This window comes from Canis lupus, chromosome 24 (genome assembly GCF_048164855.1).
Source record: "Canis lupus baileyi chromosome 24, mCanLup2.hap1, whole genome shotgun sequence".
Lineage (NCBI taxonomy): Eukaryota > Metazoa > Chordata > Mammalia > Carnivora > Canidae > Canis > Canis lupus.
In genome coordinates this window covers 16,039,918-16,184,096 of record NC_132861.1, presented here as the reverse complement: position 1 = coordinate 16,184,096, position 144,179 = coordinate 16,039,918, and the positions used below count along the sequence as shown (strand labels likewise).

General features: G+C 42.1%; 1 protein-coding gene and 2 long non-coding RNA genes across 3 annotated transcripts; 2 read left to right on the top strand and 1 right to left on the bottom strand.

The window, feature by feature from the left end:
* Positions 1–9,912: 9,912 nt before the first annotated feature.
* LOC140616432 (large ribosomal subunit protein eL31-like) lies at positions 9,913–10,311 on the top strand. The gene has a single exon (XM_072797123.1). It carries the CDS (start codon positions 9,913–9,915, stop codon positions 10,261–10,263), a length of 351 nt encoding a protein of 116 aa, XP_072653224.1. The 3' UTR covers positions 10,264–10,311.
* An 8,194-nt stretch (positions 10,312–18,505) lies between these two features.
* LOC140616431 (uncharacterized) lies at positions 18,506–25,435 on the top strand. The gene is made up of 3 exons (XR_012016921.1): positions 18,506–18,596; positions 22,918–23,231; positions 23,352–25,435. It is a non-coding gene; the product is annotated as an uncharacterized lncRNA (long non-coding RNA).
* A 40,514-nt stretch (positions 25,436–65,949) lies between these two features.
* On the bottom strand, positions 65,950–132,909 carry LOC140615813 (uncharacterized). The gene is made up of 4 exons (XR_012016293.1): positions 132,643–132,909; positions 85,441–85,476; positions 67,027–67,253; positions 65,950–66,409 (listed from the first exon to the last, which is right to left on the bottom strand). It is a non-coding gene; the product is annotated as an uncharacterized lncRNA (long non-coding RNA).
* Between the last annotated feature and the right edge of the window lie 11,270 nt (positions 132,910–144,179).

Here is a 144,179-nt window from a genome sequence, read left to right as displayed (position 1 = left end):
TGACCTGGACTGAGGGCAGATGCTTAACCGACTGAGCCACTCAGGTGCCCGAAGGGAATGTTTGTATCTGTACTGTCCACTGTGGAAGGTGCTAGCACATGTGGCTATTGAACACTTTAAATGGGGCCAATGTGATTGAGGAACTAAAATTTTAAGTTTATTTAATCTTACTTAATTAGAATCTAGATTTAAACAGCCACAGCCATCTGTGGTTAGTGACTACCCCATTGAGCAGCACAGGATACTTACATTTCACTGGCATTTGTAAAATGGTTCACTTATCTACATTTATTGTACCAAGTCGCACAGTGTGTAGGCATTAAAGCACAATAAATGCTTGCTTTTCTCCACTCTTCACAGATTCTCAAGATAATGAATTAGATCCCCATTATCCTTTGTAGGTGACTTAGTTTTTTAAGATATTATTATGAACTCATGGATTTAAATATGAGTTTCAATCAATTGCAATTAGCATTCATCATAAAATTCAAGTGTCCCATCTTCATTCAGTGGGAACCTCCTTAAGCTGGCTCCTGAATCCTTTTGACATTACCCTGCTAATCTGTGATAGCTTTGGGTCCACCTGAAATGACAAGTTGTTCCAGGCTGATCTTTTTTACATTTTTTAACTCACAGCTGGAACAACCATTTTTCATGAGTTCCAATTTGTCTAAGAGGGAAAATATCCTTCTAGACCTCAATGTGGATCCTAAAGATACTCACTGCTATGAGGTTAGTCATTATTTCTAGGCCACATCAGTGAACAGAATTAAGAAATGTTTTATCTTTAAAACATTATGAAGCATCTGATGAGTTTATACTAATATACTAATATTTCCAATTCAAATTTAGGAGTATATGGTTTTTGTTTTGTTTTTCAAATACTAGTAGTCCTATAGATTTATGGCCAATTAAATTTCAACAACAATGACAGGTCAAATGAATCAGGAAAAAATAGTCTCTTCAATAAATGGTGCTGGGAAAACTGGATAACCACATGCACAGGAATGAAATTGGATAGCTTTTTCACAACATCTACAAAAATTACCTCAAAATAAATCATAGACCTAAACATACAAGCTAAAACTAAAAAACTCCTAAAGGAAAACATAGTAACCTTATATTAATTAGGCCATGGTTTCTTAGATATGATACCCAAATAAGACAAAAATAAACTGGACTTTATCAAAATTAAAAACTTTTGTACTTCAGATGACACATCAAGAAAGTAAAAGACAACCCATAGAATGGGAGAAGATACTTGCAAATTATATGTCTGTTAAGAGACTAGTAACCCAAATACATAAAACTTATGACTCAATGATAAAAAGACAACCCAGTTAAAAAATAGGCAATGTTTTTGAATAGATATTTCTCCAAAGAAGATATACAAATGGCCAATAAGCACATGAAAAGATTCCCAATGGCATTACTCATTAGGGAATCGTAAATCAAGACCAGTGCTAGATACCACTTCACATCTGCTAGGATGACCATAATCAAAACGATGAATAATAACAAGTGTCTATAAGGATTGCAGGAAATTGGAATCCTCACACATTGCTGGTAGGGATGGAAAAATGTACAACTGCTTTGGAAAACATTAGACAGTTCCTCAAAAAGTTATGCAGAAAGTTAACCTATCACCTGTTAATTCCACTCCTAGATACATACCCAATAAGACTGAAAATATATGCCTACCAAAAACTTGTAAACAATGTTTATAGCAGCATTACTAATAATTGCCCCAAGGTAAAAACAACTCAAATACCCATTAACAGATGCACAGATAAACAATAAGTGATATATCCATACAATAGTATTATTTGGCCATAAAAAGGAATGAAGTGCTGATACATGCTATAATATGGATGAACCTTGAAAATATGACAAAAGGACACATGTTGTATAAGCCCATGTATATAAAATGTCCAGAATAGGCAAATCCATAGAGATAGAATATATATTGTGATTGCCACAGCGTGGGGTGAGAAGGGAGTGACGAGTGATTGATAATAGGTTTCGGTTTCCACTGGGGTTGATGAAAATGTTGCGTAGTCAGACTGTAGTGATAGTTGTACAGCCTTGGAAATACATTAAAACCACTGAATTGTATACTTATTTTTGAAAATATTTTTTAAATTTATTCATGAGAGACACAGAGAGAGAGAGGCAGAGACATAGGCAGAGGGAGGAGCAGCAGGTTCCATGCAGGGAGCCTGATATGGGGCTCGATCCTGGGACTCCGAGATCATGCCCTGAGTTGGCACATGCTCAACCACTGAGCCACCCATGCGTCCCTGAATTGTATACTTAAAAAAGACTAGGATGGGAAGTAAAGTAACCCAGGCAGCTTCTCAGAGGCAAGCATAGTTATCAAGGTATATTTCTTCTAAAATAAAGAGCTCTGGATTGAGTCCTGACGTCTAGGTTCTTGTCCCAAGACCACGGTTGACAAAGAGGGTCTGAGAGATGTAGTGCTGTGGGTCTGGTACCCTCAGACAAGACCCATTTCAAAGACAGGAATGAGAATGCCTACAACTGAATTGATCAAAAGCACTTCTCTAGGAAGAGAAGACTCATTTGAGAAAGTATAGCTGGGAAAGTTAACTTTGGGAGTCAAATTTTATGCAGGGAAAAGGGGGTGTTTCAAGTCCATTGTTCTGAGCTCTGTATCCCCAGACGAGAAGAGTTTGTGGATTCATCCAATAGCCAGTATAACTTTTTTGATTATCTAAGGTGGGTTTAAATTTTATTGTAATTAATAATTGTGATGAAATACACATAAAATTTACCATCTTACCCATTTTTAAGCATACAGTTCTCAGCAGTGTTACATACATTCATATTGTTGTGCAAGCAAGCTCCAGAACTTTTTTCATCTTGAGAAAAATGAAACTCTGCTCATTATACAATATTCCCCATCCCCCCTCACCCAGCCCTTGGCAACCACCATTCCACCTTCTGTCTCTATGAGTCTGGCTACTGTAGGTACTTCAAATAAGTGGAATTGTGCAGTATTTGTCCGTTTTTGACTGGCTTATTTCTCTTATTTCACCATCTTATAGCATGGACAGGATTTCTTTCTTTTTTAGGTCTAAAGACTATTCCACTATAGGCATAGACTACATTTTGTTTTGTCCATTCATCCTCTGACAGACACTCAGCTTGCTTCCACCTTTTAGCTATTGCAAATAATGCCACTGTGAACATGAGTGTATAGATATTTCTTCAAGATCCTGCTTTCCAATTATTTTGGGTAAATATCCAAAAGGAGAATTGCTGGATCAAATGGTATTTGTTTATAGTTTTTTGAGAAACTGCTCTACTGTTTTCCATAGCAACTGCACCATTTCACTTTCCCACCACAGTGCACTAGGGTTCCAATTTCTCTGCATCTTTATCAACACTTGTTATTTTCTTTCTTTCTTTTTTTTTTTTTTAATAATCCTAACGTATATAGGACAGTAAGGGGGCTCTACATAATGAGTTTGAAAAAGCTTTCACAAATGTGAGTTTTATTTATTTGTTCTGGATATTTTAAGTCTACTGAAAGAGTAGGGACTATAGCAACAAACACCTGTGCAGCATCTCTTAACTTTGTCAGATCACATTACTTCGCTGTATCCTACTCTGTCCTTCCTACCATTTTAAGATAACTTATACTGAGAGAGTTTTCAAATTATCTAGTTCTCTCCAAAAAACATTTTCCCAACTATTTGAGCAAACAGAACTACTTATGCAGAATCATTAAATGTACCAAAACCTAGATTTTCTTTTTTTTTTTTTTAATAATATTTTTTTTTTTTTTTTTTATGACAGTCACACAGAGAGAGAGAGAGAGAGGCAGAGACACAGGCAGAGGGAGAAGCAGGCTCCATGCACCGGGAGCCTGACGTGGGATTCGATCCCGGGTCTCCAGGATCGCGCCCTGGGCCAAAGGCAGGCGCCAAACCTCTGCGCCACCCAGGGATCCCCAAAACCTAGATTTTCTATGCTAACTTCAAGTTCCCACTACTAGATGCCATGCACTTCCAAAGTCCTCATGATCATGCTCCCTAGAGACACACAAACATTTCTGTGATTGAAAAACTGCAACACAATAATACTGGTTTGATAGCCAAAAGGTATAAACCTGTTTGTGTTTTTCTCCAAAAGTTTACATCCTAGGTCTGTTCCAGAATTTTCCTGGAGCCAGAGAGTCTGGCCTATGCTGTCACCTGCTATTTGCATCTGCACCCCAAAAAGTGGACCTCTTTGGACCTGCACCACTGTGGCAGCATCTGGGATGGGGAGATGCCATCTGAGTGCAGCTGGGGCCACATCCCCTCTTACCCCCCAGACCTCATCAAGAGCTAGACTCCCAAACACTGCGGGCCCCAGACAGATACACACAAGACAGGGTACAGCATCCCTGGGCCTAGGAGAGTATGGTGTGGCAATGGCTCAACATCTCCAGAGGATGTCAGACTCTCTTGAGGGCCCTAGGTGTATGGGTACTGAGGGATTGGCTAAGATAAGAAAATAACACAGCTTTTCTTCTTACATCTCTCAAGAAAATAGCCATAACTACTTATTTTGTACATTTCTATTAAAATCTCAATGCAGACAAAAAACTTTCTAGTTTTTTTGATGTGATTTCACTTAAGAGCCAATTCTTCTGGGCACCTGGGTGGCTCAGTGGTTGAGCGTCTATCTTTGGCTCAGGTCATGATCTCGGGGTCCTGGGATTGGGCTCCCTACAGGGAGCCTGCTTCTGTCTCTGCCTGTGTCTCTGCCTGTCTGTCTCTCATGAATAGATAGAATCTTAAAAAAAAAAAAAAAAAGCCAATGCTTCTTTAACCTTCACTGAATGCCAAAATACGCTTTTGCAATATAAGTGATTACATGTTCTGGTCTGTTTCTTACAAGCATTTGAAACATTTGCTGAAGAGCCATCTCCATGTGCTTAAATTCAGAGTTCTTAACAATATCTTTTGTTTTAGAACTACCAAACACCAAAGTGCTCATGTGGGTATCATGGACGTGAGTGTGTCTGGGAATGGGGAGTGGAAGGTTGTGAGGGGCAAAGGTGAGGAGCAGAACTCCTTGTGTCAAGATTTAAAAAAAATTTAGGCACAAATTGTCAAGTACATCTTTCTTCATCACATATATAAATCACCAATGAGATTCCAGCTTCACTAATTCCCACTCAAACCCACTCGAATTGTGATTCTCAAGTCATGTTTGTCCTGAGAGTTTCATGTGTTGTGATTCTCAAGGGGCCTGAGTTCTCCTCATAGACCTATTCTCTGATGGCTCAGATTCTCTTTACTCTACTTCAATCTTCCAATGCTGAATTTGCTAAGAGCGGCAAAGCTACCCTTGAATAGGGGAGTTAAACTCCTCTATGAAAGTTTGCCCAAAGGTTGGGTCCAGATTCTAGAATAGCCTGGGGTGGGAGATGTGCTTGATAAAGACAGATTCCTGGCATCTGCTCCATATTCACTGATCAGAAGCTGGGTGGTTGGAGCCCAGGAATGTCTATTTTGAATGAATCCCTAGGTGATTATTATGCCTATAGATATGTAAGATCCAGTGATCCATACCTTAGCTCTACACTGAAGGGGCTGCCATGAGGTGAAAGGTGACAGGGGTGATGATGAGCTGGTTTAGATGCAGTGATTCAGCTTAGTTCATATGTAGATAATTTAAAGATCCAGGGACCCGTACTTAATATATTAGCATAGCGAGAAATGTTCCTGGTTCTAGTTGTAGGTGACTCTAGAACTGCCCTTATCTTTTATCCTGCAGCAAGTGCAGCAAGAAATGAAGTTTGTTTTTTCTTTTAGTCTGAGAAGACAAATCAACAACAACAAAAATACTAAAAAAAATCACAAAGAAATGAACCCCCCCCCTTTTAAAAAATATTTATTTATTTGGTGGGGGACACAGGGAGAGGTGGAGAGAGTCCCAAGCAGACTCCCTGCTGAGCACAGAGCTCAGGCAGGGCTCTATCCCACAACTCTGAGATCATGATTTGAGCTAAAACTAAGAGTTTCAACCAACTGAATCACCCAGCTGTCCCAAGAAATGAAGATTTTTATAGAGAAGACCAGCCAACAGTTAGGAATACAGTATAAGGAAGCCCAAATAAGAGCTGCATAAAGAAAAAAATCTTGGCAAGTAGAGGATACAATAGTTAAGAAAGGAGAGTATTTAGTTTGTGCTAGAAGCTAGTTTTTATTTTTAACTCTTGTGATAACTGGGATATTAAGTTGCTTATATGTGGAAAACAGGAGTTCTTGGTGGTTCTCAAACTTTACAGTGTACAAAATTCTGACTTAAAATTCAAATCCCATGTCCTAAATTTCAATTTATTAGGGCAGGGAAAGACCCTAGGCAGCTGTGTTTTCACAAGCATCCTGACTGAGATTCATAGGTTCCGTTACCCATGCACCTTGAATAACAGTGTTCAAAGTATTATTAGCACAGTCTGGCTCTTTCCTTATATATTTGCCCTTTATTCTAATGTTAGAATCTTGACTCTTAGTTCTTAAAGCAGCCAGGTTTTTCTTAAAATTGTAACATTACAAAAAATTCAAAATATTTAAAACCAATCTATTCAGCAGTTTTCTCATAACCACCAAGCTAAAGCTTCTACTTCTATGTGAGACTGCCTTTTCCTACAATTGCTCCATTTAGCAGAAAAGAGACAAGTCAATCAGATTTCAAGGGAGCATATGGGCCAGACCTTCTGGCTGTTTTTTGTAATATATCTGAAATGTGCCTCAAATTTGCATTTTTGTTGGAGCCACTGTTTCTTCCTAAGGTCCATCTCAAATTTCAGGTAAATATCTTAAGAAAATCTGGCTCACTAACTATAAGGTCTCTTCTAGAACTGGCAAATCACTGTAGAGTATTTGCATTCCTAAAGACAAGGAACAGTGAGGCACTGGTGAATGGAAAGTGAATTTCAGCATTTCCTGACTTTTATTCAATTCAGAAGAATGACCAGCTTGAGTGAATCCATAGACAATTATTTTCACCCTTTATATATTTGAAACCAGGCTCAGCCACAAAGGAAAACACAGATTCCATTGATGTTTCTCAGTGAGGTTGACCTTTTAACCCTATGAAATATAGGTTTTTTGGTTTTTGGTTTTTGGTTTTTATTAGGTTCTGGTGGGAAGATGGATGGATTGTTTATTGCTTTGGAAAATAATGCAAGTAAAATGTGACCTTGCTAAAAAATGTGAACTCTCTTACTGTTTTACCAGGATGTTCTAGAAAAATAAGATTAATTATCCCAGTCTGCTATTGTGCTCTCAGACTCTATTTGAAAGGAAATGGTCATCTTTACTGATAATGAGCAGATACCAAACATTTAAAAATTCAACTTAATGTTACTGCTTCAAGCTTACTCAAGAAACCTTTTCATTCTTACTAGCTTTTTCAGTAACTCCACATAATAGAGCATAAAAATGCCACATAAAAATATCCCAATATAATTACTAAAAATGGCTGTCTTCTTTATAAACTACAACTTAAATCACGTAGAGATGTCAGGGTGCCAAACATGGGGTAGTTTGAAGGGGAATAACTAGTATATCAATAGAACAATATGTTTTCAAGAGCCAGAGATCAACAGAGAATATTGCCTGGTATAGTTTTTCTATAGTGCTCTATTAGCCCATTTCTAACATACCCTAAGGTTGGGCTCCCTAATTAATTTCCTTTGAATAATCTTATATTTAAATTCTCTCCCTCATAAACTCTCAGTCTTAATCGCTTCCCATTGTACTTCATTGTCACCACTGTTTTTAAAACTCTGACTCTTATTGACTCATCTATGTTGGATATGTAAACCATTATCTTTTCTTATTATTCAAGTAATATCAATTGTAATCATTCAGTGACTATATGCAGCAGCAAGTTAGTAATAAAAGCCTACTGGGGTGTGAAAAATAAATGCAATAAATATCTAATGCTTTTTAAAATGCAAGTTTATTTTCTATTTTTTTATTTTATTTTTTTTGCAAGTTTATTTTTTAAATGCTATTGTTCATTTATTTATTTACTTATTCATTTAACTAAGCTCAACATGGGGCTTGGTTCATGATCCTCAGGTCAAGAGTCTCATGCTTTACTGGCTGAGCCAGCCAGGCACCCCAAGTATCTAACACTTTTAACTGACCCCAGAGGCACTAAGCATCCCCTTCCTAAAGCTGCTGCCCTCAAAGGACTGTCAGGACCTCTTTAAAGAGGTCAGCATTGGAGAAGCACCTCCAGATTAGTGGTGTAAGGACTTCCAAAAACCTCCATATAGACAATGAGAAACTGGCAAAATCTGTCAAATGCAACTTTTTCAGAGCTCTATAAGCTAATCAAGGGTTTGCAACAACTCATAGAGTATTTATTCAAAGAATATGACTTAATCTCAGTAAGAACAGCAAACTTTGTGGCATTTCAATTTGCACTGTTCCTATTCACTGCTCTCCCTCGCTCCACAGTAGCCTTGGAAAATGACAGGTTTATACCTTGGTAAGTGTGAAAACCAGCAACCTAGCAGCCACAGGAGGGGACAGAATGAGTTTGGAACTCCTACAACCACACCATGAGAAAATTGTTATTTTTAAGCCTCTCTGCAAAGCTCCATTCTCAGGATTTGTCTTTATTCAACCTTATTCAGAGCAAGTTCTGTGCAAAGAGCTGTATCCCTAGGGCATTTGTAAACACAGTCAGTGGCAATTGTTTGACAATGCAGCTGCTTGTGGTAGTGATACCAGTTAAGACTAACAAGAGGCTGAACAAAAAACTTAAAAGGAAATGATGGGGAATGAGATGTCTTCAGGGGGCTTTGTAAAGCTGTAACATATTACTGAGAATCTAGAAGGCCACAAGCATGTGCAGGGCTGCGGATATGCCCAGGCAAGAGTTTAGAAGGCTTAATATCTCACCTCTCGCTGACATTGAGACTTTGTACAAGCAGAGAGTGAAAGCTAAGGCAGAGATGTAAACGATCTACTAGAATATGGAAGGCATACCTCAACACACACACAGAAGTCCTTATAAAAGCCTGGAAACTTATTATTTCAGTGCATTTGAGGAAATATCTCTCTAATTATTAGGCAACCACTAGCTAACTGAGCAGATATTAGTAGCTGCAAATGACAAAGAATGCATAGTTTGTAAACAGTTAATGCAAGAAAGTCACTAGACAAGCAAATGGCAATAACAATAACAAAAAAATCTCAGGGAGAAAGAAATCTGGATACTTAATATTTAAAACCTAGTTTCCATAAAAAAATTGTGACAAATGCAAAAAAAGAGTATAGTCCATGCCTAGGAAAAGAAGTGTTTAATGCAAGCTATGCTGAAGGAAGCCCAGATGTTGGATTTGCTAGGCAAAGACTTTAAGTCATCTGTTATAAATATGTTCAAATCACTAAAGGAAATCATGTCTAAAGAATTAAAAGTAAGAAAATGACATCTCACCAAATAGAGAATATCAATAATGTGAAAGAAATTATTGAAAAGAACCAAATAGAAATTCTGGGTTGAAAAGTATATACTGAAGTGGAAAACACAAGAGAGGCTCAATAGCATATCTGAACTGGCAGAAGAAAGAGAGAATTTGTCCAACAACCAATCGAGATGATCCAGTCTGACGAACAGAAAGAGAAAAGTGTGCAGAGAAATAAACAAAGCCTCAGAAACCTGTGTGACACACAGGTGTAGCAACATACACATCACAGTAGTCCCAGAGGGAGGGCAGAGTGCGAGAAAGAGGCAGAAAGAATATGTGAAGAAATAATGACTAAAAACTTTCCAAACTTTTAAAAACATATTTTACATATACATGCTCAATGAATTCCCAGGAGGATAAACTCAAAGATGTCTACATCGCCTTTCTAGCTAGGGCCCGTCAGAATGGCTCCCGAAAAGAAGGGTGGCGAGAAGAAGGGCCGTTCTGCCATCAACGAGGTAGTGACCAGAGAATACACCATCAACATTCACAAACGTATCCATGGAGTGGGTTTCAAGAAGCCTGCCCCTCGGGCACTCAAAGAGATCTGGAAATTTGCCATGAAGGAGATGGGAACTCCAGATGTGTGCACTGACACCAGGCTCAACAAAGCTGTCTGGGCCAAAGGAATAAGGAATGTTCCATACCGTATCAGTGTGCGGTTGTCCAGAAAACGTAACGAGGATGAAGATTCACCAAACAAGCTCTACATGCTGGTTACCTACGTACCTGTCACCACTTTCAAAAATCTATAGACTGTTAATGTGGATGAGAACTAATTGCTGATTGTCAAATAAAGGTATAAAACTGAAAAAAAAGATGTCTACATCTAGACACATCATAGTAAAATTGGTGAAAGACAAAAACAGGAAGAACTTTGAAAGCATCAAGAGAAAAGCAACTCATTACACATGATGGATACAAAATAAGAACAACAACTGACCTCTCATCAGACATCTGGAAGCCAGAAATCAATGGTAGACACATTCCAACTGCTGAAAGAAAAAGACTGCCAATCAAGAATTTGATAGCCACTGATACTATCCTTAAAAAAAGAGAAAAAAGAAAAACTTAATCACAAATAAACAAAAAATGAGAGAACTCAACACTAGCAGACCTGCCCTACCAGAAAAACTAAAAGGAGTCATTCAGACTAAAATAAGAGGACATTAGACTGGGTTCCACTCAGAGAAATAAAGAGCTCTGGAAAGATAAGTATACAGGTAAGTATGAAAGATAGTACAGATATACTTCTGCTTTTAATTATTTTATTTTGCTATCTGATTTAAAAGATAGGTCATGATCTTGGGGTCATCCAATAGAGTCCCACATCAGGCTCCATGCTCAGTGCAGAGTCTGCCTCTCTCTATTCTTCTGCTCTTCCCCCCTCCCATTTGCTCTATCTCTTTCTAATAAATAAGTAAAATCTAAAAAAAAAACAGTAGAGTAAAACAAATGGGGAATTAAAATGGTATTAGAGAATGGTACTAGAGAATATCTAACCCAAAAAAGGTAGTAATGGAGAAACAAAAAAACAAATAAGACATGAGACACATAGAAATAGCAAAATGGCAGTTGTAAATTCTACCTAGTTGGTGATTACATTGACTGCAAATGTGTTTCAATCAAAAGACAAAGACTGGCAGTATGGATTTAATAAAAAGAAAAGAAAAAAGAAAAGAAAAGAAAAGAAAAGAAAAGAAAAGAAAAGAAAAGAAAAGAAAAGAAAAGAAAAGAAAAGAAAAGAAAAGAAAAGAAAAGAAACCCATGATCTATAAGAGACACATTTCAGAGTCAAAGATATAAATAAATTGAAAACTGAAGGATGGAAAGAGATATCCTGTGCAAAGGATACCCAAAAGAGAGCTGGAGGAGATATAGCAATATTAGAGAAAATAATCTTGAAGACAAAAAATTGTTACTAGAGATTTAAAAAGAGCATTTAACATTTCTTAAAGGGTTGGGACTCCTGAGTGGCTCAGTCAGTTAGGTGTCTACCATTGGCTCAAGTCATGATCTCAGGGTCATGGGATCTTGCTCCTGACCAGGGAGCTTGTTCCTCCCTCTCCATTTGCCCCTACCCCCCAACTCATGCTCAATTTCACTCTCTCTCTCTCAAATAAATAAGATATTTAAAAAATTTAAAAAATTTAAAAAGGGACTCCTGGGTGGCTCCGCAGTTGAGTGTGTCTGCCTTTGGCTTAGGATGTGATCCCAGGGCCGTGGGATCGAGTCCCGCATCAGGCTTCCTACACGGATCCTGCTTCTCTTTCTGCCTATGTCTCTGCCTCTCTCTCTCTCTCTGTGTGTCTCTCATGAATAAATTTAAAAACTAAAATTGTTAAAAAATTAAAATTAAAATTAAAAAATTAAAAACTAAAATTGTTTAAAAAAATAAAAAATAAAAATTTTTAAGGTCAAACCATCAGAGGACATAATAACTACAAACATATGCACCTAATAACAAATACCAAAAATACAAGAAGGGAAAACTCAGAGAAGCAAAGGGAGAACTAGACAATGAAATTGTAACATCTTCAATATCTTGCCATCAATAATGGATAGAATAACTGGGTAGAAGATCAACAAGGAATGAACAATTTAAATAACATTAGAAACCAGTTGGACCTAACAGTCATCCATAGAACACTCAACAAGAGCAGAATATATACATTTTTCTTTGTGTCCATGAAATATTCTTCAAGATAGACCATGTGCCAGGCCACAGACCAAACTTTTTAACAAAGTTAAAAAGGAATAAAATCATACAAAATGATTGACTACAATGAAATGAAATTAGGAATCAGTAACAGAAAAAAAAATTGGAGAAATTCACAACTACATGGAAATTTTAAGAACACATTCCTGAATAACAAATGGTCAAAGAAGAAATCACAAGATAAATTAGAAAGCATTTTGAGATAAAAATGAAGCCAAAAGATGCTAGAACTTATGGGATGCAGATAAGAAAGAAATTTACTGTAATTTCCGGCTTAAAAATGAAAGATCTCGGGATCCCTGGGTGGCGCAGCAGTTTGGCGCCTGCCTTTGGCCCAGGGCGCGATCCTGGAGACCCGGAATCGAATCCCACGTCGGGCTCCCGGTGCATGGAGCCTGCTTCTCCCTCTGCCTGTGTCTGCCTCTCTCTCTCTCTCTCTCTCTGTGACTATCATAAATAAATAAATAAATAAATAAATAAATAAATAAATAAATAAATAAAAAATAAAATGAAAGATCTCAAATCAATAACATAACTTTCCACTTTAAGAAAATAGAAAAAGAAGAGCAAACTAAACCCTAAATAAGAAGAATGAAAACAATGATAAAGATTAGAATGTAAATACTGAAATATAGAACTTTTAAAAAATTGAAAAAAATCAACAAATTCTAGTTAGTTCTTTGAAAGACCAACCAAATTGATAAATTTAGCTAGACTGGCCAAGAAAAAATTAGAAGAGACTTAAATTATTATTATAATTATTTTAAAGATTTTATTTATTTATTCATGAGAGACACAGAGAGAAAGAGGCAGAGACACAGACAGAGGGAGAAGCAGGCTCCATGCAGGGAGCCCGACGTGGGATCGATCCTGGGTTTCCAGGATCACGCCCTGGGCTGAAGGCGCGCTAAACCGCTGAGCCATCTGGGCTGCCCGAGACTTAAATTATTAAGTTGAGGTAGGAAAGAGGAGACATCCTTACCAACCTTACAGAAGTAAAAAAGATCATAAGGGGCTACCGTGAACAATTTTATGCCAACAATTTAGGTAACCTAAACAAATTCCTAGAAAGGCATGAACTACTAAAATTGACTAAAGAATAAATTTAAAATCTTGTTAGACATATAACAAATAATAAAATTGAGTTAGTAACCAAAAACTTCCCACAAAGAAAAGCCCAGACCGAGATGGCTTCACTGGTGAATCCTATCAGAAATTGGTTAAAGAATTAACACCAATCCATCATAAACTTTTCCAAAAAGCAGAAAAGAATATTTTCTAGCTCATTTTATATGGATAAAGACATTACAAGAATGAAAAACTATAGATCAATATCTCTCAGTAATAAAAATGCAGAAATATAAATAAAAGACTAGCAAACCAATCCAGCAACATATAAAAAGGATTACAAAAAATAAAAAATAAAAAATAAAAAGAATTACACATCACAACCAGGTGGGATTTATCCTGGGAATGCAAGGTTATTTTAGTATGCCAAAATCAATTGATATAATATTTAAATTATTATTTAATTTAATTATTAGTATTTAAATTATTATTATTTAATAATTTTTAAAAAAATATTTCTGTTTTGCTTTGGTTTGGTTTGGTTTTGTTTTTAACACACTGGCTCCACTCTGGATGTGGAGCCCAATGCAGGGCTAAAACTCACAACCTTGAGATCAAGACTTGAGTCAGACACTCAACTGACTAAGCCACCCAGGTGGCGCAATTGATATAATATATTTTTAAAATATTTTATTTATTTATTCATGAGAGGCACACAGAGAAAGAGAGTGAGAGAGAGGGCAAGACACAGGCAGAGGGAGAAGCAGGCTCTCCACAAGGGGCCCGATGTGGGACCTGATCCCAGATTCCAGGATCAGGACCTGAGCCAAAGGCAGATGCTCAGCTGCTAGGCCATCCCTGTAATATTTTTTAAAAACAATATAAACTACAGCACAGAAACTATATAGTCATCTTAATAGACCAAAAAAAAAAAAAAAAAAGAATGACATGGTCCTGTTCATAGCCTGATGGGAGAGCTAGAGAGCATCATCTCTGAGAACAGGGACCACTATGCACACAGCCTCTCTAAATGCTAGAGACCTACCCTCCAGTATCCAGCCATAAACCAACCACACATGAACAACAACAAAGACTCCTTCAAGAGCCTGTGGCCTCTTACTAGGAGTGAAATAGGCAAACTCATGTGCAGGTTTTCTGTCTTTCTTTTTTTGACATTTAAAAAATATTTTATTTATTTATTTGAGGGAAAGAGAGAGCACAAGAGTTGCATGAGCAGGAGGAGCTGCAGAGGGGGAGAGAAGTAGACTCCCCACTGAGCAGAGAGCCCAACGCAGGGCCCGATCCCAGGACCCTGGGATTATGACCTGAGCCAAAGTCAGACACTTAACCAACTGAGCTACCAGGGTGCCGCAACGTGCAGGTTTTGATCACTCCTAACAGCTATTGCTGTCAAAGCAAGTAAAACTTCAGGACTCTTAAAATCTCCAACTTGACTTAACTATTGGTCAAACAAACTGAAGAACCAACCTGAGAGTCTGGAGACCAAGGTTTCCTCCAACTCTGTGCAGGTCACTTCACTGCTCCAATGCACCTGCTCCCTCCATCTCCACTGCCATGTCTGTGTCAGTGATGAGATCTCTGCTGGAATACCGCGGATTCCCCAGAGGGCTCTCCATGAACCCAGCCTCTGACAAGTCCCCTCACTGTATTCAGCACTCTTCTACATTACACGTTACCAGGATGAAACCCAGCATGCTCCCCACAACTCTGCCTACTCTTCCCAGCTCATCTTGCACCACCTTCCCCTTGCTTTCTCTGTTCCAGCAACACTGACTTTTCTGTTCCTGAAACTCCAACCTGGCTTTCACACATGCTCTTCCCTCTGTATAGAACTAGTTCTCATGGCGTACGATAGGTCCTGGAGCATATCTGTGGCCTCCTCAAAGAGACCTCCCTTCACCATGCTATCTAGAGTAACAACTCCTGCCCTTCCCAATTGAGACACCTCATCCATTCCTTCATAACACAAATCACCATCCACTTATTCATATTTTTTTTACTGTTTATTTTCTGTTCCTATCTCTAGGTTGGAAGGAGCATGAGGAGGACAGGGCTCTTGTGATTGGCTCCTATTGCATCTGGAAAGACTAGCACAGAGTCATATTATTCAGGCCCCACAGAGCATGCTAAGGATTTTGGACTTTGTCCTGAGGAAGTGAAATTCATGGTCTGGCAGTGACATATATAGGCAAACTTGTACTTTGAAATGGTCTCCCCACTTGACTATGGGGAGAGTGAGTTAGAGAGGGAAAGGTGAGGAGATAGGGTCATCCGTGGGGAGGTTGTTGGGGTGGTCCAAGCAAGAGGTGATGGTGACTAAGTATGATAGCAATGGTGAGAATGGGGAAAAGTGGAATGGACGAGAACTATGTTCACTGGATAGTCAGCACGACTTGGTGGTGGCATGGAGGGCAGGTGAGCAAGAAGGAGATGTCAAGGTTGAGGCTTAGATGGTGATACCATTCAGTGAGAGTGGAGACAGCAGGAGCTTGTGTTTGTGGGGGAAGATAAGCTTCTGCTAGATGGTTGAGTTTGAGGTATTCATGGGACATCCAAGTGGAGATGTCAATAAGCAGTTAGATATAAAGATCTGATGGTTGGGACAGAGCTATAAAAGTAGAAGTTCCATCTGCATCCAATAATGTTCACAAATGTCATGTATACATTCAACTCCAGCAAGAGTAGAGCAAGATAGCCCCCCATATATGAATTTTAATGGGGAAAAAAACGGATACAAGTCCATACAGGATGTAGAAATACAGAGAACTGGGTGGGTGACAAATAAGCATATGAAAAGATGCTCAACATCATACACCATTAAGGAAATCCAAAATAAAATAACAAGATATCACTATACACCTATTAGAATGGTCAAAATCCAAAACATTGACAACACTAAATGCTATCAAGGATGAGGAACACTAGAAACTCTCACTCATTGCTGTTGGGAATGAAAAATGGTACAGCCACTTTGGAAGACAGTTTGGCAGTTTCTCACAAAGCTCTTCTGTGCAATTCAGCAGTCACAATCCTCAGTATTTACCCAAAGGAGTCGAAAATATTTTCATGCAAAAACCTGCACACGGATGTTTATAGCAGCTGTATTCATAATTGCCATAACATGGAAGCAATCCAGGTGTCCAACAATAGATGAATGAATAAACTGTGGTACATCTAGACAATGGAATATTATTCAGCGCCAAAAAGAAATGAGCTATCAGGCTATGAAAAGACATGAAAGAACCTTAAATGCATATTATTAAGTGAAAGAAGCCAATCTGAAAAGGCCACACACTGTATGATTCTAACTATACGATAGTCCGGAAAAGGCAAAACTATGGAGATGGTAAAATGATCAGGGGTAGAGGGAGAGAGGGATGAATAGGCAGGTCACAGAGTAATTTTAGGGTAATGAAACTTCAGACAACCCCTGAGCAACAGGAGTTTCAACTGCAGGGGGTCCATTTTTTTATATGTGGATTTCTTTCTGATAAATACAGTACAATATGGTAAATGCACTTCCTCTTACTTATGATTTTCTTAATAGCATTTTCTTTTCTCTAGTTCACTTTATTGTAAAAATGAAGTATATAGTATAGAAAACGTGTTAATTGTGTTACTGGTGACATTTCTAGTCAATAGTAAACTATTAATAGTTAAGTTTTGGGGGGGTTTGTTTGTTTTTTCTTTTTAATTTTAAATTAGTTACGTTTTTGTAAAGTCAAAAGTTATATGCTGATTTTCAACCCCACAGTGAGGTTGGTAACTCTAACATCCACGTTGTTCAAGTATCAATTGTACTCTTATGACACTATAATGATGGATACCTGTCATACATTTTCTCAAACCCATTGAATATACAATACTAAGAGCAAGCCCTAATGTAAACCATGGACTTGGATGATTGGTACACCAGTGTGCCAATCTGATGGGGGATGTTGATATGCAGGAAGCTATGCATGTGTGGGAGCAGGGAGAATGTGGGAAATCTCTTTACTTTTCAGTCAATTTTTCTGTGGACCAAGAAGTGCTCTAAAAATTAAGGTCTATTAAAAAATATAAGGAAGGAGCACCTATGTGTCTCAGTAGGTTGAGTATCTGACTCTTGATTTCACTCAGGTCATAATCTCTCGGGGTCGTGGGATCAAGACCTATGTCAGTCTCCATGCTTAGCAGAGAGTCTGCTTAAGATTCTGTCTCCCTCTCCCTCTGCCCCTCCTGCCACTCTTGCACTCTCTCTCTCAAATAAATAAATCTTAAAAAAAAAAAAGTAAATGTAGTTGCTACTTGCTAGGACAACACCAAAATTTTGTCTTCCAGTCGTTGATCCATCAATCAATATTTGTTAACAAATGTATCAGTTAGAAGATAAAACAGTAAACATCCAGAGCTACACACTAAGTTCCATATATATTTTTATCTCCAGGGGAAGAAAACCAAAACTGAAGCTCCACACTCGAGCATAGAGTCTAAACAGAGTTCAGAATCTGAAGTCAGTTGAGTTTTTTTTTTTTAAGATTTTATTTATGTATTTCATGCACAGCAAAAGAGAGGCAGAGACATAGGCAGAGAAAGAAGCAGGCTCCATGCAGGAAGCCCGAAGTGGGACTCGATCCTGGAACTCCAGGATCACACCCTGGGCCGAAGGCAGACACTCAGCTGGTGAGCCACCCAGGCGTCCCATCAGTTGAGTTTAAATTCTCATCCAATTTAGACACTTGGTAGTTATGTGGCTTTGGGTACATTCTGGAAGCTCTGAACCTCAGGTCTGTAAGATGAAAACAAGACCTACCCCAAAAATTGTTTGGGGATCCAGTGCCGCAGAGCAGAATTTAGCTAGCACACGTTAATTCCCAGTCTCCTGGAACCCTGTCTCAGCAGCACACAACTTCCTGTGACAATTTGTCTTCACTTAGAGAATTAAGATCACAAGAACAGAAATGTGTGATCTCAGGTTGCTTAATCCTACTTAGACAGTTGACAAATTCACAAATTAGAGGGTCAGACACAGCTCTGGAGATATTAGAAAGTTATTATTAAATACAGTTGGAAAAAGGAGGCCAGGGGAGAAGCTGAAGGAAGGCCTGAGCCTTGGAAGGCTGGTTCTGGGTGAGCGGCTCATCAGAGTGGCTACAAACCAGCCAGCAACTTGCATCACAAAGGCCCTAGCAGGTCCTTATCTGTCGGCTCCCACAGCAGCTGCATCACCAGCAGTGCCTCCAGGCAGAGAGGCAGGGGCCCCCCTGTGGCCTCCCAGAGAGCCAGGCTCCATAAGATCCAGTGAGTGGGAGATCAAAGCACTTCCCAGGGTGACCCAGGGGAGTGTCTGGGTGGGAAGGAAAGAAGAAGGGCCAGGGTACTTCAGCCAGTTCTCACCTCACTTGAGAATGCCTCATTGCATCCTGCCATTCTCTGACTTTGCAACTGAGTCTTTCACTTAAAAATCTTTAACGTTGCAGTCAGAATGTCTAAAACCCAAAGATTTTCACCTGAACAGGAGCCAGAAATCCTTAGAATCTCATTAAGATTCCAATAAATTACACTACTTGCAGTCCCTGGATGCTGTCCATAGCTAAGGGTCAAGATTGCTTTTTTCCCTGTGTCCCTGACTCAGAGAAAACCAGCATGTGTGATTGGTCAAGTATGTGTCCAAATACTGTCCCTTGGGGTGGGGGTGGGGGCACAATGGGCTGATCAGCAGTTGGCTGTGACTGAGCCACTTTGCAGAAGTGCAGAGGCAAGGAGCCGGCCACTGAGTGAGCCACCTAGCACGGCTCTGGTGCAGGATTAGTGCCAGGACTGGGAGGACCCCAGACCCTTAGTGTCAGGCCTCCTAAACTCCCCTCAACTCCTTCGCTCTAGATTTGGGCTGACAAGCATGGGAGCCAACAGCATCATCAGGTTTTACTTGTGATCCCTGAAGCATCTGGGTGATGCTCAGAGGGCCAGTCTTTCTGGGCATTCAGAGATTTAAGACTACATCCCCCAACTATGTTCATAGAAGGAAGCCTGTTATGGCAACTACACTATTTCTCCATATCTGCTTTCCACCTTTATTGAAATGAGAAGAAAAGGTTGAAGCCACTAGTAATTAATTGAGACTCACTTGTTAGTCCAGAGTAGAGACCGGAATCTATTAAATATGCAATGAATTTAAGCTTTCTTCCCTCCGTGAGCCACCTTTATATTGAACCTCACTTTTCCTCCTCCCTTGGAGGGCTCATCCACTCTTCAACCTACTTCAGCTGCCGCCACTATCCAGGGGCTACCAAGCCGACAGTTCCTACCCACTCTCTCTTCTGGAATTTAGTACTGCCTCTCTCCTGCTTGCGGAAACTCCCATTTGGTATCTACCATGAGAAGGTCTTCCAGAGAACTCAAAATTCCACCTTCTTTCCTCTATGTCATTCTTCCCCTGAACTATTTCCTCCAGGATTCATCCCAGCCGCTGAGACTAAACCTTGAACTCATCCTCGCTACCGCCACACTCCTCTGCCTTCTCCCCCGAACTACTTCTGGCCAGTCACCACAGCCTGTTGACTGAGCCATTGAGCTCATCTCCTGAATCCATCCCTTTGTTCATATTTTTACTATAACGCAGACCAAGGCTCTTTTATAGAGTCAAGTTGGGACAATTTCAATCATTTTCCAATTTATTGCCTGTGGTACTGTGATTTATAGTAATACATAATATTGTATATATTTTAGTCTTCACCCATGGCCGTAGTTCTACAGGGACACATGGGGCACATAGCTCCTAAAACTTTGTAATCTCCTAAGTGATAAGAAAAATAGGAGCATCCTTTGTTACAACATTCGGTCTTTTGTCCACGGCTCCTGAGACAAGTCTTGAATAGAAAAGGGGAAAAAAGTGTCTTATTATTCGTAACAAGCCCTTTCAATCTGAAGTCCAAGTTAAGGAAGGTGGTTTTTGGAAAGCCTCTAGATAACCACAATGGGATCTGGTTGCCAGGGAAACAACCAAGAGATTAGAGAGCTGGAACTTTCAGCCCCACCTCCTTTTTTTTTTCTTTTTTTAAGATTTATTTATTTATTCATGAGAGGCACAATAGAGAGAGAGGCAGAGACACAAGCAGAGGGAGAAGCAGGCTTCCCGTGGGGAGCCCGATATGGGACTTGATCTGGGATCCTGTGAGTCAAAGGCCGAAGCTCAACCGCTGACCCACGTGGGTATCCCCAGTCCCACCTCCTGACCTCTGAGAAGAGGAGCTGGGCTGGAGGTTGAGTTAATCACCAATGGCCAAGGCTTCAGTCAATCATGCCTACATTACAAAGCTTCCATAAAAAAAACCCAACTGAAGGGTTGGTATACAGGTAGAGGTAGTGGGAGGCTGGAATGTCCAGAGAGGACATGGAAGCTCTGTGCCCTTTCCCCCATACCTTGCCCTGTGTGTCTCTTCCATCTGGCTGTTGTTGAGCTGTATCCTTTTATCATAAACTGTTACTCCTGTAAGTAAACTGTTTTCCTGAGTTCTTTTTTTTTTTTTCCTGAGTTCTAGAAGCTGTTTTAGCAAATTATTGAACGGAGGAAGGGCTTGTGGGAACCTCTGATTTGTAGCTGGTGTGATAACCTGGCCTGGAGAGTGACATCTAGGGGGAGGGGCAGTCTTGTGGGATCTGAGCTCTCAACCTGTGAGATCTGACATTGTCCAGGTAGATAATGCCAGAACTGAGCTGAATCGTAGGACACCCATCTGGTCGGAAACTGCCCCCAACATCTGGTAGCAGAGGTGAAGTATTGGGTGTACAGGACGAATAGAGTTTTTTCCTTCTCTAGCCCTGACTCTGTGTCTTCCTCCTCAAATTCATTGGCCACACAGCAGCCAGATGACTCTTTCCAAACTTGACACAGAGGACTCCCTTGTTATAAAACTTCAGTGAATTCCCCTTGCATGAGTTACGAAAGTACAAAATGCCCAGTTAAGTCAGAGTTCCAAATAAACCACAAACACATTTTTTTTTTTTTCAGCAAGACTAGGTCCCATGCAATTTTTAGGACATCATTATACTAAAAGTTATTTGTTATTGATCTGAAATCCAGATTTTACTGGGCACAGTATTTCATTTGCCAAATCTGACAAATCTACCCCTTGCCTCCCTAACAGAAGTCAAACCCTTATGTGGCATTTAAGGCTCCCCATCATTTGACCTTTCCCCACAGCCTTGTCCCACTGTCCTTACAGTCAGGCTTGTCTACTCCCTACCTTGGCAATAATATTCCTCCAGCCCAGGGTCTCCCCTCCCTCTCCTTGCTTGTTTAAATCCAAGCATCTCTGAAACTCCCTTTCTTCCCTGAATCCTTCCCTGGGCTCTCTGAGAGCTAGCACCTTGAGCCTATAGAGTTTATTTACTCCATGGCTCTGATCTGGTTAAGACGCTTTGGAATATTAAGAGCACCCTAGGACTCAGTAACCCCAAGAGCTAGGGGATGCATTGGCCATAAATGGCACTCTGCTCCTCACCTGGGCAGGAGCAGGAAGGCTTGAGTCCCACAGAAAGGCCAGCTGCAGCAGTGCTCACACCGAGTAAGCAGCTCACTGCAAACTGCCTGGAACAATCCTGCGCAGCATGGGAGGAAAGCCCTGCCTGCAAAGGGAGATGGTTCACACGGAAGTGAAGGAAAAATCAGGTAGGGGCGAATTCAACATCTATACAAGGTACATTACTGCAGGTGAGGGAGCCTCCCTCTTGGACTAGGGTCCCTTGGGCTCCCCGCTTTGGTCCAAAAACTCCCAATTTCTGCAGCTGTCCCCACCTAACAAAGCTTCCAGATTCATTACTCTTACCTTGGACATTCTCAAGTCAATCAATGCTGCTTTTTGAAAAGCAGAGCCAGAGCCAAATCACACACTCTGCATTAGGGTCTCCAGGATTAAAGCTAAAAACAAAACAATGGTCTCCCCTTGACCGGAATCCCATGCTTCTAATGGGACACATGAGATTCAGTTAGGTATTCATCACCCCTGTCATTCTCAAGTTTGTTGTTGTTTTTTTTTTAAGATTTTATTTATTTGGGCAGCCTGGGTGGCGCAGTGGTTTAGCACCTGCCTTCTGCCCAGGGCGTGATCCTGGAAACCCGGGATCGAGTCCCACATCGGGCTCCCTGCATGGAGCCTGCTTCTCCCTCTGCCTATGTCTCTGCCGCCCTCTCTCTCTCTCTTTCTCTCTCTCTCTGTTTCTCATGAATAAATAAATAAAATCTGTTTTTTTAAAGATCCCTGAGCTACCCAGGGATCCCCTCAAGTTTTATATTTAGTTCATGATTCAGCAAAATACCCAATGCTTTTCTCATAAATTGTTATCAAGCGAGGCTTCCTCTGACCTATACTTGAATTTTCCAATGGAAATAAGTGGCTGGGGACACCTGGGTGGCCCTGTGGTTTGGCACCTGCCTTCGGCCCAGGGTGTGATCCTGGAGACCCAGGATCAAGTCCCGTATTGGACTCCCTGCATGGAGCCTGCTTCTCCCTTGGCCTATGTCTCTGCCTTTCTCTCTGTGTCTCTCATGAATGAATAAATAAAATCTTTAAAAAAAAAAAAAAAAGGAAATAAGTGCCTTTACATGTCTCCTTGATTTCAGGTCTGTATTCAAAACCTGGTTCTGGCAACTCTTCCACTGGCGATCATTCCCAACCTGTGCTTTCTGATGAGCACGCTCTGGAGCCTCACGTGACCACTGGCAGTCCCACCGATGGGTACTGCGTAGTCACCTGAAATTCATCTGCAGCTCAAGAAATGTACAGCATATCTCTTTCCATGCAAGACACAAGATAGCAAAGATACCCTGACATTTTGAAAAGGAGAGCTCAGAGGGCTGGGGGGAGGCTGCAGAAATTGCTTGGTTCTCTGGAATCAATTGTTGGCCAGCCCACGACTGCACATGGTTATTAGAAGGTAAGAGTGAGGGCCCCAGATTCCCTTCCCTGGGCAATCTAGGAATCTTACAGTAGCAATTCAAGCGACTTCTCCACCCCCGTGGGCTCAGCTCCTCCTCCCTCCCTTGTTCCTCTACAGAAGCTGAACTGGGGGCACATACCCTTTCCCCACCTCGCAGATGCCGCCTCACATTGTACCCGGAGCACCGCCAGGGTGCCCGATTCCCCGACTTCCACCCACATCTCAGCAACGAATTTAAATCGTTCTGCTCCTTTCTCATCCAGTACGTTGCTAAGTTACGGAAGATAATTAGGAACAGGTTTGGGAGCTCATTACAATTCCAGTCACGGTGCTCTCTCTCTGCCCCCCTCTTTTTCTGAGGAGCAGGAGGAAAATACTCACTGAGCCCAGCCTTGGCTCGTAGAGCAGGTAACGCAGGTGCTGGGCAGGGTGCAGCGGGCTCTTGCAAGCTGCACCGATGAATACGGGATGCGGAAATCCAGAAACATGTCATTGGACACCCCCCCCCCAACACCTGCTTTGAGGAAAATGTCAGAAAAGCACCTGGCCTCTAGATGGGGATTGCTGGCGCCCAGGGACAAGGGATGGAGCAGCCCGGAAATGAGCAGTTAAAACTTTAGAATTGGAAAGTAGCAGGCGGAATCCGTCTAATCACCGTTTGGCTGAACGTGGTACTTCAAACCGGTGAGCGCAGCCTTTGTGTCCGAAGACGGACTCCCCCCCCGGACTCCCCAGCAACCCTTGCAGGACAGATCGGAAGAAAGCATAGTTTTAATCCTCCCTGATTAATGTTACAAAATGAGCTCCCCTGACACCTGAAACATCATTCTCTGCACAGATGGTGAAGGAGGACAGGTCGGAAACTGAGGGAAATCTAACGAAACTCCAACCACCCGCAAGCGGAGAGAAGGCACCATATGCTCTCTTGAGGTCGGGGTCCCGGTTACTCCCTGAATGACCCGGTACCCGCTGGCCCAAGCCAGACCCATCCTCCTTTGACCCCACCGGCTTGTTTATGATCTGCGGGTCCGGTCCCCGTTTTCTCATAGTGCCCGAAGAGGCAGGGCCGAGGCTGACTCGGGCGCAAGGCACCCTTTGTTAGATGCCAGGAGCTGATGCTCCCTGCATTTGCCTTTGGGCATCTGCCTCTATTCTGTTTCCCTGGGAGCTCTCCATTTGCTGGTGCGGGATCTAGTCGGTCCCCAAATTATTTACTTACATATTTTTAACATTTTATTTATTTATAAATATATTTCTGTATAAATTCATTTATTTATAACAAATAAATGAATATATGGGAGACACAGAGAGAGAGGCAGAAACACAGGCAGAGGGAGAAGCAGGCTCCCCATGGGGAATCTGATGCAGGACTCGATCCCAGCACCTCAGGATGGTGACCTGAACCAAAGGCAGAGCCTCAGCCACTGAGCCACCCAGCCACCCTCCAAATTATTTATTGATGCCTTTCTCTCCCGGAGGTTGTAAGCCCCTCAGGGCTGGAGAATGCCTTGTTACTCTTTGCATCCATAAAGGTTTTTTATTAAACAAATAAGTTTTCACCCTCAAATGGAAGCTATAATTTCTAGTCTGCCTTAGAAAGCTTAGACTTTTCCAACCATTAACCATTTAGATTTATACTCTAAAATACTGAGAAAAAATTCTACAAAACTACTATTCTAATATATCAAAGAGGTCTCTAGTAAAGACTGCCCTTCATACTGAGACTATTTAGGAATCTTGGGGTACTGTTGTCAGTGTATTTATGTGGAAATGACGTGAAGATCTCACTTTTAGTTCAGTTCTAGTTGCAAAGAAGAATTTCTGTGGCTCTCTGAGCACCCCACTGTGATGGGCAAAATTCTGCAGAGGGGTACCCCCTCATCTAAAGGGGAGTGCTTGACCAGTGTCACCTTCCTCCATCACAGCTAGTTATGTGATTTTAATAAAACTAACCTAGTACATTCGGTAGTACATATTTTTCAAGTCACATGGAGCTCAGCACCAGGGACTGAGCCTGCCTCGGTCACAGGAGAGCTGCTTGCCCCTTGATGAGGAACTTACCCTGGCTGAACCTTGCTATCCTCACCTGCCAACAAGATGTTGATAAACGCCTTGCAAAGATGTAAGTATTCTGGATTCTGCACAAGAAGCAACTAGCATACAGCTTGGCAGGTAGCAGATGTTCAACAAGTGGCAGTGGCAGTGGGCATTATTATTATGATGATGATTTGAGGTACCAAGCTGACTATATGGAGAGAGTGAAGGGGTGCTGTGGGTGTAAATGGTGCAGCCATCTGAGGGCAATGTGGCAGCAGAACTCAGTGAAATTAGGTGAGTATCCGACCTATGACCCATAAGTCCCACTTTTAGAAGGAGACTCCCAGTGAGCACAGCACAAGAGACAAGGCTCAGGTGACTGATCATAGCATTCTCTGTGGGTGGGGAAAGTGGGAGGCACTTTAAATGGGGCTTAACCTGGGGGAATGGTTGGGAGAAACAGTGGCTGCCCCTGATCGAAGACTGAAGCAGACACAGGAATAAGCCAGAGGTACCATCAGAAACATGCACTGGTCTTTATTTATTTATTAAAGATTTTACTTTTTAAAAAAGATTTTATTTATCTATGAGACACACAGAGGGAGAGAGAGAGAGAGAGAGAGGCAGAGACAGAGGCAGAGACAGAGGTAGAGGGAGAAGCAGGCTCCATGCAGGGAGCCCGATGTGGGACTCGATCCTGGGTCTCCAGGATCACACCCTGGGCTGAAGGTGGTGCTAAACCACTGAGCCACCCACGCTGCCCAGATTTCTACTTTTTAAAAGTAATCTCTACACCCAGTATGGGACTCGAACTCACAACCCTGAGATCAAGAGTTGCATGCTCTACCAACTGGGGCAGCCAGGCACCCCCATCCACTGGTCTTCAAAACACAGTCTGCCATTTGTTTAAAATTAAGAAATAGGATGACTCTCACGGCACACTATTACTATTACTGTTGTTGTAAATTTAAAATGCTTACATTCAGGCAACCATGCTCAGTACTCTTCGAAGATCTGTACAGACCCAAGGATGTGTGCCAAACGTAACAGGGCAGGTGCTTAAGGGTCGGAGGAGAGAAGGGCTAATGAGAGTGGGGAGTGAGGAAGAAGTGGGGAAAAAGGAGTGAAATAAAACAAGAGAAGGCTCTTCCAGACTATTGGCGAACTGAAGTGATGAACGCATCCCTTCACTTTATGTTAGAAAAAAAGTGTGTTGGTTTCTGCTGTGTGGCTTGGATAGATTTCCTTGAAAGGAAATGCAAGGACCCAGTGGAGTTCTTGGAGACTCCTTTTTATACCCACAGCACCTAGAATGTGACAAGCAGAAAACCCATGCTTGAGTGAATGTCTGAAACCAAACACACTTATGCTCACATAGAGCGTTTATGTCCTGGAGGCTGACCGAAACCTTGGAACGAGAGAAGGCATTTTTGCGAAGTTACTAGGAGGCACAGATGCCTCTTGGAGATGAGGAGGAAGGAAGAGAGTCATCTGGAGCTGGTTTCCCAAACCTCAAGGAGGTTGGTATCATCTCTGGAGGGACGTAAGCCTTAAGCAGAGGAAACAATAGGAAGCACCCACGAGACATGAGAAAGCACAAAACTGGCCAGTGCGTTGGACTCTGAACTTTATAGAACCCGGCAGAAGAAGACTCTGCTTGTTACGGGGTAAGGCACACGGTACACCAAGCAGGGTAATTGATGCTCTGTGACATCAGGGTCGAGGGCCAAATCCCAGGCCTAATTGCAAATTTAAGGGGAAATTACCTCTGCGATGATATATGGCATGTCAAGGCTAATGGATTCCAGGGTCTGCCTGGGCTCAAATTCCCAACTGCACATCCCAACTGCAAATGTGCACAATGACTCCGATTTTCCCTTACTACCCCATTCTGTATTTATTGGGTGAGAATGTGCCTTTTGAGCATTTTATTCATTTTGAAGCAATGAGGCATGTGATGGTGGCAAGTGATCGAGATCAAGCAGCGTGTCCAATTCTTTGTTTTAATTTCTGATACATCCTTGCTACCTAATTAATCTCTTCACAGGCCATTCATTCCATAGCAGGAGACTTTCCCATTTGCTGTGTTGTCCCTAGTTGTCTTTATAGCAGTAAAACTTTTGGAGTCTGTTTTAAGAACCTTTTTCTAGATATTTCTATTCTGACAGACAGAGCTACAGGGGACAGACTGTCATGAAGCAAAGATGAACTTTGGGGTTATAAGGGTTTGGGATTTGGATTGGCCTGTTGTAGGTAAGGACCCTAAGAAACAAGACCATTCAGAATTCTCAATGTTCTCCTTCAGTTTGGTGTTATTGCATATTTTAATATGGAATTACTTCTTGTTTCTGGTGTCATTTCCTTTCTGAGACATTGGTGTTTACAAATCAATGTAAACCACTGGTGGCTCAATGGTTGAGCATCTGCCTTCGGCTCAGGGTGTCATCCCAGGGTCTGTCGAGTCCCACGTCAGGCTCCCTGCATGGAGCCTGCTTCTCCCTCTGCCTGTGTCTCTGTGCCTCTCTCTCTGTGTCTTTCATGAATAAATAAATAAAATATTTAAAAAGAAATGCTGTCAGATCTTACTCTGAAAGTCATAGCATCTTTAGAGAGATGCTGGCTGGGGATACAGCCTAACTTTGTGACTTAGTGTAAAAGGCATGTGGCTACACACAAGAATCACCATCGTCAGCTGAGGGACAGAAGCAGGAGCCAGGAAAGTACTGGAGATCATACCTGGTAGGAATAGCTTCTCCCCCAAATCCTCAAGACTCTCCCCAAATCAGAATCATTAGACATCTGTACATTTTAAGTCTTAAGTCAGGATTCTTAGCTAAACCTTCTAGAAAGACTCCCTGAGAGCAATGAGCTACCAGGTCAGCAAAGAAAGTTCAACCAGAGTCTTTCATGTGGAAAAGTCCAGACCAGAACCCTCTTCTCTCCTTCTCTGACTTCTCTCTAATTCACCCTGCATCAGTGATCTTTTTCAAAAGTGTCCTGGATCATGTCATCCCCTCTCCAACCTGAACTCTGCTTAAAAACCTTTAACAGGGGATCCCTGGGTGGCTCAGCGGTTGAGCGTCTGCCTTTGACTCAGGGCATGATCCTGGAGTTCTGGGATCGATTCCTGCATCAGGTTCCCTGCATGGAGCCTGCTTCTCCCTCTGCCTGCGTCTCTGCCTCTTCTCTGTGTTTCTCATGAATAAATGAATCAAATCTTTTAAAAACAAAAAACAAACAAACAAAAAACCTTTAACAGTTTCCTAGTGTGCTGGGTATAGAGATAAAACCCCACTGTGGCTTCCAAGGCCTTGGATGGTCTAGCCCCTATTTATCTCCAGACTCATTTCATGCCACACAATTTCTGCTGTAGCCACACTGGCCTATAGCCACACTGGCCTTCTACACATCCTGCTCCCTTACACCAAAGGGCCTTTGCACATGTTGTTCTCACTGACGGGGATGTTTTCTCTCTCATCGTCTACTGCTTCCTACTCACTCTTCAGTTCTCAAGTAAATATCACTTCCTCCAAGAACCCCTCCCTGATTCTCTGGTTAGATCAGATGCCATGATAGGCTTATAGCACTCTACACCCGCCTCAGAGCACTTGCCAACTGTAATTTTACATTCACTGGCTGATGTTTTGATGGGGTTTCCCACTGAATCATAAACACTGAGAAGAAAGAGGCTGTGTCCATCTTGCAAATTGTGCTCACCTTCTCCAGAATAGCGATTTCTTTCTTTTTCTTTTTTTAGACAGATCTTTCCACTTTCTCTTTCTTTTTTCCTTAAGATTTTATTTATTTATTCATGAGAGACACACACAGAGAGAGAAAGAGAGAGAGGCAGAGACATAGGCAGAGGGAGAGAAGCAGGCTCCATGCAGGGAACCTGACGTGGGACTTGATCCCGGGACCCCAGGACCAGGCCCTGGGCTGAAGGCGTCAGTAAACCGCTGAGCCAACCGGGCTGCCCAGAACAGCAATTTCATTAATAATTGCCTAAATGGGTAAAGGAAGGGACGAACAAACCAGGGCCAAAATCCGCTCATACGATTGGGATGGCAGACGTAGGGCAGAGGTGGATAGGCTGATAGATTTAGTAACACGACCTTCGATTAGGTCAACAACTATTTCCCAAGCACATCCACAGGGAAATGGAGACACAGACGGGCAGAAACAGCACGTAGCAACGACTGGTTGCTGAGGCCCCCGCGTGCTGGGCACTGTGCTGGGCCTCACGTGATGTCTCTGGAGGCTGACAGTTTGAGTCTGAGATGGAGCTCTGCATCGGGCTCCCCGCAGGGAGCCTGCTTCTCCCTCTGCCTATGTCTCTGCCCCTCTGTGTGTCTCTCATGAATAAGTAAAATCTCCCAAAAAAAATTAAAAAAAAATTTTTTTTAAGTATTCAAGTGCTGGAGGCTCCTGCTTTCTCATTTGTAAAATGGGAAAATGATGGCATTTATTTTAGACCGTTATTGTGAGGTTTCAATGAACTAACACACACAAAGTAGTACACAAGGGTAGTTGGCCCATGGTAAACACTACGGGTATCATAGCTATTATTATCATCCTCGTTCTAACCGTAAGGAAAGTGGGGTTCAGAGAGATTCGAGTACTTTGTTTAAAGCCTCAGAGTGAGCAAATGGCTAAGTTAGAACTCAACCGGGGTGAATCTGTCTCCAAAGTCTTTCCTCTCTTGACGCTGTTGCGTTTAGGGGCTGGGAGCACTGAGCCTCTAGGCTGACAGTCTTCAGTGTCTGCAAATTAGCTAGACTGGGTCAGCTGTGGGGTGAGAGCGAGCATGAGCAGAGGTACAGGTGGGCAGGCAGCCAGGTACACAGAGTTCTGGCCACAGGTACCTAGACAAAGTCTAAGTTTACAGGACAGAAGTAAAGCAGGGACCAAGTGATGGGACCAGGAAGCTCCATCAAAATTCACAGTGGTGGGATACCTGGGTGGCTCAGCAGTTGACCATCTGCCTTCAGCTCAGGTCATGATCCCAGAGTCCTGGGATCGAGTCTCTTCAGAGAGCCTGCTTCTCCCTCTGCCTGTGTTTCTGTCTATTTTTGTATTTCTCATGAATAAATAAATAAAATCTTTAAAAAAAGTTTGACAGTGGCTGGTACCAGTTTGAAAAGTTAGTATGGGGTGAACAAGATGGTTGGTGATATTAGACCAGGCTTCAGAGGTCTGTAGCTTGAGACTGGGATTAATCTAGAAGCTTGGGATGGCACTAGGTTGCAGGAGGGAGGAATGAAGGCGTGGCCATGGGAACAGAGTTGTGGGGTGAAGCAGGTATCACAACAGTGGTAAAGCCCCCTCCTGAGGCTTGAAGCCAGGGGTGGGGAGCATGGGGGGCAGGTAGCAGCAGGAGGAGTGTGACCCTGATGCGCCACATTGGAGCTGGATGTGCATTTTCCTGTGGACGCATAGTCATACATGGTGTTGAGGTCTACAGTGGAGCATCGAAGTCCTACAATATGACTTCCTGGATCTCCCAGTACAAATCCCATTTCAGTATTCCCATTCTGTTCTTTTATTGTGGTCAGAACATATGTACTTGCCAAATCATGGATCTCAATTTGGGGTTCAGAAAATATGACCCCTATAACTATAGTTCAGCTGTACTGTGAATTAAACCAGCTCTTGTGGACTGGAACTGGGAGTCTAATTCCTATTTCTATTTCCTGTGGGAAAATTCATTCCAAATCCCAGAGAACTTCTTGGAACAGAATCACTCATAGGTTGCCTCCCCAGTGGAAAAACCCATTTGCTGATGATTAAGCTCAACGATAATGATATCATGCTCCTCCTCAACTTTAGTCCTCATTCTCTTTATCCACAAGAGATGGTATTTTAACAAAAACCAGAAATACCGAAAACTGTGGCTTGACAAAGGAACCCAGGGTCCCTTCAACAACATATAAATTAAAGGGAGACAGCTTGGCATTTTCTGATTGAAAGCTAGTTGTTCTTGAGAACATAGCAAGGTTAATGGGGTCATCCTGCTGTAAGGATGTGCCAGCCCACCAGGCCGCCTAATGCACGAGGATTAGAGGAGGAGTCTCGCCTGCACTTCGGGAGGACCTCACTTGAACTCTGCTTTCTCAGCTGCCTTCTGCTTGGCTTCTGCCTTCCTTTCTTGGGGGGGGGGGGGGGAAGCAATTGCCTTTTTTTTTTTTTTTAATTTTATTTATTTTTTTATTTATTTATGACAGTCACACAGAGAGAGAGAGGCAGAGACACAGGCAGAGGGAGAAGCAGGCTCCATGCACCGGGAGCCCGACGTGGGATTCGATCCAGGGTCTCCAGGATCGCGACCCGGGCCAAAGGCAGGCGCCAAACCACTGCGCCACCCAGGGATCCCAGCAATTGTCTTTTGATTAAGCAGAACATTCTAGATTTTTTGTTTCCTGTAAAACAAAATCTCTCTCTCTCTCTCTCTCCTTTCTTCCTTCCTTCTCACTGCCTTAGTTCTAGCACTCTACACCTACTTCAGCACCCCATGGTGCCCTATGGGTAACCAGAGCCACAACAACTATATGGCCTTGAGTTTTAATGTCTCAGATTCTGCTAGTTTGTTTATAGTAATTTTTTCCTCTATTAACAAAGAGCTCTTTTCTTCCTTCCTTCCTTCCTTCCTTCCTTCCTTCCTTCCTTCCTTTTTCTTCCTTCCTTCTTTCCTTCCTTCCTTCCTTCCTTTTCCTTCCTTCCTTCCTTCCTTCCTTCCTTCCTTCTCCTTCCTTCCTTCTCCTTCCTTTCTTCCTTCCTTCCTTCCTTCCTTCCTTCCTTCCTTCCTTCCTTCCTTCCTTTCTTTCTTTCTTTCTTTCTTTCTTTCTTTCTTTCTTTCTTCTTTTCTTTCTTTCTTTCACAAATGATATCCAATAAGAATAAAGAAACAAGGGACCCCTGTGTGGCTCAGCAGTTAAGCATCTGCCTTTGGCTCAGGTTGTGATCCTGGAGTCCCAGGATCAAGTCCCATATCAGGTTCCCTGCATAGAGCCTGCTTCTCTCTCTGCCTGTGTCTCTGCCTCTCTCTCTGTGTCTCTGATGAATAAATAAATAAAATCTTAAAAAAAAGAATAAAGAAACAAAACAACAACAAAAATCTGTAAATGTTACTCTCCCTTGGAACATCTACTTTCCTCAGTCCTTGACAATGCTTTACCACTGATCTGTTTAGTTTTTCACCCATCACTCAGTGATGGAGCACTTGCCAGACGAGGCTGTAACCTGGCACACGAAGATGAATCACTCTTACCCCATAAGGAATTCAATCTGCAAAGTTTATAATCAGTATGGACACTGTATTTCATTCAACTTTAATGAGGAAAATTGAATAGATTATTTCCCAGTGGAACGTACTCCCTGTCCATGAAGTAAGCAAGTGGATAGCAGCTGTGTTCTTTGCTAGTTCCTTAAGGACACTGAGTAGAGTATTTCAATTCTAGAAGTGATATAAAACAGATTTCAGCTGACTATCTCCATACTGGATTCCTGGCCCTGAGTTACAAAAGTAAAATCCTAATTCCTAATATACTGGGATCCTAACTTTCAACCTTCCTGCATTAGCTGACGTGCCACAGTTTAGTTACATTCTCAATTTATAGCTGTTCTTAAATTGCTAAAACACATAAAATGCTATGTTTCTGTTTTTATATAAAGATCTCTGAGAACCTCCCAGTCAACAATGTACATTAATGATGCTTATTATCTTAATGAAATCCAAAGTAAACACTTTCTTTATTTTACAGATGGAAAAACATGTTTATATGAGAGGGAAAAAGAAAATGGTCAGCTTGGTTTAGACAGCACATTCTAAAGATACTGATAGGAACAGAAGACCTTACAGAAAATCAAGTTTTCTGCCACACGATTTCCTTATTTTAGGTACTTTTTTTTTTCTATTCTAGACCATTTTTATTCCTAAGCTGCTACAGAATTTTTTCTTTCTTTTTTTAAGATTTATTTATTTGAGAAAGAGAGAGAGCACAAGACGGGGGAGGAGCAGAAGGAGAGAGTCTTCAAGCAGACTCCAACATGAGTGCAGAGCCCCCCCGACGGGGCTCGATCCCACAACCCATATAAGATCATGACCTGAGCCGAAACCAAGAGTCCGCCACTTAACCAACTGAGCCACTCAGGTGCCCCAGAAATTTTTTCTTCTATAAGGATTTCTCTTCCACAGGAATTTCTCAATAAAGAGAGAAAGAAAAGAGGCAGATGCTTCTGAGGATTTGGCTTTCCCTTCAGTTCAGGAGTGTCTCTGAGACACAGGTGACCCGGTGACTAGGAGCAGAGTGAGCAGAGCTTCCTGTCTAGTATCTCTTGCACTCCTGATTTGAAGGGTAAGATGAAAAACTTTCACTCATTTTAACTTCAGCTGAAATTACAGACAATCTTCAGGTTTCTTGGAACTAAATACTTAACTTTCATGAAGCTGGATAAGCAACTTTGTCATAACCTTTCCAATTGCATAAAATAGAAACAATGCCAGCATTAAGGTGAATCTAATCAGCAGATGCAGCTAGAAGGTATCAGAATAGTGCGTGGTCATTAGCAATGAGAGAATATTTTAGCCATTCTGCTTTGCTCTTGGGTTTATTTAAACCCTTGGCTCAATGGAGAGAATTTCCTATATTAACATCTGCTCTATTTTTAATTTTTTTCATGTGAAATTCTACAAGGGCCAAGCTTATTCCTTTACGCATTCATTCACTGTTATGGCTAACAACTCTTCACCGAGTACCTATGATCTGCTAACTGGAGTTCTAGGTGATGGAGATATAACCTTATAAGGTCAGCACAGGCCTCTGCTTTCATGGAGCTTATGTGGTAGTGGGTGACCGGTGGTGGGCAAAAAAAAGTAAATGAATACTAAGATGTTGGAGAGGAAGTGGGGCTTTGTATGGATTTGAAGCAAGGTACTGTGATAAATACAAACTAAAGTGAGGAGTCATGAAAGGTCTTTCTGAGGAAAGACATTTAAATTGGAATGTAAGTGGCAAGAAGGAACCAGCCATCAGAGGTCAGGACACCATTCCTGGCAGCCAGAAGGGCACACTTCCTCCCAGGAAGTGACTGAGGTCCAAAGGCAGTGTATTCAGAGGCAGCACAGATGAGCATCTCCACACAAGAGCCACACTGGGGCATCTGAATCCTAGTTCTACCACCAGAATTCAAGTACCAGGAATATGCCCCCTAACTCCTCTGAGGGTGTTGTAACTCTCTGTTTCCTTGTTGGTAAAATATGGATAATTGTAGTTTCCCACTCACAGAATTGTTGCAAGCTTCAAAGCGATTCATGTATGTTAGAATAATGCCCAATACATGCTAAGTGTGATACGAGGGACGATCACTACTATTAACATCAAAAGTGCTAAGTAGGGACATCTGGGTGGCTCAACAGTTGACCATCTGCCTTCGGCTCAGGGCTGGGATTGAGTCCCGCATTGGGCTCCCTGTGGGGAGCCTGCTTCTCCCTCTGCCTGTGTCTCTGCCTCTCTCATGAATAAATAAATAAAATCTTTTATAAAAAGTGCTAAGTATATACACTCATGTTCATATCAGCATTATTCACAATTGCTTAAATTAAAGCAACCCAGATGTTTACTGATGGGTAAATGGATAGACAAAATGTGGCCTTTCCATACAATGGGATGTTACTCAGCCTTAAAAAGGAAGGACATCCTGACACACACCACATGGATAAACCATGAAGACATCATGCTATACAAAACAATCTAGTCATAAGAAGACAAATATTGTACAATTTCACCCAATATGGGGTGTCTAGGGTAGGCAAATTCTCAGAGAGTAGAATGGTGGTTGCCAGGGGTGGGGGAGGGGGAACAAGGACTTAGTGTTTATTGGGGGCAGAGTTTCAGTTTGGAAAGATGAAAAAGTTCTGGTGACGATGGTCATACAATGATGTGGACATACCTAACATTATTGGACTAGACACTTAAAAATGGCTAAGATAGTAAATTTGTTATGTGTATTTCACCAAAATTTTTTTTTAAAGTGCTGAATATAAAGTACAATGTAAGAATCAAATCAAGGTAGAGACAGAGTAGCAGCTACACAGTAGCAAAAGTTACTGGGACATGAGAAGTTGTACATCTCCAAGAGTTTCGATTTATCACTTTAGTCTACATGGTTGCCAGCCCAGATCTGTTCAGCTCACAGACTACCTGGTATTCATGGTGACTACGGATGGAATTTTCACTTAAGACTATTTCCCTTCCCCAGACACCTGGGTGGCTCAGCGGTTGAGCATCTGTCTTTGGCTCAGGGCATGATCCTGGAGACCCGGTATCGAGTCCCACGTCGGGCTCCCTGCATGCAGCCTGTTTCTCCCACTGCCTATGTCTCTGCCTCTCTCTCTCTCTCTGTGTCTCTCATGAATAAATAAATAAAGTCTTTAAAAAAAATACTATTTCCCTTCTCACACTTCCCTGATGTGTTAGTCAAGGTTCTTGTTGCAAGCAACAGAAATTGGAAGGAGATGAGTTTATTTAAAGGATATTACATGGGTTTGAGAAGTAGGCTTAAAGCCAAACTTCCAGGAAGAGAGCTCAAAGCATGCTGCTGTCTGGAGCTGGCTGGAAAACTGTACCACTGATGTCACTCAATCCTAAATGCTATCATTTACACAGCTGTAGCTGTAACTACTGCTGCTGTCAGCAACCAATGTCACTTGTAGGTGGGATAGACTCTACCCCCCACCCCCCCAAAAAAAATACATGCCTCAGCTGTCATTCACCAGCACGGATAAATTCTATGTAGAACTTCCTGTTCCAAATTTCTCACTTGTATATGGACTAGGACTGACGGGTGAAAGTCACCTGCCTGTGCCCTACGTGATATGGCAAAGTGAGTTCTTGGGTTTCTCTTGGGATCATGGGATTCATAAATCTGGAAATTTTACAAAATAGTGTCAGTGAAAAGTACAGGGCCACCAGAATCTTAACAAATGTGTCTGTACAGTTGACTCAGACTTGTAGCATCAACATATGCTCTTCCTTACACTGAAACTCATAACCACACATGATCTGGAAAAATGACCAAAAAGTTGCCATCATTGTCTTGGGTGGAAAAACTTGGTGACATCAAAATATCAATGATCCTTAAATCAACCTCTAAGCTTAAGGAGACAAGAACCAGTGGGGTCAATGTTGGAATGGTTTAGTTTGAAACACTAAAGGGAAAGTCAAATCTGGAATCGAGGAGATGGTCTGGTTTGGACATATGAATGGAGGAGTCATTTGTGCATTAGGCTTGCTGTTGGGCATGATTGCCAAGGATAAAATCTTGGGCAACAGTTCATGAGGATGTAAAAGAAAAGCAGCCAAGACAGGATGCTGAGGATTAGGGGAAAAACCGGGAGTGAAGTGAGGCCAGTGGAGTGGCCAAGAGCATCACAAGCACAGAAGGGTGCAGAGACTGGGAAAGAGAAGAGTCTCTAGTCTCGGTGACACTCCAGAACATAGCTTCAACCAAACTGTGAGTGCAAGCTAGAACTCAGGGGACTAGGTGGTGCATGAGTAGGAGGCCCAGAGGGGAGGCAGCCAAGTCTACGCCAACCAACCCTATTATGAAGTTTGTCTCTAAAAGGAAGGGGTGGGGGAATGTGGTAGAAACCCTTACATAACAGAGTGGCTGGTATTCAGCTCCCACATGAGCACACACTGTGGAGATCAACCCGTCTACGGGTCAACGTGAACATTGATCATCTGTGTGCCCAGTTCATAAATATGCTTGGTCTCTCATTTATATTTCTGCAAAGATTCCATTGAGTTTATTCAGGCACAAAGATTCTAGAGACTGTTTCAATTTAGAATAGTTCTGCAAATAGGTACTTAAATAGAGATGCTGGTTTTGGCAGCAATTCGGGGGCTTTAAGAAACAAGTTTGTACCAGTAACTCTAGATATTTCTGTTTTGTGTTTCTAGGGTGAGTTACAAATCATTTCTAAGAAAACATTTACCCTGTGACAGAGAATAACTTACATACTTGTGTGTTCAATTTTGTAGTGTGTCCAGTTCATTCTTACTTAATATCCTTGATTGGATTTGTGCACTTTTTAAGTTTTCTATAAAAATTGGGAAAAGAGGGATGCCTGGGTGGCTCAACAGTTGAGCATTTGCCTGCCGCTCAGGGTGTGATCCCAGGATCCGGGATCGAGTCCCACATCGGGCTTCTTGAGGGGAGCCTGCTTCTCCCTCTGCTTGTGTCTCTGCCATTCTCTCTCTCTCTCTCTCTCTCTCTCTCTCTCTGTCCCTCTGTTTCTCATGAATAAATAAATAAAATATAAAAAATGGGTAAAGGGCATATGAGTTGAATGATTAATATAGCAGCACATGCTACATATTTATGCCAGCAAAACCAGCAACAGCATGCTGTCAACTAGCTGCAGAGCCTGATTTCTTTACATCCTCTGGCTACTGGAGCACCCAGGGACAGCTGTCATCAAGTGCACAAGGAGAGAATTCCCTTACTCAAGAACTCTCTAAATTCCTGCAATGTTTAAACTTTTGCCAATGCAAAAACAGAGCTCATGGGCTTCCAGAAAGATAGCAAAGTGGGTGACAATGCCAAGAGCCTCCTCCTTCTCACAAAATGCTATGACGTATGGAACAACAAAAAGTTTTAGCAGCCAAAATGCCAGCGATGAATATTAAATCTGACCTGACCCATGGCAAGAAGTCTGTTTAAATGTTTAAATTCACAGTGCAGAGATGACAAGAACAAACTCTAGATGACAGAGGCCTGAATCAGACCAAGGTTCACATCTGGGAGGGCCTGTTCCCCACTGCTCACCCCCCGCCCACCATTCCACCTCAGTGAAGTAAGGGCCTAAGCCTTTGCTCCCCATCTATAAATTATGGATAATCAGACCTGTATCACAGGTTTCTTATGAGGACTGAACATATTGATGCAGACGGAGTCTCACTCCCATGCCTTACACCAATAACAGTGGTGGCATCATTATTACTCCACTTTGGTCACAGCCTCTGAAGCTCATCATAGCAGGCTGAGCTCCAACTAGCTTTTGTGCCAGTTCCAACAATGTCTAGCTTCCTTGCCATTTGGCCTTGCTTTCTATTCCAATGTGTTTAGAATGAATTCTAGGCTCCTCTGAGTCTCCTGGGATATAGACTTCCCTTCTCTAAAGGAATGACACTGCCATGTTCAATCAGTTTATGACTGAGTGAAGGCATTAGTTTTCTGAGCACCTCTAGTTCCCCTGATTATAGGAAAGCCCTTCCCTGCACCATAAGTGTATTGGTCAGGGTTCTCAGAGAAACAGAACCAATAGGATGTATATTAGAGATATAAATATAAAGAAAATATGTAAAGGAATGGGCTCATGTGACTGCAGAATGTGGCAAGTCCCAAGATCTCCAGGATGAGCTGGCAAGCTGGAGACCCAGGAGAGCTAACGGGTTAGTTCCAGTCTGAGTCCAAAGGTCTGAGAACCAGGAGAGACAAGGATATAGTTCAAGTTTGAGACCTAGGAAGAGCCAATGTTTTAGTTTGAGTTCAAAGACAGAAAAGAAGCTGGTGTCCCAATTCAAAGGTTGTTTAGGCAGGAGGAATTCTCTCTTACTCTGGGGAAGGTCTGGCTTTTTTTTGTTGTTGTTGTTCTGCTTATGACTTCAACTGATTGGTTGAGGCCCGCCCACCTTAGAAAGGACAATCCGCTTTCTTCTGTCAACTGAAATATTAATCTCATTTAAAAGAACTCTAAAAAAAAATAAAAATAAAAAAAAAAATAAAAGAACTCTCACAGACACACCCAGAATAACGTTTGAACAAATATCAGAGTACCCTGGGGCCCTGTCAAATTGACATATAAAATTTACCATTACAATAAGCATATAGTCCCAAGGTTCAGGTCTCAGCTAATCAGTAAGATTCCACTGGTTAAAGCTGGACACATGACAAACCATTAATGAAACAGATCAGGTAAGTCATATACTGTGGATTTCTGGGAAAGGACATCCTCTCCTCTTTTCCTTTCAATGGGATTCCTAGAGTTGCTATAGTTGTTCACCATCCTGAGGAAATTTAGTGTAAGGAGCACAGAGCAGGCCAGGAAAGTCCCAGAGGAATGCTGTGGCCCTGATCAAGCTATATGTAAAGTCTGATTACCTCAGGACATTTGTATTGCCTGAGCAGATCCATCCTCTACTGTGCAACCCAAAATGGTTGAGTTTTCTGGAACTTGCAGCATAAAGTCTAACTGGCCTATTCACTCCAACTCTAGGACCATTCTTGTCAGCAATCTGGGCTCTGCTCCTGAGCTCTGTCTCTGTAAAAGCAGTCAGTATCTGGGACTCTGTCTGAGCTAAATTATGTACAGAAGCTGGAAAGTCTCCCTCAAACATCACCTCTGCCTAGTTTTACCAGAATGACCTCTCTACCCTGCCCCACCAAACCACCAAATCTCAAGCAGACAGGAATGCTGTCCCAGAGTGAACCCCCATTTGGAACATTCCCTTGGCCCTGAGATTTGAGCTGCGGGTCACCTTTGGGGGACAGCATTCTCCTTTTCTCAGTAGCCAGTGCCATCTGGTCGTGGGTTATGACTAAATGATAGGAAGAATTATTGCATTGGTAATATGACAGGAAAAACAAAATAAATGATCAAAGAGAGAACAGTTGTTACTGGCAAGTATAATTGTGGAAGCAAAAACTGTATTCCATCAAATCAGCAGCTTTTTATTATCCCCAAATTCTTTCCCTGAGAAAAGAAATAGGAGGTAGTTGGTAAGAGAAGAGGTTCCTTTCCATGCTGCCAATTTCAAAAGAAATATTAGCCTAAACTTCCCATCTAATGACTTTTTGATTTCATATTTATTATAGATATGTCATCTGTGAATTTACTTATGTAACCCTCCTCAATCTACTCATGTTTTTGACCTACACAAAGATTTAGGCTTTATCGGGTAGGTATTTCTTCACAATTTGCTTTTTATTAAACCACGTAGTTTTGATGCTCTGAAGTTAATGAATAAATGCTTATTCAACCTAATCATAATCCTGCTCAATTTATAACCAAAAAAAATAAGTAAATAAAACATGAAGCAAGAATCAGAAATCTAGGATCGGTGGGATTTCCACTGCTGCCTGGATTCTGGTATTTATTCATGAAAGTCATAACAGAGTTAACTTCTGACCAGGGATGAGAAAAGTACAGGACTTAGAGGTTTGGTATTGGAAGGGCAGCAGAGCCTGGATTGGGGAGTCTGTATGACAGATTGGGAGAGGGCTGAAGGAAGTACAACCAAGTCATCTGCTTCCAATGGAGCCTTGAATTCTTATCTTCAGAATAGCATGGGAGAAATCAACTGAGCACTAGGTTTATAAGATTCATGGAGGCTGCTGTAGCTAGAATAGTGCAAATGGCAACCCCAGGCCTCTTCTTGGTTTGGTCTGTCCCTTCCCAGGCTGAAGTTCCATGACTGCTGGTTGGGTCTAGCCTGAGTTTCTGAATCTGGCTGCTGTAGAGACAGGGTACAACCCTTCTTCCTGACCCTAAGGTACAGAGGATATGGGAGAAGAAGCCGCCCTTACTTGAGTGGGCTTCAGGGCAGCTGTGTTCTTGAGCGACAGCCGGGGTCAGTTCAGGCAACGAGGTGGAGGAAGATTTAGTGATGATGTAGGGGAGTGTGTTTTCCTGCAATGAGAGCTCCAGAGGGTAGGGCAGAAATGTTTGAGTGATAGTCAGCAGAGGCCTTGGGTCAGGGGAGAGGAAGCCCAGATCAGTTTGGGGTCAAGAGAAGTGGATGGTGGTTGGCCAGAGGGCCTTATAACTTGGGTGTGGATCAAGAATTACAATAATTCACTCATCCATCCTATGAATATGTATTGAGTGCGCTCTCCATGCCAGATGGTGGTTTGGCAAGGAGAATACAGACGTGAATAACACAAAGTCCCCGCCACGTGCAGAGCATCTTCTAGTGGGGCAGACTTCGGGCTTTGGGGAGGTGCTGTGAGGAAGAATCAAGCAGGTAAGGGAGTTGAGAGGGACAGGGGTGTTTTCTTAGGTAAGGTGGTCAGAAGAGGCCTATCTGAGGGATGACACTGAGCAGAGAGCTGAAGGGAGCTGGGAGAGCGGGAGGAGGAGTCTTCCCGCAGAGGCCATGGCAGCCATCTGGTGTGTGGAGGAAGGCTTCCAGAACAGAGGGGCCAAAACGCAGCGGCAGGGGAGGGAAAGGAGAAGTGGGACGGAAGGCCTGGAGCAGGTAGGCTCTGGTCTTTGAACTTTATTCCAAATCAACGCCAGGCTAGTGGCACATTGAGTGCGGAAGTGTCACGATCTGATGTCACCCCACAGACCTGCGGCGTCAGGCTATCTGTAGCATCACTTCCATCAGCATCCACGAAGACAAGTGTGGCCTGGGCCTCTCAGGAACAGCCGAATGCAGGAGTAGGGTTTCTTTTCTGCCCTAGAAGTGAGTTGGGAAAAGCCAAAGTTGGTCTTTGGCTCCCAAGACTTACAAGATACTGGAAACAGGGGGGCTTGGGTGGCTCAGGGGGTTAAGCATCTGCCTTTGGTTCAGATTATGATCCCAGGGTCTTGGGATCGAGCCCTAGGTCAGGCGCCCTGCTCAGTGGGGAGTCTGCTTCTCCCTCTCACTCTGCCTCCCTAATGTGCATGTGCTCTCTCTCAAATACATAAATAAAATCTTAAAAACAAAACAAACAAAATATGGGAAACAGAAATAACTTCTGGTGAGGGGCTGTGGTCTCTAAAAACAGTCAGCATCCACCTAGACGGATCTGGCCCCTCCGGAGGAGGCACACATAGTCTACTGAGCCTGGGCTCTTCGTGGCTCACATGGGTTCCAGAGAAAGGCCTATTAGTTCCAGGCTGGCAGGAAGCTCTAGGCAGAGGTGGGAAGTGTGTCCTTGCCGCCTGCGGGCTCTGAGCTCCCCACCCGAGGGACACCCAGCCTGAAGGGTGCTGGAGCTAACCGAGGCCAGGCCGTGTCACAGGCAGGACCCTAACTGTAGCCAGAACAGCACCAACAACTAAAGCACCGTCTGCAGCAGCCCCAGAGTACAATCGATCTGAAATCAAAGTGTAGCAATTCTGATTCTTCCTTTACTTAATCCTACGATGGGACTCTGAGACGAACAGCAGGACAGCAATGACACATGCAAACAGGTGCACATGCAAATGTGAGCACGCACGCCCTCCTGCCCCATACAGGTACCGCACTGCTTCTGCCCTGGGTCCCCTTACTGCGCTCCACCCACACTCAAGCCTCGGATTTGTAAAGACCTGGAAACTTAGAGCTGGATAGAAGCTCTTCAGTTACCTGAACTGATGTCCTCTGTTTTGCAAATAAGAAAGGAAAGTTCCAGAGGGTGAGGTGGTCTGACCAGGAATGCGAGCCTCTGGGAAGTTGGAGCTAAGGGGAAGGCAGGACCCCTCCCTGTTGCTGCAGACCAGCCTCTACCCTCACTGTCCGGGTGAAGGCCATCAGAGTGAGAATCCCGTCAAGACCACCTGCCCTAAGTTGTCCCGGATGGTCCTGTTCAACCGCTCCCCTGCCTTCTCTCAAATGATGCAACCTCACCCAGACCCACAACCATCTGGGTGGTGCTCAGTAAACAGAACTCTGAGACCACAAGAACTGGGCATGGGGCTAGAAGTTCTGACAGCTCCTCCTAGAAAAGCATCAGCATTAAGCAATAACTTGGGAACAGTCACTGTTGGTAAAACAGTCTGAGATGCCACCAAACCTGTTAGCAAGTACACATGGAAATGAGCGTGCTCTCCTTCGCAGTTCTCCCATTGGTGGATTATGTCTCTCTCCAGTGAGGTCTCTATTGCTCACCAAATCCCTGGACCTCCTCTTCAAGATAGCAATAGCACTGCAAAGTAGGCTTTTGAGGCAAAAAGTTGGGATCCCTGGGGGTGGCGCAGCGGTTTGGCGCCTGCCTTTGGCCCAGGGCGCGTTCCTGGAGACCAGGGATCGAGTCCCACGTCGGGCTCCCGGTGCATGGAGCCTGCTTCTCCCTCTGCCTGTGTCTCTACCTCTGTGTGTGTGTGTGTGTGTGTGTGTGTGTGTGTGTGTGTGTGACTATCATCAATAAATAAAAATTTTAAAAAAAAAGTACCCAAAGTAAATCTTAGTTCTAAAACATACTAGCCAGCTGTGTGACTTTGGGTGAGTTACTTAACCTTTCTGAATTGTACCTTCTCCAATTAAAAAAGAGCCGTAATTATGCTTAGTTTACAAAATTGATGAGATTAAATAAGATGACGGAAATGAAAATACCTGTGCTCAGTACATAATAGATTCTCAGAAATAATGTTCTTTCTTTCTCCTTTGGGAATTCTCCTCAAAAAGTGAAGCATTCATTTAAGTAACTGAGTGGTGCCAAATCGTTCCATTCTGAGGGCGAATTATACCTTTGAACATGGACCAAAGCTATTAGGATTCAAGTGTGATAAAGGACAGCGATCAAACGGACAATGCAAGATGCAGCTGCTGTGTTCGCAAGAATTATTTTCTGCAATGAGAAAGTTTCTGCAAATGAAAAACTTTTCTAGACGTTCACCATGTCCCAAGCACTGGACTGGGTGGTGTGGCTACAACAGTAAACAGACGATAGGCCTTGTCCTGAGAGGCTCACGGGTCTATATGAGCTACTGTGGCATTGCTAGTGGAGTTTTTAAAAATAATGTATATAGGGTTAAAGATATTCTAGAAACTTTGTTTAAAAATAAATTTTAAAAAATAAATAAATAAAAATAAAAATAAATTTTGCTGCCTCATATCTTAACCAATAAACCTATAAAGACTGTACATAAATCATTAGAAAAATCAAGTAGATAATTCCCCAAATAATTAGTTATTCTTTACTAATCTGGCATGGTTTTACCATATAAAAATAAGCAACTAATAAATTACTTGAATTTCATAATTATGTAGGCATTTTCCAAACCTGGGGTTGCAAACCAAGAAAGTTACTAATAATTTTCTTTGTTAGAATCTCTATCAGGGGGCGCCTAGGTGTCTGAGTGAGTTAAGCGTCTGCCTTCAGCTCAGGTCATGATCCTGGGGTCCTGGGATCGAGTCCTGGTCAGGCTTTCTGATCAGCGGGGAATCTACTTCTTCTTCCCCCTCTCCCCTTGTTGCTTGCGCATTCTCTCTCTCTCACTTCCTCTCTCTCAAGTAAAGAAATAAAAAAATTTTTAAAAAGAATCTCTAATCGGGTTATTAATTATTACTTTAAATAACAAATGGCCTTTATAAACACAAAGACAAAGCTTCCACTTGTGAGCTGTTTTTTTATCCTGTATACAACAAAAGCCACCCTAGGTAGGAGGTTTAACGCTCTTCTATTTTGCCTTGATTTCCTTAATTGTGAAATGGAGATATTAGAATTACCTACTCAAAATACTGTGGTGAGGATTAAATGAGCCCATAGGATTTAAACGGTTTAAATAGGGCTAGGAGCACAGTGCATTGCTATGACCATTGTTATTCTAATCCGATACCCAAACAATAATACCAGGTAGTGGGTTATTGGCAGCTTTCTGTATTGGAATCCTGCATTCCCCTTATAATTAAAAGATGTCATCCAAAGTAAGCTTTCTGGGTTTTGTTTCATGGTCAGAAAAAACTGAATTTATGTGGCATAATGAGTATGCAAAGAGAAACAAAAATAAAGATACATCCTCTGATGTGGCATGAGGCATGGAGGCCATGAGTGTGGTGCAATGGGAGTTCATCCAGGATGGAGCCTACGAGATGCTCATGTTGCTATGCTGGCAGCAGATTGCCAAGTTTGAATCTGACCCTGAACATTCCTTTCTGCATTCTACAGCCCCTTGCCACAGCATCCACAGAATGAAGATACAGCAGCGTGGGGTTTGGCAAGTCACATCAGCCGCTGAGATCACAGGAAAACAAAGGAAGGGGATCTGGTGTAATGAACCTCAGTCTGATTTCCTCTGAGTCCTCCTGGACCCCTGAGGTTGGGGAATAGGGGATGGGCTGTGAACCTTCTCACCCACCCCAATTACAGCCTTAGTTTAGAGTCATTGCATGCAGAAAAGAGAAAAGAAAGCAGTGACATGTGTGGCGTGGAGAATCCAAAAGACAAATACCGTCCACCTCTGAGACTCTACATCTCTAGTGCCATGATGGTTGAAGGTTGGGGAGAAGGTGGTAGGGATGGGGTAGACCAGGAGAACAAAGAAACAGAGTTTATATCACACTGAACCAGACCTTTCAGTGCCTTCAACATTTAGACATTCATGCAGAACGTCCCACAGCAACCTGGTCTGACATGGATGCTATCCTAGGACTCAGGGAACACTGGCTTGGTTGAGGGCCTCTCCACTGGAGAATGTCAGAAAACTGCTCACCAGAAGTGAAGTGAAGACACCCCTTTGCAGACTGAGAGGGGAAGTTGAGGATATTCTCAAGAAGATCAGCAGCTGCAGGGGGATGGCGGGTATCAAAGGCTGAAGAGGGGGTGAGTCTAAGAAGTTCCATTTCTCCTTTCCCCCAGAAGCCTGGCAGGTAAGGAAGCCCGCCCCCTTTATCTCGGGACAATTTGAGGAGCACAGTGGGACCTGTGGTTTGCACAGTTTGGATATCTTGTCAGAAACACAGGGCAACTTGCTTATTCTTGTCCTCAGTCCTCTCTCCCAAAAAAAGCCACCAGAGCACATGGAAATGGACAAGTCTTTCTTTCTTTTTTAAAAAATTTTTATTTATTTATTCATGAGAGACAGACAGAGGCAGAGACATAGGCAGAGGGAGAAGCAGACTCCTGGTGGGGAGCCAGATGCAGGACTTGATCCCAGGACTCTAGGATCATGACCCTGAGCCAAAGGCAGATACTCAATGCTGAGCCACCCAGGTGCCCCAGCAAGGTCTTTCAAGTACTGGGAATGCACAGTTCAGAAGACAAGTCCACTAAAACAAACTAATCTTTTCATTCACTCAAGATACAAACATGTCTGCATATTCTCCTCCTACGTGCTGGACATTGTGCTAGGCCCTTAGGGCATAACAACAAACCATCAGATAACATCTCCACAGCCACAGAGCAGAAATTCTGGAGGGGGAAACACAGCACAAAGCAAGAAAGTAAGAGTGTCATCTCAGCTGAAGAGTGGAGTGCTCTGGGAATGTGTAGGAGGAGGACTTAATTGGACATACCTCTTATATGGAGAAAGAATAACAGATCTAAGGTTAGGTTTATTCTGTTACTACTTTAAAAGTCCAAACACCAATCTCCTGGGTTAATCGGATGCTTAAGCCTTGCCTACCTGCCCCTTTCTGGAACTCCCAAAGCATCTCTAACTGGATCCTAAATACTTTCAGCTGGGTATACCACAGACACTGCTGTTCAGACCCTTCTTCTAGTCTCTCATCTCATCTAGGGGTAACTTGCTCTATTTACTCATTTGGTAAAAAGTGACGAATTTCCTCTATTTGACTGTTTTTGCATCCATGAAATGATAAAGAGCTCCCTCTATCCCATCTTCCGCCTGCAAAAGACAAGCTACAGTGTCCAAGAGGGCTTTCATTGAGAGCATTGCTGGCTCCTCACATCATGAAAAACTGTTGTTAATATGCTCCCTAAATTGTTCAAACCACTAACATTAATATGTGATATCTTTATATCCCCTTTCATCCCAACCATCCAGAAACTGCTTTCCATAATAAGATATGACATTGCCAAGGTCATTCATCTAAGACATCACAATCACTTTTTTCTAGGTCTGTGGGAATTAATAACCTCCTTAGTTCACTGAGATGAATTTTCACCAAGCCTATTTGACTTCATGTTAGAACATCCAAGAATATGTAGAGTTGGAAAGTACTTTTTGAGATTATTGACACCATCTTTATTATTTGGCAAAAGGGAAAAACTAAAGCCCCAGAGCTACCTGGCTGGTAAGATTTAGTAGCCCCTAAGGACTGGTGGGGGGGGCCTTGGTCTCTGGTGCTCTTCCTACCATCACCACTGGCTCCCTATGGCTTAGTATAGTGCCTGGTATGTGGTGCCATGAAATATCATGCAATACATACATTTTAAATGGATGAATGGTTAATCCTGAAGGTGTGATTAAGACCTTTGTATGTGTTAACTCATTTATTCTTTACAACAACCCAGTGAGGTAGGTACTGTTAATCCCCTTAATATACCAAGGTGTGCAGAAGTTAAGAAGTTTGGGGGCACCTGGGTGGCTCAGTGATTGAGTGGCTTCCTTTGGCTCAGGTAGTGATCCCAGGGTCCTGGGACTGAGTCCTGCATCAGCCTTCCCCGAGGGCTTCTCCCTCTGCCTATGTCTCTGACTCTCTGTGTCTCTCATGAAAAAATAAATAAAATCTTTTTTAAAAAAAAGTTTGCCTAAGAGAACACAAATAGAAAAGGTCAGAGCCAGGATTTTCCAGGGCCCCTGGCTGAGTCTGTGATCTTGAAGACTATGCGGTACCAACAATGAAGGGATGGACACATCATAACAGATTATATAACCCTGAGGAAGAGAAGAGGGCTGGGGGAAGAATTTAAGAACCACAAAACCAAAATTGAGTGTCATACAAATGTGTAAAATTATCAGAAATATATGCGTTTTATACTGTATACACATTAACCACAGTCTGATACCTTTACAGACTGCTAGACACTGTAGGGTTGCTGATCCGGACCTCAAAGGCTACGTAAAGTAAGGTAGAGCACAACATTTGCTTTCTTGCTTTATAAATTTTGAACTATAGCAATTGATACTAGGTTGCTCATAAAAATTTGATTTATAAATGTAAAATGGCAAAAAAATAAAAAAAATAAATGTAAAATGGTAGTCATAATAACCACCTTCTGAAAGATACCTAGGTAAATCTAGTGCCAGAGAACATATAAAGATAAAAGAAGTTAACATCATTATTGCACCATTTATCAGTAAGAACTATGATTCTCGCACTATCATACAATTTCCCCCAACACTAAATTGGAACGTTACGTCTGGATGTGCTGATATTCCTAATGCCCTACCATGTACACTTCCTCTTGGCGGTTATTTTCTAGAAGTCCCTCCTCCTCAAAAACTTAAAAAACTTGAATGGAGCTAATTTTGCCAAACTTGACATTTACCTATCCAGGACTATTGCAAATGGATTTGAAGTTCTCTTTAAACTCCCCTGAATGATTTTCTTCCTTTCCTGGCTAAATGAACCAGTGGTCTACCACACTGGCTGCCAGGACAGGGTGTGATGGGAACCATGGACTTTCCCACGATGGTAGTAGCGTAGGAGGGATCTGTCATGTTGCCCTTGAAGTGACTACTCTTTGTGGGCTTCTTCACATCCTCCTCCACATCTCCCCTCTTCCTCTCCCCTTTGCAGAGCTGACCCTGAGCACAGGGCACCCATTATTCAGAGTGACCCAGCACAGGCAAAGCTATGCAGGAGCCTCAGGCAGATGCTGAACACAGAGGGGATGCCTGTGATGGCTATTTCATTTTTCAAGATGTCTACACCTTAAGCTTATAAATAATCCATAATAACTCTTCCTCTGTTGATTCATATATGTTGGGAAAATCCTTGTAAATTCCTATTCCATGGCACACACAATAATCCATTCCTGGAAGTGTGATGGTTCCCAGTCAGGTTTCAAAGAGACATCAGGAGAATGAAGGGATTGTTTTGGTGTCTCTTAAAATTCTTGTCTGAGTGTCAATGGCTGAGTCACCAGCCCCCAAATATTACAAACATGAAACCAACACATCACAGTCCTCACATCTGCAGGATTCAGGAGCTCTCAGAGAGGACAAAGCCAGCAGAAGCAGCATCAACAGGAAGTAGCCCCAGGGTCTCCCAGAAACATCGGTATCGAGTGGCCTATTGGCCTAGTGGCCTAGCTCGCCACCTCCACTCTCAAGAAAGGTCTAGAATGGTGCTTACGCAGCAAGCTAGTTTACACTCCTCATTTCCAGGTAAGAAAGTTGAAGCCTGGGGTTAGAACAGCTCACCCAATTTCACACCTGTAATGGGTGGTGTTAGTACTTATGTCCCCAGGTCACCGCTACCTGAATATTAATATGCAGGAACTCGGTGCAAATCACCCATGCAACAATGGTTAGTGGGTGAGGGAGTTCAGTGGTTTTATGGTTCACTAGGTATTTGCATCTAAATGCAATGATTTTCCAAATTCTATCATCCATTTTTTTTTTTTTCTATCATCCATCCTTTATTGATCAGGGCACTCACTGCTTTATGAAAAAAAAAAAAAGTCAAAGTTCACATCCCAGTCTAAATGAGGAACAGGTCAAACAAGCTTAGAGGAGGCACATGAGGCAGTGCTCTCTCTAGCTCCGAAATTCTGCAAACTTAACTCATACAAGACCTTTTCTGCATTTCATGATAGTAAAATGCAAGCAAACCAAATACACTTGCTCCCCAAACGCTGGATGTTTTGTATCTAAAATAAAAGTTTGTAATAAGTCTAAAATAAAAGAAGTCACAGAGGTAAATAACTTTATGCTGTAGATACAGGGTGGTCCCATAAACTTAAAACAGGATGCTAAATGAGACTTGCTATTTTACAGATTAATGAACAGCAGGGGAGAGAGAAAATTCAAAAGAGTTGGGAATCAGAGCTGTTACACAAGGTAGAGGGGGGGAAAGAAGAAGCCAAGGTTCTTAGTCCCAAAATATCCCTACAGGAAGCTCAGTGGAACAATTTTCCATGGCAAGCAGGAGACATGTCTCATAAATAACAAGCCGGGCAGGGCTGTGAGCAACACAAGTCATCTGTGGAGGAAGGAGGGCAAAGCTGACCAAGCAGGCGCTCCGGTGTCAGCCTGCCCTCCCCAAAGGAAAGCTGTGAGTTCCAAAGCCAAGACTCTGAATATTTATATTCTTCTTGGAAAATGTGTCTTATTTTATAAAGAAATTTCATCACATTCTACTGTGTCCAAAGAGTTCCTTAAAGCAAGATCCATTTATAATTCCCATCTCCCCTTGAAATCAGGCCAGCAGATGTGGAAACTGGCCTTCATTTGGAAATGGGGGGGAGTCAGGCAGAGATGCTCTGGCGGAGGTTCCTAGCCATCTGCCTGGAACATTTATTTCTCCTATAGTAGATTAAAAAGTGAAAACAAAACCCAGGTAACAACTATATATATTATATATTATGTATCAGACCTGTATGCCTGAACGTAAACATACCTGAACGAACCTGGTCTGCTCTGAATTTAAATCTAAGATCAAAAAATAAAATAAAATAAAATAAAAATAAATCTAAGATCAGTTCTTAATGGTGATCAAGAAACAAACACTTCATGACCAAACTACACCACTGAGGCCCCAAGATCCTTTCGAGCCATGCTTGTCCTCCATTCTTCCATCTGGAACTGCATTCAGAACAGAGGCCTGAGGAGCCCTGGAGGCCAGGTATGAGTGAGTCACGTGAAAAAGCCAAGCCTCACCTACAGCCATACTCACTCCCAGCAAGTAGCAAGGTTTCAGCTCCTCCACGAGAAAGGAGACAACTGATGACGAGCACAGATGTCATGGAAAAGCTGGAGACAGGAGATCTGAACACGGCAGGAGAGCCAGGCAGGTGACTGCTGCTGCAGGGAGGGGCAGGGAGGGGACCCAGGCAGGAGTGGACTGGGAGATAAGGCGACAAGGGGGCTGTGCACAGAAGGTCATGGGAACTCGTGGGGCCCCAAGCCTCCACCGCCTCGTCCGTCCACCACAGCACCCCTCCCTGTCCCCTGCCTTCCTCCTTGTTCTCGCAGACTCAACTAACAGCATGCTTTTCCCCCTAGGATGTTCATAGCTCTGCTACCTCTGCCCCCATCCCCGGACCCTGCCTGCCCACTTCTCTTAGGATTCATCTCAGATGTTTCCTCTGTGGAATCTCTTCCTAGCCTCCCTTATCCCTCAAGAACCCCTGAAAGGGGTCATTCTCTCCCTTGGGCTCTGCTGTACTCAACTACGGACACACAGCATTTATTCATCCACTTCCTTCTACTGACCCCCTGGGTTTAACCTCCCCTTACCTTCCAGGTTGCACATGTGTGTGCCCCAAATGCCTCCCCCCAGAATCCCATGCCTGGCATCCTCGAAGAACCCCCAAGCAGGAGGCGAAGGGCATGCAGGCATGAGACGGAACCCTGTGAGTTGCACCTGTTGCAGCTGGACAGAACCTGCAGAGGTAAGCGGCCAGGGTGCGGCCAGAACGTGACAGGCCAGCAAGCCCTGAGGGAGTCCATAAGGGCTGTCTGATGTGGCAGGACAGGCTGCAAACTGGAGTTTGTAGGGTGGGGGCGAGGGTGGTGACAGGTGTCAGTGGGGCCACTGGACAGACTAGGGCGGGGTGGGGGTGCCAAGCAGGAACACCAAGGACAGGAAAGATCTGGCTTCTGAGGAAGCTTTACCTCCAGCCCCAAGCAGAATGTCATTCGCTTAAAATGTCAGGACAAAGACAGGCAACTCAGACCTCTGCAGGCACAACCTGTCCACCAACGTTGGAAACCACCCTCTGCTGCTCACATCCTCGTGGCCGATCACAAGGCCCCTGCAACAAGGTATGTGCTGTGTGGACAAACAGGACAGGGAGCTAACAGCTCGGAGAATCTAAGGAGGTTAGCACCAGAAGCGTTCCCGTAGAGGTCACACACTCTATGCTTCTCTTGTATGTTCAGGAAATCCAGAGAGGAGAAGACGCTTCTCACAGCTTCCCACCTAATCGATGGCAGATCTGGTCTAGAACACCGCTTAACTCCTAGGACATGCCTCTCTACGAACATGATGGGGGGCAAAAACCCCCAAGTAGCACAACTTAGATGTTTTACTACAAAAGTACAAATGGGGGGGGGGGTAGCTGGGAGGCTCAGTTAGTTAAGCGTCTGCCTTTGGCTGAGGTCGTGATCCCGGGGTCCTGGGATCGGGTCCCCCCCTCACAGTGGGATCCCTGCTCAACGGGGAGTCTGCTTCTCCCTCTCCCTCTGCCTCCCCTCTCCCTGCTTGTGTACTCACACACGTGCACTCTCATTCTGTGTCAAATAAATAAATAAAATCTTTATTTTTTTTAAGATTTTATTTATTTATTCATGAGAGACACAGACAGAGAGTCAGAGACACAGGCAGAGGGAGAAGCAGGCTCCATTCAGGGAGCCTGATGCAGGACTCAATCCCAGGACCCTGGGATCATGACCTGGGCCAGAGGCAGATGCCCAGGAGACCCAATAAATAAAATCTTAAAAAAAAAAAAAGGTACAAATGGCAGGTTTCTGAGAAGTGGGTAGACCTCGCAGGACATTATGGGAGCATCTATTCAGGCTTCCCCCTCGATTTTGTTTCTGAGTGTTGTGCAAATCAACACAGTCCTCGGCTGTGGGCCATACACGGCTCCTTGCGCACAGAGGTCCTGCCTGCACCGCCCAGGACCTTAGAGACAGTGGTCGTCCACAGCACGCCCTGTCCCGGTTTTGGAGGTAGACCAAGGCAAGCTTTACATAACATTAGGACAGTGCATTAGCATCCAGGCATTTTAACTTCCTCTTGTGGACTGTTGCCCTCTGTGGCCGGAGCTGCTCTGGCTGGCCACCACCCCGGTCTCCCCTTCCTCTTTTGTTGGCTGTTGCCAGACTCAGGAAAGTGGGCCCTGAGGTCTGGTAGAGGGGCTGAGCCAGCCTCGGATCCTGCAGACTGTAGAACGTAAGGCACCTCAACTACTCTGAGTGTGTGGTGTTGTGTGTGTGTGTATTGTTTGTTTGTTTGCTTCAACATTCTCTTCTTATAACAAGGATGTTTGGCTTCTTGGGAGGACCAGTTGAGCAGGTTAATCTGGCTCTGGGAAAGTGACCAGTCGGGGTTATCAGATTTCACGGAGCTGGAAGCGCAAGGAAGGTTTTAGTCTTCTGTTAGCTAAAATCAACTTTCTACCTGTTTTCTAATATCTTCTATATACAAGTAACATTACAACAATTTCCCACAAATTCTTGGTTAGTATCAATCTCTGACGTACACAGATGGTTCAGAAAGAGTCTGAAAGCATCCACAGATGTAAATAATCAGACTTAATGTCCTCTTGGCTTGCGGATGACTATGGTGGCCTCACTGTAAAGGTACTTCAGGTCCTTTCTTCAGAGTATTTACACACCTGGCACAAAACCCTCCTCTATAAATAGCACCTCTGCTCTCCCTTTAACATCAATTTTGAGTCTTTAGTATATAGAAGCGAGATAGCCGATATATGGAGGAAATCTCTACCCTGAGTTGCACTACAACAATATTACATTTTTTTCCTCTAAGATTTTATTTACTCATGAGAGACAGAAAGAGAGAGAGAGAGAGAGAGAGAGAGAGAGAGAGAAGCAGGCATCATGCAGGGGGCCTGATGTGGGACTCGATCCCAGGACTCCAGGATCACACCCTGGGTGGAAGGCAGGGACTAAACCACTGAGCCACCTAGAGATCCCCCAATATTACATTTTTAAAACCTATTATGACCATTTACACTGTCTTAGGTATTATTATTATTACTGGTACTGCAACTCAGAGTACTGCTATTATTAATTTTACAATGAAGGAAACTAACTGGAGAAATGATATGTTTGTTTTTAGCCTCTCATCTGATTTCAGTTAGAATTCAGACATTTCTGAACCCTAATACAGAAATCAAGGAGCCAAAGATTTAATAGTCCTCCTGTCTACTTCATTAGCGTCAACTTATTATTATCTTAGTTAATTTCCTTTCGTAAGTCTTTTGGGGGTTTTTGGTTTCCTTCATTTCTTAAAATGAATTCTAACCTTTTTAAAATTCCTTCTCTAGTGAAGAGGTATTAAAGGCTATTTCCTCTAAATACAACTTTTCCTGGAGTCCATAGGCTTGGTATAAGGTCTCCTAGCTTTTTTTTTTTTTTTTAAGTGTATTTAAGTAATCCCTATACCCAACATGGGGCTAGAACTCACAACTCCCAGATCAGGAGCTACACACGCTTCCATGCTTCCTACTGAGCCAGCTAGGCACTCCTAAGGTCTCCTAGTTTTTTTTTTTTTTAAGTTTTTTTTTTTTTATTTATTTATGATAGTCACAGAGAGAGAGAGAGAGAGAGAGAGAGAGACATAGGCAGAGGGAGAAGCAGGCTCCATGCACCGGGAGCCTGATGTGGGATTCGATCCTGAGTCTCCAGGATCGCGCCCTGGGCCAAAGGCAGGCACCAAACCGCTGCGCCACCCAGGGATCCCCAGGTCTCCTAGTTTTAAAGCTTTGCTAGATACCTTGAAACTTCACCCTCAACCTCCTCTTTGCTCTGTGCATACCCAATGAGAGTGTTCACTAATTTCTAAGTATTTTAGACTGGGTCTTTATGTAATTTATCTAATTTGATTGGATTTTGAGGCAGATGGTGCTAACTAAAATCTCTACTTTCGGGATGCCTGTGTGGCTCAGTGGTTAAGTGTCTGCCTTCGACTCAGGTGGTGATCCTGGAGTCCAGGGATCAGGCTCCCTGCATGGAGCCTGTTTCTCCCTCTGCCTATGTCTCTGCCTCTCTCTCTCTTTCTCTGTGTCTCTCATGAATAAATAAATAAAATCTTTAAATAAATAAATAAATAATAAAATCTCTACTTTCTTGAGCCCTCGAAATGTCTCTCATTATCAAGTAGCAAACTGAATTTTATAAATGTTAAAGAAAAAAAAAGGAAAAATTGTATATTCTCCACTTATAGAATACAAATTTCATTATGTATTATTACAGGAAATTATGAATGTGTGAAGATCCTATTTTTCCTGGATAATTTAAAGTATACCAGATCTGCTGAATCATGAAATAAAAATATTTAAAACATTCATTATATTTGTGCTTATCAAGTTCTGTTTATAGTTCTAATAGCTTTTGCTTTATGTTTAGATCCACGTTGTTTTTTACGTCAGTATCTAACTTTATCCCAACACACAAGGTAATGTTAACAATGCAACAGAAGCATTAGTCACCCAGGAAATACGAATGAAGAGCATAATGAAATCTCGCTCTGCCGCCAGATAGTGGGAACACCAAAATGAAAAAGACAGACAAGGCCAAGTGTTGAGGAGGATCAAGAGAGCTCCCACCCTGTATTGGGGGTATAAATTGGCACAAACACTTTGGAAAACTGATGGGATTTTTTGAAGCTGGTCAATATGCACAGCCTCACATCACGAGCTACATTCTCAGGGATCTAATAGAAATGTACGCACACACTGACTGTGAGACACGTACAAGAATGCTCATAGCGGCTCTCACGCTGGAAGCCCCAGTTTCCGTCAATAGTAAATTTAATAAATAAATTTTGGTATTGTATAATGGACTTCTATACTGCCACAAAAATAAACAAACTATAGCTTTATACACATTGCGGAGGGATCTTGCCAATATTATGTTGAATGAAAGAAGCCAGACACAAAGAGTACACACTAGAGAATTCCATTTATATAAAATTCTGAAATAGGCAACACAAGTCTCTGGCGTCAGAAATCTAGATAGTGGATCGACACTCTCTTAGGGAAGAGTTGTGGCAACAGGGATGGGATGAGGGCACCCGCGGGCTGTTTCTCAATTTCAATGCTAGTCCATGAGTGTGGTCGCTTTGGGAAGATCCCAGCAACTGCCTGTGTACGTAAGACTTCAGGCACTTTTCTGTGTGTGTGATATACTCCAGCAAACATTTTTGGTAAAAATCTAATACAGGCTCTCCACAGGATTTATCATGAAACAGAAAATGTCACACTTTACCTCTCTCTTTTTTTTTTACACTTTACCTCTTTTACGAGGTTGAAATTCAAACTTCAAGGAAAAGTGTGCCAGGCACCATCCGAATGTCTTCTCATAAGTCATTTTGTAAAATCGTCAGCACCGCCCAATGAAGTGGGTTTTATGATCCCATTTTGCAGATTAGCAAAGGGAGGCTCTGAGTAGAATCAGTTTGTTCAAGACCACACATCTGCTAAGTGGCTGATCCCTCCCCCTTGGAGGCTGCTGGATCCAGTTGGCAGCCTGCTGAAGCTGCAAGCCTGGAGCAAGTACAAGTCACCGCAACCCTGGGTGCAGTGGGTGTTTTCCCTTCCTTCATGGTATTTCATATGATTGCTTAGAGATAATTCAAACTGAAATTAAACTTTAGTGTTCCTCCATCGAACTTCTCAGCTTCCCTTGCACATTGGTTTTCTTTTAGCACCCTTTCTCATAAAGCCTGATGGTGTTTATAGTGTTATTTTAAGACTTTATTTATTTATTATTATGTTTTTAAAGATTTTATTTATTTATTCATGAGAGATACACAGAGAGAGGCAGAGACACAGGCAGAAGGAGAAGCAGGCTCCATGCAGGGAGCCTGACAGGGGACTCGATTCCAGGTCTCCAGGATCAGGCCCTGGGCTAAAGGCGGCGCTAAACCACTGAGCCACCTGGGCTGCCCGATTTTATTTATTTATTCATGAGAGACACACAGTGGGGGGGGGGGGGCGGTGGTCAGAGACACAGGCAGAGGGAGAAGCAGGCTCCATGCAGGGAGCCTGACATGGGACTCGATTCCGAGTCTCCAGGATCATGTCCTGGGCTGAAGGCAGCGCTGAACCGCTGAGCCACCCGGGCTGTCCCTATAGTGTTTTATACACTAGATTTCTTCTGCTACAAGATCTGTCCTTATAGTATTTGCAATGATAAAAAACAACAACAACAACAACAACATGTATTATGTGATCCACCCAATTCCACTTAATAATATTGCAGCTTTATTTGGGGCATTTGATGTTTTTATTTCATAGCAAGTTAAATTCAGATCAAAAAGTGTTTATTCAAAATGTATACACACATCCTGCCTATTTCCAAGCAGTTTTGGCACATAATAAAAGGTGCATATAAAATAAAGCTGAGGGCAGCCCCGGTGGCTCAGGGGTTTAGCACTGCCTTCAGCCCAGGGGGTGATCCTGGAGACCCAGGATCGAGTCCCACATCGGGCTCCCTGCATGGAGCCTGCTTCTCCCTCTGCCTGTGTCTCTGCCTTTCTCTCTCTGTGTGTGTCTCTAATAAATAAATAAAATCTTTAAAAAAATAAAATAAAATAAAGCTGAAATACACAATTTAAAAACCTCACGAAAGGGAAAGAAACTAATTTAGGATAATACAAAAGCCATCACTGAACATTGAAATCAAATCACTGAACTCTAACCTTTCTGGAAAACAAGTACATAAATCTCCTAATCTGACAGAAAGAAATCAGTTATACAAAGAAGATAATTTTCCAGATATAAATTTCCAAGAGGCATGCCAAAGAAACTTATACAAAAGGTTTGATAATGAATGATACAAATCATATGTAGATATAAAGCGACAGAAGTGTCATTGCAGGGGCGCCCGGCTGGCTCAGTAGGTGGAGCTCTTGATCTTGGGGTTGTGAGTTTGAGCCCCGCATTAGGTACAGATCATTTAAAAATAAAATCTTTTTTTAAAATGTCATTTTAGGAGGACATGTTCCAAATGATATATCCCTGGATTTTATTTTTCAAGAATAAGTTCCAAGGAAAAAAAAAAATAAAGAAAGAAAGAAAGAAAGAAAGAAAGAAAGAAAGAAAGAAAGAAAGAAAGAAAGAAAAAAGAAAGAAAGAAAGAAAGAAAAAGAAAGAAAGAAAGAAAGAAAGAAAGAAAGAAAGAAAGAAAGAAAGAAGAAAAGAGAAGAAAAGAAAAGAAAAGAAAAGAAAGGAAAGAAAGAAAAGAAAGAAAGAAAGAAAGAAAGAAAGAAAGAAAGAAAGAAAGAAAGAAAGAAAGAAAGAAAGGAGAAGAGAAGCAAAGAGAGGTTCTGGTTTCTTTTTTTTTTTAATGATTTATTTATTTATGATAGACATAGAGAGAGAGAGAGGCATAGACACAGGAGGAGGGAGAAGCAGGCTCCATGCTGGGAGCCTGACATGGGATTCGATCCCGGGACTCCAGGATCGCGCCCTGGGCCAAAGGCAGGCGCCAAACCACTGAGCCACCCAGGGATCCCCAAGGTTCTGGTTTCTAAAAGGCAGCGGACACCCACTGGGCTGGCCAGGCGGTTGTGGTGCCTCTGTCAGCTCTGGGAGGCCAGGAGGCCAGGTTTGCCCTTCACCTTCATTCAAGGCCTTTATGTTTTCCTGCCAAGCAAAACACAGAAATAGCAATCCTCACCCTGCCTGCTGCACATTACAGCATTCTGTGCAAGGCAACATGCTCTACCAGGATAAACCTACCTTCTCATCTCTAGCAGGGCTGTCAAAATAGGGGAAAAAACCAACCATGTTTTCAAGGTTGAGAAATCTGTCATTCTCATAACCTATGTCTTGAGGGTGATTTCATTTGTTCCGCCTTAGTGTCCTTTCCATTTTTGTCAGGAAGGGCATTTATTAGAAGATCTCAATGTGTGATGAATCAGCACAGAATTACAAAAATGTGACCTTTCACTATGAGTTGTTGTTGCCCAGTGTTCTGTTCTTCCCCTCTGGCATGAGTCTACAAATACAAAAATTCCCCCACTTAAAGTTATGAGAGGCAACTCACTGAGGACTTTATCCTCCAGAGACGCATGCTCGTTTTCTCTGAGCTGACAACCATGCATTCCAATCTGGAAATTACCAGGGAACCCCACACTCGGTGTGTGTATGTGCATATGTGTGATGTGTGTACATAAACATATGTTCATGTACATATGTGTGTTTTTGTAACTATCGCACAATGAAGGCCCAGAATCTGGCAGATGGAACCTCCTCTCTTCCCTGAGTAGAAAAGTGATTGCTACAAATCTCTCAAGTTGCAAGAGCCACCACCCTTGAGATGGGAGAAGTTGGCACAGTGTTCGATTTTTTTAAAAAGACATTATTTGACAGCTGCTAAGATAGTAGGTCTTAAAAGTTCTCATCATAAGAAAAAATTGTAATTAGATGTTAACAATAAGTTCACTAATTATTTCTTAAGTTAACAAGTCTTTATACTCTGCACCTTAAAAACACACATGATGTTGTACATCGATTATATCTCAGTAAAACCAGAAGGAGAAAAAAGCATAACATATGTCACGTAAGCATCCTATCCTCTTGTGCCTCACAAGTGTCATTGCCAAAGCAAATATCCATGGTAAGGCAGCTAAGGCCAAGCAGAGAAGGAACATGCCATTGAGCAAAAGAAAGGGAAAATGGAGACTGTTCCAGTACCCAGTACGCTGTTCGCATCTCTCTATGAATGTAAAGCCGAAGAAGAGAAAGGACCTTGCCAACACCAAAAATAAGTACCTGAGATTTAATGCGTTTGTATGATCCATTCAACTGAGCCATGATTGGCATTTTTAACCAGGCCACACAATGCCAAAGTCTTCATTATCAACTCAGACAAGATGAAGTTATATTTGTGTATCTTTTCATACCACGTTTGCATCACCCTATCACCTGCCAAACTGTTGTTAATGCTTTGAAAGTGTGAGCTAAACAAACAGTAGATTGGGTGCCTGGCTGGCTCAGTCGGAAGAGCACGTGACTCTTGATCTTGGGGTAATGAGTTCGAGCCCACGTTGGGTGTAGAGACTACTTAAATAAAAGGTTTTGGGCAGCCCAGGTGGCTCAGCGGTTTAGCGCTGCCTTCAGCCCAGGGCCTGATCCTGGAGTCCTGGGATCGAGTCCCACGTCGGGCTCCCTGCATGGAGCCTGCTTCTCCCTCTGCCTGTGTCTCTGCCTCTCTCTCTCTCTCTCTGTCTCTCATGAATAAATAAATAAAATCTTTAATAAATAAATAAATTTTTCTAAAAATTAAAACACAATAAACAGTAGACCTCTGAAGAACCAATTTCTCTACTGTACATTCCCAGCGGTACTTCTCCAAGTGGGGTTCTCAGAGAACGTGTGAGAATGGAGAGGGCTTGATCAAATGCAGATTACCAGGCTCCAGCACTGGCCAAATAGGGCAGCCCTTCTTGGGGTTGATGATGGGGAATTCCTCTTTTGGTCAACTGCTCAGATTAGATCTATGTACAATACATCTCGAGAAGGTCCATCCTAGAGTTAATTCAGGAAGGCCGACCTGATGGTCAGCACACAAATGACTACTTGGGAGCCAGTTTTGTGAAATGATGAGCTAGAGCAGGTGTGTTGATGCACCCTGTGCCTCACACCTACGTGACTTGTGCGGAGGGTGGTCAATGGTTTCGTCTGGCAACCTCGTGTGCTTTGAAAGCTCCAGTATTCTAAATATGTAGCATTTAAGAACACGGCCCAGCACCTCATCACTGCCTCCCCATCCCATTTGTGCTTTTTAGTTTTGTGTTACTTTTCCCTCCTTCTTCCATTCAGTTAGAATTTAAAATTTCCGCTGAGACCAATGTTACTCCTCCATGAGCCTTCAGAGCAAGTACTGAGTCCCTAAAACTATCTTCTGACCCCTGCCTTCTCTCTCACCATCTACATAAACTGCCTGCAGCCTCGGCTCTGGTAGTCAATGTACTCGAGGGAAGACTTATCGGGTTGCCAACGTTGGTCCGCACACAGCCTTCACTGTGTCCCACACACAACCCCAGAGCAAGGAATTCCCACTGCATTTTCTAATAAGATGATGAAAAGGAGAAGGCTGTGTGTTAAAGCATAAATATTGACCTTGATGACTCACTCTGATTCCAGCTGGCCTTTGCAGTTCTGCAGTGGGTTGCCAAGTCCCCTCTGTCCTGTTCTCAGGTGACAGGAACCTCCCTTTATTTACCTATCTTGCCCCTTGCCTCCTTCCTTGTAGGTATAGTGTGCTTGTGACCATCTTCTTGAGTGAATGAGACTAAGCCAACAGCCCTGATCCACCATCTATGCTAATGCTTGCTTTTCCCCATGCCCAGCCCATACCTCCTATATTTCTACTCTCTGATTGGTATGTCCCCTCCAAGTTTGGAGGCATGAAAATATGAGCTGGGTGGTAGGGTGGTGCAAAAAAACTAAAATGAAAGCATTTTCTTAATACCACCATGATTCCCTAACCCAACTCCAGGCTTGTCTGTGTTTCTATTATCTTTAAAACTTTGATCTACGAATTATTTGACAAAACCGATACGGACTTTTTTGTTTGGTTTTATATAACATATAACAACATCTTTTATACCAGGGCTATTTACATGTGAGATTCTAACTCTGAGGCATTTAACTTTGACATTAGCATCAGACTATACTAATTTGAACCTGGCCAGAAATTTTCAATTAGGAAAATGAGCTTTAAAAGGATATTTTTGGGGTACCTGGGTGGCTAGTGGTTGAGCATCTGCCTTTGGCTCAGGTTGTGATGCCGGCATCCTGGGACAGGGTGCAACATCAAGTTCTTCAGAGGGAGCCTGCTTCTCCCTCTGCCTGTGTCTCTGCCTCTCTCTGTGTGTCTCTCATGAATAAATAGATAAAATCTTTTAAAAATATAAATAAATAAATAAATAAATAAATAAATAAATAAATAATAAATAAATAAATAGATAAATAGATATTTTTATCAGAAAGAAAGAGAGGGGAAGAGCAAGAGCAAGTGAGAGAGAAAAAAAGAATCAAAAAACAAAACAAAAAAATCTTTATATCCAAAATCCAGGTTGAGAACCCATCCTTTTGAAAATCCAAGTCATCTATATAACATTGAAACTGCCAGGGGATTCTACAAAGAGAACATGTCGTTTTTATTACAAGAAAAAGCTTTCCAAAATTTCCGGTGCTTTTTGAGCATACTGTGGGTTGAGTTGAGCTAAGTGTGCAAACTTGAACTATTTCAGCTCCATCCTATCCCCACCCTACAGTGTTCCCATAGATAAGACCACAGGTTGGTATTTATATATTGTTCTGTTTGTTGTTTCAAAATAAAACTGTTTTCGCTGCACATGTCTGGATGTGGCTTTAACTGACGTACTAGCACCTACCCCAAGCTTCCTTCTCTCTGCTTGCTCCCACCACAAGGCTGGGGTCTCCTGGCGGACCATGACCACAGTATTTTAGTTCACATTGTGATCTGATCTCAGCCAAAATTTCTTGTATTGGCCAGCCACAGTCCCTGATCTCAAAAAACAAGGAAGAGCTTTATAAAAGGTATGATAATAACTAATTAGCAAGAGCCAGAGGAAGCAGATTTAGAATATTAATTAATAATTGATATTAATAAAAATATTTAAATTGAAGCGCCTCGAAGACCCTTCCAGTTGGAAAAATTTGTATCCATAACAGAGATATCCCACTTGGATCTTCTTCAAGGAATTTCTCCTCATTAAAACTGGGCTTCACAAAACTGGGCTTCACAAAATTGGTCTTGCTGGTTTTGTGTTTTGCCTTCTCGATGGCTACAATGCCAGGGTGAATGGCTTTGTCTCTCTCTCCAACACATGGCCTTGTCTCTCTCCCCAACCTATTTTAACTTAGAACACAAAAGTGGAGATCTGCCAGTTTCTCTTCACAGTATTATCAGTTTCTGCCCCATACTCTAATTACTATTTGGTAAAAAAAAACAAAAACAAAACAAGACAAAAAAAATCAATTTGTTTAAAAGACTATGAACAGACAGCCTCAGACAGACTTTGTTTCAAATCCTGGCTCCATCACTTACCACCTATAAAGCCTTGGAACTTCACTGCTCAAAGGTTTAAATAAGACATGTGGAGCTTTAAATAAGACATGTGCCTTGCCTGAGCTTGAAACAGGGTAAGCATTCAGTAAAAAGATTAGTTCCTTTCTCTTTGCTCCCTCTCTAGGACCAGAGTCCCAGCTCACACTGTCTATCCAGTTTAGCTAGAGTAGTGGGACCCTTGCTATTTGGTTTGGCCATCCAGCACCTCGACCCTGTCTGTATTTTGGGAATGTCTGTTGATTGGGTTTTAGTGGCAATTCAGGGGAATTGCTACTGAGGGTGCTAATCTAATGACAAGTTGCTTGTGATTGGCCAAACATAGTCTGGTCTTCAGTCTCCCTTGTTTCTAGGGCAGTGGCATGCAGTCTGTGACACGCAGTGGCACTCAGCACAGTCAGAAAAACCTCACCAGGGACGCCTGGGTGGCTCATCAGTTGAGCATCTGCCTTTGGCTTGGGTCTTGATCCTGGGGTCCTGGGATCGAGTCCTGCATCGGGTTCCCCACAGGGAGCCTGCTTGTGTCTCTGCCTCTCTCTCTCTGTGTCTCTCATGAATAAATAAATAAAATCTTTAAAAAAGAAAGAAAGATAAAAAAAATAAAAAAAGATAAAAAATAAAAAAATAAAATAAAATAGAAAGAAAGAAAAGAAGAAAAGAAAAAGAAGAGAAGAAGAAGAAAGAAAGAAGAAAGAAAGAAAGAAAGAAAGAAAGAAAGAAAGAAAGAAAGAAAGAAAGAAAGAAAGAAAGAAAGAAAGAAAGAAAGAAAGAAAGAAAGAAAGAGAAAGAAAAAGACCTCACCATACTTTGACAGAGAATAGCAACCCTAGAGAGACAGGCCAGGGGTCAGTCTCTCCTGAGTGAGGACAGCACCAGAGGTCACTGGAAGGGTGCTTTTTTGGGGCAAACGCGGCATCACCAATGACAGCATTAATAGTTGCCAGAAAACCAAGTTCTGGTAGAGAAGACACAGGACCAGAGCCAGCTACAGAATTCTCTCCACTTCCAATCACACACATGACTGGGAGAACACATGGCAACTTACTAAAGACAAAAAAATAAATGTATATAACTCATCAATCCCTCTAGTTGATAGAGCAGCAAAAGACAAGAAAGGACCAAAGTCAAAGGATTCCTCTTGAGATCCAAGGCTTCCTTTTATAAAACTTGATAACAAAAAGAAATCTAAAGAAGTCTAAGCATTTGCCGTGTTTTAAAATTCTGATTTGCAAGTTGAACTGCTTAAACCTCTGTTTCCAGATCATTAAACTTGTAAAATAAATTGTGAATCAACTTCCACTATTTGCGCTCTCTTAGCCATGACACTATCAAGTTTCAACCTATGATTCCTGCTCCCCCCCAGGCTTTCCTCCTGCCAGGCAAATCAGTGGCGGGGAAGCTGACAAAGCCAGTTTGGTAAATGAGTAGTAGCTGGTAGAGAAACGACTAGCAGCTGCAGCCACAGCCGGGTGCAAATGTAGAATTTAACGTGGAACAATCAAGAGATTGTTTTTAGAACTCTGGTGACATCATACACCGTGAGCCTTTTATTCATCATCTGCACAGAACAGAGAAAGAAAGGGTGACTAATTACAGAGAGGCTGATCAGGGAGCAATCTGGATTTTATAGCAGGAGCCTGCCCTCTCCTTGTCGGTGGTGGTGTCAACAATAACCTTTTTTTATTGTCTCTGATAAAGGGTGCGTGAGAACTGGAAGAGTGACAACAAAATCACCCCTATTTCCTTGCCTATGTCACTGGGCTGCCAGTCTGAGCCATTACCTGGGATGAGCTGGTTCCTTTGGATTCACATGCTCATTTTTCGGCCAAGATTAGAATTACATGCTATTGGTGAAATGCAGAGTTTTCAAAGGCATGCCTAATTAGTCAGTGTTGTGCCTTTTGGTTATAACTGGGATTTCCTAGGTCCCAGTGAGCCATGAATTAGATCAGAGGTTGGCAAACTCTGGCCCACGGGCCAAATGTAGCCCCTGCCTGACGGTGTAAATAGAGTTGTACTTGGACACAACAACACTTATTGTTTGCCTATGGCTATCTTCATGCAACGATAGTAGAATGAGAAGTTGCAACAGGCCATCCAACCGGCAAAGGCTGAAATATTTACTATTTGCCCTTTACTAAAAAAGTTTGTTGAGTCCTGAGTTCAATGCTTGTCTTGCTTCTTAGCACTACAGAGGCACAGTGATAAATATTGTAGTCATCTGGCCTATTTTCCGAGGACTAACCTCATATTTGCATGGGACAAGACAGAGGGGGCAAACCAAGAGTTCTCTTCCAAACACAGACCCCCTTGTCAACACACAACAGAGAGAAATAAAAGCCCACTGGCACAGTTCAAGAAGGATTTGCATTTATAGTTGAGGGTCTAAAGGATGAGATGGTCTGTGAGAACTTTCCTGACCATGTTATAATAGATCTTGGGTTTAAAATCCCCTAAAAACTACGGTGCCTGGCCGGCTCAGTAGGTAGAGCATGAGACTCTTGATCTCAGAGTCGTGAGTTTGAGGCCCACATTGAGGGTAGAGTTTACTTAAAAATAAATAAATAAATAAAATCCCCAAAGAACCAATCAGAGTATATCTGTTGAGAATCTAGCTTGGTTGTTATTAACCCTTTTGGGGAGAAATGGTTACTACTTCTGCAAAATGACATATACGTAGGCATCCACAATTTCATTTATAATTTCCAGAGGTTCTTCAACTCCAAAAAACCAGATTAAGAAACTGATGTTTTTTTTTTGCTAGTTGTGGGAAAATAAATTTTATTTATTATTATTAAAGATTTTATTTATTCATGAGAGAGAGAGGCAGAAACACAGGCAGAGAGAGAAGCAGGCTCCCCGTAGGGAGCCCAATGTGGGACCCAACTGGATACTGGGTCTCCAGGACCACGTCCCGGGCCAAAGGCGGCGCTAAACCGCTGAGCCACCCAGGCTGCCCGGAAAATAAATTTTAAAAAGTACTAGGCAAAGAACCTGTTTTCAATTAACTTTATTAACAATTAACAAGTACATACTTGGCAACTAACTTTATTGAAATTGAGGGAAAAAGAGATTATTGTTGCTCAGTAGGGTGAGAGAAGCCTTCACAGAAGAAATGTGAATCACCTAAGCTCTGAAAGAATAGCTAAGTGTTAGAAGTGCAGAAAGAAGCAGGGACGGATGGTTCACAAATGTTTTCCAGGCTCAGACAGTTCTTAGGTTTAGTTCCAGTCTTAGGTTTCTTTCCAACAGGCTCCAGGCAGAGGAGCATCCAAAACATCCCTAAAAGAGTCACCTTACACATCTCCAGTTTCTAAGGCCTCAGAAGAAATCTCTGTACCTTGTTTATTGGTATTCTTGTGATTTGCATTCAGGACAACAGTGGATCTCAGCCAGAGTGGGCTTCATGCATGCTCAGCCTAATGCTCTCCTGTTGCCTTCTTGAAATCTGTCATAATTTTTTAAACAAAAAGACAGCATTTTCATTTTGAACTGGGCCCTGCAAATTTTGTAGCCAGTGTTGATCCTGGGGGAAGAATGGATCCAATAGTAATATGATCAAACATGGATAAGAAGACAAGAAAATGAACCACTGCCCCCATCCCCAAGCGGGGACACTAGTCTCAAGGGTGAGAGAGCCCCAATTCTTATATGCCATACTAAGGACTTGTCACCTGGTCTTATGAATAAATTTAAACTCCTTTGAATGATTAATATGAAGCAAATTATAATCTTCTAACTTCTCTCATAGCAATGGCTGTCTAATCTTTCACTTGTGTGATTAAAATTTGCTTTCCTAGGGATCCCTGGGTGGCGCAGCGGTTTGGTGCCTGCCTTTGGCCCAGGGCGTGATCCTGGAGACCCGGGATCAAATCCCACGTCGGGCTCCCGGTGCATGGAGCCTGCTTCTCCCTCTGCCTATGTCTCTGCCTCTCTCTCTCTCTCTCTCTCTGTATGACTATCATAAATAAAAAATTTAAAAAAAAAAATTTTTTTTTTAAATTTGCTTTCCTAAATTTTAGGATTTCCATCACATTTTTTAAAAAGAAAACCAATCCATAAATGCTATAACTAAATGAGGGGAGAAAGATTTTAATATTTATTTTTAATTTCACTATTTATGCCTTTTATTTTAAAGCTTACTCTGTATTTTTATTCCCGCAAGTTGCTGTAACAATTCGGGTTGGTCCCTTTTACCCATCCAGAGTCTTTGGTTCAAGAGGCTCCAATCCATTGACCTGCATGAAGGACCAGCCTTTTCTTCCTTTATAAGGCTCATGATCTGTTCATTGCACAGTTAATTCAAAGCAATTTCCTTCAGGACTTCGTTGCTATTGGAGATTTTGCTTTTCTTCTGAGAATGAAGAACTCTAAGTTTGAATAGAGTGAAAAAAAAAAGGTGGAATTGTCAAGGTTCGAACTTGGTTTAGAGAACTCAGTATAGGGGTGCCTGGCTGGCTCAATGGGTAGAGTGTGTGACTCTTGATCTTGGGGTCTTGAGATCAAGCCCCAAGTTGGATGTAGAGTTTACTTAAAAAAAAAAAAAAAAAAAAAAAGGATGGGTGCCTGAGTTGAGTGCCTGACTCATGATTTTGGCTCAAGCCATGATCTCCAGGTCATGAGATCCAGCCCCATGGCAATCTCTGCACTGAATAGGAGGCTTACTTGGGATTCTCTCTCCTTCTCCCTCTGCCTCTCTCAGCTCAGGGACTCTCTCTCTAAATAAATAAATAAAATCTTAAAAAAAAAAAGAAGATGTAGAGAAAGAACCTAGTATTTATCCAACAGACCACCACAATGATTCTGTTACTAAGAGAATGAATTTGAACTCTTCCTCAGGGCATAAATACAAAATGTAAAATAAATGAGCAGAAGGAAAGTGTTAATGGACCACATGCTTTCATGATACTTCATTTAGGGGAGCCAACCATTTTCTATAAAAAGTATAATATTTGAATCTGACAATTAAAAAACTAGAGCTTGGCTAAGCTAAATATGGGCAGGAAGCTCTAGAGTCAAATTCAGCTTGCTTTGATGGGAATGGCCAGCCATGTAATTTAAGTCTTTTGTAACTAGACAAAAATGGAGACGTTTGTATGGTTCTAAAAGATCCAGATGCCTTAAGTCAGTGGTATTCTAGTGGGGTCTCTATAGGACCCAAGGGTTCCAAGACCCTTTTGAGGAGCCCTAGAGATCAAAATTATTTCTGTAATAAAATATGAAGATGTCATTTGATTCTAACTATATTGATGCTTGTACCAAGGCTGCTAAAGCAATGGTGGGTAAAGCTACAGGGTCTTTGGCCTGAGTCATGGCCCCCAACTGTACTAGGAGTCCCAGTAAGTTTGTCACTACCCTGTACTTGTAGTTACAAAAAAACAAAACGAAAACCAAACAGTTTCACTTAAGAATGTCCATGATGGGGCAACCTGGGTGGCTCAGCAGTTTAGCGCCGCCTTCAGGCCCAGGGTGTGATCCTGGGGACCCAGGATCGAGTCTCACATAAGGCTCCCTGCATGGAGCCTGCTTCTCCCCCTCCACCTGTGTCTCTGCCTCTCTCTCTCTCTGTTTCTCATGAATGAATAAATAAAATCTTAAAAAAAAAACAAAAAATGTCCATGATGATGTAGTAAAACTTTAAATTTCAACCTTTTTAATATTCTGTGTAACAAAATGAAAGAACTCATAAAGCACTCCTGTTGTACCCCAGAAGTACAATAATTGCAGAAGAATCCTTGTGCAATAGCTTGAGTTGCAAAAGCATTTGGTTACCATGGTGCACTATTTTTACTTGAAAGAATGACTGACAGACAGACTCTGGTTACTCACACTTGGGTTTGTTAGATATTTTCTGAAAAATCCAGGCACTGAAAGGAAAACAACAGGAGGTATTTGTTGCCAATAGTAAAATTCAAGTTTCAAGCAAAAATGAGGTTACTGAAAACCTGTCCATCACCATTAGGTTGACAGCTTTCCAATATCTCAAGACTTTTCTGATAAGATTGGTGTTGATATTAACAGATGTGCTTTCTTGATATGTATGTCAACATTTGGAAGATCTGTATAATTCAGTGAACCAATATTTTTCAAGTGATCAATGCATGATATTATCAAATCATGCATGAGTAAAGCAGCCATTGAGAGTGCAAAATAGAACAACAGATTTTAACATAACAGAATGAATCTGAAACTGATAGGACTTTCGATTCTACACTGTGATTCACTTTTAAGAAACTACGCTTGTCTAGAAACTCAAACCCACCATCATTTGAAAGGGTTGTTTACTTCTTTTTTCCAGTTATATATCGTGTGAGGCCAGATTTCCTCATACACTTCAACCAAGACAACATATTGCAACAGATTCAAATTAAATGCAAAAGCAGAGATGAAATTCCTATCTTCTATTAAGCCAGACATTAAAGAAATTTGCAAAACTCCCAAACAGTGCCACTTCAAAAAAAAAAAAAAGATTTTACATAAATAAATAAATAAATAAATAATAAATAAATAAATTTTTAAAATAAAGATTTTACTTATTTATTTGAGAGAGAGCGAGTATAAGAAGTGGGAACAGCAGAGGGAGAGGTAGAAGCAGGCTCCGCACTGCTCAGGGAGCTAAACTTGGTGCTCGATCCCAGGATTCCGAGATCATGATCTGAGCTGAATTTTTTTTTTAAGACTTTGTTATTATTATTTGAGAGAGGCAGCATGGGGGTGGGGGGAGAACAGAAGGAGAGGAAGAAGCAGGTTCCCTGCTGAGCAGGCAGCCTGATCTGGAGCTTGTTCCCAGGACCTTGGGATCATGACTTGAGCCAAAGGCACATGCTTAAAGGACTGAGCCACCTAGGTGCCCCAAAAATGCCATTCTTCTTACTCAATATTTTTTTGGAAAATATACTTATTTTCAAAAAATATGTCATTTATGTAATAGGGTTATTACTGTGCTTTTAAAATAAATCAGTATTTTTTAAATTTCTCAATTTTATTTAATATAGTAAATATTAGTAATTTAGCCCATTGTAAACAAAAGCTCTTGAGGCTTTTCAATTTTTTTTAACTAGGCTCCCAATATTGGGCTTGAACTCATGACCCTGAGATCAAGAGTCACATGCTCAACCACTGAGCCAGCCAGGCACCCCCAGCCTCTTCAATTTTTAAGAGCACAAAGGGGTCCTAGACCAACAAGTTTGAGAACCACTGCCTTATATGAACTAAATACAACTTGACATGCAATCAATTAGTCTTACTTCTCTGGCATGTTTTTCCTCATGTCTGCTTCTTATTTCTTCTAAGTTAAGCTATGTGTCCAGGAACCCCTGGGTTTTAAGGTTTCTACCACTCTGTTCAATGTCTCCATGGCCAAAGCTAAACCAGGTGGCTTAAAAATGTCATTTAGGGAGAGAGTACCTGAATTGATGGTGCAGTGGACCAACATTACAAGTCACCTCATCTACTGAGACCTGAGAGGGTTTATTGGACAATGAACCAACAATGAGTGCTACAGACTCTAAAGTAAGCATTCATCATGAAATGATTAAATCCAGCCAATTTCATGGAGAATTTGGTCTCTTGCGTTGTATTTGATCCAGAGCAGAAAGGATATTAACCTTTTTTTTTCCATTAAATTCTGCCACTTGGCAGTAACTATATTAAGAGGAGCAGATTAGTAGGTTATGTAAGGAAGGTTCCCCTGGTTTTGATTTAGGTGGTTATACTACTTGATTTTCCCACTCTTGAGTGCCCTTTTTGCCCAAGACTGTAAATCCAAGAATTTCCCAGCATCATTCCAGGGAGTCTAAACAGTCTTTTAAACAGCTGCAGAATGTTGATGGTTTCATGATTCCTTAAAGGAATTTCTCTGTGGGTGGGGGAAGCCACCGCCTCTGACTCTTGATTAAATGTTTGAAAGCTCACCCACAACAATGAAAGGAACAGTGTGGGATCCTCAGAATCTCAACATAAACTGTCCCCTCTTCCATAAATAAGGACTTGCTATAGAAAACTCCCTATTGCCTTCTTCCTTTCTATTTACTGAAAAGACTATTTTTTGATAAACGGGTAGCTTCCATAACTGCATTCACTTTAACACATTTCTCCTGGCACTGACTACCTAAAGCAGTCACATGGTTGAACTGTAAGACTCACCTGCCATGGAATGGACGGAAAGGCAGCCAGGGCAAAGGTGATTTTCTCCTATGACACACTAAGCAATATCCTAAACAAAGCTTTGCCTCATTTGGGATAAGACCAGAGGGTACACAGAGCACCCACAGCTCCTCCAGCATCGTGCTGGGTCCCACTGCAGGCTAGGACAGGGACCAGGGCCTTAATGAGCCCTACAAAACTGAGACTGGAAACAGCTGATTTGTGGCCAGTTTCTCCTTAGTTCTCTCTTCCATGTCAGAGTTAATTACAATAGTCAATTTTACCATTCTGGGTTGAAACCAGTAAGTTAGCAGAATACTTTGGGTCAGGGAAGATGCCACACAGATCATATTAGCATACTTATTAGTGGAAATGAGTCTATCTCTGATACTGTGAGGATTTGGCTATGGATAATGTAGAGAAATCCCATGGACCCTTCCAAACACAAAGCTGCTTTTTACATGCCTCTCAACTTGGCTGTTTTTGGCTTTCATTTTTATTAGATTTTTGAAGTTCTATTTTCTCAGCAGTTTTATAAAATTTGGGGACTTCACACATCCTATGATGTTAGGTGAGTGATCTTGCTCCTCAATGGTACAGTCAACCCTACAGGTCCAGGGTACTTTCATCAGCTACCTAACACCAGAGGACTTGCTACAAGCCCCTAACAGTTAAATATCTTTAAAAAGCTAAACTAATATCTTATTTATCTAGATAAAATGTGAATTTCTTCTTTCTCCTCATCAAGAGGATTGTATTAAGCTAACTTTTCCAATCTACTCCAAATTGAATCAAACAAATAAATGAGTCAACCACTCCCCAGCCAAGACTATATCAAATGCCCCAGTATTTCCAGTTTTTAGTGACTCAGAAAACAAAGATTAAGTCTCAGACCTACTGACTCAACTAAACTGAATTATAAGGATGAAAACCAGACCCTGACCTATGGCAACCGTCTAGGGAAGGCCACCCTGATGTAGTGAGGGGATTTAGGTTTACTCTCATTTAAAAGTTTGGTTACATTTTGGAGCAAACTTAACTCTCAAATGTAAAATTAATTTGAAGTTATTCTGGTCAGGAACTAGGTTTTCCTGTGTTCCCAAATCTGTAATGTCTTATTTGCAACCCAAAGCTTCCATACTCTCCATTACTACAGAAAAGAAATAAGTAAGCAGACTTTCCACACAACCACCCCTGTGAACAAATACAAAAGGAAACTCAAGATACTTATAATCACTCCTTGTGAAATTTCTGGCAGATGCATAGGTGGATTCATTCCAAAAGCATTCACTTCTTGCTACTGCCATATGAGTAATTGCTAAGAAACAACAGTGCCCCCAAGTACTCAGCACCCAGAGGACAACTGTGGGTGAAGAATTATCTAAAAATGGAGAAGAGTGACCCAAAGAAGCAACTTGCCCAAAGAGATAGCTTGTAAATCTGGTACTGAGAACATCTTGGGGGCCCAGAAGTCTAATTGGGTATCTGAAGTCCATGTCCTTAAGTCTGGATTTAACTAAAGAACGTTGCATATAGATATAAAAGAGAGAATTTTCAACTTTGGTTGAGTATTGTTTAAGGGAGTGAGAACATATGAGATCATAAACTCATCAGGGACAGGTCACTGTTTTATTGATCTTTGCATCTACAGTGTGTGGCATGGTGACCAAAATGAAATAAATGCTCAGTACGTGTTCATAATTGATCTATTTTATGGTAGAAATCTTGGTTATTAGAAACATTAATTTTATCAGATATCCCTACTGGGCCTGGAGGCCATTTAATTTTCTTAGTTAATTTTCCTTTTCCTAATTCAAACTTTGCCAAGCATACCAGTCACCACAGGTATGTTTCACCCACTGTCTTGATATCTAGAAAGACCCTGGAGAGTGGGTACAAATAGTCTAGTCACTGAAAAGGACTGTCTCCCACTATAAATTTTATATTGGAATTCTGGCTCATGATTTGTTAGCATGAGTCAGTATACTAGAGTCTGATTAGCTCCAGGTAAACTGATAATAATCAAGTCTCCAAATCAGTAAAGCTCAGGAAAAGACCTTAGTCTTGCCAAACCCTCAAGAGATGGCAGTCGAAGGGAGGTCCTACCTATGCTGCAGGTCAGTCCTGATACCAGCATCAGTGCCACCCATTACCAGTCCTAATGGTGACATAAATAGAAAAGACAAAACTATATAAATGAATATTTTTTTTTTTTTTTTTGCTGCTTTGAATGGTAAAAGGTATCAAGAAATGGAAGAGAATATAGCAAACTAGATGAAAATATAGGTTTTAGAGGTTAGAAAAACTAGGGTTGCATTTGGTGGTTACTTTGTGAATTTAAGCAAATTATTTAACCTTTCTAAACCTCAATTTTCTCTGTGAAATTGAGATAATAATAATATCAATTTCATTAGGCAATGAGGATTGAAAGAGAGAATCTATGTAAAGATATAAAATTTTCCATTGCTGGCAATATAGTGAACTACAGATTGTAAAAATCTTCCTACTACAGAATACTTAAGAATGCTAAGTTCAGTATTTTTATTTTTTTTAATCTTTAAAAATGTATGGACTAGGTCACAAGAGAGTAAAACATTCCTCTGTAACCAGGAATGAAGCTGTAGGATAAATCCAAGGAAATGAGAAGTTCTTGGCCATTCAGCTAGCCTGGAGGCATGTTCCAGTCCCAGATGGTGCAAGCTTTCATCTTAAAGGAAACATGGGTGGGCAAGGGATTTGGTGGGAGGAGAACCAGAGACCACTACAGAAAGACAAGGCTCTTAAAAGGCTATGCCCTCAGAGAAATGTTAAATAAAGGGAAAACATAAACACCCTACCCAAGCAGTAGACGAGGAAAGTTACCTGCCTTGGTCTTGACTTTTAGTGTAAGAAGAAAAAGTATCCCATGAGTCAGGTTGTCATATTTAGAAATAAAAATACAGAGTGCCATGGATTTCTAGGGTAGTGAAACTATTCTCTGATACTATAATGGTAGATACATGTCATTATACATTCATCAAAATCAATAGAATGTACAACAACAATGAACCCTAATGTAGACTACGGACTTTGGTGATAATAATGTGTCAATGCCAGTTCATTGATTGTAATAAATATACCATTCTAGGAAGAAGATGTTGTTGGGAGAGAGACTGTGCGAGTATGCGGAGGAGGGGTATGTGAAAACCCTATGGTTGATGCTCAATTTTGCTATAAACCCAAAGTTACTCTAAAGACTAAAGTCTATTTATTTTATATAAATAATATATACTACTAATATATTTATTATTTATTGAAATTCAAATTTAACAAGTCATCCTGTATGTTTTATGACAACACTACCCTTGAGACTCCGTGGCTATTTGCCAGACCTAATATGGATTTGGGTCCTAAATTCACATTATCTGTCTAAAAACTGTAAGTTAAAATACTTATATTAAATAGATAAATTCTGTGGTATCCCTAGGTGGCTGGTAAAAGCAAACAAAAAGTCTCTTCCTGTAAAAACGTATTTTTACTTCTATAAAAATGTATCTTTACCTCAGGCCTTAAAACATTCTCACGATAGATTTTCTTTAAAGATTTTATTTATTTATTCATGAGACACACAGAGAGAAGCAGAGACACAGGCAGAGGGAGAAGCTGACACCCCACAGAGCAGGGAGCCCAATGTGGGACTTGATCTCAGGACTAAAGGCAGACACGCTCAACCACTGAACCACCCAGGTGTGCTACAAATAGATTTCAAACAAATATAAGATTACAATAAAAAAAAAATATATATATATATAAGGAAACAAAGAACCACAGGAAAAAAAAATAATGGAATAGATTCACCAGGACTTTAGATATAGGAATGATCAGATATAGAAAATAAATTGTTTACAGAAATAAAAGAGGAATTGAAACCATGAGCAAGAAGAATTTTAAAACCAGAAATATAAAAATAAACCTCTAAAGTAAATATAATTATTGAAACAAAAACCTCAAAGATTAGACATAATTGAATAAAGAATCAATGATTTAGCATCCGGATCCAACACAGAGAAAAAGAAAGAAAAATATGATGGGTAAGTAAAGAATACCAAAACTTGAGTAAGAAGAACCAACATTCAGTTAAAATTCCAAAAGGAGAGGAGATCAAATTTTCCAAAACTGATAGTAGTTTTGAGGATTGATAAATCCTCAGAATTGAGAATTATAAAGAATACCAAGCAAGATCACTTTAAAACAAAAACAAACATTACTAAAAAAAACAAAGAACACCAAAGCCACGCACACACACAAAAAAAGAATCAAAAGCAGCCAATGAAAAAGATACTACCTTATATCTAATTAGACAGTCAATTGACATCACAGTTGCATCCACGGAACTCTGAAGAATATCATTTATAAGGTACTAGGAGAAATACAACTATCAATCTAGAATTATACATCCAGCAAAACTATCTTTCAAGAACTATGACAAAATAGAAACATTTTCAGATAAACAGATACATTCTGATAAATTGGGAACTGTATACCAACAAGAGACTGTCCCTAAAGACTTTTAGAAGAATTTACCACAGGAGGAAGAAAATAAGCCCAGATACAAAAAGAAATGATGAGTGAAGAAAGGGGTAACTATGTAAGTAAATCTAAACAATGATCAATAGTATAAGATAGTATTAATAGTCTAACCTGTGGGAATAAAAACAAAGCAAAACAAAAAAATAGTTATAAAAACACATTAGACCACAAATCAGGTCTTGCAAATTCTGAAAAGTTGTTGTCAAATAGACCATGTTTTCTGATCACACTATACTTACATGATAAATCAATTTTTAAAATGCTAAAAAAAAATCCTCTCATATATTCAGAAATTATAAAATATAAATAATTCATGTATCAAAGAAACAGTATAATGGAAAGTAGAAACAACTAAAATTGAATTATAACAAAAATATTTTTTATCAGAGTTTTTGATGTTTGATAGCTATGTGAAGTTTAAGAAAAGGAAGAGAAAGAAGAAGATGGGAGTCACGGGGAGCACTTGTCTACTTTTGACCAAGTGTTATTCTAAAGATAAGAGCTGAAGTTCAGGGCAGCCTGGGTGGCTCAGCGGTTTAGTGCTGCCTTCAGCCCAGGGTGTGATCCTGGAGACCTGGGATCAAGTCCCATGTCAGGCTCCCTGCATGCAGCCTGCTTCTCCCTCTGTCTGTGTCTCTGCCTCTCTCTCTCTCTCTCTCTCTGTGTGTGTGCGTGTATGATGAATAAATAACTAAAATCTTTAAAAAATAATAAATAAAAAATAAAACCTTCCTATAAAAAGAACAGTAGTTTTGTAACCAATTTCTACACACACTATTATAAACAATTTTACTAAACAGTAAAGGATCAAATAATTCTATCTCACCCAAACTCAAACAGAACAGAAAAAGAGTAAATAATATTGAAACAGATCTGTGAGATAGGAGAGGAGCTCTGCTTCACCTCATACTTCCTTCCCCTACACCCATGAATAATAATTCATGGCACCCTTAATATTAAAGACATAAAACTTCAAACTTTAAAAGGGTATTTGGAGGAGACTATATGATTTTGGGATAGGAAAGAACTTCTTAACTCACAAAAAGCATTAATCATAAAAGGAAAAAAGAATGAATCCATTAAAAACTTCTGTTCTGGGCAGCCCGGGTGGCTCAGAGGTTTAGCGCCGCTTTCAGCCCAGGGTGTGATCCTGGAGACCCAGAATCGAGTCCCATGACGGGCTCCCTGCATGGAGCCTGCTTCTCTCTCTGCCTGTGTCTCTGCCTCTCTCTCTCTCTATGAATAAATAAAATCTTAAAAAAAAAAAAAAGAACTTCTGTTCTGAAACTTCTGTTTCGCCATAAAAATAGATGAAATAATAAGTCACGCATTAGGGAGAAGATGTTTGGAACCTATATAACTAACAATGAATTAGTACCCAAAATATATAAAATAAGCCAATTTTTTTTAAAAAAAGGACAAAATATATGATCAGATATTTTATTGGAAAGAAATGTAAATGGCTAATAATTATGAGAAGATGCTTGGGCACCTGGCTGGCTCAGTCAGTGGAGTGTGCAACTCTTGATCCCGGGTAGTGAGTTTGAGTCTCACAAAGGGTGGTTGAGATTACATAAAAACAAAATCGAAAGAAAGAAAGAAAGAAAGAAAGAAAGAAGAAAGAAAGAAAGAAAGAAAGAAAGAAAGAAAGAAAGAAAGAAAGAAGAAAGAAAGAAAGAAAGAAAGAAAGAAAGAAAGAAAGAAAGAAAGAAAGAAAGAAAGAAAATCAACTTTATTAGAATTCACAAAAAGGAAAATTCAAATCATAGTGTGATATAATTTTGTATCCCACTCAATTACAGAAATTTGAAAACTGAAAATATTGACTTTAATAAGGATTTAGAGCAAAAAGAAATTGCACCAACCACTGGTTTTATGTATAAATTTGTACAACTACTTTGGGAAAGAATTTAGGATTCTTTTTAAAAGTTGAATATAGGGGGATGGCTGGTGGCTCAGTGGTTGAGCATCTCTTGCTTTCGGCTCAGGCCGTGATTCCAGGTCTGGGGATCGAGTCCCACATCTTCTCCCTCTGCCTGTGTTTCTGCCTCTGTGTGTGTGTGTGTGTGTGTGTGTGTGTGTGTCTCATGAATAAATATATAAAATATTTAGAAGTTGAACATATAGGGATGCCTGGGTGACTCAGCAGTTGAGCATCTGCCTTTTGCTCAGGGTGTGATTCCAGGGTCTAGGATAGAGTCTCACAACTGGCTACCTGAGAGGAGCTTACTCCTCCCTCTGCCTATGTCTCTGCCTCTCTCTCTGTGTCTCTCATGAATAAGTAAATAAAATCTTAAAAAAAAAAATTTGAACATATAGCTCCACTATGATCCAACAACTTCTAAATGTATGTCCTAAAGAAATTTATATATGGATTCTGGGAGACCTGTACAGAATATTCATAGAAGCGTGTCTGCAACGGTTAAGACAAATGTTTATTCATAAGATAATATGGATACATACACATACACTTTGTGATATAAGTACAGTGAAATACTTTAGAGTAGAGAAAATGCATACATTATTACCTCAAGAATCAGTATGATGAATGAAAAAGCAATGAGAAGGAGAAGGCATACACTATGATACCATTTTAATAAAATTTTTAAAAATAAGCAACAATTGAGGAGCCTGGGTAGCTCAGTTGGTTAAACAACCAACTCTTGATTTCAGCTCAGGTCATGATCTCAGGGTCATGAGATTGAACCCTGCATCAGGCTCTGCACTGGGCACGGAGGCTGCTTAAGACTCTCCCTCTCACTCTGCAAACCATCCCCCAACTTATGTGCACGTTCTCAATCTCTCTCTCTCTCTCCCTTAGGGGCATATGTATTTATGGTAAAACAACAAAGAGAAGAGAATTGAAAACAATATTCAGAAATGGGAGAAGATATTTGCAAATGATCTATCCAATAAGGAGTTAGTATCCAAAATATATAAAGAACTTATTCAACTCAACACCAAAAAAACAAATAATCCAACTAAAAACGGACAGAAGGCATTTCTCCAAAGATATACAGATGGCCAACAGACACCTGAAAAGATACTCAGCATCACTCACCATCAAGGAAATGCACATCAAAACCACAATGAGATATCACTTCACACCTGTGAGAATGGCTAAAATCGAAAACATAAAAAACAAGTGTTGGAGAACATGTGGAGAAAAAGGAACCTTCCTCCACTGTTGGTGGGAGTGCAAACTGGTGCAGCTGCTGTGGAAAACAATATGGAGGTTCCTCAAAAAATTAAAAATAGAATTACCCTATGATCCAAGAATTCCACTACAAGGTATCTACCCAAAGAATACAAAAACACTAATTTGAAAAGATACATCCACTCCTGTGTTTGTAGTCGTATTATTCACAATAGCCAAATAATGGAAGCAACCTGAGTGTCCATCAATAGATGAATGGATAAAGAAGATTTGGTTATATATAAACAATGGACTATTAGTCATAAAAAATAAAAATCTTGCCATTTGCAACAACATGGATAGATCTAAGTGAAATAGAGAAAGACAAATACCATATGAATTCACTCATATGTAGAATTTAAGAAACAAAACAAACACAGAAAGAGACAAACATAAAATAGACTCTTAACTATGGAGAACAGGCTGGTGGTCACCAGAGGGGAGGTGGGTGGGACAATGGGCAAAATAGGTGATGGGGTAAGATGCACTTATCTTGATAAGAACAGAATAATATACAGAATTGTTGAATTACTATATTGTACATTTGAAACTTAAATAACACTGTACACTATACTAAAATTTAAAAAAATAAAAATAAAAAAATTTTAAAAACCAATTTTTGGAATACTATCTTTTGAGAGAAGACAGGGTACATAATCAAGGACTAACACACAGGGAACTCTATTGTATTATATCATTTTATATACTATATATTATTATAGAACATTATAAACATAATGTTCTATCTCTTAATATATATGCAGTGGTCCAGATGTTCAGTCTATTATTATGCATTATAACACACACAAGTATTCTTTTGCATTACCAAATATTTATAAAAACATGAAAAATGTTGAAAAAGAACTTACTGTATAGCACATAGTCAGCATTCAATACTTAATGATAACACAGTAGCTACTGCGTCTGCTGTTCTGTAGGAATGGTGTTGTGCAGCCACCAGATCTCCAGTGGCAGAGGACTCAGGGGCACCAGGTCACTAACTTTCCAGATAGGACTCCCTATTCATGTATGTGGCTGGTCTTATCGACCCAACCACAACCCAGGAGAATAAAGTAGTGTTTCTTCTTTAGCCAACAGCCTGGTTTGTCTTTACCTGTTCATCCTCCTCGTCCAGCCATTCATCCAACCATCCATCCATCCATCCATCCATCCATCCATTCAATAAATATTTAAGCACCTTCCAAGGTCTGAAAATCTCCAGACTTCAGCTTTCCAACTTCCATGAGTTGAAGAATCTTAGGGAGATGATTGGCAAACGATTTGGCAAATTATAGATACATGGATGAAGTCTAGTCTAAGGTACATCTGATCACTCTCTCTTGGCCACCTCTCCTGCTAATGTGTCATGACATGGATTATTCAGATTTATAAACCTGCATAGCATATGATTCATAAATCTTTCCCACATGTTGGCCATTTTCATCCCCTCAATCCTAGTAACTGAAGCTCACAGCTCACATGTACTAACATGAGATATCTACATGACAGGTAATCAGGGGATTTTTATTATGAACTGACTGTGATATTAGAGAGGGTCTATATATATTAGTTCCTATTGCTGCTGTAATAAATTATCACAAACTTGGTAGCTTGAACACAGATTTGTCACCTACAGCCCTGTAGGTTAAAAGCCCAACAGAGCTAAAATTAACATGTCAGCAGGGCTGCATTCTTTACTGGAGGCTCTAGGGAAGAATCTATATTCTTGCCTTTTCCAGCTTCTAGAAGCCACCCACATTCCTGGGCTCCTGGTTCTTCCTCTACCTGCAAACCTAGCAATGTCAGATCAAGTCCTCACACAGAATTCCCCTGACCTACTCTTCTTCCCCCTCCCCCCTTTTAAGGACCCTTGTGATTCATTGGGTCTACTGGATAATCCAGGATCTTTGTTCTAGCACTCTTTGCCATACAAAGTAGTATATTTAGGTTCCAAGGATTAGGGCAAGGACAACTTTGGAGGTAGGCATGGAATTATTCCACCTATCACACTATGAGACATCACTTGTTATTCCCTAATTTTCTCTCTAAATTAGACAATCTAAGCAAGCTATCAGGACCATGTTATCTCTACTTTCCAGAGAAATTAATTACTTGAGTTATGCCTTAACATCTACGTTTATAGAGGATCCAAGGGTGATTGAACAACCTCTATGTAATTTTTAGAAACAGCTAAAGTTATTGTCTGGCATACTATTAAATGTTCTTTTAATATAACAGCCTACACTATAAATTTTTGCTGGAGTTTAATTCCAGGAAAACTTCTAATTCGGCAGATGGATTCATCAAATGCAAACAACGTGGACCACAGGACTGCCTGCCTTGCACTGGTGGTCAGAAAACTTCAGAATGAAATTCATCCCACTTCCTGTAGATAGTTTCTGTTTTGTTTTAACTCTTAAAAATTTTTCTTATTTTGTATTTTTAAAGATACCACAGTACTATAAGAAGCAGTCATTTCTGTCTTAATAAATATAGTAGAAGTTTCTATTAACCATTTTTTAAAAGAAGATCACTTTCAATGACTTTTGAAAAATTTACAAATGCTTTAGCAGGTTCAGAATACTGTAACTAAAAACTATTAAGATTTTCTAAGAACTTGGGGTGTCTAGATAGCTTAGTTGGCTCTTAATTTCTGTTGAGGTCATGATCTCAGGACAGAAGATCAAGAGCTGCATCAGGCTCACACTCAGAAGGGAGTCTGCTTGAGATTCTCTCTCCTTCTGCCCTCCCCCCCACCCCAAATAAATAAATAAATCTTTTAAAAAAATATTTTCTAAGAACTTATGTCTAGTATGTGCTCAAGAGATATTTGATGAATAATGCCTAATTAACAGTGAACACTATAGCATTTAATAGTGTTAGCATGTGCAGGCTAAGAGTTCCTTTGGTCACACTTTGACATTCAGAGTAATTAGGTACAAATAAGTCCTCCAGTATTTATTTACATGGGTTCACAATGCATCCTGACCTGCCTTTCCTGCTTGATATTCCTTTAATTACCTTTACATAACTGAAGCTTCAAGCAAATGGGAATTTTCAGGCTTCTCCTAAGTTCCTTTCCTTCATTTATGCTATGTTCTGCGCTTAGCATATTTCCCCATCTCCTATTGTCACACCCCCGGGGTACCCCTCTGTGCATCCTTAAATGCCACCTTCTCCAACCCACCTTGCAGGATGCCAGTTCTCTCTTTTGAAACTCCATGGTACTTTGTTTCTTTCTTATGGTTCTTATATATTATGTTCTAATATCATCATGCAAGTGCACATACCCAGACATACACATCTGCTCATGAACCATTTGAATGCTTTATATCCCCTTTTAAAAGAGAGTGACTTATGAACAACATGTCTTTAAAGTATTCATCGAATTGAACTGCAGTACCTCTTAATTATAGGCATAAATTTTGTCCTAATAGGAATGAAAACCGTGCTACTGCTTATTACAATGCATTACATTGTTTAGACCAGATTATCTGGGTAGTTTACCCAAAGGTTTGTTGAAATTCAAATATATTTGGTTTAAGATTCAACAGCTCCCTCTCGTGGCCTCTGTGGGAAATTGAGCTTGCTGGCCTCCAGAGTTAAAACAGAATTTCATTTTATTTTTAGAATTTTCATTTGAAGTGATTCTCAATCAATTTCAGTTTTGATATTAAAAGTTAATTATCACGGGCACCTAGATGACTCAGTCAGTTAAGCATTTGCCTTTGATTCAGGTCATGATCCTGGGGTCCTGGGATGGAGCTCTGTGTTGGGCTCCCTGATAGTTGGGAAGACTCCTGCTCCCTCTGCCTGCCGCCCTGCCTACTTGTGCTCTCTCTCTCTCTCTCTCTCTCTCAAATAAATTAATAAAATCTTTTTTTAAAAAGTTAGTTACCACCGAATGGTAAATTTTATTTGACATAAAGGTGTCATTTTTATGTGAAGAATAGAGACAGTTATTGGTCAATGGTTTCCATCTCAAATGACTATAAACCTGCTTTTAAAAATTAACATATTTTAATTTAAATGTTAATAAATATTTTTTTTTAATTTTTATTTATTTATGATAGTTACAGAGAGAGAGAGAGGCAGAGACACAGGCAGAGGGAGAAGCAGGCTCCATGCACCGGGAGCCCGATGTGGGATTCGATCCTGGGTCTCCAGGATCGCGCCCTGGGCCAAAGGCAGGCGCCAAACCGCTGCGCCACCCAGGGATCCCTAAATGTTAATAAATATTTGATTAAGGTTTAAAAGCAAGTTTTCAGAAAGTCACATATGTTTTTTCATTACATGAGAATGAACATACCTTGGAACTCAGTGACAATATAGAACATTCTATTTTTGCTTTTTCCAAAATTTGGAACAGTTTCAATGACAAATAAGTTTAAAAGCTCAAGCATTGTAACTATACAATCAAATGCTCAGTTTGCAATGGAACAATTTAAAACAAGGGACCAAGTAAAATTGCAAAACCTTAAACTCAAAAGTACAGCACTTAACAAGGTCCAAATCCTTCAAGCCACCATGCCTAAGATCCCAGGGGGTTGCTGACATAAAGGGAAAAGCGACAGAGGAGGTCAAGGTCTGGCTGTGGGTGGGTCTCCACGCTCTGTGCTGGGCTTCCTAAGGAGCAGCCTGCCTCAGTGCAGCACATCACACGGTGAGAGGCTAAGCTTCAGTAAAGATAAAGTGTCTGAATTCTGGCAGCACACAAAGAGCTCCAGCTGGCCAGAAGGCTCTCCAGAAGGACTCCAGGGACAAAGGGGTGGGGATCCTAACCTCCCCCAGTCCTCCCTGGTTCCAGAGCGGAAGAGAAGAAAGAGAGGGGCATCACTGAAGTCTCCATCTGTCATTGCTAAATGACCTCGTTTGAGAAATTAAAACATCTATTTAACAGAAGCTTTTCTTGTATACAGACTGTCTCTTTCCCTTTGGGTTCCCATTGTTGTCTAGGATTCCAACAATTAATTCCAAGCAACATAAGTTCTGTGAACAGTTTGATGGTTCCCTTCTGTGGTTGTATTTTTGTATAAAATCTGACTTCAGCAAAGCATTTTCATTAATGATATTTATTCTAATTGGGAAGGAAGCACAAGATAAAAGAGGAGAACACATGTATGCATTGTAAGTTAGATCATCCTTTAGCGTGTGACTAAAAATGCTTTAAAATACACATAAATTATTGCTAGGTAAGAGATTTTTTTTAAATCACAAGTTTACCAAAAAAGCAAAACAAAACAAAAAACACGTAGAAATTGTACCTAGTTCTATTGCTATTAAATTTGTAGTTTTTCTACAGTAAAAATGTATACTGTTTTTCTCCATCATTAATAAAAATCATATAACTTTGGGGCTCCTCCTTCTTTAGAAACACATTCACCTTCCCTGAGTATCACCTAAATTATAATAATATGCCCACTGAAATCCACCTGGTCAGGGATGCTTCAATATTCTCCTTCATCCTAAATATTAAAAACATTGTAAAATAGGCTGAGTAAATTTTTAAGAGTTTATCATAATTGCTTTTCATCTGAATGTACACCAAATGATTTTGAAGTAAGATATTTAAAAAGTATGTGATAATCTATCCACTTAATAAGAAAAAATTTTGGAACCCAAATCCCATTATGTAATTTTTCCACAAACACAAATAGCTAAAAATTTTTAAAAATTCATCAAGTAAGCAAAATATGTTTAAAATTGCCTTTATTCCAGGTCAATGGTAAATGGCAAAATGTCAGGTAAGGTTGATGGTGTGCGAAATCAATGAACTTCAACCAAGCCAGCTGATCACCTAGCTAATAAGTTGCACCTTATTTATCATCTACTTGTCTACTAATGGATAGACATCATTGGGTTTCTGACATGTGAATGTAATCTCAAATTGGATTTCCTAAATTATGTATTGCCTAGCTCAGCTAAAGCTTTCCATAAGCTTTCATCTACTTCAGTTGGAGAATAAGGAGTATAAAAAGATATTTCATTCAAGACCTAAATGGCCTTCCTTAGATTCTTTTTTAGTCTTTAGTTAACCTCAATGGGTAAATTATGGCTATAAACAATGCTGAGATGAAAAACATGATCTTTTGTAACATTTCTATCTATCCATCCATCAGAAAAGACATTTTGGCCTTACAATCATGAGGTGGTTGTTAATACAACTTAATTTGTAAGAAGACATGAATATGTTATATACATGGACGTGTATACTAAAATGTGTTAAACCCTAAGTGTATATCCATCCAATAAAAAACAAAGAGCCCCAAAACACTCCCAGGTTTTTTATCACAATAAAATATCCTAAAAATGTGAGAAATCTCATGCTTGACTCTCCACTGATGTGAGGTGACTCATTTGCATTTGCTTACAAAATAAAATCATCCCAAAGTTTGCCTACAGATGGATAGGCCACAACAGCAGAATATTTGGTACCAATACTGCAGATTAATAAAGTTCATTTATGGTCTAATTCTTAATTATAGGAAGAGGAGGCCTAACCTCAAAAAGGAAGATGTCACTCAAAGGCTTTGATAGAAGGTGAATGTTGAAAGTCAAGAAAAGCATAAAGCTGTCAGTCTGAGTCTCCAGAAGTGTAGAAGAGATAGTGGGGTAGGGGAGGGGACAGGAATGGAAGCCCTTCTTACCAGGTTTGGAGCACTGGAGACTCGTAAGGACAAGTCCTGGAAAGGAAGGAAAAGATGTGCTGTTAGCACACAGATGTGTGAAAGATTGTTTGAAGTTAAATTTGGATGTTAGATCTCTATTTGACCTGAAAAAAAATGTATAAAGAAAAAAATATATACACATACATACATGTAGACATTTACATATACACACATACATCTCAAATGGCCTTAATAGCAGATTTTAATAGCATTGAGAAAATGACATGTTCTACCCAACATACTTGGATTGTGCAGCGGCCCCATGGTTCTGGCTGTGTTATTTTATAACTGAAAGCACTGGGTTTCAAATCCATTGATCTTTGGTTAAGTGCATGGACTCCAAAGTCAGAGTGCATAGGGTCAAATCCCATCATTTCTTGCTGCAGGACCCACAGCAATTATGTAACCTCTCTGCCTGGCTTGAAGCAGAATTGAGTGAAAACTACGTGAATTAATGTATAGAAAGGGCTTAGAGCAGGGCTTGGCACTTGTAAACATATGCAAATATATAGTTATTTTGGGGATTTGCTCTCCATGGCTAAAAACTGGACACTTTCTCAGGAATCCTTGTTCCTTTATAGATATTTATTAGACTCTCTCCCCTGGCTCACTACTTGGCTCCCCGTCTGTAAAGAATTTCTGATCCCCAGTCCCTATGGCCTCATTCCATGCGTCCTGAGCTCATCACCATCTCTTACCTCCAGAAACCACCCTTTCCTGGATGTTGCCCGCCACTTCTTAGTTAGGTTCATGTTAATTTATGATCATCATACCATCTGGGTGAATAGAGAGCTGTTCGCTCTTTCGTTCACCAAGCTAACACATATTTAGTGAATGCTGGCCCTGGGTCGGGGTGGGAACAACATAGGCATGAATGAGGCCGGCAATCTCTGCACCCACGTGACTTATCATGTCTTTATTCCCATGCTGGGGGTCCAGGCAGGGTGGGAACAGAACCTCCACCCTATTGCTGGAGCTATGTGGCAAACTGCGTACTCCACATTCTGGAGTATCCTATAGGGCTACTCTCTGAACAAGGAGGCAATAAAACTTTTGGAAGAGAGAATACTAGAGGCACGATGGCTCAGAGGGTAAGAGCAAGGGAGGAAGGGAGCTGGTAGAGGGTGCTCAGGCTCTTGGGTTATGCATAGGTTCCTGGGAAAGGGAGTCGGCTCCAGTAGCATCGGTGGTGTTAAGGTCAGCCCAATGACACCTTGGCTGTAGGAATGGGAAGGCAATTTTAGGCCCAATGGTATAAGTGTAGTTTGTATCACTTTCTCTCCCTGCTGTTGAAGGATAGATGTCCCAAGTTCTTTCAGCAAGAACTCAAGAAAGCTGAAAGCCAGTTAAATAAATTAGTGCAGGGGTGCCTGGGTTAGTGAAGCATCTGCCTTCAGCTCAGGTCACGATCCCGGGGTCCTGGGATCCAACCCAGCAAAGGGCTCCCTGTTCAGCAGGGGGTCTGCTTCTCTCTCTCTCCTTCTGCCCCCCCCCACCCATTCATGCTCTCTCTCTCTTTCTCTCTCTCTCTCTCTCAAATAAATAAATAAAACATAATAAAAATAGAATTAGTGCAACATGCAGGGTGCTGTCAGAAATGGGAAGAATTTCCAACCGGACACTGATGAGAACTGAAACTGCTGGGAAACAGCCATCCCAGCTCAGGAAGGGCAGCTACTGTCCTTCAGAGCTACTAGAGTCCTGTCAAAGGAGGAGTGCTCCCAAATCATACTGGCCTCAGCCTGACCAATCAGGAGAAACCACCAGGAGCAGAGTAGAAGGATAAAGCCACAAGCCAAGCCCAACGATTGACAGACTGTAAGAACATCTGGGGAAAATGTACCAAGTGTCTCAAATCCTGCCAGGGGACAGAAGGGCTTGGATTGGGGCTCCTACTATTTTACTGTAGGGCTCAGAACCCAGACACTTGTCACCATGGCCACCACGTCCTAACACACACACCCTACACCCACCACATCACCATAGGGCTGGGGTTACAGGTGCCGTCAGAGAACAAAGCACCATCAACTCTCTCTCCACATGGGAAGAGGAAGCCAGCACTCAGGGGGTGTAGGGAACACAAAACGGTGCTTTGGCTTCATGATAAAGTCTCACTAAATGATGAAAGTATCCCTTTTGGATGGTAAATTATTATTATTATTATTATTTGTTGTTGTTGTTGTTGTTGTTAAGATTTTATTTATTCATGAGAGACACAGAGAGAGAGAGACAGAGGCAGAGACAGAGGGAGAAGCAGGCTCCATGCAGGGAGCCCGACGTGGGACTCGATCCCAGGTCTCCAGGATCACGCCCTGGACTGAAGGCGGCGCTAAACCGCTGATCCACCCGGGCTGCCCGGTAAATTATTTCTAAGTAAAATTAACTTTGTTTTAATTATTTAGATTTTGTCATGATGGAGACTCTAGAAGGTTTGCTAGCCAAAATTCATGATCCAAGGGGTACTCAAGAAAACCATCCTGGGAGAGGTGGCTCCTGTGAAGGCTGATGAAGGAGCGGGGGCATCGGGGCATCGGGGACCAAGAGGACTGCCTGGGGGCAGGGGGAAGGTTGGGAGGAAGGACTTAGAGGCTACAGGTGTAGGAGGTGGTTCCTGTGCTGCTGCTGTGTGGGGAGGTGGCTGCAGAGAACCACAAGTGATTAGCAATGACCAGAGCAGAAGCCCGAGCAGCAGGGGGTGGCAACAAGTGTGGCTGAAGAGCTAGACAGATTCAGATGGCTCGCTTGGGGGTTTAGAACCCATCCTGAAGATCGTCAGCCACCGTGACACGGTCAGATTTGTGCTATTGATAAATCACCCCCTGGGGGAGAAGGGACCTCAGGGAAAGAAATGACCTAGGAAGCTGGGTATTATCTCTGAAATTTTGTGTTTATTGATCCGCACTGTGAAGAGTTTTCTTAACGTGTCCAGTCCATCTGGTACCTGGCAGGGAAAGGTAAACTGGTAAGGCTTTAACTGACATTCTCAGAATACTTTTTAAAAGAAACATTTAATGGGAGCCTGGGTGGCTCAGATGGTTAGCAATCAACTCTTGATATCCGCTCAGGTCTTGATCTCTGGGTCGTGAATTCAAGCCCCATGTTGGGCACCATGCTGGGTGTTGAGCTTACTCAAGGAAGGAAGGAAGGAAGAAAAGGAAAAAAAAAAAAGAAACATTTAATAACTCCATGCATCAGTTTTGGAGTAAGCATTCATCATAGTAGATTTTCTTCTTCCAAGGCCGGTCTTGTTAAAACTCATATTAGGTCATTGTTTAGAAATATCATGTCTTGCTCTATTGAGAAATTATTGTTGTTCTTACCACTAAAATCCAGAGTCATAAAAGCACCAGAAAGGGGGATGGTAGGAGGCTAACAAAATGTGTGTAGATTACAACTTTAGCCAGCAGGGCAATTATTTCCTTTCGTCTGTCCCACACTAAACCAAGCAGTCTTTCCTTCTAAAGGAGGCCAGTAAGTAACAATGATCAACATGGGGAGGAAGACCTGCATGAGTTTGTCACAAACTAAAAAACTGAGGAAACAGAGGAATAGATGGTTAAACATCGTGTGACTAAAATACTTGAGAAGATGGGGTACCTGGGTGGCTCAGTCCGTTAAGCCATCGGTCCTTGGCTCAGGTCATGATCTCAGTGTCCTGGTATCAAGCCTTGCATGGGGCTTGCTACTCTGTGGAGAATCTGCTACTCCCTCTCCCTCATTCCCTCCTACCTGCTCATGCTCACTCTCTCTCTCTCTCACAAATAAATAAAATATTTTTTAAAAATAAAAAATAAATAAAATAACTGAAAAGACATGGCAGTCAAAAGAACACCTGAGAGAAAATTAATTTTTAACACTTTACATGATTGTATTTTTAAACTTTTTTTATAGTAAAAATGTTCAAGTACGCTAAAAAATAGAGTTGAAATTCCCTCCATGGGGGTACCTGGGTGGCTTAGTTGGGTAAAGTGTATGACTCCTGATTTCAGCTCAGGTCTTGATCTCAGGGTCATGAGTTCAAGCCGTGTGTTTTTAAGCCAAGGAAAGAAAGAAAGAAAGAAAGAAAGAAAGAAAGAAAGAAAGAAAGAAAGAAAGAAAGAAAGGAAGGAAGGAAGGAAGGAAGGAAGGAAGGAAGGAAGGAAGGAAGGAAGGAAGGAAGGAAGGAAGGAAGGAAGGAAGGAAGAAAGAAAGAAAGAAAGAAAGAAAGAAAGAAAGAAAGAAAGAAAGAAAGAAAGAAAGAAAGAAAGAAAGAAAGGAAGAAATTTCCTCTATGAACCCATCACCCAGATTTAACAGCCATCATTTCACTACACTCATTCCATTAATTTTCATTTCGCTGTATTTTTAAAAAGCAAATCCCAGTCTTCATGCCACTTCACCCCTGAATCATACAATATCCTCTCAAGAAGGGCCCATTTTCCTACATAAACATAATGCCATTATCATATTGAACAAAAATAGTATTCCTTAGTTAAGTAAGCTCTTGAGTTCAATGATTGATTTGCTGTAATCTCCAAGTTTACAAATAGGTCGTGTTCCAGAAATTTGGTTATAAGCCAGTTTAGATTTCAGGAAACATTTCCCACAAAAGCAACTTTAACTCAAATGTCACCTGAAATGGAACAATAAAAAAACAAACAAATAATTTTCCAGCTAAAAATGGTAGCAAGTAATGCTTACCGCACAAAAATGTTTTATTTCTATGGAATAACCTGGACTAAACTTCTTTGTATACATTGTTTTTGTCCATCTTTAAAATTATTTCTCTTCTAACTGAAATTGGACAATTAGGATCATCCTAAGAATCTTGCTTCATGCTGCCATACTTCTTTGCGGAAGGTGTTATAGACAAGCATTTCTCACATCTTAATGTGCATTGGAATTGCCTGGGCATCTTGTTAAAATGCAAATGCTCCTTCAGTACATCAGGGGAGGGGCTTGAAGGTACCATCTACATTGTCTGCTTATGGGCTGTCCATGGATCACCTGCTACCCCCACCCCCATATTCATACGTTGAAGTCCTAAACCCCAGTACCTCAGAACATGACCTTATTTGGAAAGAGGGTTGATACAGATACAATTAGTTTAGATGAGGTCATCAGGGTGGGCCTTAATCTACTATGACTGATGTCCTTATAAAATGGGGAATCTGGACATAGATGTGGACACCCGGAAAATGCCATGTGAAGTCTGCAGTCATGCTACTGGAAGACCGGAGAGGACCCTGGAACAGAACCTCCCCTAGAACCTTCAGAGGGAGCATGGCCCTACAGACACCTCGATCTCAGACTTGCAGCCTCTAGAATTGTGTGAGATGCTCAATGTCTGTTGCCTAAGCCTTCGGTTTGTGGTACTTGTTTCCAGCAGCCCTAAGCAAACGAATACACCCCCCTCAGCACAGCCAGGGTTCGGAGGGATCCGACATTGAACACATTCCAGCACTGTACTCAGGGTTAGAATGATGGCTAAAAACTTAGCCCCTGCGGTCAGGCCCGTGTTCCATCACCTGTCCTGACTCAGGCCAAGCTTTGATTTCGTCCTCTGTGAAAGGGCCATGGTAACATGAAGGCCTGTCTTGTCAGGGTTTTTCAAGAATTAAATAAAAAACACATGTGATGGGCAGCCCGGGTGGCTCGGCGGTTTAGCGCAGCCTTCAGTCCAGGGCGTGATCCTGGAGACAGGGGATCGAGTCCCACGTCGGGCTCCCTGCATGGAGCCTGCTTCTCCCTCTGCCTGTGTCTCTGCCTCTCTTTGTGTCTCATGAATAAATAAATAAAATCTTAAAAAAAAAAAAAAAAAAAACCCACATGTGATGTTCCGAACTCTGCTGACTTTCAAGAAAGTATTTTCTAGGGCAAAAAAAAAGGGGAAAAAAACTCAGAAAAACTTGTAGGGAACCAGGGAGCAAGTGGGTAATAAGGAGTGGAAGAAGTAGGTGTGAACCACTCTTTCAAAGCTTTTGTTATTGTTGCTGTTTTTAAGATTTTATTTATTTATTCATGAGAGACACAGAGAGACAGGCAAAGACATAAGCAGAGAGAGAAGCAGGGTCCCCAAGGGGAGATCGATGTGGGACTCAATCCCAGGACTCAGGGATCACGACCTGAGCCAAAGGCAGATGCTTAAGCACTGTGCCATCCAGATGCCCCATTGTTGTTTTTTATTGTTAAAAGGAAAGTTAAAAAGAAATGGGACTTTGAAGAACACACAAGGTCAAGAAAAAGTGTTTTGTTTTGTTTTTTAAGATTTTATTTATTTATTCATGAGAGACACAGAGAGAGAGAGAGGCAGAGACATAGGCAGAGGAAGAAGCAGGTTCCACTCAGGGAGCCCGATGTGGGACTCAATCCCGGGTCTCCAGGATCATGCCCTGGGCTGAAGGTGGCACTAAACCGCTGGGCTACCAGGGCTGCCCAAGAAAAAGGTATTTTTTAGGATGATCTTGGTTGTAGATATCTCATCCTCATTCTCAGAATGGGTGGAACTGGACTATGTCCTCAGGTGCTGGGGAAGGCACAGGGTGAAGTGTGGCCCTGCCTCTTCCGGGTGCTCCAGAGCCTGGAGCCGAGATGCCAAGAGGCAAGTGGAGTCACAGACCAGACAATGGTCATCTGAGGGGGTCAGGCAGAGAGGCACGGGTCAGGTAGAAGGAATGAGATGCTCTGCAAACCAAGGAACTCAAATAGAAGTGAGAGCCCCACTCAAGGAGCAGGCAGTGGGACCTGGAGAAATTCTGTGAGGGGGGAACATGGGATCGGAGCAGCATGCATGGGGAGGGCATACTAAATGCACCGAGTGCTGCTCAGAAAAGCCAAGCTCACACCCCCTTTCAGTCTGTGTTTCAGGTCAAAGTTCCTCAAGCTTTGGCGACATCTCCCAGGTGACCCTGTGCCATCCTCCCACCCTGGTTCTGGGGCAGATATGTGGGCTTTGCCCAATGGGGCACTAACACATGGGACACAGCGCAGGTTTGGACTTGCTCACCTCTCCCCTCGCCCAAAATCCTAAGGACATGTCCAGGCTAACCTGCTGGAGAAGAGACCTTTGGCTCAGTTGGACCATCCGTCTGGGCGCCCGCGAGGTGAGGGAGCCTGGGCCAGCCCAGGTAAACCCCCAGCCTGCAGACCCATGCCCTAACTGAATGCTGAGAGCCACTAGGCTTTGCAGTAGCTCATCACATGGTAGAGATGTGGGAACCTGGCAGCTATGGCAAGGACTCCTCTTGGAGACCAGAGCCTCCTACCACACACCTGGGTTGTGGGGCTGGTAACGAGAGATAGGTGAGCCACAGACGCCAGGGGCAGAGAGAGGAAGGAACCACGGGAGCCACTAAAATTGGAAAGCCATGACCATGATCACCTTGGCCAATTTCAGGGGTCCTAACCTGACATCCCAAAGGGCAGCCTGTCAGAATTTCCTATAAGGGGGTCTCTCTCACCCTTAGACCCAGGAGGTATAATCCTTGTACTCATCCTAGTTACCTAGATGATACCCCAAAGGTACTTCCAGGTGGCCTGTGGCTCCTCCAGATACTGACCAGCAGGGAGCATCTGAGAGGAGACCATGAGAGTTTCGTCCACAAGCTGGCCTGCCCTCCCCTCACCCCATGATACACCATTTTGGAATGTTTTGGGGAGGTTGGTGGGGTCCAGAGCCGGCAGCCAAGAAAGCCTTCTTGAAACGACCTCAGTGCAAAATTGTGGTTTTATTAATGCACAGGGGCAGGACCCATGGGCAGGAAGAGCTGCTGCCCCGGGATTGGGAGGGGCGACTGATTATACACTTTGTGGTTGGATCGAAGAAAAAGTAAGAAACTTTCAAAAGGGCTTTCATATGCTAATGGTGGAGGCCTGGCCATTGTCAAACCAAGGTTGTTTTTCTCTCCAGTAAGGCATTAACATTAAGATAGCTGGGAGCTTCCCGGAGGAACAGGACACTGCCGGCCTCAAGTACTTGGCGGGCTGCAGGTTATAAGGACAATTCCCTTCATCTACATTTCCTTCTGCCATTGTTTCCCACGTCACCCAGGGTCTAAATGTATTTTGGTCTGAAAGCAGAGAAAAGTGCCCAGCTCTGGAATGGTCCACAGACCCGGTGCCCATGATGGAGGGTCTGGCTGAGATGCAGAGGAGGCAGCAAGATTCCCGGGCAGATCTTGCATCATTGGCCAGTTATACCCTGGGCTTCTCGGCAATGGCTTGCCAGCGACCAGGTCCCTCACCTTCCTGCTGGGCCCCTGGTCACAGGCAGCGACCACAGGCAGTCGCTGCAGGACACCCAAGACCTCTATCCTCAGTGAGTCCCGCACTAAGTTCTATTTCAGATACAGTGGTGGGCAAGACTAGGTCCTGTCCCCGAGTCTCACAGTCTAGAAGGCAGGAGGAGGTGGACAGGGAAGCCACCACTACAAGTGTATAAAGAAGGTCAAAGACGCCTGGGGATGTCACCCGCTCTGAGAATTCTGGGTTTGTTAGTGCAGAAAAACTACAGGGCTTCATAAGCTCTGGCCAGTTCCTTCTTTGTGCCCATCCTGGGCCCTTCCCAGACCTGCTTGTGCAGGGAGGGCCAGCCCTGGAGCCCCGGGCCGGGGCCTGCAGTCGGCATCACTGGCTGCCTCTTGCCACCCTGACCGGGCAGGCTTGGACGGACAGGTGTTGGCCAGAGGAGGAGGCCACCGTCTCAGTGTGTTCTCTGCCAGGCAGGATATTAGAGACAGGAGCTCTGCTCCCCCAGTAAAGTTACAGGCCAGTGTTTTCAGCCACACCTGAAGAAGAAAGCAAGGCAGGATCAGTCTGTTTTGGACAAGTCTAAGGGTCCTGGTGCCACTGGGTGTGCCAGCAGAGTCCGCCGGCTGTAGGACAGCCCCAGGCCTCACGGACACCGCCCAGCCCGCAGAGGGAGCAGTGGTAGGATTCCAGGACTCTTCTGTGGCTCCGGGATTTGTCCTCGGCAGCAGCCCCACTCTCAGGCCCCCGCAGCCGGGTCATGGTGCCCAGGGGAGGGGCAGCAAGGCCAAGTTCCAGCCCAGGACTGTCTCGGGGCCCAGACCAACTGTGGAATGTGACGACTGAGCAGGAGAGCCACGCTGGCATTGCCTCGGGAACGGGGAGAGGAAAGAGCCCCAGGACCGGGTGTTGCACCCACTTCTCCCTCGGGGGCAGGTGAGACCTCTGAGCGCTGACTGAAGCCGGGAGCAGACACCCCAGTGTGGGCCCAGCCTAGGCTGGAGCTGGCGGACCCAGGGCCAAGCACGGCCGCGCCGGGAGGGGGCCCCGCTCATGGATCAGGTCCAGGGAAGAAGGGAACCTCGAGGTCTCCCAGGGGTCAGCCTGCTGGGGCGTCCAGACACATCACAGCAGGACGGAAACGGGAAAAGACTAAGAGTTCAAGGTGGAGATGCCCTCCCAGGCTCAGGGAGGGAGTTTGCATAGGGAAAGCCAGTGTGCTGTCCCTCGAGAACCGGGCAGGGGCAGGCCAAAGCATCCGGACACGTGGCACGGGACACACTCGGCAGGCCACGGGTAGGGAGCCACGGGTAGGGAACCAAGGCAGGAAATAATGGAAGGAGGCGATGGATGGGAATAGATATTCGTGGAAGGAAGATCAAAGGACATGGGAAGTGGCACGGGCAGTAGAAGAGGGGAGCAGGGACGGTGGGAGAGAAGGTGGCCCTGCTGGACCGCGAGGGCCCAGAGAAGAAGAGGAAGAGACCAGCAGGCCGGCTCTGGCCCCCGAGTTGGCATGTCTGTGACGCGCAGACCTGTATTCGGCAGCTCCTGACGGAGCCGAAGCAGAGTCTGGACGGCGGGCTGCAAGCCGGCTCACACCTGCGCGGTGACACCCCCCGCCCCCCACAACCCGCAGGCCTCTGGCAGGGCCTGGCCATTCAGGGACCTGCAGCAAAGTGCTCCTTGGGTTCACTTCCCAGTGCTCCCATGTGTTCCCAGAGGCCACATGACCCTGCATCCTGCTTTATGAGTAGCCTCCAGCCCCTGGTCCCGTCACTGTATCCTTGCCACCTCTCCTCCCGCTCAGCCACATGGGCTCCTGGGCCTTTAAGTCACCCTATCAGCTGGAGGCACGAAGTGTTTTTCTTAGTAGAGGCTGCAGAAAAAGAAAACTAAGAGCTCTCTGGGATGTGTGAGGAAAGGGAAGGGAGCATTGAGGGAAGGGGTAGGGAGGGAGCACTCAGGGAAGGGGTGAGAAGGGAGCAATCTGAGGAGTGGGGAGGGAGCACTCTGGAAAGAGGTGAGGAGGGAGCACTCAGGGAAGGGGTAGGAAGGGAGCACTCATGGAAAGAAAGGGGAGGGAGCACCCATGGAAATAGAGGGGAGGGAGCACCCAGGGAAGGAGAGGAAGAGAGAGCATGGGAAAGGAGTAGGAAGAATGTGGGGCCACATTTTCTCTCATTCAGCAGACTAGGAAACTAAAAAGGAAATAAGTCTGGAATACTGGTCTCTCCTTGAACCTACTCATCTTAACCTTGCTTTAAGAGAGTCAGGAGACACACAGTCTACACCTGAGCTCCCCCGAGTGTGACCCCACCTCTAATCGCCCACCCTACTTTGCAGCCCAGGCCCACACAGCAGCCTTTTAGCTGCAGCTACCACAGTTTTCCTGCAGAACTTCCCAGTTATGCTTCACGGCTTAAAGTAGAAGTAAAATGTGCACTTTCTGGGGTGGCACGTGCACACAGACCCTGATGAGAATAAATGCTGTTTATTATGATTTACTATGTATCAAGCACATATAAAATTTCATTTAATCCTCACAGCGACACCTGAGGCAAATAGTACTATTACCCCTAAATTTAAAGTGGAGAAAAGCCTGAGCCTTAGTAACTTCCCCAGATTGCACAGCTTGTCATCGGAGGAGCAGGATTTTGGGTTCCAGGGCCCCACTCCTAACCCCAGCTGTGATGCCACACACAGAGGAGGCTCCCTCCCAAAGAGCTCTGGTCCCAACTGCCCCCTAGGAAGACATGAGGAGGTTGTCCAGCCGGTCCGTCCCTTTTCCCAGAGGCCACTCAACAAAATTCGTCCGGACTCTACACAGGTGCTGTGCCTATTGTTTTAGGGGACCCCTACGGGACCTGATGCTCTCTAGCTGGGCAAGAGGTCACCAGAATGACTACAGTAACTACAGGTAGAAAGTGATTCTCTTAAGAAGCACAAGTGGGGGCCAAGGCAGGACAGGTGCTTTGAGCTGAGGGGAGCCGCAGGGAGGGCTCTGTGAAGGAGCAGGCATTTCAACTGGATCTGCAAGGAAAGGCCGGCTGTGGGCGAGTAAGATCACCAAGGATGGGGCAGTGGGCACGAGGAGAGGCTGGTCCAAAACGATGAAACAGTGGGAGCTGCAGGGACCTTGTGCATTGTCCTTCTGAGCCGCAGCTTTATGTTTATCACACAGCAAGAGCATCCCTTTCCCTGCCCCCGCGGACCTGGCTCCCTCTGCACTTGAACAAAACCCACAGCACTCACTGGGAGCTGACAGGCACGATGGGTAAGTGGGAGGGGCTTGGGTCATGTTTCTGGGTGTTCTCCTGCCACCACCTGCCACCAGCCTCCCCCCCCCCCCCCGCCCCCGCGCCCCCTGCCTGAGGTGCTGGCCTCCCTGAGACTCAGTCCCACAGCCGTGACCTGGGCTGGTCACTGTGTACCTGCCATGGCATTATCGTGAGGATTAACACTGGCCCGTGTCAAGTGCTCACATCAGCACTGCACACAGTGAGTGCCCAACAGCACAGCTCCCCTTTGCACTAGCAGTAAGAGTAGCAGTAGTTACTACAGAGGCCTGCTCGCGGGCCCCACCAGCTCTTCTGCTGTACCCCAACTCTCCCTTCATTGGCTGCCCTCCATGCTGGCCTTCTTTCCATTTCTTCATAGATCACAGTACATGAAGTGAGAACACACTGGAAAAAATTTTGCCATGTGTTTGTCTGAAACTGTTGCTTACTAATACCAGTTACAGATTTTTTTTAAGGTTTTATTTATTTATTCATGAGAGACACAGAGAAAGAGGCAGAGACATAAGCAGAGGAAGAAGCAGGCTCCCTGCTGGGAGCCTGATGCGCTACTCGATCCCAGGACCCTGGGTTGAGCCAAAGGCAGATGCTCAACCACTGAGCCACCTGGGTGCCCCCAGATTTTTTTTTTTTCTATCACATTCTCAATGCCTAGAAGACTGTTTTGTGCAATGCTCAAGGACACTAGGCAAGCCCTATATATTCACCTGCTAATGAATTGGTGGGTCTCCTAGACTCAGGGTGTCAGCCCATAGATACACTCAGAATAAGAAAATTTTTATAGAAATTAATAACTCCTAATGGATGCTAACATATAAACTTACCCTCATATCCTCTCAGATATGTTTTTACTCTGTCCATTATTCACCTCTCACTTAACAGAATTATGGATGGTTACTCACAAAATTGCTATATTTTCTCTGTGGCTCACAGTGAAAACCGAAGGAATGTAGAAGGCACCTATGGGTGCTTCCAGCTCAAGTGGTCTGAACGTCTTCTATCCAGAAATGTGAGTACAAGCGTGGCAATTGTGTAGCAGAACAGGTGATAATTATGCAAGAAATGGTGGACTGTATCTTAGAAGGTCAATTCTAAAGGTCAAGGGAGTGGAAGTCTTTATTAAGGAGAGAAAAAAATGTCAGTTATGTTGCTGTGTATGTAGAAAGGAATCTACTCCTCTATTGACAAAAATGCCGAGGCTGCTGCTTGTGCCTCAGAGGCAACGTTTAGGTTTGTTGACAAATCTGAAAGAATGTGCATTCCTTGGAAAATGCCCTTTTAAATTTTGCGTGTCCTCAGACCCTTCAATGTGACATTTATCAGCTGTTCTTCCTCAGAGTGATTCTTTGGAAGACAGTTTCATGAACTACAATCTTCTCCATCTTACCCTCATCCCCACACCAAGAGTGGTCAAAATACATGAATTCATTCTTTCACCAGATAAGAAAGCTATCCAGTTGCACTTTTTCAGCCTTGATTCCATATTTCCCAAGCACCCGTAAAAATACTGTTTTTTTGATACCTGCAGATACAGTTGACCCTTGATCAATGTGGGTTTGAGGTGCAGGGGTCTGTTTATATACAAATTTTTTCAATAGATTGGAAAATTTTTTGGAGATTTGTGACCCTTTGAACTCACCCACAAACTGTTTAGCCTAGAAATAAAAAGTTAAAAAGTCAGATATGTTATGAATACATAAAATATATGTAGATAGTAGTCTATCATTTACTACCATTATAATATATATGAATCTATTCTAAAAAGTTAAAATTTATCAAAACTTACACACCCAAAGACCATACGTGGCACCACTTCCAGTTAAGAAAAATAAAAACATGGGATGCCTGGGTGGCTCAGCGGTTGGGCATCTGCCTTCAGCTAGGGGCATGATCCCAGGATCTGGGATCGAGTCCCACATCAGGCTCCCAGCAAAGAGCCTGCTCCTCTGCCTGTGTCTCTGCCTCTCTCTCTCTGTGTCTCTCATGAATAAATAAATAAAATCTTAAAAAAAAAAAAAAGGTAGCTGCTTAAAATGCCTATAATGCTAATCATCTTCTGGTGAGTAGTTCATCTCTTCAGTAAATTGTATATCACAGTAAAATGTGTGACTACAATTAGCAGTTAACTACTACTAGTTAAGTTTTGGGGGAGTCAAAATTTATACATACACAGATTTTAGACTGTGTGTGGGGTTGGTACCCGTAACCCCAACATTGTTCAAGGGTCAACTGTACTCTATCTTTCATACTTAAATCTGAACTCTTGCCTCTGGACCTCCCCTGCTAAGCCCTGAGCTAGCACCCTATTTGTGAGCTAATTCCATGGTCTGAGAGACTAGGCAATTGTCCATTTCACCTAAATTGGTCCTTGATTCTTGTTTGCTACTAAACATGCATATCTTTTAGAACATGGTTTCATATATCCATCTAAATTTACTCAACTTTATCAGAATATGAGAAATGAAAACAATATGAAAATGTGAGCACTGTATGCAGGTTGTCAAAGAACAGAATTTCTTTTTTTTTCTTAAGACTTTATTTATATTTATTTATTTGACAGAGAAAGAGAGAGGAGATTGCACATGACAAGCAGTGGGGAGAGGCAGAGGCAGAGGCAGAGGGGAGAAAGAAGCAGACTCCACATGGAGCAGGGAGCCCGATACAGGGCTTGATTCCAGGACCCCAGGATCATGACCTGAGCTGAAGGCAGCTACTTAACCAACTGTGCCACCCCAGCACCCCAAAGAACAGAATTTCTTTACAATTAAATGTTATGTCATCTAGCACTTAACTCCTCCCCTAGAGAGCAGAAAAAGCAGGGTTATTATAAAATAAGGACTTTCCAGGTATTATTTACTTAAGGAAATTTTAGAGTTTTTTAAATTGAAAGCAAGTTGGCAAAGATAATTTATATTTAGTAAAAGGTAGAAATATAAAAGGGAATGTAACGCATTTTCAAATGCCTATCAATTACTTCCTCTGATTTATTCTCACCTAGAGTAGATAATTAATAATAATAATAATAATAATAATAATAAAGAAGCAAAGTAGGAGCTAAGTTCTCCCTGGGAAGCTGATGGTGGGAAGAGGTTTATTATTTTATTATCTGAGTGCCCCTTTTCATCCTACTGTTGGCTTAAGCTCACTGTAGAGTCCCTGGTAACTGACATTGGATAATGTGAATGAACATCATTTGGGATGATAAATAGTATGGAAAGTAAATTTTCAGCCCTTGTAACAGAATAATCTTGGAACTTAATTAATTGGTACAGTGTTTTGATCCTTCCAGAGTCTTCCCAGTAGTAGGGAAGACTCTATGATGTCTTCTATGATGCCTCTACCAGTTCTAGGAAAACACCTGAAGGAACAGAGTCATGATGGTGGAAGTCTCTTCTTCACCGACTGTTCAGTCTTCTCCCCTAAGGGGAGCACCACACTCCTGGATGGCCAGTGAGTCAAGAAAGCAAAAACCTGGAGAACTACATAGCCTGAAAATAAATGATCTGTAGCACAGGCTTCCATATTTCATGAATCACAAATATATAAATGTCAATCCAACCTAAATTATATCAATTTGATAAGGAAGAAATAAGCAATTGACACGTTAAAAACTTTGAACGTTGATATAAATGATATGCATTCAAAATGCACACATAGCCTGTCAGTATAAGGAGTCACTATTTTACTCCTAACTATGTAGTTGACAGCAAAGCAATATTTCGTGGTTTTATTTCATTTGTATAATAACTTCCTTCTTTTTGTAATTTACAAATATTGTTCATGATACTTGGAGATTTTATTTTTTAAAGATTTATTTATTTATTTATTTATTTATTTATTTATTTATTTATTTATTTATTTATGAGAGAGAGAGAGAGAGGGGCAGAGACACAGGCAGAGGGAGAAGCAGGCTCCATGCCGAGAGCCCGACGTGGGACTCGATCCCAGGACTCCAGGATCGTGCCCTGGGCCAAAGGCAGGCGCTAAACCGCTGAGCCACCCAGGGATCCCCGATACTTGGAGATTTTAAAAAGCAATCCTTTACCAGGGCACCTGGTTGGCTCAGTCAATAGAGCATGTGATTCTTGATCTCAGGGTTATGAGTTCAAGTCCCATGTTAGGCAACAGAGCCTAGGAAAGAAAAGAAAGGAAAGAGGGCAGCCCCGGTGGCACAGCGGTTTAGTGCTGCCTGCAGCCCAGGGCCTGATCCTAGAGACCTGGGATCGAGTCCCACATCGGGCTCCCTGCATGGAGCCTGCTTCTCCCTCTGCCTCTCGCTTGCTCTGTATCTCTCATGAGTAAATAAAATAAAATCTTTAAAAAGAAGAAAGAAAAACAAAGAAAAAAGCAGTAATCCTTTACCAAAGGCAGAGAGGCTCTGCCTTGGAGAGGATATAGCATGCCTGGAAAGAACCCATGTCCCTGAACAGCCTTTAGAGGTAGACCAGAACTCCTGACTGCTCACCAGGACATACGAAAGGAGAGAAGAGTAAATTTTTATATTTAAAAAACAATAGTAACATAGATTGTTCATATATGTAGTAAATATACAAAACGATTTATGAGGTGGCCAGAGAAGAAAATGGAACTGGCAGGAGCTTCAACTATATTGGTTCTTTTTATGGGTACTGTGTACACAGATGTGTACTGTGTTTTTATTCATATATTTTAAAATGTTTCTAACATTGTATTATACATATAAATTAAATTAAATATAGAAAAAAAAATAAATATAGAACAAAAAGTAAGCTATATTTTAAGATATCATTAACATAGTGAATAATGGCTGATGAATAATGTAAAAGAAATTGTTCTGCAAATATTTTGCATTTGCAAAAGAACCACAGACTTTCTCCTTTCATATTATTAATAATTTATTTTTTGCTTTAATTCAAGGTTTTTTGAAATGCATCATATGCAGTTCAGTCTGTGTTAGGGTACTACCAATACAGTATATAAAGAGCTGATTACATAATGAAGATGCTAATCTTAACTCTATTATTGTTTTAATTTTAGGTTTTCTCAAAAGCTACTTGTTATCATCAAGTCCCTTCATGCCTCCCAAGAGGACATTACTCCATGTTTAGCACAGCAGCCTATTAATTCATGTTCGTCACACAGATACACACAACACCGTCTTTTCTTTGTGTGTTCCATTCATTACTTAAGCTGTCAATCTTTTTTAAAGTCTAATTTACCAAACCTCCTCTTGTAAACTTGCTGTTATCTCAAGGCCCAGCAATGCAATTGTCACTAGTGTCTGAGAAGCAATGCTTACTTAGCTTGAGATGTCTGTTACTGAGACATGAAAATGAAGTAATTCAACCCTTTCCCGGAGTTATTTGATACAGGTACGCCCCCTCCTTCTCTATATATGTACACACACACACACACACACACACACACACACTGCATTTATAGACCAATGTGGGGAGACAGGGGGAGAGTGCTATAAACAGAATGATGTAGAACCAGACAAAAAGGATTCTGAATTACTGCAAATGCTGTTCTTCGTAAGACTTCGTGATCGCCTCAGGGAGCCAGGGAGCCAGCCACACACCCAGGCCTGAGTTCACAGGGACAATCAACAGAAGAAACGACAGAGATATTCTCTGGTCACCCCATATGCAAAAAAAGAAAAATACTTAGCTGCACCACTTCTGGGAACATCAGAAGCAAAGGTTCTGACAGGGACCCAGTTCCTAAAGGGGACAGCAGGTGACGTTAAGGTTGTACCAATCCTGTATATTATGACTTATGAGGACAGGGAAGCGGGGGTTCCTAAGGACACAGCTGAAGAATGAGGGAAGCAGAGCAGCATCAGGCAGGAATCTCCGTCAGAGAATACAGCTGTGCCCCACCTACGGGATGGGTTCTAGGGATGCTGAGATTCTGAATCCATCCCTAGATGAGCCAGACTAGACTTGGGGCAATCTTCTTTCATGGAGACCCTGAGGGAACTGGGGAAACTCTTCCCTGGCTTCTAATCCTTATAGTCAGGTCAGTCCAACAGGCATGGATTGAGGAATCCCGAAGACCAATACAAATCCCACTTCTGTCCATACCTCAAGCCATGTAGGCCAATTGTGTGTTTTTCCAAGCCCAGAATGCTGTCCTAGGAAAGCCATCACCAGCTCCCCTACTCTCTCACCCAAATATGTTAACTCTCTCCTCTATGAAATACAGATCCAGAGTGACATTTATCCATTACTGGAATCAATCCATTTCTCAACACACCAGGCTTGCCTATGACTGCAAATACCCCAGGAAGAGACTTTTTCTTTTACCCCTGGAACTGCAAGCCTAACTCAGAGTTTGCTATATTCTTGTCATTCAATATATTTTCATGCAACACATCTTTAGAAATGCTTTTAGATCCTAGGTCCGGTGATAGGATGAGCTATGGGATGGATAGATGAATAAATAAATGGATGTGACCAGACCTCCTCTGACACAACCACGTCATGTTATGGGGGAAGAAAACCCTAACACTGCTTTTTAGAAGCTCATACCTCAAGCATGCACCAGATCATGTCTTTGCAGCCTGGGTATGGGGCTCAGTCAACCTCTCCATCTCCACCATCACCTTAAGTGAGTTAAATGTCTACATAAATGACTGCTGGCCTCTCAATTCCCCTCATCTCCTCACCTCCCATGATCTTTTCCTTTATTCTGCCAACTTTCCCATAGTCATATCCTGGACCTGTCCTCTCCCAGAATCTATGTCCCATTCTCTTCAGCAAGCTTCTCCATAGCCTTTCCCCATAGATTGCCTGCTCAGTTATCACCTCCCTGGAGATGCTCTAGAGGACTCCATTAAGTCCTCTACTTTCTCCAACCCATCAGTCCCCTCTTTTCTTCATGGCCCTCCTTATCTAAGGGTCATCATTTAAATAACAGCCATGCCAGTATCCTAGCCCCCTCACCCCTCTGTCATCCCACCCATCACACTCACCTAGATGGATTCAACTCCCTGCTTCATCAGTTTGTGGGCTCTCCTAGTGAGCATCACAGTCAAGTAAGAAGAGACAATTCATGATCGCCAACTTCAACAAGGACATCTCTCTGATCAACTCATTCTCCCACGTCCTGTGGTGACTACTACACACTTTCTCCACTCTCCTCAAATTCCCAACCACTACCCAATTATCACAACCTCTTGCTTGGTAGACAGCTTCACTTCCTATTTCTCAGAGAAAATACATGTCATCAGACAGAAAGTCCATTAAGTCCCTTGCCATGCCTGTAAACCTATGTATGGCTACATGTGTCCCTTCTCCTTTGTCTTACACTTAGAGCGGAGGGCTCTCCTCTCTGGACCCCACATGCCTCTGGCTATACCACCCTACCCCATTTCTCCCTGAACAGTTAAAGCAAGATACAAGACATGCCTCATCTCTTCCCTTCAGATCCTTCTTCAACTGGGTTCCTCTCTCATTCCTAAACTCATATAAAAGGGCACCAATAATGTCTGTGCTACGAAATCCAATGGAGATATTTTAGTCCTCAATGTACATCAAAATACCTGACCTTTCGGCAGCCTTTGAAACTCTTAATCATCTCTCTCTCATAAAACATCTCCTCCTTTGAATTCTGTGATGCCATGCTCTATTTGTTGTCCTCTCTAACAAGGCCCTTCCCTCTCCTTCCCAGGTTCCTCTTTTCCACCTGGCCGTTACCTGATGTGGTTCTTCTAGGCTTGGTCCTTGACCCTCTTCTGTCTTATTCTACACTCTCTCCCTAGGTAAGTTCACCCAGGCTGCATTACTGTCTGCTACAGGTTGAATGGTGCCACCATAAAAATGTGGAGTCCTAATCCCCAGCACCTGTGAATGTGACCTTCTTTGGAAACAGTCTTTCAGATAATGAAGGTATGATGAGGTCATTAGCCTGGGCCCTACTCTAGTATGACTGTCCTTACAGAAAGGGGAAATTTGGACAGAGAGACAGACATACACATAAGGAAGATGATGCAAAGACATGAGCAGAAAATAGCCACTTACAAGCCAAGGAGACAGGCCTGGAACAGATGCTCCCTCACATCCCTCAGAAGGAACCAGGCCTGCAGATGCCTTGACCTCAGCATCCAGCCTCCAGAACTGTGAGATAGTAAGTTTCTGTGGTTTAAGCCACTCAGTCTGTGATGTTTTGTTACAGCAGCCATAGGAAGCTGAGACACTCTCGAGTCCCACAGTTCTATCTCCAATCTAAGACCTCTCTCACAAGCTACCAATCCACTATCTTAACTGGCTACTCGACACCTTTTGTGGAATGTCAGAAAAACACTACAAATCAAAATTTTAAAAGAAAGAAGGAAAGAAATATAAGGTTTCCTATTGCAATAAGTCATATTCCCCTGAAACATGATGATAATTCTTAAAACCTCTTACTCCATCCGCGTGGTCCCACATCCAACCAACTCTGAATGCTCTCAAGTCATCCTCTATATTCTATCTGTCCCAACAACTCCAAGGCAAAAGGTGTCATCATTTCCTTGCTGGAAGAGAGAGCTCAAGATCACTCAGGAGGACCGGTAGCAGTGCCACTTGCTCTGAGCCGGTTACCTCTCTAGTCTCATCTGGTTTCACTCTCCCTTGGCACCACTGTTCACTGGTCTTTCATTTCCTTAAACACAACACAATCCTTCTCCCACACAGGGATGCTTCATGTACTCCCCTAGAATCCTCTTCTGGGGCTGCCCCCGGTTTTACATGGCTAGGTCCTCTGTGTGATTTAGTTCTCGGCTTAAATGTCACATTCCAGAAAGGCCCCCCTGGCCGGTGCTATCCGGAGTCACTTCTTCTGGAGCAGTTCTCTATCTTAGCCTTATTTATTTCCTTCATAGATCTGATCCCATTAGTGAACTTTCTGCTGTCATGTATTTTGCTGTGGTCTGTCTCTCCACAAGATTTCTTTTGAGAAACCAAGGGCTGCTTCTGCCTTGTCCATCATCACATGCACAATGTCTGGGAATGTTCCTAGACACTCAAAGCCTGCCTGGCTTTGCAGTCTCTTCTCCTACCACACTATCTCTCATTTGGTTCCACACACCCAGCATGTTCTCCTCCAAGGCAGGACTCCTTTTGTCTATCCATATCTGTCCGGTTGAACTCCTACTCATACTTCAAAGGTTCTAACACCCACCACTTCCTCAGTGAAGGCTTCTCAGCTCCCACACAAGGTCAGGCTCCCTGTTGTACCTTCTGGCACAACATCTTCCTCCTACCAGAAATGAAATTTTCCATTGGATCAATGTCTAACTCTCCCAGAAGACCATATGCCCCTCAAGGCAAGAATCATAATCAGTTTTGATCACCATTGTATCCTAGTGCCCAGCACAACACTGGCATATCACTGCTTTAAAAAATATTTGTTTGATGAAGAAATGAAGCAATTTGCTCAAAGTTACATAGCTTATTATTAGAGGCCAACCAGGGACTAGACCCCACATTTCCTAACTCAGTATCTTGCATAGATACATATGCAAATACATGATACATTAAAATGTGTAAAATGCGTATGTACAATTTAAAGGAAAAAAGAGTACTCACGTCTGCTCAGGTTCAACAATAAAATACCTTTGTTATCTTAGAAGCCTCTGGTATGCTCTCCCTAATAGCATCCCCTTACTATTCCCAGGGGTAACTGCCATCCAAAATGTTATTTATTTTTTTAAATTGTTTTATTTATTTATTTATTCATGACAGACATAGAGAGAGAGAGAGAGGCAGAGACACAGGAGAAGGGAGAAGCAGGCTCCATGCTGGGAGCCCGACATGAGACTCGATCCCGGGACTCCAGGACCGCACCCTGGGTCAAAAGCAGGCGCCAAACCGCTGAGCCACCCAGGGATCCTCCATCCAAAATGTTATTAACTGTGTTCCTGCTTTTGTGATAAGGATGTATCTCGAAGTAATATACTATTTAACAGAGCATGTATATATTCTTTTGTGCATTGCTTTTTTGTTATTGTTTAGCATTATGTTTTTGAGATTCCTTCATATTAATGTGTACAGTTGGAGGTCACCTTCACTGCTGGACAGTTATCCCATTTTATGAATATACCACAATTTCTCTAATTTTTTACCGTTCATAGCCTCTAAAAGTCCAATTTGTGACCGTTACAAACAACCCCAACATTGTCATGAGCATCCCTACGCTTATCTCCTTGTATGTGTGTTTGTGTCTCTGAAGTAGTATCTAAGAGCACAGCACACGTTCACCTGTGTTGGCATACCAAACATCAGTTTTCTGACACTTCAGAACCTCTCAGCCATCTCCAGGAAATCTGATTACACATTCTGTCCTGGTGTCCCTGCAGCAATCAGCTTGGTGAGTTTTGCTCAGCTGCCACCAGCAGAGACAACTTCAGGCAGTTTCTGCCTCTACTGCTAGCTCCTAATTTCCTCCCTGCTTCGAACTCTGATGAGGCGCCATGCTGGCCATGAACTCTACCTTTCTAGCTGTTAGGCCACATGTAACCTGAAACCATAGGGAAGTCAGCTCCCCATGGGGCAAACTTGAATCCATGGGGAGCTGGAGGAAGGAGGGAGAGAGAGAGAGAGAGAGAGAGAACCAGCAGGCAAGTTCACTCTCCCTACCCACTGCAGAACAGCCCAGTAGGTCACTCAGAGAAGCAACTCCCTCTGCTTTCCCTTCTGTCTCCTTCCTTCCTGCTTCTTGGGACTGTGCTCCCCAGTAACATGTGAGCAGAGCTTTGCCTAAAGCTCTCTTTTCCATAGAATCTAGACTAAGATTCTAGATAAGGCAAAGTTCTATATTACTGTGGTTATACCAATTTTTTACTTCCACCAGTAAAGTTCAATTGTTCTACAACCTCTTCAATACTTAGTATTACCCAACTTTTAAATTTTCTGCCAGTCTGGGGAATATCAAATGCCATCTTTCTGTGGTTTTAGTTTTCATTTTGATGCTCACCAATAAGGGTGAGCATTTTTTTATGTTTTGGGGCTGCTTGTTGTTGAATATATTTTACTATACTGTCTCTCAGGTTTAGTGAATTGACCACTTAGTATTTTTTTTTTTTTATTGGTGTTCAATTTACTAACATACAGAATAACACCCAGTGCCCGTCACCCATTCACTCCCACCCCCCGCCCTCGACCACTTAGTATTGTTACAGGCCAGATACTTGGCTTAGGAATCTTAATAATAAAGTGGCTTTGGATTCATTTTACCTAAATATCTAAGTAGAGGAAAGTCTGATATTAAAAATTAAAAAGATTTCTGATTCTGAAAAAAATGGAGTATTAGGAACCAGAGTTACCATCTCACCTTAAAAAATACCAAACAGCAATAATTTTTTTTTAAAAATCTGAAAATATGAAACAACAGTTTTCAAACATTAAAAATCAGGCAATACGTGAGAGTGATCCCAGAGAGACAGGAGACAAATTCAGTAAGCCCTTTGGGGTACCTGGTAGACTCAGTCAGGAGAGCATGGGGCTCTTGATCTCAGGGTCATGAGTTCAAGCCCTAGGTTGGGTGCAGAGTTTACTTAAAAAAACAAATTAGGTGAGTTTTGATTGCTCCAGTGAATGCCAGGAGAGAGCTAAGCTACTGGACAAGGAGGAAGGATCCAGACTCAGTCTAGAGATCTCCCTGAATTGAGATGGAATTGTGTTTTCAGAAGAACATGGTCCATACACTTAAAATTACAAAATGCTGCTGAGACAAAAATGAGAGATATGCTGTGTTAATGGATCAGAAGATTCAACAGTGCTAGCATGTCGGCTCTTTCCAAATTGATCTAAACATTCTATATAATTCCAGTCAAAATCCCCACAGTCTGGGGCACCTTGATGGCTCAGTTGGTTAAGCAACTGTCTTTGATCTTGGGGTCTGGGATCAAGTCCTGCATCAGGCTGTCTACTCAATAGGGAGCCTGCTTCTCCCTCTCCCTCTCCCTCTTCCCCTGTTTGTGCTGTCTCTTATGTGCATGCTCTCTCATGCTCTCTCTCAAATAAATAAATCTTTAGGAAAAAAAAAATCCCATCCTTTTTTTTTTTTTTAAGAAATAGAAAAGCTATTTCTAAAATAAATAGAAATACAAAGTAACTGAAATAGCCAAAACAGCCTTGAAAACAAAAGTTGGAGGGCCTCTAGTACCTAAAAAATTGAGAGTATACAAATAGACTCATACATACATAGTCAATTGATTTTGACAAAAAATGCAAAAACAATTCAATAAAAAAAAATAGTTCTTTCAACAAATGGTGCCAAAACAAATAGAAATACATATGTTTAAATTGGCTAAATATATATGGAATACATGTTTAAAGGTTAAAAAGGTTAAAGGAATACATATGTTTAAAGGTTAAAAAAAAACCCTTACTTATATCTCACATCATATATAAAAATTTATTGAAATTGGATCATAGCCCTAAATGTAAAATCTAGATATGTAAAACTTCTGGAAGAACACATAGAAGAAAATCGTTGTGACCTTAGGTTAGGCAAAGGTTTCATATATATATAACACTGGAAAAGAAAAGCATAATCCACAAGAGAAAAAACTTGATAAATTGGACTTGATAAAAATTAAGAAATTCTGCTCTTTGAAAGACACTGTTAAGCCACAGGCTGGGAGATAATGTTTGTATATCACATATCTGATAAAGGACTTTTTTCCCCATAATATATAAAGAACTCTCAAATGCAACTATTTGGAAACAAAGAATCCAATTTTAAAAAATGGGCAAAAGATTTGGATAGTCATCTCACAAAAGATATATAGATGGCAAATTAGCACATGAAAAAAATGCTCAGGGGTGCCTGGCGGGCTCCATCAGTGGAGCACATAACTCTTGAGCCGCTTTTTGGGTGTAAAAATCACTAAGAAAAATATCTAAAAATTTTTTAAATGTTCAGCATCATTAGTTATTGAGGAAATACAAATTAAAACCTCTCTAAGATGCCAACTGGAATGGCTAGAATTTTAAAAATTCACCATACTAAGCATTGTTGAGAATATACAGTAACTGGAACTCTCGTTTACTGCTAGTGGGAATATAAAACGATACAATGACTTTAGAAAAGTTTGTCAGTTTCTTAAAAATTTAAACACATCTACCACATGACCCAATCACTCCATTAGCAAGTGTGACCACAGGAAAGAAGAAAGCATCTATCTGTTCATGCAAAGACCTATATGTGATGCTTACAATGGTTTTACTTGTAATATCCAAAAGCTAGAAACAACACAAGTGTCCATTCATAGGTGACTAGATAAACAATAGAATACAAAGCAACATTTGATCTTATAAAGGGGAAATTATTTGGGGGCCCCTAGCTGGCTCAGTCTGTGGAACAAGCAACCCTTGATCTCAGAATTGTGGATTTAAGTTCCATGTTGGGTGTAGAGATTACTTTAAAAAATAAAATCACTAAGGGGGGAGGGGTTTTATTTATTTATTTAGAAGATTTTATTTATTTGAGAGAGAGAAAGAGTACAAGTGTAGGGGAGGTGCGGAGGGAGAGGGACAAGCCGACTCTGTACTGAGTGGGGAGTCCAATGTGGGGCTCACGTGATCTCAGATCATGACGTGAGCTAGTGTCAGATGCTTAACCAACTGAACCACCCAGGTGCCCTGGGGGAAATTATTTTGATACATGCACACGTGCACACACATGCAAAGAATACTACTAAGTAATATAAAGGCATGACCTAGCAATATATTCAACGACAGGAATAAATCTTAAAATAATGTTTAGTGAAAGAAGTCAGACAAAAAATACTTCATGCTGTTTAATTTCTTTTATGTAAAGTTCTAGAAAATGCAGACTAATCTATAGTGATAGGAAGCAGATCAATGTTTGTCTGGAAATGAGGGTATGAAGGTGAGATAGATTACCAAGGGGCATGAGGCACTTTTGGCAGGAATGGATATAGTCATTGTTTTTATTGTCATCATTTCATGGGTGTGTACGTATGTTAAAACTTGCCAGATTGTACACTTTAAATATATGCAACTTATCCTATGTCCATTATACCTTAATAAGTTAAAAAAAAAAAAAAAAGCAAAGATAAAACAAAAATGGTGACCATTTCCACTCATAATATTCCTAATTTAAACTTAGTGGATGTTTAAATAGACAAAAAATAATTATTTTTTTAAAGATTTATTTATTTATTTTAGAGAGAGAGACTGCAAATCAGGGGAGGGAGAGGGGAAGAAGCAGACCCCCTGCTGAACACAGAGCCCAATGTCAAAATTAGGAGTCTGACCTTTAACTGACTCTGCCACCTTGGTGTGCCTAAAAAGTATTACTTTTAGGTGCCTAGGTTTTTCTGCTAATCATAACTGATCTTTACAAGAGTGATTAGAAACTTAGAACTAATACGACTTATTCCATTTTTCACTGTTCTTAAGAGAAAGAGCAAGAACTCTGAGCCACATTTTCTTACCCATAAAATGGGAATAATAACACCTATCTACAGGGTTATCCGGATGGACCCAATGTAATCACAAGGATCCTTATAAGATCCTTATAAAGAGAGAGAGGGAAAGGATAGCCAGAGAAGGTAATGTGACAGTAGAAGCAAAGGTTGCAGTGATGTGCTCACTCACTTTGGAGGAAGACACCACAAGCCTAAGATTGCAGGTGGCCTCTAGAAGGTGGATTCTCTCCTAGGGCCTCCAGAAGGAAAGCAATTCTGCTGATACCCTAAATTTAGCCCAGTGAAATCTATTTTGTACTGCCCCCTAGAACTATAAGATAATAAATTTGTGTTGTTTTAAGCCATTAAGTGTGTGTTTTGGTAACATGTTACAGCAGGGAGAAGAAATTAATATATTCATAATCTATGCACAAGCCTTCATTTCCTCAAAGACCACCATCAAGGGTCTGTTCTCTTCTAGAATGAATATCTCGATTCCTATGCATCTCATAGACACCATATTGACCTGTTCAGTATCTCTGTACCTCTCCACTTAACCTGCTCTCCAAACTCACATGCCCCTCTTCAAAAAGGAAGCTCAGGTGTGCCTGGGTGACTCAGTCAGTTAAGGGTCTGACTCTTGATTTCGGCTCAGGTCATGATCTCAGGGTCCTGGGATCAAGCCCCACATCAGGCTCCACACTCAGTGTGGAATCTGCTTGAGGATTCTTTTTTTCCCTCCTCCTCTGCCCCTCCCTGAACTTGCACTCCACACATACATGCTCTCCCTCTAATAAATAAATACATCTTTTTTAAAAAATGAAAATCAGATATGGAAAGAACACATGCTATTAGGAGTCTGATCAGTACTAGGAGTAATGGATCACTGATTCCCATCCAATTCAAGGCAGCCTCACTCTTAGGAATTCTCATGGCCAGAGGATGAACGTTTTCATTTTTTCCATGTTGGGAAGGCTGCCAATTTGAATTTCTGTGCCTTTTGCCCTATCCTCTCCTCTTTTCAGACTTAGATCCTTTGTTCTCAGTTGCAAATAAATATGCTACTTAACATCACCTTCTTCATTTCCCTGCCTTTCACTATCTACATTATTTTTTCAGTGGATTTTTTTTTTCCAGTGGATTTTGGTAAGAAGAATCAGAATGATCCAGATCACAGAATGTGATTATTATAAACATGAAAATGCATATCATATAAAGATGAACATAACACCACATATTTATTACAAAAAGAAAACCTCAGTCAGCCACAGGATTGCATTTTTTGGTGTTGATATTGTCATCTTATTTTAAGGCCACCTGCCCAAGCTGATTGCTTTCTGTGGCTCTGCATCTGGGCATGATTCATTTCAAGTTATCAGTATAATCAATGTTCTAAAAATAAGCTAGAAATAATAACCAGTCTAGAAACTAAGACCCAGTAGTGCTGATGTTAATGTCAAACCGAGTTAAATAGAATTCATCCAAGGACAACACTGAACTCTCCTTGGATCTGATCAAAGCAAAGTGGAAAAACAAAATAATCTTTAACTCATATGTGTTCAAAGATCAATTCTTTCTTTGTCTTTCTAGGAATCAGAAGATCAGCCATGAATGATAAATCATTTTAACACATAATTTTTCATAGTTTTCCAAAAACAAATAAAAGATTGCTATATATCCTATGACTACCAAGGTTTCTCAACATTGGCGCTATTGACATTTTGGACATCATTCTTTGCTTAGGGGCCATCCTGTGCATTGAGAGATGTTTAGCAACATCTCTGGTTTTTACCTTCAGATGCTAAAAGCATCCTATTTCATACCTCAGGACAATCAAAAACATCTCCAGACCCTGACAAATGTCCCCTGGAAGCAAAATCACTCTTCTCCCCATTGAGAACACAGCTAAACTAGCTCACTTATTTAGTAACAATTAAAGCAAACATTTTGTAGATTAAAGCAGATACTTTAAATTTACTTTCTCCCCATGTAAATTTACTTTCTAATCTGCTTTATATTCCTAAAATGTAGGGCTTGGTTACAAGCTATTTTCTACATAATTCCAAGGAGTTATAGGAGAAAATCTATTGCTTGTTGCCTATTACAATTCTACTTTTCTGTATCCCAAAAGTAGTACTCAGAGACACCAGTTTTGCAAAGCGAAGCAATCAATTAATAACAACTAAATAAAATTTTAAAAGTCACTCTACATTCATTTTTCCCCTCTTTGTCATTACTCACTGAAGAACAGGAAGCTCCAACATTTCCCACCTGTAGCCATTAAAGACAGGCTCCCAATTATGTATGGGTGGGGCCTTTCCACCACTTGGAGGATCACAGAATTCACCTCTGAAAGATGCCTTCAGAATAATGTTGGCCAACCCTATATGTGAATCTTCTCAACCATATCTCTATTTTTATTCGGATAGAAAGTGCTGCCTTTATTAAGAAAGACTCCAACATCCTCTAGCTTTCACCCTAAGTCTGCTTTCCAGGGCCACGGCAGAATCTGTCAAGGTCCTCCTTGGAAGGAAGCTCTTAGAGATGTTAGTGTTCCATTCATGCTACATTATGTTTCAAATTCTTGACAACTTTATGACATAAGCCCACATAGGACCTTTTAAACCCTAGTTTTGCCAAAAGTTTTTTAAAGGTGATTTTGTAAGCCAGTATTATGGGTATTAAGCCCCTAATACATTTTATAGTAGTGAAATTAGAGAATGTTTCCATTAGAGAATTTTTCCAAGTTGAAGTTTATGGTGCCAGGAATACACCTCCTTTACCCCAAACTGCAGCAGCCTGCCCCAAACCTGCAAGAATGGGCTCTGACTCCAAAGCTTGGCCATCACCTCATTATTGAGAAGAAGGATGTTTCGTTGTAACTGCTTGTTACTCGTCAGGAAAAAAAAAAAAAAAGACTGAAGAAGCATGACACACTTCCCACTTCTCAGACTCCAGAGAAGCATCCCCCGCCTTCCAAACCACTAGTGCCTTGAACACAGTAAATGAATTTAATTTCCTAACGAAATCTGTTGTTCAAATATTCAACAATCTCACCCTCAAGCAGCATAAATATCACCTGCTGTGAGTAGGATTGGTTTTGCAGCCAGATGAAGGGGTTCTCTGGGAAAGCACCCAGAGACCCCATCAGAGAGGGATCCACCAGTTTCTCTCCATCTTGCCAGAAGATGGGTTTTTCTAGGTAAATTCTTTATCTTAGCTTTGTGGGTTTGAATCTATGGTTCAAGAATGTAATATAGGCAGTCTGTGAGGAGGGGCGGGGGATGGGGATGATAAATGCACATCCTATCGGTTCCCTGGCTGAGAATGTCATTAGCAGAATCTGGCATCAAGTACTTGGCATCCATGAAACAATGTCAGCCTTCTTGAGAGGTGGTGTTATCTCTTATTTGCAGACAGGCCTTATAGCTGTAAATTGCTGACAAGGGAAATATGCCTGATTTTGTGCATAACACATTGTTAGAAATAACAGCATTTTAATGCAATTTACACCAGTCCCAGACTACTTAGTAGCAGATCAACCAAAACCATTAATAAAAATGACCACATTTAGTAATTTGTCATCCATCTAAAGCTGTTGCCTTGAACTATAAATGCCACTGACCCCGGGATACTCTGTCCTTCTCCAGGAGGCAATAAATTGTGTGTAATTCTGCAGGTGCAAAGTATCAGGCTTAGGATTCTGATCTGCCATGGCAGGACACGCTTGGGGGATTCTATGTTCATGGCCTTTCATAGAGCTGGCTCATTTCATCCTCTATGTGGCAGCTCAGGTCGCTGACTTTTTAAAACCACATCTTTCCTAGTGCTTTCCACTCTTTTCTGAAAGCGCAGGTGACACCACTGCACCTTGTCAGTAGATAATGTGGCTAAAAGTGAGACATCCTACCTTGATATACAACTAAAGAGTCCCTTTGAGAATTGCACTTTAAAAATTAACACAGGTTCCAAGCAGAAAAACCCGAAGTTAGGCAGGGCTATTCTCAGACTTAAATATATGCAGCCTTCTGGATCTAGGGAACTTGAGTACACCTAGTAAAGACATTAATTACTATAGTCAAGAAAGAACCAAAAAGGGAGGTAATGGTCAGCAATGGAAAGAATGCAAACTGGAAGAAAGAGTATAACTGTACGTGAAGGAGGGCTACATCCCAGACATCTGCTATCTCGCTGAGGGGCCACAAACATATGAGGAACAATAACTGACATTACTGAGCACTAAGCAAGTGACAATTAATTCTTGCTCTGAACACTCTTTATATATTAACTCCATCTTCTCAACAATTCTAGAAGGTAGGCTCTGTCATTAACCATCTCAATTCTGCAGATGGGTAAACTCAGGCATGGATGAATTAGAGGAAGGCTCACAGCAGGGTGGCAAAGTTGGGATGTGAGGGGTCCCATATATGACACCATCCAGCCTCGCGGCCCCTTTCTCCTGCCCACATGCTCACAAAGCCATCTTCCAAGTACAGAACCAGGCTCCACTCCCCACCTCTGTTGGCCATCGGGTAGGAGGGGTGGGGGGTAGCTATCTATTCCTATCTATTCCTCTAAGTGACAGTCTCAGATGGCAATTAGTCCTCGTAGCACTCTGGCATCTTCCTCAGTCCTATGCTTGGCCAGTCTGAGCCCACACCTGAAACAGAGGGTCACTTTCTCAGTGCTGACCAATCACATTTCTAACACCTACAATGCTACAGAGAATTTGTCCCAATTCTCAGTCCCAACCACTTGGGAACCTTTTGTTGTTGTTGTTGTTGTTGTTTAAAAGATTTTATGTATTTTTTTAAAGATTTATTTATTTATTCATGAGAGACACAGAGAGAAAGGCAGAGACACAGGCAGAGGGAAAAGCAGGCTCCCCACAGGGAGCCCGATGTGGGACTCAATCAGGCCTTGAGCCAAAGGTAGCCGCTCCACCACTGAGCCACCCAGGCGTCCCTAGGGGACCTTAAGAATTAGAAATGCTTGGAGAGCTTTTAAAAAAGGTCCAATTAGGAGCAACCCGGGTGGTTCAGCAGTTTAGTGTCTGCCTTCGGCCCAGGGCGTGACCCTGAAGTCCCGGGATCAAGTCCCACGTCAGGCTCCCTGTATGGAGCCTGCTTCTCCCTCTGCCTGTGTCTCTGCCTCTCTCTCTCTCTGTGTCTCTCATGAATAAATAAATAAAATCTTAAAAAAATAAAGAGGTCCAATTATATCAGAATCTTTGATTGAGGGACCCAAGCGTTGGGATTTTTTTTTAAAGCTCCCCATGTGGTTCAACAGGCAGCCAGACTGAGAACCACCTTGCCTAACACTGCTTTGCCGCAAGGACCTAACCAGCTGTGTCCATCAGGTTTCTCCACAGAAACAGAGCCAATAGGAGATATCTACCTATCTATCTACCAATTGAGAGAAAAACTGATCTATTATAAGGAATCCACTCACATGGTCATGGAGGCTGACAAGTCCCAAGATCTCCCCGGTGAGTCAACATGCTGGAGAGTTGATGGCATAAATTTCAATCTGAGTCCAAAGGTGAGAGAAGACAGATGTCCCAGCTCAGAGACAAGCAGAAAGAGCAAACTTCCCCTTGGGTGGACTGGATGAGGACTACCATACTGGGGAGAGCCATCTGCTTTACCCTGCCCATCAATTCAAATGTTAATCTCTTCGAGAAATAACCCCATAGGGATCCCTGGGTGGTGCAGCAGTTTGGCGCCTGCCTTTGGCCCAAGGCACGATCCTGGAGACTCGGGATTGAATCCCACATCAGGCTCCCGGTGCATGGAGCCTGCTTCTCCCTCTGCCTGTGTCTCTGCCTCTCTCTCTCTCTCTGTGTGACTATCATAAATAAATACAAATTTTAAAAAATTTTAAAAAAAAGAGAAATAACCCCATAGAACACCCAGAACAAAATTTAACCAAATGTCTGGGCACCCTGTGGTCCAGGTAAGTTGACACCTAAAGTTAACCATCACATCAACCTTCAAAGACAGTATCTTTCTGTCTCAGAGTGTTCTTTTAAAATGTCTGTACTGTACCCAGTAGGTGTGTGCATATTAAACTCTAAAAGGTTGGGACACCGGGGTGACTCAGTGGTTGAGCATCTGCCTTGGGCTTGGGGCATGATCCTGGGATAGAGTTCCACATTGGGCTCCCCTGTAGGGAGCCTGCTTCTCCCTCTGCCTGTGTCTCTGCCTCTCTCTCTCTCTCTCTCTGTGTATCTCTCATGAATAAATAAATAAAATATTTTTTAAAAACACTCTAAAAGGTTATGTTGCCATTTTATTCCTAGGGCATCTACTGTCAAGTTAAATGGTCTCCATACCTTTCCAATTACACATCCCTATAAACAAATTTTAAAAATTCTATATGTCCCTATACACATGTTTTATTAATTTATAAGTTAGGTTGTTTCAACTGGATAAAGATACATGTATATTCTGATATATACACACATGTGCATGTATGTGTATGTTTGTGGGTATGTGTATACACACATTCTGATCGGTCTGCCCACCCCAAAAGGATTACTCGTATAGATACTACATTTGTCTCTTTGGTGACAGGGTTTTGTATTGTCCATTCTTTTTTTCTAAAGAAACATGGTATCTCTTCATCTAGGCTGTTGAACACTTAAGCTTGCTTGTAGGTCCAGCATTAACACAATGCCTGACACACACTGGTATAAATGGCAAGTAACCATCAAGGCATGCTGGTCTTGATAGAAATCCTCATGCAGCATTATAAACCAGTGGCTGGCACTATTATTTAGCTTTTGCCATGTGCTAGAAGTACTTTCATACATGTAGCAGAGACTTCTAGCAGTGATTTCACCTGGACATACCAGACATGTTTCTGGGTACTCGACAGCCCCCAGGGTCCAGCCAAAGGAGTGTAAACTACAGAGGTGCATGTGCCATGAAACCAATGAATCTCGGCTGCAGGGCCCCATCTGGGCCTTGTAAGGATCTGTAGCAATTTGGTCACAGGCCACTTTTTTTTTTTTAAAGGTGTCTCCCAAATGGTATTCTCTCCAGGCCTCATATCTGCCACCACTCCTGCCAACACCTTTCCCCTGGCCTGTGGGTAAGTCATCCAGGCCCTGGGGGCCTGGAAATCACCTGTTGAAGGTGCTAGAAGCTTCAGGAACTGAGGTCCCTGCAGACTGTGAGAAAGGAGCCACCCACCACTGACCAGGAACATCTGCCTTCCGCCGTTAGTGAAACAGTACATTTTTCCTGCATCAAGCCACCAGAACATTGGGCTTTGTTTCTTGTAGGACTTAGTGTTACTCTAAGACACGACGCTGTTATATTTAATCCTAGCAACAGCCTGTGTGCCTCATGTGGCTCTGAAGCGGGGCCTTCTGTAAACTGCACGGGTCACCCAGCTGGAAGCAGCTGGCTCACCCCAGGCCATGGCTCCTGGGCACTGAGGGGGTGTGCTGTGTCCAGGGCTCGGAGCACCTGGGTCAACTCCAGCTCTCTGCCGAACACTTGGGGAGCATCAGGGAGTGTGCTGTGCCTCAGTCATCCAGCTGCAAGTGGGCCTAATTATTTTACAGACTCTGTATCTTATTGCAAAAGCTATGTGGAATAATCCAGGTAAAACACTTAGCAGAGGGCTTGGCTTTAAGAACATTAGCTCCTATCATTACAATAACCATGTGGTCATCATGACCATTTCTTCCTCCTGTTCAGGGTCACTATATATATTTACACATTTCAGTGTATTAAAAATCTTCATTCCCGGGCAGCCCCAGTGGTGCAGTGGTTTGGAGCCGCCTGCAGCCTGGGGTGTGATCCTGGAGACCCGGGATCGAGACCCGCTCCCTGCATGGAGCCTGCTTCTCCCTCTGCCTGTTTCTCTCCCTCTCTAATAAATAAATAAATAATCTTTAAAAAAATAATAAGATTTTTCTTCTCAAAAACAAAACAAAAACTGCATTCCCCAACACCAACTAGTACAGTCTCTCTGACCCAATCTTCTATAAATAGAGGTCACACAGTATTTTGAATATTCGGTTCTCCTGGTATTAAGGAATGAGATGAATATTTACCTCTTAAACGCTTGTCCTCAAAAGTGGTGCCTTTGATCCCAATGGCAACATGAACTGTACTACAGTTACAATCCCCTCTCTTTTTCCTTGTTAACCTCGCCATGAAAACTAGTTCTATTGACCTATGGAGGGAGAGAATAAAATAACAGCACAAAGACCACTGGTCACCGGGAAGCTGGATCACACTAATTTTGCAGGGGAAGCCCGGCAGAGGAAAAATTTCTTATGACCACGACATTCACGGTAAATTTCCAAGGAGAATTGGTGAGCAGGAGGGATGCCCTTCAAGAGTGTCTTAAGCTCACGATTTGCTTGCTTACTTTAGACAGAATCCACTAAAGCAGGACCTTTATTATTTTTACTCTACTGCATGCTAAGTCCCAAATCAGCGACTCTGTTTTGCAAACACGGGATTCCTTGTCCTGAATCAGCCCCAAACCACACTTACTTCTCAAAAAGAGGACGTGATGGTATTAAAAAAGAAAGGACAGCAGAGACTCTCTTGAAGGCTATACTCCAAGGCAATTTATGTTATGCTCAAAACCAATCCCCTCCTCACAGACCACAGCTGGGACCTCTGCCCCAAACCTGAACACCCCAACTGCCCTCAGGGAGCTCCTTCCCTATTTGGGACTCTGCCCAGAATATTGGCAGGTGCCCTTTGTTTCCCAGCTACCCAGTCTTGACCTTGAGCAAGTCTTATGCTCAGTGTCACACTCATGAGGCCAGCATGCCATTAAGCAAACAAAAGCACAGCTAACCTCACCCACTTGCTGCACAGATTTCAGAATTTGCAGGGAAGGCATTCAAGGTTTCAATATGTAACATATTATCACAACCCACTCACACATAGCAACACTCCATTCCCAGAAGACACTCTCTTTCAGCTCTTTAGGCATCTTTCAACAACCATTCATCACACTTATGAGCAATCAATGTGTTTAGTTGTGGGGGCAATGGAGACATGGTCCTGCTCCTTAGGCACTTACTGTCTGGTGGGGAGCACTTATTTGTACAAGGAAACAGGCCCTCCAAGTAAAGGGTGGTCAAGTAAGATAAATATTCAGGGGCCCAGGAGAAACCCCTGACTCAGACTCGGGGAGTGTTGGGCAGGTCTTGCTGGATCAAGAGTGAGTAGGAGTTTTCCAGGTGGAGGGGGTAGAGGGAATGGAACGGGGGAGAACATTCCAGAAAAGTCAAAGTTCCCGGGACACCTGGGTGGCTCAGTGGTTTGGCGCCTGCCTTCTGCCCAGGGTGTGATCCTGGAGACCTGGATCGGGTCCCACATCGGGTTCCCTGCATGGAACCTGCTTCTCTCTCTCTCTCTGCCTGTGTCTCTGCCTCTCTCTCTGTATCTCTCATTAACAAATAAATAAAATCTTTAAAAAAAAAAATGTCAAAGTTCCCAAAACATGAGTGTGCACCCTGAGTTTGAGAAACTGAAAGATGACAAAGGGAAGAAGAAGTGTAGAAAAAAGGGTGAGTGAAGGAGGCTCGAGGGATAAGTGAGAGCTGGTCAGCTCGCCAGGGCGAGCTGACCTTGGAAGCCCTGTTAAGGAGTTTGAGCTTTATCCTAGGGGCAAAAGGGCACCATCAAAGGATTTTATTTTTAATTTAATTTATTTTTTTTAATTTTTTATTTATTTATGATAGTCACACAGAGAGAGAGAGAGAGAGGCAGAGACACAGGCAGAGGGAGAAGCAGGCTCCATGCACCGGGAGCCTGATGTGGGATTCGATCCCGGGTCTCCAGGATCGCGCCCTGGGCCAAAGGCAGGCGCTAAACCGCTGCGCCACCCAGGGATCCCTCATCAAAGGATTTTAAGCAAAGATGTGCCAATCTGATTTGCATTTCATAAACTTCGCTCTTGGCTACAGATTATAGGACTACTGAACAGGGACAACTCTGGAGACAGAAGATGAGCTGGAGGTTGCTCCAGTAACCCCAAAGAGCTCCAGTGGGGGTCTGGACACGATGATGGACATGGGGACCCAGGCTGGTGGGTACATGGTAGGGACACTGGCAATAAGCCAGCTGGATATGGAGGAGAGTTACAACTGCCTTAGAAAATCCACATGGGAAGTTGAGGAACTGAGGACGAGCTTTGTGGGTCCAAGGAACATGAGTCCAGAGTGGGGCCTATTGACTTGGAGGTATCCAGGATGGGGTATTTGGATTAGCAAAATGAAATTTAACAATATGCTATTTTGTTTTGTTGTTGTGGTGGTTTTTTTTTTTTTTTTTTTTTTCAGTATATACCAAGCTATTTATTACCTTGGGTTTTTACATCTACCTTTTGGAAGATGAGTAAATCCTAAACAGCATTAAAACACATGGTGAGAAGTTTTTATAATGTTCTCACAGCGATACACTTTCTTCTGAATATAACCTCTTCAATAAAGCCTCCTACAGCATCAGATGGTCTGTCCCCTCAGTAAAATGTATTGTCATGGAGCCAGCATTTGGTCAATGGTGTTGAAAAGCAGGTTCCATTATTCTTAGACAAAGCTCCTGTTTCACAGCAGAGCTCCAAAAAGTCTCCAAAAGTCTCCCGTAAGCTATATTAAGGATTCCAAACAAAAGCAAATTTTTCAACAACAGCCAATATAATAGCAGAGGTGGTGGGGGGGATTCAATAGCCCAATTGAGAAATGAACAAAGGAAATGAAGATAGTCCTGGGTGGAGGGAAGGCCCTAAAACTCCCAGAGTTCACTCAAGATAAGAGAAATGGAGATTGCAACTATTCTGAGACACTCTTTTCCACCATAAGATGAACAAAGATGATGGGCAGCCCAGGTGGCTCAGTGGTTTAGCACCGCTTGCAGCCCGGGGTGTGATCCTGGAGGCCCGGGATCAAGTCCCACGTCGGGCTCACTGAATGGAGCCTGCTTTTTCCCTCTGCCAGTGTCTCTGCCTCTATGTCTCTCATGCATAAATAAATAAAATCTTAAAAAAAAAAAAAAAGATGAACAAAGATGAAGGAGTTTGGTAACACTCTGTATTGGTAAAGAGGTAGGGAAACAGACAGCTTCTAAAGAGTGTGTAAAATTGGTATAATTTCCATGGAGGATAATTTAGTAATGGCCTCAAATTTAATATACCTATAACATTTTTTCCAGCAAATCCATTTCAAGAAATGAGTTTAATAGATATACATGTATGAAATGGTTTTAGTTCACAATTATCCACTGAAACATGGAAATAACCTGACCATCAATAGGAAACTGGTTTTTGTATTGTTATAACCACAGAACAGAATACTATGCAGCCATCAAAAAAGATGAAGGAAAGGAGAAACAACCCAAATGTCCCTTGACAGATGAACAGATAAATAAAATGTGGTATATACATACAATGGAATATTATTCATCCATTAAAATAAAATGAAATTCTGATATAGACTATAACATGGATGAACCTTTAGGACATTATACTAAGTGAAACAAGCTGGACACAAAAGAACAAATATTGTAGGATTCTACTTGTTGGAAGCAGCTAGAACAGCCAAACTAGAAGAGTCAAATTCGTAGACACAGAAAGTAGAATGGTGGTTACTAGGGGCTATGGGGTGTGGGGAGCTGTTGTTTAATGGGGACAGAGTTTCAGTTTGGAATGATAAAAAAGTTCTGGAAATGGATGGTACTGATGGTTGCACAACAATGCAAAAGTACTTAATGCCACTGAACTGTATGCTTTAAAATAATAAAATTTATGTTATACATATTTTACCACAATAGAAAAAAGAATGGAGAATTGCTTTATGTACCGATAAGGAATAATCTCCAAAATGCATTATTCACTGAAAATGAAAGATCCAGAATAGCATGTGGATGATGTCATCACTTATATAACAAATAGAGAGGGGATAAAAGAAATTATATTCACTAACACAGGTCCAGACTTCCTCTGAAGCATATGGAAGAAGCAGGTAATACTGGCAGCTTCCAGGGAGCTGGTGACATGGAAATGGTAGTGGGGTGGAAGACAGGAGAAGACAGGAGGCGACTTTTCAGTAGATGCTGTTTTCTACCCTCTAATTTCGCAGCACATAAATAAGTTACATATTTTTTTAAATTCACACAATTTTTAAAAATTAATACACTTAATTTTCTAAGTAAAATAAGAGTTTTTCGTGCTTTCCTGCCATCTTTCCCACTATGAAAACCCATGTTTTAAATCATCAGTTTTTTAAGTTAGATTTTTAGTAAACCAGCGGGATAGATCTTTTTGTTCAATTAGCAAATTAAACCATCAAGAACACTAATGTTTAATATGAAACTACTTGAATAAAAATAACTAATGAAGGATGTTGTTTTCTATCATCTAATTCATATATAGCCTTTAGCCCAGCTACTTGGGTTATATCTTTCCCATCTTCTCTCTTTTTTTTTTTAAGATTTTATTTATTTATTCATGAGAGACACAGAGAGAGCGAGAGCGAGAGTGAGAGAGAGAGAGAGAGAGAGAGGCAGAGACACAGGCAGAGGGAGAAGCAGGCCCCATGCAGGGAGCCCAATGTGGGACTCGATCCTGGGTGTCCAGGATCAGGCCCTGGGCTGAAGGCGGTGTTAAACCGTCGAGCCACCCGGGCTGCCCCAATCTTTCCCATCTTCTCATAAGCTGTTTGCATAAATCGGATGCCAGTAAAAATTCCAGAAGCACCTTTCCCAAAGAAAGAGCCAAACAAGGACACTGGGAAGCACTGTCCCTACCCTCCTTCCAGTCTGCTTCCGTAGCTTCTGTCCTGCCTGGTGCCTTCCATTCAGTGGCTGGGGACTTCTGCTGTCTCTTCTCCTTTACACCCATCTAGTCATAACTAGCACAAAGTGCCTGCGATTAAAATCTGCAGGTATAATACTCATCAAATCTTGATCATGTTGTCTCCTATTGCCTTTAGAAGAGGCAATGTGACTCCTAAACTTCTGATTAGAGTTCTAGTAAAAACTGTATTTTTACTAGATGGACAGAGACTCCATCACTGGTCAACATTCTTGGAAAATTCTTTCACTTTTCTCAAGTTTAATAGGAAAAGAATCTTAAGTCATTTTCTGAAGGAATTGGCCCTTCTTTTTCTTTTAAAAATAGTTTCTCACTGCTAGTGGCATTCTAGTTTTTCTTATTATCCTCAATACCTTTAGTGTACGGCTTGCAGTGTGGCTGTGAAGACTGGCCAATATGAAATTAAAATTTTTACATCTGTTATTTATTGTGGGGGGTAAAAAACTATTTATACTTTGGATCATTAAAATACCAAACTTTTCCAAATCCAGAGCTTTTAGCTCCTAATTGGTGAACATTTAATTGCATAGCCAAATTCTTACCGGCCAAATCATGTCTTTTAGGGGTAAAAAAGTGCTTCATTCAGTGGTTGACTGTTCAAGTTGGCTCAACACAAACATTGCTGGAACAATGATTTGTTTGGGCAGATTCCCAGAGCTGACAGTGATTAATATATTTAATTGTAAAACTGCTTACACTTTTCTCCAGAGAATATATTCCCACAGAGGAACAGTTGATTTCCACATTATTTTAACTATCTTCCAACCCACTAAAAATGTGAGTATAAGTAGTGTGGTTCCTAGCTTTCAAGTCACAGACATATTTAAGAGATAGATGGGAAAAAATTGTTCTCTTTCTTTTTTTTTTTCTCTTAAGCTTTGATCCACTAGTTCATTTAAAATATAAATTAAAATACCAAAATTTAAAATTTTTCAGAATTTCATGTTATGCTTCATAGTTTACACTATTTGTAAATATGTAAGTATTTACCCTATTACATATTCTACACTAAATGATAATTGTACTTCACTTTGTTTTGTTGCAATTGACTACACAGGGATATCCTTCTAAGTTCCCAATCCAAAGAAATTACGCGTTTGGGTTGAGGATACATCCTGTGATATTCGACTTGAAATATAATATAATCACAACAAAAACAGCCTCAAAGGACTGTGACATTTTATGGCACTATGACTGCTGTATAGCCTGATGGCTTCTCAAAGCTGAGAGCTCACAGTCAAGACACGAAAGCCAGGAGCATCCAAAGACAATTACATTTTTACAAAGCCATGAACCGAGAGTATGAATTAAGAAAAGCTAGTAACTTCTCACCTCTAAAACTTTTCCTGGACTTTCCCAACTTTGTGCATGAAAACAGGTTGGTAACATTATCACTGACAGTTATAGTCCCATAGGGTCCCTGGAAAACTAATGGGTGAAAAGGCACAGGACTGAGCATTTGGGATTCTTAGAGAAGACACATTCCATTTCAGGCTGCCTTTTAGAAAGGACAGGATTCCAGACAATAAAGAGCCTTAGAAATTATGTAATCAAGTCCCTCCTCTTACAGATAACAAAATGTAACCTCTGGGAATTTGGCTTGCTAAACATTTCTTAATTGGTATTAGACACAAAGCTTACATGCACATGTCCTAACCCTCCACTGATGCTCTTTGCTCTTACATTTGGCCAGCCAAATAAAGTTCTTGTTGCACTAATCTTCACAAACACTTAGTGCAATAAAAATACATTTCACTTGTTTGGAATTTGGCATATATTTTCCTTAGCAATAGATATACAATGACTATGTCTCGGAGCCAGCCCCAAATACTGAATGCATGCACATGAAACAGTGGTATGCTTGAAAAACAAACAAGCAAACTTGTTTTCTTGTAAATCTAACACTGAACTGAATGTATGTTCCGCCTTGAAAGGCAAGGAACAGAGGCATCTACACTTCCTACAGAGGACCCCTCCAGCTCCAAATCCCTGCTGCTCAGCTGGGGTCCAGTGGGTGAGGAGTGTGAAGCTTGGGGCTTCCGGAGGATAACCCCAGGGGGTACTTCTGTTTCCGGAGCTGGCTTCCCAGTTGCCATGTTTATTTTCTTCCCAGGCTTGAGATAATGACCACTTGCTGCTGCCCTATCTTCTGTCACCATCTAGGGTTCTGGACCAGTGTTTTTCTCCTCTCTGCCCTGCTGTTGCCCTCAACACAGTCTCATAGTCTTATGTTGTTGCCACATACCTTTCTGTCCTTCAAATGTACACTCAAGCAGTGTTTTTATGGCTTGCCAAGGATTTACAACTACTCTTAGTGAGGGAAGAGATTAGAAATGGTTGTCTCTTCTGCTCCTTCAACCCTAGCCCCTTCTTTTATTTCCTTCAAATGGTGATGAGTTTCCTCCAGGTGTATAAAGGCTTAGAATCCTGTGGCCAGACTCACCCAGGTGTAAACACATTCAAAGATAGGATTTCTTGAGCATCCTTACCGGATTGAAGCAAGACTCTGAAAGCCAAAAAGGGCCTGGGCTTAGGGGGTTGGGAAGATGAGAACTTGAAGGAGATAAGCATCTTCAAAGCCACAGAGAGGAAGGAGGATGTAGCTCCCTGGCCACCCAGCCCCAGCTGAGGCTGCCCTTTGTCTAGCGGTGCACACAACAGAGCTTTCCTATTTTCATGCCTGTTTACCCGGAACTCCAGGATCAGCTACCTGAGGAGAAAACTCATGATACATCTTCTTATGCCCTGTCAGCACTGAGTAGATAGTAAGTGATTGATAAATACTTGCTGACTGCCTGGGAACTTTCAAGCCACTTCAAGGGCATGATTTTCTTCAGTAACACAGGGGAGTGAAAGGTATTTCACTGTACCAAAATCTGGAGAAGTCTAAACAGCCATGGACGGTAGGTTTTCCTTACACATATCTTTGGCACTTTTCTCCTAATTTAAGGGGAGTGCCTCTGAGGCAAACTTTTAATGAAAAAGTGTCACAGAAGTAGCTATGAAGCAGGTCAACCCACCTCCTGGACCGATGTCAGCCGAAACGCACAACTGACCAGTTAGACCAACATCTGGCTCATATCAGGAAAAATACATAGTTTTGCCCTTCAGGGACTTACACTAACTTTCAAAGCTGACTTTTCAAATTCCAGGCACTGGCATCAATCCCTTTACTAATTAAGTATGCATTGCTCTGAGAAATAGGCACTCTTTTTTTGGCTGGGTAACAATAGCTATTCCACACAAGAACCTGTTTCTGAAACCACCCATCATGGAATGGAAAGCTACTGGATCACATCCAGAGAGTGCATTTCGAAAGCTTCTGGTATTTCTTGAAAAAGCTCCACCAAGTATATTGGATGCATATTCTTCAGTAGGGATATTTCAGAATATAGTCCGGAGCCTCATACTTGACGTAAATAGGATGGTCCCCAAAGGGAACAAGTCAGGAAGGTGCCATGAAGACATAAATAACAACTCCACAATGCCAGATGGTGAGGGGTAGCTTTTGTGGGACTAATAGAAACAGATTCCTAAAAACAATGGACAGAGTTTCAGTTCAACTTACAAAAAAAGGGCCAAGAAGTGACCTATAAAAACTCTTTTAGCAAATCACAAGATATTGCATGAAGAAAAGTAGACAGGTATGTTTCAGCCTTTTCTGAAGGCTGAACGTGAAGTAATGAAGGAAGTCAAGGAAACAAAAGTACTTTGAGATTCTGATGACTGGTTAGATACAGAAACTTTTATTATAGAAGACTCTGGAATCTTCTTTGGCTGTCTTGAAACACAGCACTGATTCCTACCTTTACAAAGCAGTCTCTGTGCTTTGAGCAAGGCGCTGGCCACAAGACTCACAGGCTTCCCCCTCGCCCCTGTTATTCTATGACCACAGCTTTTTAATACTTTGAGTCTTTGCAACACATTCCAATTATAACTTTGTAAGCTGCTCAGTGCCTCAGAGAAAACTTTCAAATTCTTCTGGCTGCCTTTTACAGTCTGAAGTTTTACGCTGAACACATCTTATTTAAATAAGCTAGAAAAACCATTCAGATAGGTCACCCTAGCTTAGCTCCATGGCTGTGAGGGTTGTAAAATCTATGCTTCATTGTCCTCTCAGTATTGTGTGTTCATTTTTACTGGATTCATCACGGTACACGGGGAGTGCATAAGACTGTAGGACTCAAATTGTATGCACTCCAGAGCTCAAAAAAAGGCAGAGAGATAGGTTAGACCTAGCTGGCAATGGGATTATCATCTGCTTCGTCTGCCCTTGTCAAAACTTGACAAGGCTTGAAGCTGGCCCTCCAGAGGTGAGAGTGAAAATAAAGTATGAAGCAAGCTAAATATAGAAGAATCCAGTTCTGAATATCTTCTCATCTTCTCTTTTTTTCCCCTTTGTACATCCAGTGGAATACACTGATGTAAAAAAATTGCCACAACTTGCTCAAACATTTATTTGTGCCAGGAGAAAATACTCGCAGGAAGAAAGCAACTGCAATAGGCCATGTCTTCAGAATAATAGATCAAGTTCACTTTTCCATTACGGACTGAAATGAGTTCTCCCCAAGTTCACATGTTGAAGTTCTAACCCTCCCTCCGAATGTGATTGTATGTGGAGACAGGGCCTTTAAACAGGCAATTCAGGTAAAATGAGGTCATGTGGGTGGGCTCTAATCCAACAGGACAGGTGTCCTAAGAAGAGATTAGGACACAGACATATGTACACACAGAGGAAGAGAATGTGAGGATACAGCATAAAGATGGCCATGTGCAAGCTAAGGAAGAAAGAAAACAACCCCACTGACACCCTGACTTGGGACTTGCAGCCTCCAGAACTATGAGACCATGAATGTCTGTTGTTTCAATCAACCAGTCTGTGCTACCTTGTTAGAGCAATCCTAGCAAACTAATATATCCAGGGCTCCTCACTACCAATTGTGGACACTGGTTCCTTCTTTTATGAACTTCATTTCACTGTTTCCCTTCACTTTCTTTTACCCTACTGAGCATGTCTTCCTTTCATTGGCCTTGACTCTGTCTATACTTGTCTTTTAAAAGAGGGTCTCTTCCCTTCTGCCCAGATGTGAAACCTTGGAAGGCATCTTACATCTGGCATCCCCGTGTCTGTCTAGAGGCTTGGTTCCCGAAGCATCTAGTTTTCAAGAGCCTAGTGCACAAAATCATTTGGTATCCTCTCTGGCTGACTCTGACCACGTCACTCAACTTCTCTGAGTTTCTATGTCTTTATATATTTAAAAAAATAGTAATGGGAATTATTGCATGGGGTGGTTGTGAATTTCAATTCAGACAGAACATTGGAAAATGCTCTTTTATTTTTTTTAAAGATTTTATTTATTTATTCATGAGAGACACAAAGAGACAGAGAGGCACAGACACAGGTAGAGGGAGAAGCAGGCTCCATGCAGGGAGCCCGACGTGGGGCTCCATCCCACATCTCAGGATCACGCCCTGGGCCGATGGCAGATGCTCAACCGCTAAGCCACCCAGGCGTCCTCGGAAAATACTTTATATACTAATCACTGTGGCTCAGTTTTTCTATTGGTAAAATAGGTACTGCCTAGAAGTTTGTAGTATAGTACCATGAAAAAAACAGATCAGCAAATAATTAGAACTTTTGTGACTCTTGATACTATGTATTTTAAAGGATTATTTCTACTCTATATTTCATTGGCCCAATAAAATTTACTTTTGTTTCTCCTGCCACTTAATATTTATGAAGAATGTTGTACTTGATACTGAAAGATGGGTTCTGAACACAAAAAAGACCTGGTTCTTGCCTTCATGGATCCTGTAATCTATTTAGAAAAATATTTTTTATAGTAAAATACGCTTATAAAATCAGTTCACAGTGGTTTTCAGGGTTCTGATCAGGTCAAATCAGGTACCTACCTGAACTCTCCAGGACAACTACTCAGAAAGCACTTTCCAACTATCATGTACTAAAGCCACTGCCAGCAAAAGCTAATAAATCTGATTTAAAAGATTTAAAATTAAGAAAGGTAATAAAAACCGGAATGCTAAGTAGTGTATTTTACTTTAAACAAATCTAATTCTATAATTATTTATAAAATAGAATGCTTTCATAAACAAGTATCTCTAATATTCTTAAAACTTGATTTGAATAATCAAATTCTTTGTTTTTCATTAGCTCCTCAGGGACCCCTGAAAATAAGATAATTGACAATAGCAACATTCCAGTAGAAAGAACATATACTCTTCAGAAATGCAACTAATATTTGACTTTAGAGATATCTGACTTTGAAAACATCTCAACCAAAAAGAAAACCACATAATTATTTTTAGATATTTATAGTCACTATTAAGAATGATCCAAATACAGTAATTTGGTAGGGATATGGGGATAAAAGATTTAACGCTTCAGAAGCAGCATGTCCTAGCAGTCATATTTGGATTTAGATCCTGACTTTACCACTTACTAACTGTAAGACCTGAGGCAAATTACTGTACTTTCCAAGTCTCATCTTCCTCAGAGTTTAAATCGGTCCATGAATAATGTGTGCATTGCAAAGGCAAAGGTGATGGCATAGATGAAGCACAAAGCTCAACTCTGTTCAGATCAGTGGCAGGGGATATCCTGGGTGCAATTTCTATATAAGAACATATCAGAATGGATTTATAGTTGCTTTCTAGCCTTTTCCTCTCCCTAAACTGTGAATTTTTCTAATTCAACTTTGTATGTCTCTCTCACCACTTAATCCCAAGTCTGGCTCTATACATAGGCACGGGGGGCTCCATCCCAGGACACTGGGATCATGACCTGAGCTGAAGGCAGACATTTCACTGACTGAGCCACTCAGGCGTCCCCACATAGATAATTTCAAATCAGAGGCATGAGGGGCACCTGGGTGGCTCAGTGGGTTAAGCGACCCACTCCCGATTTCGGCTCAGGTCAGGATCTCAAGGTCATGTGATGGAGCCCCCACGTGGGGTTCTGCCCTGAGCATGGAGCCTGCTTAAGATTCTCTCTCTCCCTCTCCCTCTGCCCACCCATCCCTACCCTCGTGCACTCTCTCTAAATAAGTTAATTAATTAAATAATTGGAAGCAGAAAAAGAAATAAATCAATGTGTGGAATGCAGCTTATGAACTATTAACAGATCAGTATCTTTGACAAACACAATGAAAATCTGAGAAACAAACTAAAAACACCAAAAGATAGCTTTAGCTATAATAGGATAAATGGGAAAGGCAGGGAGGGTGTAAAAATACTACTGTAGCTGTCAATCACTACTCTGGAAAAGAGCATTCAAATTCCTTTCCAATATTTTTTCTGCAGTGTATGGCTAAAACAAATAATCTTTGAGATAATAAGCCAAAATTATCTGGCACATTTACATGTAAGAAAATGTCCAGTGAAAAAAAGATATTCTCCTTCAAGCTTTGTGAAATTCGTGTCTTTGTAAAACATGTTAAGATGCAACTGTTTGAACGTTTCACACTGTGCCTGCTACCTACTGCATGTGCTTTTATTTTGCAAAGATTTTGGTCACTATGTTGGAAGGTTGAAGGCCAATTCGTCTGCATGCATCCAAACCGGGTTCCGTATTTTTTTAATAATAAAGGGACGCCTGAGTGGTTCAGCGGTTGGGCCTCTGCCTTTGGCTCAGGACGTGATCCTGGAGTCCAGGGATTGAGTCCCGCATCCGGCTCCCTGCATGGAGCCTGCTTCTCCCTTTGCCTGTGTCTCTGCCTCTGTGTGTGTGTGTGTGTGTCTGATGAATAAATAAATAAATCTTTTTTAAAAAATAAAAATTAAGGAATATCCTTCAGCTGATGCTATATGAAACAGAGTACTTATTGTTATTACTTTAGAAAGGAGTATTTTCTAACTTTTCCATGCCTTCTATCAGACCACAATCCAACATTTCGAAAGCAGAGGACTACAGCATTCAGCAGGTGGTAGCCTGATTGCCTCACCGAAGGACAAGTGTCGGCCAATACACTTGAGTTAACGATCGGGGCGAGACAAAAGTTGGCTCATCTTGGGGAAAAGCTCCCGAAGATTTTGCATCCCCCCCCCTCCCGCGCCCCTCCGTCGCCCGGCAACCCAGGCACGCCGTGGCTCGGCCCCGCCCCTGCTGCCATGGCAACGCGGCCGCGCCGGCGCGCGGGCTTTGTGCTCGGGGCGCCGGGGGACCGCTCGGCGCGCTCGCCCACGGCACCTGCTGGGCACCAACTTTCCCAACCTTCGCCGTCCAACGGCTCTGCCCGGCTCCTCCCCAGAGCCGCCGACCCCCGCCTTCTCTCACCCTCGTTTCCGAAAAAGCGTTACACGCGCACAGGATTGCAGCCACCTGCTGCTGGGTGGTCCCCCCTGCAAACGTGAGGGAGAGGGGACAGCCGGCAAAGGACACCCACTTACCTTCCTCAGCATCCCTCCACGATGGCAGGGGGCTCCCCGGGAGGATCCGAGCATCCCGCGCCGAGCTCAAAGTGTGAAGGAAGTCTCGGAGCAGCCGCGCGCAAACTTGCACCCGGGCGAGCGCCGCCCCCGGGGCCCCTGAGCGCCCCTCATTTGCACCACAAAGGGCGGGACCTCGGGCCCCGCCGTCGGGAGACGTTAATCCGGCCGGCGTTGGCCTTCCCGGCGGGAGTTCCCTGCGGCTCCGAGGGGCTGCTCAGATGCCACATGCCCCCGGCGAGGGCAAGGGCGCTGACCCTCCTCCGGGCGAGGGGCTCCCCGGGCCCGCGGCTCGGCCGGCGCGCAGGTCGGCGGGGGCGCGGGCGCAGGGCGGGGCGGCCGGCGGAGCCCGATCCCGCGACCCTGGGTCAATTTCCTCGCAGGGCTGGTCTCCCCGGCTCCGTCCCCGCCCCTCGCGGTTGCATATTCATGAGAGGGCGGAGTCTCTCTCCATCGTTTTTGAATCCTCGGGGTTGAGGAAGCCGAGGGAAGGGAGAGGAACGGTTTGATTTGCAAGGAAACGCTGCGAGAAGAGGGTGGGAAAATAACTGGTAACCTAAATAAGCAAACGCAGGACCCCTATTTCACCGGTCGCATGCGCGTACACACACACACACACACACACACACACTCACACACTCTCACCATTTCTCAAAGCCTGAATTGGGCAAAGGAGATTTCAAGACGGTCCTGACTAAATTTCTTGCTCCTAATTATACTATTAGACTAACTGGTGTTGTTTGTTTGTTTGTTTGTTTGTTTTTCCCCGAGGATTTTTAACAATGATTTGAACCGTGTGCTCTTCATACCGAAGAGAGCGGTTGAAAATTTGTATATACAGACCCCGCTAATTGCATCCATTCTATTGAACTGCATCATCATTGATTGGCACAGCCCTCCACCATTCCCCCCAAAAGCTAGATATTCTGATCTATAAACAGTCAAGTTGCTAATTGGAACCCATTTTCAGAACATAAAAATAGAGTAAGAAAAATGATAAGCCCTAGGAAGTTCACTTAGGGGACAAGGACAGTCTGAGAAGCAGTAAAAGCCATTGGCGGGGAACTCTTACCCAGACAAAACAAGCAGCCCTCCAGAATGGTTTCTCTTTCCTACCAGAAATTTCCACCAGGAGAATCATCACTAAAGCACAGCCTGGAATTCAGATCCAGTCTACCACTTAAGGTACAGGTAGTTACCTGGGTAAGGTGATCTGAATGGATGCAAAGATTCTTCTGCCTAAGGCTCAACCCCCAAACAGCCTGCCCGGTGCTTTTACTATCAGTAAATCTGATAGTAAATCTGAGTTAAAGTGCTACAGAAAACTCCCTGTTAAGATATAAACCTGTTAGCTGAAAGAGATGACCTGTACTCATTACCCCTCTGCAATTGCAGGTAGCTAGACTTACAGACTTTAGAAATCCATTCATTGCACAAATCCTCACTGGCTATCTACCGGTGGATGGTGCATGCTGGGGAGACCACTGACAAGGAAAGAGCCCAGGTCCCTGCCTTGGGAGCCAAACTTGGAGTGCAGAACAGACAACAAAGAAATAAGAGTCAGGCAGTTATTATTGCTATAAAAAAAAAAATAAAGCCATTTAGAAAGGTGCTGGAAGCCCAGGGAGTGTGGAAGTGTCATAAATTCCCCGATGGAACCCACTAAGACTGGAGACTAAATTGAGGTTTTCTGGTAGGGTTTTAGGTCCAATTAGGTATATGGGCAAATGGGTGCCTTTCTGAACCTGTTTCCCCATCAAACAAACAAAGAGTAGTCTCTATTTTCAGTAGTTTTTAGAATGGACAGAGAAAGTTGTTGTACTAATTTAGTGTACACAGAGATTCAGAGGGTCTGACAATGTTGCTGGTCAACAAGCACTAAAGACTGAGTTCTAAATCCATCAGCTGGGCAAGACACTTCATCTCTGACTCTGGTTTCCCCACTTGTAAACATGGGTAATAAAACCCACCTCAAAAAAAATTAAAAATAAATAAAAAAATAAAAACCACCTCAGCAGTTGCTAAGAATATTAAATAAGATAATGTACAAAAATCTCAGGGTTAGTTATTATAATTTCTCACTGGAGCCACTGGCCTTCAGGAGGCTAGCCTGTGGCACATGCTTTGAAAGCTGTGGTTGCTTGATTATAAGACTATGCATCTTTCTAATTCTTGCTGGTCATTTGTAATTAATTCTTTCCCTATAAAGAGAAGTAAGATGTGAGTGGGAGAAGGCTAATGGTTACCGAGGCACCCTGCTAGCCTTCTACCCACATTATCTCTTTGTCATAGCTACCACGAACCATTGTACAAATTCAAAAGAGGATCTGAGAGGTCAATTTCCCTGCCAACAGCTCGCAGCACATTACTGTGGAGCTGGGCTTCTAATCCCTCCCTCCCAAAGCCAGGTTACAGCCCACAGCACCGGGCTCCTTCAGGGCATGTGCTACTTTGGGCAGCAACAAACCACTGTGAAGCAAGAGGAGAAGATTCTCCTTGTTTGCTGTTTCTTTAATAATAGAATTGCAGTGCTGTTGGTGGGAATGCAAGCTGCTGCAGCCACTCTGGAAAAACAGTATGGAGGTTCCTCAAAAAGTGAAAAATAGGGGGATCCCTGGGTGGCGCAGCAGTTTGGCGCCTGCCTTTGGCCCAGGGCGTGATCCTGGAGATCTGGGATTGAATCCCACGTCAGGCTCCCGGTGCATGGAGCCTGCTTCTCCCTCTGCCTGTGTCTCTGCCTCTCTCTATCTCTGTGACTATCATAAATAAATAAAAATTTTTTAAAAAAAAATTTTTTTTAAAGTGAAAAATAGGGATCCCTGGGTGGCGCAGCGGTTTGGCGCCTGCCTTTGGCCCAGGGCGCGATCCTGGAGACCCGGGATTGAATCCCAAGTAGGGCTCCCGGTGCATGGAGCCTGCTTCTCCCTCTGCCTGTGTCTCTGCCTCTCTCTCTCTCTGTGTGACTATCATAAATAAATAAATAAATTTTTTTAAAAAGTGAAAAATAGAACTGCCTTATGATCCAGAAATTGCACTAGTAGGCATTTATCCAAAGGATACAAAAATACTAATTCAAAGAGATGCACGCCCCTTGAGGTTTTTTCCCCCCCTTAGGTTTTATAAAAGTGTTGCCTACAATAGCCAAATTATGAAAAAAGCCCAGGTTTCCAGAGACTGATTTATGGATAAATGTGGCCATATTACATGACCATAAAGGAAAAATCTTGCCATTTGTAACGACATGGATAGAGCTAGGGTATTATGCTAAGCAAAATAAGTTAGAGAAAGACAAATACCATATGATTTCACTCATATGTGGAATTTAAGAAACAAATGAGCAAAGGGGGAATAAAAGAGAGAGAGTTGCAAACCAAGAAGCCTACTCTTAACTATAGAGACCAAGCTGATGGTGACCTGAGGGGAGGTATGTAGGGGAATGGGAGAAATAAGTGATGGGAGTTAGGAGGACATTTGTTGTGATAGGTACTGGGTGTTGTATGGAAGTGTTGAATTACAATACTATATACTTGAAGCTAATATTACACTGTATGTTAACTAACTGGAATTCAAATAAAAACTTAAAAAACAATAGAATAATAATAATAATATGTGATTATTTTCTTATACAAAAATGAGAGGGAGGTACATCTTCTAGCTTCTGGGAGCCAGCTGGATGTATCTCTGGGGTCATAGCAGTGAGTTAGAGAGAAGAGCTGCACCTGACCTGCCTCCCATCACCACCCCCACCCTGAAAGGTGCCAGGGAGAAACACACCACAGGAGGTTAATCTGGACCAGCCTCTGGGCAGCAGGGGGTAGAGCAGAGGAGACCCTACCTTCGGTCCCCCCTGTCAAACTGCTTCCGAGAGGGCCCTGGTCAGTCCTCCTGTGGGGTGTCCACTGAAGGCTGCTTCCCAACAAAACAACTCCTCTCATCACCCACTTCCCAAACGTAAGAACATGGAAGACACCCAGATGTCTTTACACCAGACATTGTCAGAGCCCACTGCCTAGAAATAAGTCTTCTGATTGAGGACCCAGTAGAAGAAACCATGGAAATATTCCAAGGTTCCAAAGGGAGCTTATAGAGCAATCCCCCCCATATGGCATAGTGCTTTGAAATGCATAAATTTTGGTGGGCATCAGATGCATCAGGGAAATGGGAAAAATGAAATTAGAGGTCAATGAAAAGAAAAGAAGGATTTGGAGCATAAAGTTGCCCTGAGTAAGGGTTCTATCTAAATTAATGTGTGCAGATCTAAGAATAAACCTCTTGAATGTTCCACTTAAACTGAGAAAGAGTTTGTTTCCTTCTTTTCTAGGTACAATGTTGCATCACTTCTCTAAGCATTCATACTTGGTTTTATTGGGAGATGTTATTCAAAGTATTATTTTCCGGGGGCGCCTGAGTGGCTCAGTGGTTGACTGCTTGCCTTTGGCCCAGGTCATTATTTCAGAGTCCCGGGATCTAGTTCCACATCAGGCTCCCCAGAGAGAGCCTGCTAATCCCTCTGCCTGTGTCTCTGCCTCTCTCCTTGTGTTTATCATGAATAAATAACTAAAATCTTTTTAAAAAATAAAATATTATTTTCTGATATATGTGTTGGAATCCATTTTTAATGGATTAAACTTTAAACTTTTGGAAACGCTAATTTTGGTTGTCAGTATGTCCTGAATAAGTCTGTTTTTGTTTTATTAACGTCACACTTTGGTCTGGAAAGAATTTTAGGTGGCACATGTAAATACATCCAATCCAATAGAACAAGAAAGAGAATTAAAAACAGGCAGATGAGGAAAATATAACACACGGGAAATGAGAACAGAAAAGATGAACACACATTCACATACTTATGTAAATTAGTGCATTTATATCTGTTTTCATCAAGACCCTTTTAGAACTAACTCTGAAAGCAATGTAAGCAAACCGTACAAAAATTAATCTTCAGTCCATTTAAAATAAGTAAAAAGACATGATGTATTTCATGAAAAACTATATTTTTTTTAAAGATTTTATTTAATTATTTGAGAGAGAGAGTGCACAAGATGGGTGCAGGGGACAGAGGGAGAAGGATAAGCAGACTTCCCACTGAGCAGGAAACCCCACTCTGGACTTGATCCCAGGACCCCAAGATCATGACTGAAGCCAAAGGCAGATGATTAACTGACTGAGCCACCCAGGTGGCTCTGAAAAACAGTATCACATTTAAGGGGAAGGATGGAGTTGTGATGAGGCAAGAGATCTAGAAGCTTCCAAGATGCAAATAATTATAATTTTTTTAATTGTACATATTTGTTTTGTGTACTTTTGGAACATTTACTGTTTTGCTTCCTGATGATAGGAGAAAAATCTAATATACCTGTGTCTGTGTGTGTATATGTGTCTGTAATTGTCTTTCATTAGCACTATAGTAGAATTACTACAGTGATTCTGAGAGTAAATAAAATCACTTTAAGGCAGCCCGGGTGGCTCACCAGTTTAGCACCACCTTCGGCCCAGGGCATGATCCCAGAGTTCCGGGATCGAGTCCCACATCGGGCTCCCTGTGTGGAGCCTGCTTCTCCCTCTGCCTGTGTCTCTGCCTCTCTCTGTGTGTCTCTCATGAATAAATAAATAACAATCTTTAAAAAATAATAAAATAAAATCATTTTAGAGACCCAGGGGTTAACAATTATGTCCATTCCCCCAGGTTCTAGTCTAAGAGGGTCCTCTACAACCTATGAGCAGTAAGTCCTTGTTAACTAATTTGCTGATCAGCCTTTCTTCTTTTGTTTATTCCTATGAATGACTTTGACTAGTTTTCTGGATGGGTATTTCTCCCATCTCTGTTGCAAGCCTACTTTGAGAGCTCACCGAGAAATAGATCTGACATTAGCCATAAATTTATCTGTGTAAGCATTTAGATAGTGTTTCTGGGTTGGAGATTGACCTTCACACAAAGGATTAGGAAGAGACTAACGAGGAAGGAGAGAAGAGGGGAGTGGGGGAGGCCGGGCCATGGTGAACAGCAGCCCCGTGGCACAGCAGCATGAATCAGCAATGCCTGGGACTCCAGGAAAGACAACCGGTAATTCAGCCACACCTGGAGGTGCCAACTAGATCTCAGGTAAGTAGCTCACAGGGATGTCTGGGTGGCTCCGCGGGTGAGCCTCTGCCTTTGGCTCAGGGTGTGATCCCCGGGTCCAGGATCGACTCCCGCATCAGGTTCCTTGTGGGAAGCCTGCTTCTCCCTCTGCCTGTGTCTCTGCCTCTCTCTCTCTGTGTCTCTCATGAATAAATAAATAAATAAAACCTTTAAAAAAAAAAAGTAAGTAGCTCACAAATGATGGCCAGACACTAATGTTACCTCCTAGTAGCATGCTCTAAATACAGTAAAATATTTGTTCACTTGTCTGGAGATCTTGAATCTTGTTATGAACACACTACTTTGTTAGATATTGTCATCTACAAGATTTAACTCAATTTTCACCCTTGTTAATTCTTTTCTTAGCCTCTGTGATCATGTATGGTTAATTGATTTGGATGAGAATTTCTTCTGCATTTGAAATACACAGAAATGCATTGTGTTCTCTTCCTGGATTCCTAATACACAAATACTGTTAGGCTAATTATGGGGGAAGTTTATTATTTTATGCTGCTTACAAACACAAATACATGCTTTAGAATCTCTAAATTTCCAAATGTAATATTATTCCGACTTCCCATGAATTGCTCTAGTGCATTACTGGGACTCAAATTAAATGAAAAGAAATTGGGGGGTGGGGTGGTGATAAAGATTCACATATGTCTACTGTTCTCAATTCTAGGCATCAAACTAGCATTTTACCTTGAGATCCTAATTAAAGTCAGTTTTCATCATTTTCATTGTGTACCCCTGAGAAATAGGCTTATAAGCAAAACTGACAAGCTCTGACAGTGTTATTAACCACCGACGTCAAACTTGATCATCGTAGCACAGAATCCCCTTATGATATGCTGCTACATACTAACACCTCCTGGCTCTCAGTCTACCAGGTAGATACGGAGGGAGGAGAAATGAGATGAGTCAAGGTTCTGTTGTAAAGTCACCACTTAGGAAGCCCTTATCAATTGCTAATCAGATTTTCCCAAAAGCATTAATTATGACCAGCTCTGCACATGGCTCTGTTGCTATTGAAGAAGTCATTACAAATTGTTCTTCCTCACTTTGACTTGTGTTCATTCTTTAACTTGGCAGCTGTTTTTCGCACAACTCTGTATGAAGCAAGACGCCTGGCACATGGGAATTTTTTTAAAAACCTTTGTCCATAAGGACATGAAAATATAATGAGAACATATATGTGTAAATCTACTTCCTGTAAATTAAATTGCTGCTTAAATGTGACTTTAAAAGAACAATTTGTGGGGCTTCTGGGTGGCTCAGTCAGTTAAGCTTCTGGCTCTGATTTCAGCTCAGGTCATGATCTCAGGGTCACAAGATGGAGCCCCCTCATCAGGCTCCACCATGCTCAGCAGGGAGTCTGCTTCTCTCCTTCCCCCACTCCCTACTTGTGCACGCATGCTCTCTCTCTCAAATAAATAAATAAATCTTGAAAAAAAATAAAAGAACAATTTGAAGAATTCTGTGAAAAATTCTTTTATAAAGCAAAGAATACAATTGTAAAACAACAGTCTTAATTTGTAAATTGGAATTTCAGTATAAAGACACATTTTTAAGGTGAGAGGTTGCTGAGGAACGGCACATTTCTTTTTTTTTTTTAAGATTTTATTTATTTATTCATGAGAAACACACAGAGAGAGAGAGAGAGAGGGTGAGAGAGAGAGGCAGAGACATAGGCAAGGGGAGAAGCAGGCCCCATACAGGAAGCCCAATGTGGGACTCAGTCCTGGGACTCCAGGATCATGCCCTGAGCCAAAGGCAGACACTCAACCGCTGAGCCACCCAGGCAACCCGACGGCAGATTTCTTTATGAAAGTTCCTCAAGCTACATAAGTAGTGAGAAGGGCATTGGACACAATGAGGGACCCGGACCAGGGTGCTAAATGGAAGGAAGGGGGGAAGGCCACAAGGTGGGAAATGGAACCACAAAGAGCAAGAGATACCATGGCACCAGTTGAGAAGGGGCCTCTGATCTAAGGCACAGCTATTAAATGACCACTGTCACCCTCAAGGACCTGGGAGTTTGGTTAAAAAAAACAAAAAACAAAAAACAAAAAAACAGCCTTTAGTAAGGGCTACCATCTTGTATCATTGTGACAGTCCTGTGGCCCAAAGCAGTAAAACAATCACAGCTGTTGGTCACCCAGGAATGGACAGCATGGGGCTGGGGCTCAGGACAGGGCAAGATTGAGACAGATTCAAGGGACTCCAGGAGAAAGGAATTGTGCCCAGGGAGACTGATGTGGAGGAAATGGAGAGGCAGCTAAGCACACCCCAGCTCTCTGCCAGCTGCTCCTTACCACACTCGGATTCATCCAGGTTCCACTAGTTCTTTAAGTTCCACGGAGACAGGCAGGCGCTTCATTAAACACACAGAAGAGCCAATGTCTCTGAGAGCCACAACTTCTTGCCATGTAAAATAGCAGCCTTTCCAGAGAAGCATCTTTACATCACTGGCGACAGCCTCCAGTTGATCAAGGACTATTCACCCTGGAACAAACAAGGGAAGGTGACAAGAGTTTTATTGAACACATTCTGCATACCTGGCACCATCACCTTTGTTCAGCTCTCTGGATACACACACCTTTGTGACATGTTTTATCTTTTCCTGTCCTAGCTTCCTTCAAATAATCCATGTGGAACCGTCAACCATTAGCTTATTTAAATCCTTTCTGAACTGTTTCTATTTTTAGCCTGTGCATATCTTGGAAATAATGAGCTGTGTCTTTATAATCATTGAAAAATGGGGATCCCTGGGTGGCGCAGCGGTTTGGCGCCTGCCTTTGGCCCAGGGCGCGATCCTGGAGACCCGGGATCGAATCCCACGTCGGGCTCCCGGTGCATGGAGCCTGCTTCTCCCTCTGCCTATGTCTCTGCCTCTCTCTCTCTCTCTCTGTGACTATCATAAATTTAAAAAAATAAAAAAAGATTAAAAAAAAAATAATCATTGAAAAATGATCTACTTTTTATTTTTTATTTTTTTTTGCTTACCTTGGTAGGATATTCATGTGTCACAGAGTACACACAGAGTACATAACTCATTCAGCACTCAGCTTACTGCCCTTCACTCATGCATTTGCTCAATAAGCATTGCTTCAGCACAAACCAGGTGCTGGATTCTGTGCCACGCATGGAAGAAACAAAGCAACATGCTTCCGGCTCTTGAGGAATTCATAGACTAATGGTGGAGACAGACTGGGAAAACTGACACTATAGTTGGAACACGAGTAGGAGTGTCTGAGCAAGGTGCTGTAGAAGCAATGAAGAAAAGTGCCTTCCTAAAATAATATGCAATACTTTGGGAATTTGCCTGCCACTTCCAGTCTAGACATTTTAGATTTCGATGATTTTTTTTGTTATTATCTTTAGTTTTTCAATATAAATAATTTTTATCTTTTTATCCAGCCCCTTATGGAAGCCTCTGTAGATTCTTGAATTTTTTTTTTAAGATTTTATTTATTTATTCATGAGAGACACAGAGAGAGAGGCAGAGACACAGGGAGAGAGAGAAGCAGGCTCCTTGCAGGGAGCCCGATGCGGGACTCGATCCCAGGCCCCAGGATCACACCCCGTGAGCTAAAGGCAGAGGCTCAACTGCTGAGCCAGCCAGGTGTCCCTTAACTTTTTAAATGTACAATTTGTTATATCTTTCTTGGCATTTGACTTGAAATCAAAGAATCTTTCTTTTTCTTTTTTTTTTAATTTTTATTTATTTATTCATGAGAGACACACAGAGAGAGAGGCACAGACACAGGCAGAGGGAGAAGCAGGCTCCATGCAGGGAGCCTGACGTGGGACTCGATCCCAGGTCTCCAGGATCACGCCCTGGGCTGAAGGCGGCACTAAACCGCTGAGCCACCGGGGTGCCCTTGAAGAATCTTTCAACTGTGGGCACAACATTATCAAAAGGTAAGATTGTGCCCTCAGGCTATTTCCCTCTTAAATATCAATCTCACATATAATTTTGCAGTTATTAGTTTCTTTTGAAATCCTCTTGAAATTGTAGTTGTTGGGAACCTGGCACTCTAGAAAACTTCTCTTCTTGCCACGAACTGATGGTGTGTGTGCACATATGCTCATTTGTGTCTGTCTCTTCATGGTACACTGAGGCTAACGTTGGCTAAATTCTTTCATAAGTGCTAAACCTCCTGCCCAGAATGCTTTACTTAGAATGTATCCGTGACAACTAACTGTTCTTAAAAGGATGTGTGTTTTCTTGTAAGACATTTGAGTAGATATATAAAATATCAGTGATAGGCCGGTGAGAAAAATCCCAGAGTCACCTACAGCCAAACAGGATATTGTTGGCAACTAACTTCTACTTTTGAAAAATGAGAGCCATTCTGAAGTTTGTGATTCAGGTCACGGATGCTGAAAGTTCTCTGGCTGCCCTGACAGGAGAAAGCTCCTGAAAGCATTTGATGGAGGGCTTTTACAATTACCTTGAGACCTTTGTTAGGAGGGTGTGAGAGCCACAGATGCTAGTAGTTGCACCTGTAGATGCGCCACAAGCCTCCTTTTGGAAACTAAGAGATCACACATGAGAAGTCCTCTCCTGCCTCTTTGTCTTTCAGGAACACAGAAGGATACACATTTCATTAAAAAGTGTTTATGGCCTGAGTAAAGACAAAGCAATGAAAATAGAAAATAAAACACATTGATTTATGCCATTTAACTAGCAACCTTGATGCTTTTAGTCCACTAAACTATACATGATATGTTCATATTTATATTTCCATCCCACATACAACCACTTGACATATTATATGCTTAATCATGTGCTCACTGCCTCTCCTCTCCCACTATAATTGAGCACCAGAGGGGACGTCTGGGTGGCTCAGCGGTTGGGCATCTGCCTTTGGCTCAGTTAGTGATCCTGGGTCCTGGGATCGAGTCCCGCATTGGGCTCCTTGCAGGGAGCCTGCTTCTCCCTCTGCCTATGTCTCTGCCTCTCTATGTGTGTCTCTCATGAATAAATAAATAAAATCTTTAAAAAAAAAAAAAGCACCAGAAAGAAAAGATTTTTTTCTATTTTGTTCTGTTCTATCTTTGGCTCCTAGAATATTTGAGAACTATTCAAAAATATTTATTTAATGAATTCTGAATTTCAAAATGTAAGACTTGATCTTCAATCCTCATGAACTTAGAAGGAGAGGGACACCTGGGTGGCTCAGTGGTTGAGCATCTGCCTTTGGCTCAGGGCATGATCCTGGGGGCCTGGGATTGAGTCTGGAATCGGACTTTCCATGGGGATCCTGCTTCTCCCTCTACCTATGTCTCTGCCTCTCTGTGTCTCTCATTATTAAATAAATAAAATCTAAAAAAAAAAAAAAAAAAAGGAGAAAGATACTAAATGTCTATG

Bases quoted from the DNA above. Each gene is read 5' to 3' on its own strand.
- LOC140616432 (XM_072797123.1), top strand. From the start codon at position 9,913: ATGGCTCCCGAAAAGAAGGGTGGCGAGAAGAAGGGCCGTTCTGCCATC.